The 144,179-nt window shown below is 37.8% G+C and overlaps 1 protein-coding gene across 1 annotated transcript; it reads left to right on the top strand.

The window, feature by feature from the left end:
* Positions 1-104,899: 104,899 nt before the first annotated feature.
* On the top strand, positions 104,900-106,626 carry LOC147619311 (fe(II)/2-oxoglutarate-dependent dioxygenase 4-like). The gene is made up of 4 exons (XM_086772962.1): positions 104,900-105,267; positions 105,353-105,585; positions 105,780-106,095; positions 106,212-106,626. Exons 1-4 carry the CDS (start codon positions 105,034-105,036, stop codon positions 106,470-106,472), a joined length of 1,044 nt encoding a protein of 347 aa, XP_086629088.1. The 5' UTR covers positions 104,900-105,033; the 3' UTR covers positions 106,473-106,626.
* The last annotated feature ends 37,553 nt before the right edge of the window (positions 106,627-144,179 follow it).

Raw genomic sequence — 144,179 nt, 5'->3', positions numbered from 1 at the left:
GCATAAAAGATGATTATTTTATTACAAAAGTGTTACTTTTAGCATAATTGAATTTCATGCATAGAGGTATGCATAAAAGATGATTATTTTATTATAAAAGTGTTACTTTTATTATATTTGGATTTCATGCATAGAGGTATGCATAAAAGTTGATTATTTTATTATAAAAGTGTTACTTTTATCATATTTCGATTTCATGCATAGAGGTATGCATAAAAGTTGATTATTTTATTATAAAAGTGTTACTTTTATCATATTTGGATTTCATGCATAGAGGTATGCATAAAAGTTGATTATTTTATTATAAAAGTGTTGCTTTTATCATATTTGGATTTCATGCAAAGAGGTAAGCATAAAAGTTGATTATTTTATTATAAAAGTGTTACTTTTATTATATTTGGATTTCATGCATAGAGGTATGCATAAAAGATATTCTTTTTATACTAAAAGTGTGATTTTCATCATAAATGGATTTTATGCATAACTTAGATGCATAAGAGAAATTTTTTTATTCTAAAAGTGTGATTCCTACCAAATTGAATTTATGCATAAGAAGATGCATAAAAGATTGATTTTTATTTCAAAAGTGTTAGTCTCCTTAAATGGAATTTATGTATAAATAAATGTGTAGAGAAATCTTATATCAAATATAAGAATTCTCTTAAAAAAGATATGAAATGTGATAAGAGGTGATAAGAGGTGTATGAGATGTGATAAGATTTGATAAGATGCGTATGGGAAGTGATAGGATGTGATAAAAGGTGTATGAGATGTGAAAAGATGTGTATGAGATGTGATAGAATGTGTTAAGATGAGTTAGGATGTGTTAAGATGTATATGGGATGTGTTAGGATGAGAATGGATGTAATATAGTTGTATGAATGTGATGTGGATGTATACATGTAGATGTATATGTACATGAATGTGAATGTGGATGTGGATGTGGATGTATGGATGTAGATACGGATGTGAAAGTATGTATGTGAATGTGGATGTATGAATGAGGATGTGAAAATGGATGTATGCATGTGAATGTGGATGTATGAATATGAATGTGGATGTGTGGATGTGGAAATGGAGGTATGGATGTATGAATGTGGATGTGGATGTATGCATGTAGATGCGTATGTATGAATGTGAAATTGGATGTATGATGTGGACGTACGAACATGGATATGTATGTAGAATAATGAATAAGAAGGTGTATGTGAGATAATGTGTAGTCTATATGAGTGAATGGATGAGAACGAGTACACATTGAATGGAATGTGGAATAAGTAATGTGGTCCGAGAGTGGATAATATGGAAATACAAGAGTTCGTTATAGAAACTGTATTTTGTGACTGTTTGTAAATGACTGTTTTATGTCAAGAATGCTGGAGAAGCATTTTGACCGTCTTGAGGATTAAGGTCATGAAGACTGAACTGATAAAGTTGCAACTGCTAACGGAGAGTCAATGGAGGACGTCTCGCGTAGCAAGGTCGATCGAGGTCTTGACCAGCCTCGGTTCGATTTAAATGGTGAGCTTCCGGTACGGTGGATGAGGGACCAAGGAAGCGGCCTATGAGTGAAGCGCTAGGTCACCTGCGAAGGATCCTAGAGGGTGCTGACCATACGGTGCTCGTCAGAAATATAAAAGACTTGTTTCTAATTGTTTTAACTTAGAGAGAGAAAATATTCTAGAGAGAGAATATTCAGATTTTTAATATTTTTGGATAGAAAATTATCTCATCTTATTAAAATAAGTTCCCCTGAAACAGAAATTCAAAGAGAACTTTCCAATGTACAATTGGAATTAATTGGAAATGGGTATAAAGGACCTTAGCCTAAGGGTCTAGATTTTCAGAAATTTTTGGATTATGGTCCAATTAAGGTTCCTATGAGCCAATAGCATCAATCCATGTGTAGGGAGGAGATAAATCCAATTTGTAAAAGAAGATACCCAAAAATGAGTAAATGCTCACATAAGATGAAGAGTTGAAAATGTACAAGGCTTATTAGTAAAAAACTATGAGCAATATTAAAAATATGAGATATTTTGGGTATCCAAAAATGAGTAAATGCTCACATAAGATGAAGAGTCGAAAATGTACAAGGTTTATTAGTAAAAAACTATGAGCAATATTAAAAATATGAGATATTTTGGGTATCCAAAAATGAGTAAATGCTCACATAAGATGAAGAGTTGAAAATGTGCAAGGTTTATTAGTAAAAAACTATAAGCAATATTAAAAATATGAGATATTTTGGGTATAATGATTCCATTCTGACACATATGTAAGGAAGGGGAGTTTTTTAAAGGAGGTGCATATTTCACATAAGATGAAGAGTTGAAAATGTACAAGGTTTATTAGTAAAAAACTATGAGCAATATTAAAAATATGAGATATTCTGGGTATAATGAATCCATTTTGACACATATGTAAGGAAGGGGAGCTCTATAAAGGAGGTGCATATTTCACATGCTTGAATGAGTTTTAAACTCATAAAAATTAAGATATTTCATCTCTCCTCTCTCCTCATTCAAGTCTAGTTCCAAAAAGTTAGCTTCACTGACCTCCTAAAAATGGTCAAATATTGACCAAACTGATTTAGAAAATTCTAGAATCAGTTTGTTTGGTTAGGAGCTCAATTTTTCCTATAAAAAGAAGCCTGCCCCTTGTTGAAAAATATATAGTGTTTATGCATCGTTACTCTACTCCACCTAAGCCAAGAACTAAATAATTCACTAGTTTTTGGAGCTTCCCTCCTTCTTCAATCCCCATTGGTGGCTCCATCAACATACTTAACCAATTGATTGGTTGGGGGCCTCTACCGCCGTGAACAAAGAATCAAGCAATTTGTAAGGTAAATAGTGAATATTGATCTTTTCTATAATTTCACAATGTTTCTCTCTTCTAAACCCTCTCAAGCTTTAGAAGCTTAATTGGTATGGTTTTTAAATGCTATTGAAGTTAATTGAGGAATAGTAGTGAAGAGTTACATAATTTGATGAATGCTATTGAAGTTAATTGATTAATGATAGTAAAGAATTACATAAATTTCCATTTATGTTTAAATTCTAATGGTTTTTATGTAATTTCTCTCTCTCACTCAAGAAATGGTCATACTCATGACCCATTCTCAATCCAAATGAAGCTTTTCATAAAGCTTTTCCTTAATCCAAGATTAATCTATGCTTGAGACCAAATTAATGGTTTTTTTTCTATGCTTTTAGTTTATGTATTTCATGAATATTAATGATTCAATCCATTATGGAATATTGATCCAATTAGGGATCATTCTAATTATTTCTTAATGTTAAGCTTTATCCCTTAGAAAAATTGAGATTTATCAGTCATAGCAGCGGAACTATGGCAAAATTTTTATAAAAATTACGCATAAAGTAATTTCATTCAAAGCATGAAAAGAGGACTTCCTACCATATTCTAGGAATTATCATCCTAGATTAATTGAAGATATTCATTGTAATCATAGAGAAATTGATTTTTATATTATACATAATTGATTTTCATGCATAGAGGTATGCATAAAAGATTATTATTTTAACATAAAAGTGTTACTTTTATCATAATTAGATTTCATGCATAGAGGTATGCATAAAAGATTATTATTTTAATGTAAAAGTGTTACTTTTATCATATTTGAATTTCATGTATAGAGGTATGCATAAAAGATGATTATTTTATTATAAAAGTGTTACTTTTAGCATAATTGAATTTCATGCATAGAGGTATGCACAAAAGATGATTATTGTATTACAAAAGTGTTACTTCTAGCATAATTGAATTTCACGCATAGAGGTATGCATAAAGGATGATTATTTTATTACAAAAGTGTTACTTTTAGCATAATTGAATTTCATGCATAGATATATGCATAAAAGATGATTATTTTATTATAAAAGTGTTACTTTTATCATATTTGGATTTCATGCATAGAGGTAAGCATAAAAGTTAATTATTTTATTATAAAAAAGTTACTTTTATCATATTTAGATTTCATGCATAGAGGTATGCATAGAAGATTATTATTTTACTATAAAAGTGTTACTTTTAGCATAATTGAATTTCATGCATAGAGGTATGCATAAAAGATGATTATTTTATTACAAAAGTGTTACTTTTAGCATAATTGAATTTCATGCATAGAGGTATGCATAAAAGATGATTATTTTATTACAAAAGTGTTACTTTTAGCATAATTGAATTTCATGCATAGATGTATGCATAAAAGATGATTATTTTATTATAAAAGTGTTACTTTTATCATATTTGGATTTCATGCATAGAGGTATGCATAAAAGTTGATTATTTTATTATAAAAGTGAAGCGGTAGGTCACCTGCGCGAAGGATCCTAGAGGGTGCTGAAGCTCGGGCTCTGGGTCGCCGAAGATACCCACACGTGCGTCGTGGAAGATATTGGAACAAGGAGTAAGAGTTGTTTTCTAAAACCGGGCATGGATCTGGTTGATTGACCTTGCTGGTCCTCAAACGGATGAGTCCATGGCTCTTTTATATGGATCTGTGGGTTGATCTTGCTGATCTTCCACGGAGATTCCATTCTATTATATGAATATATTACCGGTTACTATGAGCTAGGAACTATGGAAAAGGCCCCTGAGAGAACAGGTGGTGAGCGTTCTGGTTGCCAATGATGCCATAAGTACACCGATGAAAGAATGACTGGAAATAAGGATTCAACCAGAGACTTTGAGGATTGTCATCAGTGACATAATGGTTTTATTAAAGGATTGTTTTAAAGCTAGTTGATGCTAAGAATAAGGCAATTTCATATTTGGGTGTGTAAGTGGTGTGACTAGTTTTATGTTTACATGAACTTCCGGCTAGGGGGCCTTGGAACTCTTTTCCTTGGTACCCGAGACAAAACCTAACCAAATTCTTAATTGGATCCCATCACTACAGTGGTTGGGCGGTTGGCTAACCCATGGGACTGGATGGGGTTAGGCTGGACTGATGGACCCGTAAATCGAGATTTAATTTCTATTATTACGATAGATGAAGTAAATCCCGGATAGAAATTGTTCTATGGATAGGAATCAACGGCTGTGCCTCTTGATGGGGAAAAAAGCGTTGATCCCAATGATCCAAGTGCAAGTTTCTTCCTTGATTTGACCAAGTACCGTTAAAGGTGCAGTGAGATCAGTTTGATCAGTAATGATCTTGACTACGTTAGAGTAAGAAGTTATCCTGGTGGAATCGCCCGTGCTTTCTGGGTATAGGAAGTTTTTTCGATTTCGATCTTGGACAAACCGACGGATTAGTCTCTTGTCCGGATATCCGTGGGCGAGGCCCCGAGTGTGACACCCCTACCCGCGCACGATGTGCTACTTCCGCTGCTAGTACCCCGAATCCGTTGTGCGGTGGAGACCGAGACTTATAATTATTCCCTCTCTAAAATAAAAGAAAGATTCTGTTTAAAAAGGGAAGACACTCTCCCCAGAATACCTTCTCAGGAGCCCACCTGTTTTAAGGATTCAGAACGATGAGTTCAGAAGTGAGAACCGATGTTTTGGATACCAAGGTTTTGGTCATCAGTTAAAAAGACTGCCCGACTCCTACCATGGAAAGGGCACAGGGAAGTCTAGAACCCAAATTCAGAGACCAATTCCTTCATACCAATCTAATCAGGGTCCGTCTCGGACAAGATTGCTTAACTCCATTAACTAGGTCCGACCCATTGATTAGGGTCGAGATGACCAGTCAAATGCTTGGCGACTTAGAGCAACAGATGTAGGCAATTCATAAAGATATAAACGCTGCCCAGGATTGACAAAGACAATATACGGATAAGAAGAGGACAGTCAGAGAAATCAAAGAAGCAGTTATAGTCTTCAATTGAATACGGACCAAAAGAATTTCTTTATCTCTAGGGGAGTATAAGTAGTTATCCCCCAGATATTGTGGACCAAAGGAAGTAAGTGACTTAACCTACGAACTTCTTTTATCTCCTCATCTCAAAGTTCTTAACGCCTTCTATAGAAATATGTGCCAAACCCAAATCATGGAAAGACGGTAAAACTTCAGTGGCAAGATACCGTTGGCTTCTAGGTTACGCTAACTCCTTCCTTTACATAAGTCGTAACTTTTACTTATCGCTCACAGTAATCTTACTTCCATCGATCTCCTTCTTCTTAATCTCCTTCATGGCTTGGCAACAAGAATTAGTTTTATCCATGATGATTTCTCACCTTCAAGACACGCAAGTGAGTCTACGAAGAAGGATTTTATAGAACTGTATGAGCGCTCACTTTTTCCTCACCTAGGAACTTCTATAGCTCAAACCGAATGGTGGACCTATCAAGACATAACTAGGGTAACACCGTGGGGTCAACAGCACTTTCGTAACAATGTCCGCTTGGCCATGGTTATTGAAGCTTTGGGTTTGGGTCCCCGATTCTACTGCGTCATGAGATCAAGACATCTTGGGTTTTCTAAGCGGGTCTTCTTACTGGCGTGTTTTCTTCCTCATCAGAAGATATGCCTTTACCCCGTTTTTGGCTTGCCTCTCACAGGTCCTTTTGTTAGATCACCTCATACCACTGAGATAGGTGCGGAAATAACCAATAGAATCATTCCCATAGATGAGTTACCTTACACGTGCGCAGCTTGTGAGTGCTGCTTTTGTGATCATATGATGGACGGGCTTATCGAAGTGTAAAGAGTTCTTCTGTCTTTACTGTATATGTTCCAAGAATGAATAAAGTTTAAATCTTGTTCTTGTCTTGACCCTTACTCTCTTTGAGACTTTTTTAATTGGTGATTATTCTTAATTAAAAATTCTCTCTCAGTCTCATACTTGTGCATCTTGCGAAATTATCCCCAGTTTGCGAGATAAGGGCATCTCGCGTTTTTCAAGTGGGAGAGAATGTAAGATTCCTCCCCAGCCTCTCAAAATGTAAGATTCCTCCCTAGCCTCTCAAAATGTCCAGCATCTTCCCCTGTAATCAATCCCTCTTCAGAAATATAAAAGACTTGTTTCTAACTGTTTTAACCTAGAGAGAGAAAATATTCTAGAGAGAGAATATTCAGATTTTAATATTTTTGGATAGAAAATTATCTCATCTTATTAAAATAAGTTTTCCTGAAACATAAATTCAAAAAGAACTTTCCAATGTACAATTGGAATTAATTGGAAATGGGTATAAAGGACCTTAGCCTAAGGGTCTAGATTTTCAGAAATTTTTGGATTATGGTCCAATTAAGGTTCCTATGGGCCAATAGCATCAATCCATGTGTAGGGAGGAGATAAATCCAATTTGTAAAAGAAGATACCCAAAAATGAGTAAATGCTCACATAAGATGAAGAGTTGAAAATGTACAAGGCCTCATAGTAAAAAACTATGAGCAATATTAAAAATATGAGATATTTTGGGTATCCAAAAATGAGTAAATGCTCACATAAGATAAAGAGTTGAAAATGTACAAGGTTTATTAGTAAAAAACTATGAGCAATATTAAAAATATGAGATATTTTGGGTATCCAAAAATGAGTAAATGCTCACATAAGATGAAGAGTTGAAAATGTGCAAGGTTTATTAGTAAAAAACTATGAGCAATATTAAAAATATGAGATATTTTGGGTATAATGATTCCATTTTAACACATATGTATGGAAGGGGAGTTTTTTAAAGGAGGTGCATATTTCACAAAAAGGTGAAGAGTTGAAAATGTACAAGGTTTATTAGTAAAAAACTATGAGCAATATTAAAAATATGAGATATTTTGGGTATAATAAATCCATTTTGACACATATGTAAGGAAGGGGAGTTCTTTAAAGGAGGTGCATATTTCACATGCTTGAATGAGTTTTAAACTCATAAAAATTGAGATATTTCATCTCTCCTATCTCCTCATTCAAGTCTAGTTCCAAAAAGTTAGCTTAACTGACCTAAAAATGGTCAAATATTGACCAAACTGATTTAGAAAATTCTAAAATCAGTTTGTTTGGTTAGGAGCTCAATTTTTCCTATAAATAGAAGCCTCCCTCTTGTTGAAAAATATATAGTGTTTATGCATCGTTACTCTACTCCACCTAAGCCAAGAACTATGAATTCATTAATAATTCACTAGTTTTTGGAGCTTCCCTCCTTCTTCAATCCCCATTGGTGGCTCCATCAACATACTTAACCAATTGATTGGTTGGGGGCCTCTACCGCCGTGAACAAAGAATCAAGCCATTTGTAAGGTAAATAGTGAATATTGATCTTTTCTATAATTTCACAATGTTTCTCTCTTCTCAACCCCTCTCAAGCTTGAGAAGCTTAATTGGTATGGTTTTTAAATGCTATTGAAGTTAATTGAGGAATAGTAGTGAAGAGTTACATAATTTGATGAATGCTATTGAAGTTAATTGATTAATGATAGTAAAGAATTACATAAATTTCTATTTATGTTTAAATTCTAAAGGTTTTTATGTAATTTCTCTCTCTCACTCAAAAAATGGTCATACTCATGACCCATTCTCAATGCAAATAAAGCTTTTCCTTAATCCAAGATTAATCTATGCTTGAGACCAAATTAATGGTTTTTTTTCTCTGCTTTTAGTTTATGTATTTCATGAATATTGATGATTCAATCCATTATGGAATATTGATCCAATTAGGGATCATTCTAATTATTTCTTAATGTTAAGCTTTATCCCTTAGAAAAATTGAGATTTATCAGTCACTCATAGCAGCGGAGCTATGGCAAAATTTTTATAAAAATCACGCATAAAGTAATTTCACTCAAAGCATGAAAAGAGGACTTCCTACCATATTCTAGGAATTATCATCCTAGATTAATTGAAGATATTCATTGTAATCATAGAGAAATTGATTCTTATATTATGCATAATTGATTTTCATGCATAGAGGTATGCATAAAAGATTATTATTTTAACATAAAAGTGTTACTTTTATCATAATTAGATTTCATGCATAGAGGTATGCATAAAAGATTATTATTTTAATGTAAAAGTGTTACTTTTATCATATTTGAATTTCATGTATAGAGGTATGCATAAAAGATGATTATTTTATTATAAAAGTGTTACTTTTAGCATAATTGAATTTCATGCATAGAGGTATGCATAAAAGATGATTATTTTATTACAAAAGTGTTACTTTTAGCATAATTGAATTTCATGCATAGAGGTATGCATAAAAGATGATTATTTTATTACAAAAGTGTTACTTTTAGCATAATTGAATTTCATGCATAGATGTATGCATTAAAGATGATTATTTTATTATAAAAGTGTTACTTTTATCATATTTGGATTTCATGCATAGAGGTATGCATAAAACATGATTATTTTATTATAAAAGTGTTACTTTTATCATATTTGGATTTCATGCATAGAGGTATGCATAAAAGTTGATTATTTTATTATAAAAGTGTTATTTTTATCATATTTGGATTTCATGCATAGAGGTATGCATAAAAGATGATTATTTTATTATAAAAGTGTTACTTTTAGCATAATTGAATTTCATGCATAGAGGTATGCATAAAAGATGATTATTTTATTACAAAAGTGTTACTTTTAGCATAATTGAATTTCATGCATAGAGGTATGCATAAAAGATGATTATTTTATTACAAAAGTGTTACTTTTAGCATAATTGAATTTCATGCATAGAGGTATGCATAAAAGTTGATTATTTTATTATAAAAGTGTTACTTTTATCATATTTCGATTTCATGCATAGAGGTATGCATAAAAGTTGATTATTTTATTATAAAAGTGTTACTTTTATCATATTTGGATTTCATGCATAGAGGTATGCATAAAAGTTGATTATTTTATTATAAAAGTGTTGCTTTTATCATATTTGGATTTCATGCAAAGAGGTAAGCATAAAAGTTGATTATTTTATTATAAAAGTGTTACTTTTATTATATTTGGATTTCATGCATAGAGGTATGCATAAAAGATATTCTTTTTATACTAAAAGTGTGATTTTCATCATAAATGGATTTTATGCATAACTTAGATGCATAAGAGAAATTTTTTTATTCTAAAAGTGTGATTCCTACCAAATTGAATTTATGCATAAGAAGATGCATAAAAGATTGATTTTTATTTCAAAAGTGTTAGTCTCCTTAAATGGAATTTATGTATAAATAAATGTGTAGAGAAATCTTATATCAAATATAAGAATTCTCTTAAAAAAGATATGAAATGTGATAAGAGGTGATAAGAGGTGTATGAGATGTGATAAGATTTGATAAGATGCGTATGGGAAGTGATAGGATGTGATAAAAGGTGTATGAGATGTGAAAAGATGTGTATGAGATGTGATAGAATGTGTTAAGATGAGTTAGGATGTGTTAAGATGTATATGGGATGTGTTAGGATGAGAATGGATGTAATATAGTTGTATGAATGTGATGTGGATGTATACATGTAGATGTATATGTACATGAATGTGAATGTGGATGTGGATGTGGATGTATGGATGTAGATACGGATGTGAAAGTATGTATGTGAATGTGGATGTATGAATGAGGATGTGAAAATGGATGTATGCATGTGAATGTGGATGTATGAATATGAATGTGGATGTGTGGATGTGGAAATGGAGGTATGGATGTATGAATGTGGATGTGGATGTATGCATGTAGATGCGTATGTATGAATGTGAAATTGGATGTATGATGTGGACGTACGAACATGGATATGTATGTAGAATAATGAATATGAAGGTGTATGTGAGATAATGTGTAGTCTATATGAGTGAATGGATGAGAACGAGTACACATTGAATGGAATGTGGAATGAGTAATGTGGTCCGAGAGTGGATAATATGGAAATACAAGAGTTCGTTATAGAAACTGTATTTTGTGACTGTTTGTAAATGACTGTTTTATGTCAAGAATGCTGGAGAAGCATTTTGACCGTCTTGAGGATTAAGGTCATGAAGACCGAACTGATAAAGTTGCAACTGCTAACGGAGAGTCAATGGAGGACGTCTCGCGTAGCAAGGTCGATCGAGGTCTTGACCAGCCTCGGTTCGATTTAAATGGTGAGCTTCCGGTACGGTGGATGAGGGACCAAGGAAGCGGCCTATGAGTGAAGCGCTAGGTCACCTGCGAAGGATCCTAGAGGGTGCTGACCATACGGTGCTCGTCAGAAATATAAAAGACTTGTTTCTAATTGTTTTAACCTAGAGAGAGAAAATATTCTAGAGAGAGAATATTCAGATTTTTAATATTTTTGGATAGAAAATTATCTCATCTTATTAAAATAAGTTCCCCTGAAACAGAAATTCAAAGAGAACTTTCCAATGTACAATTGGAATTAATTGGAAATGGGTATAAAGGACCTTAGCCTAAGGGTCTAGATTTTCAGAAATTTTTGGATTATGGTCCAATTAAGGTTCCTATGAGCCAATAGCATCAATCCATGTGTAGGGAGGAGATAAATCCAATTTGTAAAAGAAGATACCCAAAAATGAGTAAATGCTCACATAAGATGAAGAGTTGAAAATGTACAAGGCTTATTAGTAAAAAACTATGAGCAATATTAAAAATATGAGATATTTTGGGTATCCAAAAATGAGTAAATGCTCACATAAGATGAAGAGTCGAAAATGTACAAGGTTTATTAGTAAAAAACTATGAGCAATATTAAAAATATGAGATATTTTGGGTATCCAAAAATGAGTAAATGCTCACATAAGATGAAGAGTTGAAAATGTGCAAGGTTTATTAGTAAAAAACTATGAGCAATATTAAAAATATGAGATATTTTGGGTATAATGATTCCATTTTGACACATATGTAAGGAAGGGGAGTTTTTTAAAGGAGGTGCATATTTCACATAAGATGAAGAGTTGAAAATGTACAAGGTTTATTAGTAAAAAACTATGAGCAATATTAAAAATATGAGATATTTTGGGTATAATGAATCCATTTTGACACATATGTAAGGAAGGGGAGTTCTTTAAAGGAGGTGCATATTTCACATGCTTGAATGAGTTTTAAACTCATAAAAATTGAGATATTTCATCTCTCCTCTCTCCTCATTCAAGTCTAGTTCCAAAAAGTTAGCTTAACTGACCTAAAAATGGTCAAATATTGACCAAACTGATTTAGGAAATTCTAGAATCAGTTTGTTTGGTTAGGAGCTCAATTTTTCCTATAAATAGAAGCCTCCCCCTTGTTGAAAAATATATAGTGTTTATGCATCGTTACTCTACTCCACCTAAGCCAAGAACTATGAATTCATTAATAATTCACTAGTTTTTGGAGCTTCCCTCCTTCTTCAATCCCCATTGGTGGCTCCATCAACATACTTAACCAATTGATTGGTTGGGGGCCTCTACCGCCGTGAACAAAGAATCAAGCAATTTGTAAGGTAAATAGTGAATATTGATCTTTTCTATAATTTCACAATGTTTCTCTCTTCTCAACCCCTCTCAAGCTTGAGAAGCTTAATTGGTATGGTTTTTAAATGCTATTGAAGTTAATTGAGGAATAGTAGTGAAGAGTTACATAATTTGATGAATGCTATTGAAGTTAATTGATTAATGATAGTAAAGAATTACATAAATTTCCATTTATGTTTAAATTCTAATGGTTTTGATGTAATTTCTCTCTCTCACTCAAGAAATGGTCATACTCATGACCAGGGATTTCATTTTCACGTGATCACAGCCTTTTTTCTTGTGATCACAGCTATTGTTCACAAATCTCAATGTTCACAAAATTCACAGTTCTCAAATCCTAGAGGGTGGGATGACCTGGTAACCCACAATTGGCCCGCCGGGCTACAAGTCTGGACCGCCGGGCCCGCCGGGCGCGCAGAAGCCCGCCGGGCCCGCCTCCCGGCCCGGCGGGCTATATTGTAGTATAAAAGGGTGGTCCAGGGGGTCACTGTTCACAGAATCTTCCTTGTACTTGGTGTCAGTGGTGCTAGTGTGATCAATTTGAGGTAATTTTTAAGTTGAAAGTGTTGGTGTCATTTAATTTTTTGCATACGCTTAAGTTTAACGTTGTTTGTGATGCATGTGCATGTGTCGTTAAATGTTAAGAGGCCCGCTGCAGATGGCCGAGCGATTGGCTAGGTCTGCTGATGTGCACTCTTAATATTTAACTTATGTAGAAGTTTTCGTTGTGGCACAGTATCTGCAAATGGTCGGTTTACTGACTAGGTTTGCAGTTACCAAGTTACAATGCGGCTTTGTTTTTGTTAAATGCTTTGAGAGCCCGCTGCAGATGGCCGGTTTACTGGCTAGGTCTGCTGATGTGCGCTCGTAGCATTTGACATGTGTGATGCTTTGCTACTTAGTACGGTATCTGCAGATGGTCGGTTTACTGACTAGGTCTGCTGACACCAAGCTATGTGGTGAAGTTTGTTTTTGTTATTTGGTTTGATAGTCATCTGCAGATGGTCGGTATACTGACTAGGTCTGCTGACGATGTGTCAAAGCATTTAACTTGTGCCATAGTTTTCATCTTAATGCGATATCTGCAGATGGTCGGTATACTGACTAGGTCTGCTGACGTCAAGTTAAGTCGTAAACTTGTGTTTTGTGTTTGTTTTTGACGATGAATGTGATTATTTAGTTTGCATGACATGAGTCATAAGTGTGTTGGATGTAGAAATCTCTTAGTTAGCTTACAAATAGCATTTTTTGTGGTTATAAATGTTGCAACTATTTGTCAATTATATTGTGCAGATTGATGGCGACGCTTGCACTTACTCCTGAAATCAAGAAATCAATTCGTATCAAACTCGTTACCCTCATTAGTTGCTTGTCACCTAATCACATCGAGGGTATTGTGTCTGATAGGAATCGATTTGAGCAAATATTAGGTGAGGTTGTCCGCGCAGTGAAAAATATCCATGTGGGTGCTGATGGAGCAGCCATCAAGCATTTTGTTACTAGCATTGTGGGCAACATGCCTAGATGCGCTGTTGACCTAGGTGACGACAGACCAGCGGAAACAAATGAATCCAAGCTGGAGCACTTCCACACAAAATGGAAGGTAGAGAAAGAGAGGTCCAAGCGTGCAAAGGCCATAGACACCCAAGCTATCCTGAGCAAGAGAGCTCGCAAAGAGCTGGACCGGCCTGCTGATGAACAAGAAGATTTATCATCTGGTGCACGTGAGGTCTCTAAAGGCACCCACTTGTAGCGCACAAAGCATAATACTAACTGCAGCATGACAATTGGGTTGCCTGCAGAGGCCATCATCACAGAAAAGAAGATGGGCTCTGGATCGTACGACGTTGTACATAAATGCCATATTCAAGGTGTCTCCTGGTTTCCAGAAGGCATTTCTTATTGTGCAAAGCAATTCCTTGGTAGCCGAAGGGCTCAATTGAAGTCTTTTGCTCAGGAGGCTTCAATCGACCTAACCCACAGGGGCATAGTGCGCACCATTGGGCACACAAGGAAGGAGCCATGGATACTGCTCTTCCCCCTCTTTAATGGGGGAAGTCTTGGAGATATAATGGAGTGTGTTCCGCCTCCTAAGGGGACCCTCAGTTCCATGCTTGCTGCAGGCAAAGGCAACAGATACAAGAAAAAACAAGTGGCTCCTCATGAAATGGAGCGATACAAGTCTTTGATTTTTCATGCTCTCGAGCTTATCTGTGCCCTTGTGAATACCATGGCCTTTGCACATGCTGAAGGGATCATCCACAATGATTGCCACCCCTGGAATATAATGATAGATTTCACCAAAGAAGGGGTGCCACGGGTAGGCATCATTGATTGGGGTCTTGCATTGAGGGATGGGATTGAGTTCAAACCCACAAATATCGCCAACAAAGCAGAGCACGATCAACGCCCCTGGAGAGCCCCTGAGCTCGCAGATGTAAGGTCCCCTTGTCCATGGAGCAATGCATCAGCAGATGTCTTCTGCTTGGCTTGGGTGATTGAAAAGTTTACATTATTTTGTGCTGAGTTTGCAGAAATGACCAAAGTGCCATGGGTGGGTAAAACTGCCATCCACACAAATTTGATTAAGGAATGGACGGCTAGCCGCCTATATGACGCCATCAAAGGAAGATAGGAAGACCATGGCAGATTTTGAGGAGCAATTGAAGAATTTGGAAGTGTCACCTGCTGCATGCTTACGTCAACTATCTGAGATGACACCACACTTATTATAAAGCCTCTTGTAAATGATATGTTTTGGTTGGCTATCTATTCCATGACCTGCCTTTAATCGACTGACACTATTTTGGTCCCAATTGTTAAATATTATTTTGATCCCAATTCTCTCTCTCTCTCTCTCTCTCTCTCTCTCTGAGTATTTGAAAATAACAAGTTTGCAGTAAATAAACATTGATTTTATAAACTTATACCTAACATCTGAAAATAACTTTAAAGCTATTCCTAAATTAACATTGATTCTATAAACTTAAAGTGTATACATACTTTTTCTCAGATGGCTGATAATAATGAAGCCGCAAAGAAGGCATTTGAACGCTTAAAGCAAATCGGGCACTGGCACTGTGAATGATGCGGCACGTATTGCCGGACGCACCTCCAAATGGGCACCGGCCCATGGATTACAGTATGCCCAAGTAAATAAGAATGTGTCCAAAGAGATGGTCAAGAGCATCTGGCCTGACGTCTCCAATGATGCCATAAAAAAAGGGCGCTTGAAGCTAACACAATGTAGTGTTCCTTTAATTATCGAGCATGCGGAGCGCATTTTTGTGGATGTCATGGCCCAACCCATGCATCACGGTGACTGTCCCCTCTGGTTTGCTAAAATGCTATATGCACAATTTGTGCAGAATTCAGTTGTAGACTTTAGCTCTCGACCTCCTCATCTACATGTGGAAGACATTCGGAGTGAGTCAATCACTATGCCTCGAGATGAGTTGCAACTGGCCATTCTTGGAGCCTCAATGGAAGTCGGTTGATGAGCTTCAAACTCAAATCAACCAAATTAGAGGCACCCAAGGCCCTCAACAGACGGAAGCAGCACCAGAGCGCGGGCAAGCACCTGAAAGTTCAAGCGCTAGAGATATACTAAGAGAGAACAAGCTCTTGAAGAGACGCATAACGCAAATGGAGGAGCAAGGCCATGCAAACTCTCCTATGACGGCATTTGAACACCCGAATAGTTTGGAGCAACCACGTCTACATGGGCACGAAAGTGGCGGACCATGCCCTATTTGTTATAGTTTCTTTCACTCATGGTCTGGCCACTACACTGTCCCATGTGGGCACATGTACCACTTGACCTGTCTTTTGCAACACATGGTCAACAGTACTACGTGTGCTTTGTGCGGCAAAGAATTTCACAAAAATTTGTATATATGTTTTAAATTGGGTGCCGACTATGATCGGTTGACCAATGCACGACACATGGACGAGTTAGAGCCGCATTTAAACTTATCTCTCTCTTAAATGCAACCCTGGAATTTAACAAGATTCGGCAACTTTGTTCAAAAGATTTCCAATGCTCTCTCTCTATCTCTCTCTCTCTCTCTCTCTCTCGCACACACACAAACACATGCACACACACAATGAGACGATATAATGTCATTTTTCTTTTGCAGATGGAAAATTGTCAATCTAAAGAGGAAGTGGTATTGCAAGTGGTAATAAACCATTTGCGTGGGACAAGATGGCAAATAAAAGTGGCTACAATAAAGAAAGTTGGTGACACCCTCTTTGTCCCAGAGGAAAATAGGCATGCCAACAATATATGGTTGACCAAACAGTCTATGACGCGTGTGACTGTTTGGGGACACCGTCAATTCTTAAATAATATCAAACTGGCAATGATTAAGGAAGGGTTGGGAATGGGTCCAAAATATTATTGTATTGTTCGCTCAGAAGTTGAAAACTTTGCCAGTAAAATTCTGTTGTTAACTAGATATTTACCTCATGAGAAAATGTGTATATACCCTATTACTCTCACTCCTTTGCAAAGTCCATTTCTTAGAGCTCGCTGGCAAGAAATAGGCAAGGGTATAGCATCTCGGAGTCCCTCTATGGGAACCCCTCCTCCTTTTTGTGATCGGTGCTATACTTGGTGGTGTTCTTGCAAATCTGGCATTACATTAGTACCTCAAGAAAATGTTTAGGAGTACAAAATTCACACCGGCTTGAATTCTTGTAACCGTCTGAAATTCTTGTGGGTTAAACTAACTTGATTCGGCATTTATGGATATGGCAAAATCCAAACGTTTCTCTCTCTGCCTCTCTCTCTCTCTCTCTAATATGTTTGATGTCCAGTTGTTGTAAGACATAATGCATTGGAGTGTGGGCAAAACTAACATGGTTTTGTAGGAAGACACTTATATATGTAACTTTGCCTAGCTCTTACTGAGCTCTTTTGAAAGTCTCTTACTAGTTTAACATGACATCTCTAAAACCATTTTCTCTCGAGTCTCCATGACATGACTAAAAATCATTCTCTCTAAGTTGACACTAAAATGTTTGATATTCCTTCGGATAGCAAGATGTAATACATTGGAGTGTGGGCATGAATAAAATGATTACACATTGAATTTAAAGTCTTATCTGCTAAGTTTAACGACATGACTAAAAACCATTCTCTATAAATTGACACTAACATTTTGTGGATGTCGAATTGTTGCAAGATGGAATACTTTGGAGTATGAGTAAAATTAACGTGATTTAAAAGTCTCCATGACATGACTAAAAACCATACTCTCTAAATTGACACTAACATGTTTGATATCCAGTTGTTGCAAGACAGATTACTTTGGAGTGTGTCAAAACTAACATGATTTCGTATTCTAAGTTTAACATGACATGACTAAAAACCATACTCTCTAAATTGACACTAACATGTTTGATATCCAGTTGTTGCAAGACGGATTACTTTGGAGTGTCTCAAAACTAACATGATTTCGTATTCTAAGTTTAACATGACATGACTAAAAACCATACTCTCTAAATTGATCACCAACATGTTTGATATCCAGTTGTTGCAAGACGGATTACATTGGAGTGTGTCATAACTAACATGATTTCGTATTCTAAGTTTAACATGACATGACTAAAAACCATTCTCTCTAAATTTATCACCAACATGTTTGATATCCAGTTGTTGCAAGACGGATTACATTGGAGTGTGTCAAAACTAACATGATTTCGTATTCTAAGTTTAACATGACATGACTAAAAACCATTCTCTCTAAAATGTTCACCAACATGTTTGATATCCAGTTGTTGCAAGACGGATTACATTGGAGTGTGTCAAAACTAACATGATTACATCAAACGTGAGGAGCGTCTGCGGTGGGTGGCTTTACTAACACCAAAATCGGGTTGCAAGTTTTCTTCTATCTCTTCAATAAAGCACAAGTTATCGCTCGTATGTGGGACATTAGGCTCTACATCTCCATTCTCTTCTGCATCATACTCATCCTGAGTAATGTCATATGTCCACTTAGGCATCTCTTCGTTGTAATCATCTGACTCAATTGACTTCACCAATTTATCATTACAATACATATACACCAACTTCTCAGCTCTATCACTCAATAAACGATTTCTGCTAATAGAATGCACATACTTGTAACTGCTCCAATTACGTTCAGAACTAGAATTTGAAGTACATTGCGCAAGCACTCTCACAGCTAAGCGTCGCAAAGTTGGAACACTTCCCCCATTCAACATCCACCATTTCCAAGCAGGCTGTTCCTTAGCAAGCTTTTGCACAAACTCCAAGGCAAATCTACCTTCTTTCAATTTATACTTGGTTAGCTCAATTACCGCTGTTGCTTGCTCATCTGGATCTTCATAAAATCGCTCCACAGAAATCATCAATTACCTCCTCATCTAGGGCATTCACGTCCATATGCCAGTATTCTGGGTCAAGACAATATGCAACACTATGCAATGGACTATGTGCTCCTACCCACCGAGCGCTTACATACTTGGCCAAGATATTTCTCCTTGCTCTGGTGAATGGAGGACTCCAATGCTTGACAATAGTTTTAGTGGGCTCCTCTGGGTTTGCGAGGCTTTCTTGAATGGACCACCATGCCATCCAAACCTTCCCGATATTTGGCAATCTAGAATCCAACTGGTGCAAAGCAAGCATAACTGGCATCATAACATGATAACAATCTGCTGCTTCCTCCCATAAACTACGATCCGATATCAAAGATCGCATGTACCTCACCTTTTCTTTAACCTTTTCGGACTGGTCAGCCTCCCACTCAGAGAAGCCAGCACACACAAAGGTTTCCATGACTGCATTCCTATTTCTTAGGAGAGATTGAAGCATATAAAAATTAGTGCAAAATCTGGTTTCACAAGGCAACTTTAGCATAGTTTCCATGCGTTGACGATACATATCTAAAACACGTTGCCGTTTGAGCACAAATTTGACAATCTTACTTGCACTATCGATAATCTCCTTGAACCACTCTGTATCAGCATTTTTGTACCAATCTTGTAACACCAAGTTAAGGCTATGAGTGTTACAACCAAATGTATAGATATTGGAAAATCGAGATTCCAACATACGACCTGCTGCTCGACAATTAGCTGCATTATCCATAATCACTTGAAGCACATTTTCAGACCCAACTTGGTCGATAGCATCACCAATGATATCGGCGATAAATTGACCATATTTAATTTCCCCGGAGCTATCAACAGCTTTGATAAAGCATTCCCCACGAGGACATACCAACATTACATTTATCAATGGACGTCTTTGGACATTCGACCAACCATCACTGACAATTGTGCATCCAGACTGATTTGTGGTGTCAATTATGAGTCTTTGAACGCTTTCCCATGTGTTGTCATAGCACTTGTCAAGTAATTGATTTCGCATGTGGTGATAAGTTGGTGGACAAAACCCAAGTCCATATTCTCCAATCTTCTTCCAAGCCATCTTCCATGAATCTTTCGTGACCATAGACAATGAAGAACCAGTAAAGAAGATCGCTTTCGCTAAAGCAAGTTGAGCATCCTCTAAAGCAGTGGCACGAAAGCTGTCAACTAGATTAGTTTGTCTGGTACGAGACATACCCACCTGAAACTCAGGAGATGCATCCATCGGTATTGAGACATCTGGACCTTGGGTGTCATTTTGGCAAGTAGTATGTGTTGGAGTCACTCCTTGGTTGGAGATCCCTCCACTTGATGCTGCCAAATTCGGCGATTGGTGATTTCTTGCACAGAGATTGGGCCTCTTGTTTTGTGATGCTTGTTTACTTATCAAAGCTCTAAGGCGCTTTGCAGCATCATCAGCTCCTGCACCCTTGCATTTACCTCCAGGATTTTTTGTGCTAGTGCCAAGCAAATGCTCCCTTATTCTGGGAGCACCCCCAGATTTTACCAAGCCACAAAAATTACACTTCCATTCGACAAATCTAGAAAGATTGGAAGCAAATTGCCATTCAGGTCCCGGTGATTTTCCTCCGCTCCTCCTCTTGCCACTTTGAGACGCAACATTCAAAGTTTGTGCTGTCATATCTCGTTGCAAGGAAACTCCACTAGTTTCTAATGGTCTGTTGCTTCGTTGGGTTGATGTGCCGCAATTAGAAGCAACCATTGTAACACCTAAACAACAATCATGCAAGATTTGAGATCCAAAACAGCTTGAGTAAAACTAAAATATGCAATTATAAAGTCTAAAACCCACTTCTTGCCAATGCAACCGAACGTTTGGTGAGATGCATTTGAGGCAATCCATCCCTAAATAGAGATGATGTCCCGAACATCTCACTACCTATATCCTCCTCTAGAGAAGCTCCTACCGAGACCAAATGGCACTCGAGTAGACCACCCAAGAGGAGGTATTGCTAGTCGACCTAAAGAAACCAAACGTTTGGTGAGATGCATTTGAGACAATCCATCCCTAAATAGAGATGATGTCCCGAACATCTCACCACCTATATCCTCCTCTAGAGAAGCTTCTACCCAGACCAAATGGCACTCGAGTAGACCACCCAAGAGGAGGTATTGCTAGTCGACCTAAAGAAACCAAACGTTTGGTGAGATGCATTTAAGGCAATCCATCCCTAGATAGAGATGATGTCCCAAACATCTCACCACCTATACCCTCCTCTAGAGAAGCTCCTACCCAGACCAAATGGCACTCGAGTAGACCACCCAAGAGGAGGTATTGCTAGTCGACCTAAAAAACCAAACATTTGGTGAGATGCATTTGAGGCAATCCATCCCTAGATAGAGATGATGTCCCGAACATCTCACCACCTATACCCTCCTCTAGGGAAGCTCCTACCCAGACCAATTGGCACTCGAGTAGACCACCCAAGAGGAGACATTGCTAGTCCACGTAACAAATACGATAAACCATTTACAATCAAAATCTTATAAAATACAAAATATTATTAACAAGCTTCAAACAAAAATCCAGAATATTTATACTCACCTCTTGTGTCTTTTAGCCTGAGGTGAGCCACCCAAGTGCTTTGGTAAAGCACATTTGGAAGTGAGGGGAAACCCTTTATATAGGTCCCTCCAAAACAGCCAAGTTTTTGGCGCAAAAAAAAAGGCCCGGGGGCCCGCCGGGCTAGATAAGTAGCCCGCCGGGCTAAACAGTGGCCCGTCGGGCCAAGCTAGTAGCCCGCCGGGAAAACCGGGATAGCAAGTTTCTCCCGGTTGTGTGAATATCTATGATATTAACAAGTGTGTGAGAGTGTTATTAACTAGTGTTATTACCACTTCGCGGTTAACGTGATCACGTGAATGAAATCCCTGCTCATGACCCATTCTCAATCCAAATGAAGCTTTTCATAAGGCTTTTCCTTAATCCAAGATTAATCTATGCTTGAGACCAAATTAATGGTTTTTTTTTCTATGCTTTTAGTTTATGTATTTCATGAATATTGATGATTCAATCCATTATGGAATATTGATCCAATTAGGGATCATTCTAATTATTTCTTAATGTTAAGCTTTATCCCTTAGAAAAATTGAGATTTATCAGTCATAGCAGCGGAGCTATGGCAAAATTTTTATAAAAATTACGCATAAAGTAATTTCATTCAAAGCATGAAAAGAGGACTTCCTACCATATTCTAGGAATTATCATCCTAGATTAATTGAAGATATTCATTGTAATCATAGAGAAATTGATTTTTATATTATGCATAATTGATTTTCATGCATAGAGGTATGCATAAAAGATTATTATTTTAACATAAAAGTGTTACTTTTATCATAATTAGATTTCATGCATAGAGGTATGCATAAAAGATTATTATTTTAATGTAAAAGTGTTACTTTTATCATATTTGAATTTCATGTATAGAGGTATGCGTAAAAGATGATTATTTTATTATTACAAAAGTGTTACTTTTAGCATAATTGAATTTCATGCATAGAGGTATGCATAAAAGATGAATATTTTATTACAAAAGTGTTACTTTTAGCATAATTGAATTTCATGGATAGAGGTATGCATAAAAGATGATTATTTTATTATAAAAGTGTTACTTTTAGCATAGTTGAATTTCATGCATAGATGTATGCATAAAAGATGATTATTTTCTTATAAAAGTGTTACTTTTATCATATTTGGATTTCATGCATAGAGGTATGCATAAAAGTTGATTATTTTATTATAAAAGTGTTACTTTTATCATATTTGGATTTCATGCATAGAGGTATGCATAAAAGATGATTATTTTATTATAAAAGTGTTACTTTTATATATTTGGATTTCAGGCATAGAGGTATGCATAAAAGATGATTATTTTATTACAAAAGTGTTACTTTTAGCATAATTGAATTTCATGCATAGAGGTATGCATAAAAGATAATTATTTTATTACAAAAGTGTTACTTTTAGCATAATATGAATTTCATGCATAGATGTATGCATAAAAGATGATTATTTTATTATAAAAGTATTACTTTTATCATATTTGGATTTCATGCATAGAGGTATGCATGAAAGTTGATTATTTTATTATAAAAGTGTTACTTTTATCATATTTGGATTTCATGCATAGAGGTATGCATAAAAGTTGATTATTTTATTATAAAAGTGTTACTTTTATCATATTTGGATTTCATACATAGAGGTATGCATAAAAGTTGATTATTTTATTATAAAAGTGTTACTTTTATCATATTTGGATTTCATGCATAGAGGTATGCATAAAAGTTGATTATTTTATTATAAAAGTGTTAATTTTATCATATTTGGATTTCATGCATATAGGTATGCATAAAAGATATTCTTTTTATACTAAAAGTGTGATTTTCATCGTAAATGGATTTTATGCATAACTTAGATGCATAAGAGAAATTCTTTTATTCTAAAAGTGTAATTCCTACCAAATTGAATTTATGCATAAGAAGATGCATAAAAGATTGATTTTTATTTCGAAAGTGTTAGTCTCCTTAAATGGAATTTATGCATAAATAAATGTGTAGAGAAATCTTATATCAAATATAAGAATTCTCTTAAAAAGGATATGAAATGTGATAAGATGTGATAAGAGGTGTATGAGATGTGATAAGATTTGATAAGATGCGTATGGGAAGTGATAGGATGTGATAAGAGGTGTATGAGATGTGAAAAGATGTGATAAGATGTGTATGAGATGTGATAGAATGTGTTAAGATGAGTTAGGATGTGTTAAGATGTATATGGGATGTGTTAGGACGAGAATGGATGTAATATAGTTGTATGAATGTGATGTGGATGTATACATGTAGATGTATATGTATGAATGTGAATGTGGATGTTGATGTGGATGTATAGATGTAGATATGGATGTGGAAGTATGTATGTGAATGTGGATGTATGCATGTGAATGTGGATGTATGAATATGAATGTGGATGTGTGTGGATGTGGAAATGGAGGTACGGATGTATGAATGTGGATGCGGATGTATGCATGTAGATGCGTATGTATGAATGTGAAATTGGATGTATGATGTGGACGTATGAACATGGATATGTATGTAGAATAATGAATATGAAGGTGTATGTGAGATAATGTGTAGTCTATATGAGTGAATGGATGAGAACGAGTACACATTGAATGGAATGTGGAATAAGTAATGTGGTCCGAGAGTGGATAATATGGAAAGACAAGAGTTCGTTATAGAAACTATATTTCGTGACTGTTTGTAAATGACTGTTTTATGTCAAGAATGTTGGAGAAGCATTTTGACCGTCTTGAGGATTAAGGTCATGAAGACTGAACTGATAAAGTTGCAACTGCTGACGGAGAGTCAATGGAGGACGTCTCGCGTAGCAAGGTCGATTGAGGTCTTGACCAGCCTCGGTTTGATTTAAATGGTGAGCTTCCGGTACGGTGGATGAGGGACCAAGGAAGCGGCCTATGAGTGAAGCGCTAGGTCACCTGCGAAGGATCCTAGAGGGTAATGACCATACGGTGCTCGGGCTCTGGGTCGTCGAAGATACCCACACGTGCGTCGTGGAAGATATTGGAACAAGGAGTAAGAGTTGTTTTCTGAAACCGGGCATGGATATGGTTGATTGACCTTGCTGGTCCTCAACGGATGAGTCCATGGCTCTTTTATATGGATCTGTGGGTTGATCTTGCTGATCTTCCACGGAGATTCCATTCTATTATATGAATATATTACCAGTTACTATGAGCTAGGAACTATGGAAAAGGCCCCTGAGAGAACAGGTGGTGAGACGGTTCTGGTTGCCAGTGATGCCATAATTACACCGATGAAAGAATGACCGGAAATAAGGATTCAACCAGAGACTTTGAGGATTGTCATCAGTGACATAATGGTTTTATTAAAGGATTGTTTTAATGCTAGTTGATGCTAAGAATAAGGCAATTTCATATTGGGTGTGTAAGTGGTGTGACTAGTTTTATGTTTGCATGAACTTCCGGCTAGGGGGCCTTGGAACTCCTTTCCTTGGTACCCGGGACAAAACCTAACCAAATTCTTAATTGGATCCCATCACTACAGTGGTTGGGCGGTTGGCTAACCCATGGGACTAGATGGGGTTAGGCTTGACTGATGGATCCGTAAATCGAGATTTAATTTCTCTTATTACGATAGATGAAGTAAATCTCGGATAGAAATTGTTCTATGGATAGGAATCAACGGCGGCTGTGCCTCTTGATGGGGAAAAAAGCGTTGATCCCAATGATCCAAGTGCAAGTTTCTTCCTTGATTTGACCAAGTACCGTTAAAGGTGCAGTCAGATCAGTTTAATCAATAATGATCTTGACTACGTTAGAGTAAAGAGTTATCCTGGTGGAATCGCCCGTGCTTTCTAGGTATAGGAAGTTTTTCCGATTTCGATTTTGGACAAACCGACGGATTAGTCTCTTGTCCGGATATCCGTGGGCGAGGCCCCGAGTGTGAGACCCCTACCTGCGCACGATGTGCTACTTTCGCTGCTAGTACCCCGAATCCGTTGCGCGGTGGAGACCGGGACTTATAATTATTCCCTCTCTAAAATAAAAGAAAGATTCTGTTTAAAAAGGGAAGACACTCTCCCCAGAATACCTTCTCAGGAGCCCACCTGTTTTAAGGATTCAGAACGATGAGTTCAGAAGTGAGAACCGATGTTTTGGATACCAAGGTTTTGGTCATCAGTTAAAAACCGACTCCTACCATGGAAAGGGCACAGGGAAGTCTAGAACCCAAATTCAGAGACCAATTCCTTCATACCAATCTAATCAGGGTCCGTCTCAAACAAGATTGCTTAACTCCATTAACTAGGTCCGACCCATTGATTAGGGTCGAGATGACCAGTCAAATGCTTGGCGACTTAGAGCAACAGATGCAGGCAATTCATAAAGATATAAACACTGCCCAGGATTGACAAAGACAATATACGGATAGAAGAGGACAGTCAGAGAAATCAAAGAAGCAGTTATAGTCTTCAATTGAATACGGACCAAAAGAATTTCTTTATCTCTAGGGGAGTATAAGTAGTTATCCCCCAGATATTGTGGACCAAAGGAAGTAAGTGACTTAACCTACGAACTTCTTTTATCTCCTCATCTCAAAGTCCTTAACGCCTTCTATAGAAATATGTGCCAAACCCAAATCATGGAAAGACGGTAAAACTTCAGTGGCAAGACACCGTTGGCTTCTAGGTTACGCTAACTCCTTCCTTTATATAAGTCGTAACTTTTACTTATCGCTCACAGTAATCTTACTTCCATCGATCTCCTTCTTCTTAATCTCCTTCATGGCTTGGCAACAGGAATTAGTTTTATCCATGATGATTTCTCACCTTCAAGACGCAAGTGAGTCTGTGAAGAAGGATTTTATAGAACTGTATTTGGCCATGGTTATTGAAGCTTTGGGTTTGGGTCCCCGATTCTACTACGTCATGAGATCAAGACATCTTGGGTTTTCTGAGCGGGTCTTCTTACTGGCGTGTTTTCTTCCTCATCTCAGAAGATATGCCTTTACCCCGTTTTTGGCTTGCCTCTCAGAGGTCCTTTTGTTAGATCACCTCATACCACTGAGATAGGTGCGGCAATAACCAACAGAATCATTCCCATAGATGAGTTACCTTACACGTGCGCAGCTTGTGAGTGTTGCTTTTGTGATCATATGATGGACGGGCTTATGGAAGTGTAAAGAGTTCTTCTATCTTTATTGTATATGTTCCAAGAATGAATAAAGTTTAAATCTTGTTCTTGTCTTGACCCTTACTCTCTTTGAGACTTTTTTAATTGGTGATTAATCTTAATTAAAAAATTTTCTCTCAGTCTCATGCTTGTGCATCTTGCGAAATTACCCCCAGTTTGCGAGATGAGGGCATCTCGCGTTTTTCAAGTGGGAGAGAATGTAAGATTCCTCCCCAGCCTCTCAAAATGTCCAGCATCTTCCCCTGTAATCAATCCCTCTTCAGAAATATAAAAGACTTGTTTCTAACTGTTTTAACCTAGAGAGAGAAAATATTCTAGAGAGAGAATATTCAGATTTTTAATATTTTTGGATAGAAAACTATCTCATCTTATTAAAATAAGTTCCCCTGAAACATAAATTCAAAAAGAAGTTTCCAATGTACAATTGGAATTAATTGGAAATGGGTATAAAGGACCTTAGCCTAAGGGTCTAGATTTTCAGAAATTTTTGGATTATGGTCCAATTAAGGTTCCTATGGGCCAATAGCATCAATCCATGTGTAGGGAGGAGATAAATCCAATTTGTAAAAGAAGATACCCAAAAATGAGTAAATGCTCACATAAGATGAAGAGTTGAAAATGTACAAGGCTTATTAGTAAAAAACTATGGGCAATATTAAGAATATGAGATATTTTAAGTATCCAAAAATGAGTAAATGCTCACATAATATGAAGAATTGAAAATGTACAAGGTTTATTAGTAAAGAACTATGAGCAATATTAAAAATATGAGATATTTTGGGTATCCAAAAATGAGTAAATGCTCACATAAGATGAAGAGTTGAAAATGTACAAGGTTTATTAGTAAAAAACTATGAGCAATATTAAAAATATGAGATATTTTGGGTATAATGATTCCATTTTGACACATATGTAAGGAAGGGGAGTTTTTTAAAGGAGGTGCATATTTCACATAAGATGAAGAGTTGAAAATGTACAAGGTTTATTAGTAAAAAACTATGAGCAATATTAAAAATATGAGATATTTTGGGTATAATGAATCCATTTTGACACATATGTAAGGAAGGGGAGTTATTTAAAGGAGGTGCATATTTCACATGCTTGAATGAGTTTTAAACTCATAAAAATTGAGATATTTCGTCTCTCCTCTCTCCTCATTCAAGTCTAGTTCCAAAAAGTTAGCTTAACTGACCTAAAAATGGTCAAATATTGACCAAACTGATTTAGAGAATTCTAGAATCAGTTTGTTTGGTTAGGAGCTCAATTTTTCCTATAAATAGAAGCCTCCCTCTTGTTGAAAAATATATAGTGTTTATGCATCGTTACTCTACTCCACCTAAGCCAAGAACTATGAATTCATTAATAATTCACTAGTTTTTGGAGCTTCCCTCCTTCTTCAATCCCCATTGGTGGCTCCATCAACATACTTAACCAATTGATTGGTTGGGGGCCTCTACCGCCGTGAACAAAGAATCAAGCAATTTGTAAGGTAAATAGTGAATATTGATCTTTTCTATAATTTCACAATGTTTCTCTCTTCTCAACCCCTCTCAAGCTTGAGAAGCTTAATTGGTATGGTTTTTAAATGCTATTGAAGTTAATTGAGGAATAGTAGTGAAGAGTTACATAATTTGATGAATGTTATTGAAGTTAATTGATTAATGATAGTAAAGAATTACATAAATTTCTATTTATGTTTAAATTCTAATGGTTTTTATGTAATTTCTCTCTCTCACTCAAGAAATGGTCATACTCATGACCCATTCTCAATCCAAATGAAGCTTTTCATAAAGCTTTTCCTTAATCCAAGATTAATCTATGCTTGAGACCAAATTAATGGTTTTTTTTCTATGCTTTTAGTTTATGTATTTCATGAATATTGATGATTCAATCCATTATGGAATATTGATCCAATTAGGGATCATTCTAATTATTTCTTAATGTTAAGCTTTATCCCTTAGAAAAATTAAGATTTATCAGTCATAGCAGCGGAGCTATGGCAAACTTTTTATAAAAATTACGCATAAAGTAATTTCATTCAAAGCATGAAAAGAGGACTTCCTACCATATTCTAGGAATTATCATCCTAGATTAGTTGAAGATATTCATTGTAATCATAGAGAAATTGATTTTTATATTATGCATAATTGATTTTCATGCATAGAGGTATGCATAAAAGATTATTATTTTAACATAAAAGTGTTACTTTTATCATAATTAGATTTCATGCGTAGAGGTATGCATAAAAGATTATTATTTTAATGTAAAAGTGTTACTTTTATCATATTTGATATTCATGTATAGAGGTATGCATAAAAGATGATTATTTTATTATTACAAAAGTGTTACTTTTAGCATAATTGAATTTCATGCATAGAGGTATGCATAAAAGATGAATATTTTATTACAAAAGTGTTACTTTTAGCATAATTGAATTTCATGCATAGAGGTATGCATAAAAGATGATTATTTTATTATAAAAGTGTTACTTTTAGCATAATTGAATTTCATGCATAGATGTATGCATAAAAGATGATTATTTTATTATAAAAGTGTTACTTTTATCATATTTGGATTTCATGCATAGAGGTATGCATAAAAGTTGATTATTTTATTATAAAAGTGTTACTTTTAACATATTTGGATTTCATGCATAGAGGTATGCATAAGAGATGATTATTTTATTATAAAAGTGTTACTTTTATCATATTTGGATTTCATGCATAGAGGTATGCATAAGAGATGATTATTTTATTACAAAAGTGTTACTTTTAGCATAATTGAATTTCATCCATAGAGGTATGCATAAAAGATGATTATTTTATTACAAAAGTGTTACTTTTAGCATAATATGAATTTCATGCATAGATGTATGCATAAAAGATGATTATTTTATTATGAAAGTGTTACTTTTATCATATTTGGATTTCATGCATAGAGGTATGCATAAAAGTTGATTATTTTATTATAAAAGTGTTACTTTTATCAAAGTTGATTATTTTATTATAAAAGTGTTACTTTTATCATATTTGGATTTCATGCAGAGAGGTAAGCATAAAAGTTGATTATTTTATTATAAAAGTGTTACTTTTATCATATTTAGATTTCATGCATAGAGGTATGCATAAAAGTTGATTATTTTATTATAAAAGTGTTACTTTTATTATATTTAGATTTCATGCATAGAGGTATGCATAAAAGATATTCTTTTTATACTAAAAGTGTGATTTTCAGCATAAATGGATTTTATGCATAACTTAGATGCATAAGAGAAATTCTTTTATTCTAAAAGTGTAATTCCTACCAAATTGAATTTATGCATAAGAAGATGCATAAAAGATTGATTTTTATTTCGAAAGTGTTAGTCTCCTTAAATGGAATTTATGCATAAATAAATGTGTAGAGAAATCTTATATCAAATATAAGAATTCTCTTAAAAAAGATATGAAATGTGAGAAGATGTGATAAGAGGTGTATGAGATGTGATAAGATTTGATAAGATGCGTATGGGAAGTGATAGGATGTGATAAGAGGTGTATGAGATGTGAAAAGATGTGTATGAGATGTGATAGAATGTGTTAAGATGAGTTAGGATTTGTTAAGATGTATATGGGATGTGTTAGGACGAGAATGGATGTAATATAGTTGTATGAATGTGATGTGGATGTATACATGTAGATGTATATGTATGAATGTGAATGTGGATGTTGATGTGGATGTATAGATGTAGATATGGATGTGGAAGTATGTATGTGAATGTGGATGTATGAATGAGGATGTGAAAATGGATGTATGCATGTGAATGTGGATGTATGAATATGAATGTGGATGTGGAAATGGAGGTATGGATGTATGAATGTGGATGCGGATGTATGCATGTAGATGCGTATGTATGAATGTGAAATTGGATGTATGATGTGGACGTATGAACATGGATATGTATGTAGAATAATGAATATGAAGGTGTATGTGAGATAATGTGTAGTCTATATGAGTGAATGGATGAGAACGAGTACACATTGAATGGAATGTGGAATAAGTAATGTGGTCCGAGAGTGGATAATATGGAAAGACAAGAGTTCGTTATAGAAACTGTATTTTGTGACTATTTGTAAATGACTGTTTTATGTCAAGAAGCATTTTGACCGTCTTGAGGATTAAGGTCATGAAGACCGAACTGATAAAGTTGCAACTGCTGACAGAGAGTCAATGGAGGATGTCTCGCGTAGCAAGGTCGATCGAGGTCTTGACTAGCCTCGATTTGATTTAAATGGTGAGCTTCCGGTACGGTGGATGAGGGACCAAGGAAGCGGCCTATGAGTGAAGCGCTAGGTCACCTGCGAAGGATCCTAGAGGGTGCTCGGGCTCTGGGTCGTCGAAGATACCCACACGTGCGTCGTGGAAGATATTGGAATAATGAGTAAGAGTTGTTTTCTGAAACCGGGCATGGATCTGGTTGATTGACCTTGCTGGTCCTCAACGAATGAGTCCATGGCTCTTTTATATGGATCTGTGGGTTGATCTTGCTGATCTTCCACAGAGATTCCATTCTATTATATGAATATATTACCAGTTACTATGAGCTAGGAACTATGGAAAAGGCCCCTGAGAGAACAGGTGGTGAGACGGTTCTGGTTGCCAGTGATGCCATAATTACACCGATGAAAGAATGACCGGAAATAAGGATTCAACCAGAGACTTTGAGGATTGTCATCAGTGACATAATGGTTTTATTAAAGGATTGTTTTAATGCTAGTTGATGCTAAGAATAAGGAAATTTCATATTGGGTGTGTAAGTGGTGTGACTAGTTTTATGTTTGCATGAACTTCCGGCTAGGGGGCCTTGGAACTCCTTTCCTTGGTACCCGGGACAAAACCTAACCAAATTCTTAATTGGATCCCATCACTACAGTGGTTGGGCGGTTGGCTAACTCATGGGACTGGATGGGGTTAGGCTGGACTGATGGATCCGTAAATCGAGATTTAATTTCTATTATTACGATAGATGAAGTAAATCCCGGATAGAAATTGTTCTATGGATAGGAATCAACGGCTGTGCCTCTTGATGGGGAAGAAAGCGTTGATCCCAATGATCCAAGTGCAAGTTTCTTCCTTGATTTGACCAAGTACCGTTAAAGGTGCAGTCAGATCAGTTTGATCAGTAATGATCTTGACTACGTTAGAGTAAAGAGTTATCCTGGTGGAATCGCCCGTGCTTTCTAGGTATGAAAGTTTTTCCGATTTCGATTTTGGACAAACCAACGGATTAGTCTCTTGTCCGGATATCCGTGGGGCGAGGCCCCGAGTGTGAGACCCCTACCCGCGCACGATGTGCTACTTCCGCTGCTAGTACCCCGAATCCGTTGCGCTGTGGAGATCGGGACTTATAATTATTCCCTCTCTAAAATAAAAGAAAGATTCTGTTTAAAAAGGGAAGACACTCTCCCCAGAATACCTTCTCAGGAGCCCACCTGTTTTAAGGATTCAGAACGATGAGTTCAGAACTGAGAACCGATTTTTTGGATACCAAGGTTTTGGTCATCATTTAAAAAGACTTCCCGACTTCTACCATGGAAAGGGCACAGGGAAGTCTAGAACCCAAATTCAGAGACCAATTCCTTCATACCAATCTAATCAGGGTCCGTCTCGGACAAGATTGCTTAACTCCATTAACTAGGTCCGACCCATTGATTAGGGTCGAGATGACCAGTCAAATGCTTGGCGACTTAGAGCAACAGATGTAGGCAATTCATAAAGATATAAACGCTGCCCAGGATTGACAAAGACAATATACGGATAAGAAGAGGACAGTCAGAGAAATAAAAGAAGCAGTTATAGTCTTCAATTGAATACGGGCCAAAAGAATTTCTTTATCTCTAGGGGAGTATAAGTAGTTATCCCCCAGATATTGTGGACCAAAGGAAGTAAGTGACTTAACCTACGAACTTCTTTTATCTCCTCATCTCAAAGTTCTTAACGCCTTCTATAGAAATATGTGCCAAACCCAAATCATGGAAAGACGGTAAAACGTCAGTGGTAAGATACCGTTGGCTTCTAGGTTACGTTAACTCCTTTCTTTATATAAGTCGTAACTTTTACTTATCGCTCACAGTAATCTTACTTCCATCGATCTCCTTCTTCTTAATCTCCTTCATGGCTTGGCAACAGGAATTAGTTTTATCCATGATGATTTCTCACCTTCAAGACGCAAGTGAGTCTGTGAAGAAGGATTTTATAGAACTGTATTTGGCCATGGTTATTGAAGCTTTGGGTTTGGGTCCCCGATTCTACTGCGTCATGAGATCAAGACATCTTGGGTTTTCTGAGCGGGTCTTCTTACTGGCGTGTTTTCTTCCTCATCAGAAGATATGCCTTTACTCCGTTTTTGGCTTGCCTCTCAGAGGTCCTTTTGTTAGATCACCTCATACCACTGAGATAGGTGCGGCAATAACCAACAGAATCATTCCCATAGATAAGTTACCTTACACGTGCGCAGCTTGTGAGTGCTACTTTTGTGATCATATGATGGACAGGCTTATGGAAGTGTAAAGAGTTCTTCTATCTTTACTGTATATGTTCCAAGAATGAATAAAGTTTAAATCTTGTTCTTGTCTTGACCCTTACTCTCTTTGAGACTTTTTTAATTGGTGATTAAGCTTAATTAAAAATTTTCTCTCAGTCTCATACTTGTGCATCTTGCGAAATTACCCCCAGTTTGCGAGATGAGGGCATCTCGCGTTTTTCAAGTGAGAGAGAATGTAAGATTCCTCCCCAGCCTCTCAAAATGTCCAGCATCTTCCCCTGTAATCAATTCCTCTTCAGAAATATAAAAGACTTGTTTCTAACTGTTTTAACCTAGAGAGAGAAAATATTCTAGAGAGAGAATATTCAGATTTTTAATATTTTTGGATAGAAAACTATCTCATCTTATTAAAATAAGTTCCCCTGAAATAGAAATTCAAAAAGAACTTTTCAATGTACAATTGGAATTAATTGGAAATGGGTATAAAGGACCTTAGCCTAAGGGTCTAGATTTTCAGAAATTTTTGGATTATGGTCCAATTAAGGTTCCTATGGGCCAATAGCATCAATCCATGTGTAGGGAGGAGATAAATCCAATTTGTAAAAGAAGATACCCAAAAATGAGTAAATGCTCACATAAGATGAAGAGTTGAAAATGTACAAGGCTTATTAGTAAAAAACTATGAGCAATATTAAAAATATGAGATATTTTGGGTATCCAAAAATGAGTAAATGCTCACATAAGATGAAGAGTTGAAAATATACAAGGTTTATTAGTAAAAAACTATGAGCAATATTAAAAATATGAGATATTTTGGGTATCCAAAAATGAGTAAATGCTCACATAAGATGAAGAGTTGAAAATGTACAAGGTTTATTAGTAAAAAACTATGAGCAATATTAAAAATATGAGATATTTTGGGTATAATGATTCCATTTTGACACATATGTAAGGAAGGGGAGTTTTTTAAAGGAGGTGCATATTTCACATAAGATGAAGAGTTGAAAATATACAAGGTTTATTAGTAAAAAACTATGAGCAATATTAAAAATATGAGATATTTTGGGTATAATGAATCCATTTTGACACATATGTAAGGAAGGGGAGTTATTTAAAGGAGGTGCATATTTCACATGCTTGAATGAGTTTTAAACTCATAAAAATTGAGATATTTCGTCTCTCCTCTCTCCTCATTCAAGTCTGGTTCCAAAAAGTTAGCTTAACTGACCTAAAAATGGTCAAATATTGACCAAACTGATTTAGAAAATTCTAGAATCAGTTTGTTTGGTTAGGAGCTCAATTTTTCCTATAAATAGAAGCCTCCCCCTTGTTGAAAAATATATAGTGTTTATGCATCGTTACTCTACTCCACCTAAGCCAAGAACTATGAATTCATTAATAATTCACTAGTTTTTGGAGCTTCCCTCCTTCTTCAATCCCCATTGGTGGCTCCATCAACATACTTAACCAATTGATTGGTTGGGGGCCTCTACCGCCGTGAATAAAGAATCAAGCAATTTGTAAGGTAAATCAGTGAATATTGATCTTTTCTATAATTTCACAATGTTTCTCTCTTCTCAACCCCTCTCAAGCTTGAGAAGCTTAATTGGTATGGTTTTTAAATGCTATTGAAGTTAATTGAGGAATAGTAGTGAAGAGTTACATAATTTGATGAATGTTATTGAAGTTAATTGATTAATGATAGTAAAGAATTACATAAATTTCCATTTATGTTTAAATTCTAATGGTTTTTATGTAATTTCTCTCTCTCACTCAAGAAATGGTCATACTCATGACCCATTCTCAATCCAAATGAACCTTTTCATAAAGCTTTTCCTTAATCCAAGATTAATCTATGCTTGAGACCAAATTAATGGTTTTTTTTCTATGCTTTTAGTTTATGTATTTCATGAATATTGATGATTCAATCCATTATGGAATATTGATCCAATTAGGGATCATTCTAATTATTTCTTAATGTTAAGCTTTATCCCTTAGAAAAATTGAGATTTATCAGTCATAGCAGCGGAGCTATGGCAAACTTTTTATAAAAATTACGCATAAAGTAATTTCATTCAAAGCATGAAAAGAGGACTTCCTACCATATTCTAGGAATTATCATCCTAGATTAATTGAAGATATTCATTGTAATCATAGAGAAATTGATTTTTATATTATGCATAATTGATTTTCATGCATAGAGGTATGCATAAAAGATTATTATTTTAACATAAAAGTGTTACTTTTATCATAATTAGATTTCATGCGTAGAGGTATGCATAAAAGATTATTATTTTAATGTAAAAGTGTTACTTTTATCATATTTGAATTTCATGTATAGAGGTATGCATAAAAGATGATTATTTTATTACAAAAGTGTTACTTTTAGCATAATTGAATTTCATGCATACAGGTATGCATAAAAGATGATTATTTTATTACAAAAGTGTTACTTTTAGCATAATTGAATTTCATGCATAGAGGTATGCATAAAAGATGATTATTTATTACAAAAGTGTTACTTTTAGCATAATTGAATTTCATGCATAGATGTATGCATAAAAGATGATTATTTTTTTATAAAAGTGTTACTATTATCATATTTGGATTTCATGCATAGAGGTATGCATAAAAGTTGATTATTTTATTATAAAAGTGTTACTTTTATCATATTTGGATTTCATGCATAGAGGTATGAATAAAAGATGATTATTTTATTATAAAAGTGTTACTTTTAGCATAATTGAATTTCATGCATAGAGGTATGCATAAAAGATGATTATTTTATTACAAGAGTGTTACTTTTAGCATAATTGAATTTCATGCATAGATGTATGCATAAAAGATGATTATTTTATTATAAAAGTGTTACTTTTATCATATTTCGATTTCATGCATAGAGGTATGCATAAAAGTTGATTATTTTATTATAAAAGTGTTACTTTTATCATATTTGGATTTCATGCATAGAGGTATGCATAAAAGTTGATTATTTTATTATAAAACTGTTACTTTTATCATATCTGGATTTCATGCATAGAGGTATGCATAAAAGTTGATTATTTTATTATAAAAGTGTTACTTTTATCATATTTGGATTTCATGCATAGAGGTATGCATAAAAGATATTCTTTTTATACTAAAAGTGTGATTTTCATCATAAATGGATTTTATGCATAACTTAGATGCATAAGAGAAATTCTTTTATTCTAAAAGTGTAATTCCTACCAAATTGAATTTATGCATAAGAAGATGCATAAAAGATTGATTTTTATTTCGAAAGTGTTAGTCTCCTTAAATGGAATTTATGCATAAATAAATGTGTAGAGAAATCTTATATCAAATATAAGAATTCTCTTAAAAAAGATTTGAAATGTGATAAGATGTGATAAGAGGTGTATGAGATGTGATAAGATTTGATAAGATACGTATGGGAAGTGATAGGATGTGATAAGAGGTGTATGAGATGTGAAAAGATGTGTATGAGATGTGAAAAGATGTGATAAGATGTGTATGAGATGTGATAGAATGTGTTAAGATGAGTTAGGATGTGTTAAGATGAGTTAGGATGTGTTAAGATATATATGGGATGTGTTAGGACGAGAATGGATGTAATATAGTTGTATGAATGTGATGTGGATGTATACATGTAGATGTATATGTATGAATGTGAATGTGGATGTGGATGTGGATGTATGGATGTAGATACGGATGTGGAAGTATGTATGTGAATGTGGATGTATGAATGAGAATGTGAAAATGGATGTATGCATGTGAATGTGGATGTATGAATATGAATGTGGATGTGTGGATGTGGAAATGGAGGTATGGATGTATGAATGTGGATGTGGATGTATGCATGTAGATGCATATGTATGAATGTGAAATTGGATGTATGATGTGGACGTACGAACATGGATATGTATGTAGAATAATGAATATGAAGGTGTATGTGAGATAATTAATGTGTACTCTATATGAGTGAATGGATGAGAACGAGTACACATTGAATGGAATGTGGAATAAGTAATGTGGTCCGAGAGTGGATAATATTGAAAGACAAGAGTTCGTTATAGAAACTGTATTTTGTGACTGTTTGTAAATGACTGTCTTATGTCAAGAATGCTGGAGAAGCATTTTGACCGTCTTGAGGATTAAGGTCATGAAGACCGACTGATAAAGTTGCAACTGCTGACGGAGAGTCAATGGAGGACGTCTCGCGTAGCAAGGTCGATCGAGGTCTTGACGAGCCTCTCGGTTCGATTTAAATGGTGAGCTTCCGGTACGGTGGATGAGGGACCAAGGAAGCGGCCTATGAGTGAAGCGCTAGGTCACCTGCGAAGGATCCTAGAGGGTGCTGACCATACGGTGCTCGGGCTCTGGGTCGCCGAAGATACCCACACGTGCGTCGTGGAAGATATTGGAACAAGGAGTAAGAGTTGTTTTCTAAAACCGGGCATGGATCTGGTTGATTGACCTTGCTGGTCCTCAACGGATGAGTCCATGGCTCTTTTATATGGATCTGTGGGTTGATCTTGCTGATCTTCCATGGAGATTCCATTCTATTATATGAATATATTACCGGTTACTATGAGCTAAGAACTATGGAAAAGGCCCCTGAGAGAACAGGTGGTGAGCGTTCTGGTTGCCAATGATGCCATAAGTACACCGATGAAACAATGACTGGAAATAAGGATTCAACCAGAGACTTTGAGGATTGTCATCAATTACATAATGGTTTTATTAAAGGATTGTTTTAAAGCTAGTTGATGCTAAGAATAAGGCAATTTCATATTGGGTGTGTAAGTGGCGTGACTAGTTTTATGTTTGCATGAACTTCCGGCTAGGGGGCCTTGGAACTCTTTTCCTTGGTACCCGGGACAAAACCTAACCAAATTCTTAATTGGATCCCATCACTACAGTGGTTGGGCAGTTGGCTAACCCATGGGACTGGATGGGGTAGGCTGGACTGATGGATCCGTAAATCGAGATTTAATTTCTATTATTACGATAGAGGAAGTAAATCCCGGATAGAAATTGTTCTATGGATAGGAATCAACGGCTGTGCCTCTTGATGGGGAAGAAAGCGTTGATCCCAATGATCCAAGTGCAAGCTTCTTCCTTGATTTGACCAAGTACCGTTAAAGGTGCAGTCAGATCAGTAATGATCTTGACTACGTTAGAGTAAAGAGTTATCTTGGTGGAATCGACCGTGCTTTCTGGGTATAGGAAGTTTTTTCGATTTTGGTTTTGGACAAACCGACGGATTAGTCTCTTGTTCGGATATCCTGGGCGAGGCCCCGAGTGTGAGACCCTGAGACCCCTACCCGCGCACGATGTGCTACTTCCGCTGCTAGTACCCCGAATCCGTTGCGCGGTGGAGATCGGGACTTATAATTATTCCCTCTCTAAAATAAAAGAAATATTCTGTTTAAAAAGGGAAGACACTCTCCCCAGAATACCTTCTCAGGAGCCCACCTGTTTTAAGGATTCAGAACGATGAGTTCAGAAGTGAGAACTGATGTTTTGGATACCAAGGTTTTGGTCATTAGTTAAAAAGACTGCTTGACTCCTACCATGGAAAGGGCACAGGGAAGTCTAGAACCCAAATTCAGAGACCAATTCCTTCATACCAATCTAATCAGGGTCCGTCTCTCGGACAAGATTGCTTAACTCCATTAACTAGGTCCGACCCATTGATTAGGGTCCAGATGACCAGTCAAATGCTTGGCGACTTAGAGCAACAGATGCAGGCAATTCATAAAGATATAAACACTGCCCAGGATTGACAAAGACAATATACGGATAAGAAGAGGACAATCAAAGAAATCAAAGAAGCAGTTATAGTCTTCAAATGAATACGGACCAAAAGAATTTCTTTATCTCTAGGGGAGTATAAGTAGTTATCCCCCAGATATTGTGGACCAAAGGAATTAAGTGACTTAACCTACGAACTTCTTTTATCTCTTCATCTCAAAGTTCTTAACGCCTTCTATAGAAATATGTGCCAAACCCAAATCATTGAAAGAAGGTAAAACTTCAGTGGCAAGATACCGTTGGCTTCTAGGTTACGCTAACTCCTTCCTTTATATAAGTCGTAACTTTTACTTATCGCTCACAGTAATCTTACTTCCATCGACGATCTCCTTCTTCTTAATCTCCTTCATGGCTTGGCAACAAGAATTAGTTTTATCCATGATGATTTCTCACCTTCAAGACGCAAGTGAGTCTGTGAAGAAGGATTTTATAGAACTGTATGAGCTCTCACTTTTTCCTCACCTAGGAACTTCTATAGCTCAAACCAAATGGCGGACCTATCAAGACATAACTAGGGTAACACCGTGGGGTCAGCAGCACTTTCGTAACAATGTTCGCTTGGCCATGGTTATTGAAGCTTTGGGTTTGGGTCCCCGATTCTACTGCGTCATGAGATCAAGACATCTTGGGTTTTCTGAGCGGGTCTTCTTACTGGCGTGTTTTCTTCCTCATCAGAAGATATGCCTTTACCCCATTTTTGGCTTTTCTCTCTCAGAGGTCCTTTTGTTAGATCACCTCATACCACTAAGATAGGTGCGGCAATAACCAACAGAATCATTCCCATAGATGAGTTACCTTACACGTGCGCAGCTTGTGAGTGCTGCTTTTGTGATCATATGATGGACGGGCTTATGGAAGTGTAAAGAGTTCTTCTATCTTTACTGTATATGTTCCAAGAATAAGTAAAGTTTAAATCTTGTTCTTGTCTTGACCCTTACTCTCTTTGAGACTTTTTTAATTGGTGATTAATCTTAATTAAAAATTTTCTCTCAGTCTCATACTTGTGCATCTTGCGAAATTACCCCCAGTTTGCGAGATGAGGGCATCTCGCGTTTTTCAAGTGGGAGAGAATGTAAGATTCCTCCCCAGCCTCTCAAAATGTCCAGCATCTTTCCTTGTAATCAATCCCTCTTCAGAAATATAAAAGACTTGTTTCTAACTGTTTTAACCTAGAGAGAGAAAATATTCTAGAGAGAGAATATTCAGATTTTTAATATTTTTGGATAGAAAATTATCTCATCTTATTAAAATAAGTTTCCCTGAAACAGAAATTCAAAAAGAACTTTTCAATGTACAATTGTTATTAATTGGAAATGGGTATAAAGGACCTTAGCCTAAGGGTCTAGATTTTCAGAAATTTTTGGATTATGGTCCAATTAAGGTTCCTATGGGCCAATAGCATCAATCCATGTGTAGGGAGGAGATAAATCCAATTTGTAAAAGAAGATACCCAAAAATGAGTAAATGCTCACATAAGATGAAGAGTTGAAAATGTACAAGGCTTATTAGTAAAAAACTGAGCAATATTAAAAATATGAGATATTTTGGGTATCCAAAAATGAGTAAATACTCACATAAGATGAAGAGTTGAAAATGTACAAGGTTTATTAGTAAAAAACTATGAGCAATATTAAAAATATGAGATATTTTGGGTATCCAAAAATGAGTAAATGCTCACATAAGATGAAGAGTTGAAAATGTACAGTACAAGGTTTATTAGTAAGAAACTATGAGCAATATTAAAAATATGAGATATTTTGGGTATAATGAATCCATTTTGACACATATGTAAGGAAGGGGATTTATTTAAAGGAGGTGCATATTTCACATGCTTGATTTGTAAAAGAAGATACCCAAAAATGAGTAAATGCTCACATAAGATAAAGAGTTGAAAATGTACAAGGCTTATTAGTAAAAAACTATGAGCAATATTAAAAATATGAGATATTTTGGGTATCCAAAAATGAGTAAATGCTCACCTAAGATGAAGAGTTGAAAATGTACAAGGTTTATTAGTAAAAAACTATGAGAAATATTAAAAATATGAGATATTTTGGGTATCCAAAAATGAGTAAATGCTCACATAAGATGAAGAGTTGAAAATGTACAAGGTTTATTAGTAAAAAACTATGAGCAATATTAAAAATATGAGATATTTTGGATATAATGATTCCATTTTGACACATATGTAAGGAAGGGGAGTTTTTTAAAGGAGGTGCATATTTCACATAAGACGAAGAGTTGAAAATGTACAAGGTTTATTAGTAAAAAACTATGAGTAATATTAAAAATATGAGATATTTTGGGTATAATGAATCCATTTTGACACATATGTAAGGAAGGGGAGTTCTTTAAAGGAGGTGCATATTTCACATGCTTGAATGAGTTTTAAACTCATAAGAATTGAGATATTTCATCTCTCCTCTCTCCTCATTCAAGTCTAGTTCTAAAAAGTTAGCTTAAAACTGACCCTAAAATGGTCAAATATTGACCAAACTGATTTAGAAAATTCTAGAATCAGTTTGTTTGGTTAGGAGCTCAATTTTTCCTATAAATAGAAGCCTCCCCCTTGTTGAGAAATATATAGTGTTTATGCATCGTTACTCTACTCCACCTAAGCCAAGAACTATGAATTCATTAATAATTCACTAGTTTTTGGAGCTTCCCTCCTTCTTCAATCCCCATTGGTGGCTCCATCAACATACTTAACCAATTGATTGGTTGGGGGCCTCTACCGCCGTGAACAAAGAATCAAGCAATTTGTAAGGTAAATAGTGAATATTGATCTTTTCTATAATTTCACAATGTTTCTCTCTTCTCAACCCCTCTCAAGCTTGAGAAGCTTAATTGGTATGGTTTTTAAATGCTATTGAAGTTAATTGAGGAATAGTAGTGAAGAGTTACATAATTTGATGAATGCTATTGAAATTAATTGATTAATGATAGTAAAGAATTACATAAATTTCTATTTATGTTTAAATTCTAATGGTTTTTATGTAATTTCTCTCTCTCACTCAAGAAATGGTCATACTCATGACCCATTCTCAATCCAAATGAAGCTTTTTATAAAGCTTTTCCTTAATCCAAGATTAATCTATGCTTGAGACCAAATTAATGGTTTTTTTTCTATGCTTTTAGTTTATGTATTTCATGAATATTGATGATTCAATCCATTATGAAATATTGATCCAATTAGGGATCATTCTAATTATTTCTTAATGTTAAGCTTTATCCCTTAGAAAAATTGAGATTTATCAGTCATAGCAGCGGAGCTATGGCAAAATTTTTATAAAAATTACGCATAAAGTAATTTCATTCAAAGCATGAAAAGAGGACTTCCTACCATATTCTAAGAAATATCATTCTAGATTAATTGAAGATATTCATTGTAATCATAGAGAAATTGATTTTTATAATATGCATAATTGATTTTCATGCATAGAGGTATGCATAAAAGATTATTATTTTAACATAAAAGTGTTACTTTTATCATAATTAGATTTTATGCGTAGAGGTATGCATAAAAGATTATTATTTTAATGTAAAAGTGTTACTTTTATCATATTTGAATTTCATGTATAGAGGTATGCATAAAAGATGATTATTTTATTACAAAAGTGTTACTTTTAGCATAATTGAATTTCATGCATAGAGGTATGCATAAAAGATAATTATTTTATTACAAAAGTGTTACTTTTAGCATAATTGAATTTCATGCATAGAGGTATGCATAAAAGATGATTATTTTATTACAAAAGTGTTACTTTTAGCATAATTCAATTTCATGCATAGATGTATGCATGAAAGATGATTATTTTATTATAAAAGTGTTACTTTTATCATATTTGGATTTCATACATAGAGGTATGCATAAAAGTTGATTATTTTATTATAAAAGTGTTACTTTTATCATATTTGGATTTCATGCATAGAGGTATGCATAAAAGATGATTATTTTATTATAAAAGTGTTACTTTTATCATATTTGGATTTCATGCATAGAGGTATGCATAAAAGTTGATTATTTTATTATAAAAGTGTTACTTTTATCATATTTGAATTTCATGCATAGAGGTATGCATAAAAGATATTCTTTTTATACTAAAAGTGTGATTTTCATCATAAATGGATTTTATGCATAACTTAGATGCATAAGAGAAATTCTTTTATTTTAAAAGTGTAGTTCCTACCAAATTGAATTTATGCATAAGAAGATGCATAAAAGATTGATTTTTATTTCGAAAGTGTTAGTCTCCTTAAATGGAATTTATGCATAAATAATGTGGAATAAGTAATGTGGTCCGAGAGTGGATAATATGGAAAGACAAGAGTTCGTTATAGAAACTGTATTTTGTGACTGTTTGTAAATGACTGTTTTATGTCAAGAATGCTGGAGAAGCATTTTGACCGTCTTGAGGATTAAGGTCATGAAGACCGACTGATAAAGTTGCAACTGCTGACGGATAGTCAATGGAGGACGTCTCGCGTAGCAAGGTCGATCGAGGTCTTGACGAGCCTCTCGGTTCGATTTAAATGGTGAGCTTCCGGTACGGTGGATGAGGGACCAAGGAAGCGGCCTATGAGTGAAGCGCTAGGTCACCTGCGAAGGATCCTAGAGGGTGCTGACCATACGGTGCTCGGGCTCTGGGTCACCGAAGATACCCACACGTGCATCGTGGAAGATATTGGAACAAGGAGTAAGAGTTGTTTTCTAAAACCGGGCATAGATCTGGTTGATTGACCTTGCTGGTCCTCAACGGATGAGTCCATGGCTCTTTTATATGGATCTGTGGGTTAATCTTGCTGATCTTCCACGGAGATTCCATTCTATTATATGAATATATTACCGGTTACTATGAGCTAGGAACTATGGAAAAGGCCCCTGAGAGAACAGGTGGTGAGCGTTCTGGTTGCCAATGATGCCATAAGTACACCGATGAAAGAATGACTGGAAATAAGGATTCAACCAGAGACTTTGAGGATTGTCATCAGTGACATAATGGTTTTATTAAAGGATTGTTTTAAAGCTAGTTGATGCTAAGAATAAGGCAATTTCATATTGGGTGTGTAAGTGGTGTGACTAGTTTTATGTTTGCATGAACTTCCGGCTAGGGGGCCTTGGAACTCTTTTCCTTGGTACTCGGGACAAAACCTAACCAAATTCTTAATTGGATCCCATCACTACAGTGGTTGGGCAGTTGGCTAACCCATGGGACTGGATGGGGTAGGCTGGACTGATGAATCCATAAATCGAGATTTAATTTCTATTATTACGATAGATGAAGTAAATCCCGGATAGAAATTGTTCTATGGATAGGAATCAACGGCTGTGTCTCTTGATGGAAAAAAAAGCGTTGATCCCAATGATCCAAGTGCAAGTTTCTTCCTTGATTTGACCAAGTACCGTTAAAGGTACAGTCAGATCAATTTGATCAGTAATGATCTTGACTACGTTAGAGTAAAGAGTTATCCTGGTGGAATCGCCCGTGCTTTCTGGGTATAGGAAGTTTTTCCGATTTCGGTTTTGGACAAACCGACGGATTAGTCTCTTGTTCGGATATCCGTGGGCGAGGCCCCGAGTGTGAGACCCCTACCCGCGCACGATGTGCTACTTCTGTTGCTAGTACCCCGACTCCGTTGCGCGGTGGTGGAGACCGGGACTTATAATTATTCCCTCTCTAAAGTAAAAGAAAGATTCTTTTTAAAAAGGAAAGACACTCTCCCCAGAATACCTTCTCAGGATCCCACCTGTTTTAAGGAGTCAGAACGATGAGTTCAGAAGTGAGAACCGATGTTTTGGATACCAAGGTTTTGGTCATCAATTAAAAAGACTGCCCGACTCTTACCATGGAAAGGGCACAGGAAAGTCCAGAACCCAAATTCAGAGACCAATTCCTTCATACCAATCTAATGAGGGTCCGTCTCCGGACAAGATTGCTTAACTCCATTAACTAGGTCGACCCATTGATTAGGGTCAAGATGACTATTCAAATGCTTGGCGACTTAGAGCAACAGATGCAGGCAATTCATAAAGATATAAACGCTGCCCAGGATTGACAAAGACAATATACGGATAAGAAGAGGACAATCAGAGAAATCAAAGAAGCAGTTATAGTCTTCAATTGAATACGGACCAAAAGAATTTCTTTATCTCTAGGGGAGTATAAGTAGTTATCCCCCAGATATTGTGGACCAAAGGAAGTAAGTGACTTAACCTACGAACTTCTTTTATCTCCTTATCTCAAATTTCTTAACGCCTTCTATAGAAATATGTGCCAAACCCAAATCATGGAAAGACGGTAAAACTTCAGTGGGCAAGATACCGTTGGCTTCTAGGTTACGCTAACTCCTTTCTTTATATAAGTCGTAACTTTTACTTATCGCTCATAGTAATCTTACTTCCATCGATCTCCTTCTTCTTAATCTCCTTCATGGCTTGGCAACAGGAATTAGTTTTATCCATGATGATTTCTCACCTTCAAGACGCAAGTGAGTCTGTGAAGAAGGATTTTATAGAACTGTATGAGCGCTCACTTTTTCCTCACCTAGGAACTTCTATAGCTCAAACCAAATGGCGGACCTATCAAGACATAACTAGGGTAACACCGTGGGGTCAGCAGCACTTTCGTAACAATGTCCGCTTGGCCATGGTTATTGAAGCTTTGGGTTTGGGTCCCCGATTCTACTGCGTCATGAGATCAAGACATCTTGGGTTTTCTGAGCGGGTCTTCTTACTGGCGTGTTTTCTTCCTCATCAGAAGATATGCCTTTACCCCGTTTTTGGCTTGCCTCTCACAGGTTCTTTTGTTGGATCACCTCATACCACTGAGATAGGTGCGGCAATAACCAACAGAATCATTCCCATAGATGAGTTACCTTACACGTGCGCAGCTTGTGAGTGCTGCTTTTGTGATCATATGATGGACGGGCTTATGGAAGTGTAAAGAGTTCTTCTATCTTTATTGTATATGTTCCAAGAATGAATAAAGTTTAAATCTTGTTCTTGTCTTGACCCTTACTCTCTTTGAGACTTTTTTAATTGGTGATTAATCTTAATTAAAAATTTTCTCTCAGTCTCATACTTGTGCATCTTGCGAAATTACCCCCAGTTTGCGAGATGAGGGCATCTCGCGTTTTTCAAGTGGGAGAGAATGTAAGATTCCTTCCCAGCCTCTCAAAATGTCCAGTATCTTTCCCTGTAATCAATCCCTCTTCAGAAATATAAAAGACTTGTTTCTAACTGTTTTAACCTAGAGAGAGAAAATATTCTAGAGAGAGAATATTCAGATTTTTAATATTTTTGGATAGAAAATTATCTCATCTTATTAAAATAAGTTCCCCTGAACTAGAAATTCAAAAAGAACTTTCCAATGTACAATTGGAATTAATTGAAAATGGGTATAAAGGACCTTAGCCTAAAGGTCTAGATTTTCAGAAATTTTTGGATTATGGTCCAATTAAGGTTCCTATGGGCCAATAGCATCAATCCATGTGTAGGGAGGAGATAAATCCAATTTGTAAAAGAAGATACCCAAAAATGAGTAAATGCTCACATAAGATAAAGAGTTGAAAATGTACAAGGCTTATTAGTAAAAAACTATGAGCAATATTAAAAATATGAGATATTTTGGGTATCCAAAAATGAGTAAATGCTCACCTAAGATGAAGAGTTGAAAATGTACAAGGTTTATTAGTAAAAAACTATGAGCAATATTAAAAATATGAGATATTTTGGGTATCCAAAAATGAGTAAATGCTCACATAAGATGAAGAGTTGAAAATGTACAAGGTTTATTAGTAAAAAACTATGAGCAATATTAAAAATATGAGATATTTTGGATATAATGATTCCATTTTGACACATATGTAAGGAAGGGGAGTTTTTTAAAGGAGGTGCATATTTCACATAAGACGAAGAGTTGAAAATGTACAAGGTTTATTAGTAAAAAACTATGAGTAATATTAAAAATATGAGATATTTTGGGTATAATGAATCCATTTTGACACATATGTAAGGAAGGGGAGTTCTTTAAAGGAGGTGCATATTTCACATGCTTGAATGAGTTTTAAACTCATAAGAATTGAGATATTTCATCTCTCCTCTCTCCTCATTCAAGTCTAGTTCTAAAAAGTTAGCTTAAAACTGACCCTAAAATGGTCAAATATTGACCAAACTGATTTAGAAAATTCTAGAATCAGTTTGTTTGGTTAGGAGCTCAATTTTTCCTATAAATAGAAGCCTCCCCCTTGTTGAGAAATATATAGTGTTTATGCATCGTTACTCTACTCCACCTAAGCCAAGAACTATGAATTCATTAATAATTCACTAGTTTTTGGAGCTTCCCTCCTTCTTCAATCCCCATTGGTGGCTCCATCAACATACTCCCGGATAGAAATTGTTCTATGGATAGGAATGAACGGCTGTGCCTCTTGATGGGGAAAAAAACGTTGATCCCAATGATCCAAGTGCAAGTTTCTTCCTTGATTTGACCAAGTACCGTTAAAGGTGCAGTCAGATCAGTTTGATCAGTAATGATCTTGACTACGTTAGAGTAAAGAGTTATCCTGGTGGAATCGCCCGTGCTTTCTGGGTATAGGAAGTTTTTCCGATTTCGGTTTTGGACAAACCGACGGATTAGTCTCTTGTTCGGATATCCGTGGGCGAGGCCCCGAGTGTGAGACCCCTACCCACGCACGATGTGCTACTTCCGCTGCTAGTACCCCGAATCCGTTGCGCGGTGGTGGAGACCGGGACTTATAATTATTCCCTCTCTAAAATAAAAGAAAGATTCTTTTTAAAAAGGAAAGACACTCTCCCCAGAATACCTTCTCAGGATCCCACCTGTTTTAAGGATTCAGAACGATGAGTTCAGAAGTGAGAACCGATGTTTTGGATACCAAGGTTTTGGTCATCAGTTAAAAAGACTGCCCGACTCCTACCATGGAAAGGGCACAGGGAAGTCTAGAACCCAAATTCAGAGACCAATTCCTTCATACCAATCTAATGAGGGTCCGTCTCCGGACAAGATTTCTTAACTCCATTAACTAGGTCGACCCATTGATTAGGGTCAAGATGACTATTCAAATGCTTGGCGACTTAGAGCAACAGATGCAGGCAATTCATAAAGATATAAACGCTGCCCAGGATTGACAAAGACAATATACGGATAAGAAGAGGACAATCAGAGAAATCAAAGAAGCAGTTATAGTCTTCAATTGAATACGGACCAAAAGAATTTCTTTATCTCTAGGGGAGTATAAGTAGTTATCCCCCAGATATTGTGGACCAAAGGAAGTAAGTGACTTAACCTACGAACTTCTTAGATTTTCAGAAGTTTTTGGATTATGGTCCAATTAAGGTTCCTATGGGCCAATAGCATCAATCCATGTGTAGGGAGGAGATAAATCCAATTTGTAAAAGAAGATACCCAAAAATGAGTAAATGCTCACATAAGATAAAGAGTTGAAAATGTACAAGGCTAATTAGTAAAAAACTATGAGAAATATTAAAAATATGAGATATTTTGGGTATCCAAAAATGAGTAAATGCTCACCTAAGATGAAGAGTTGAAAATGTACAAGGTTTATTAGTAAAAAACTATGAGCAATATTAAAAATATGAGATATTTTGGGTATCCAAAAATGAGTAAATGCTCACATAAGATGAAGAGTTGAAAATGTACAAGGTTTATTAGTAAAAAACTATGAGCAATATTAAAAATATAAGATATTTTGGGTATAATGAATCCATTTTGACACATATGTAAGGAAGGGGAGTTCTTTAAAGGAGGTGCATATTTCACATGCTTGAATGAGTTTTAAACTCATAAAAATTGAGATATTTCATCTCTCCTCTCTCCTCATTCAAGTCTAGTTCTAAAAAGTTAGCTTAACTGACCTAAAAATGGTCAAATATTGACCAAACTGATTTAGAAAATTCTAGAATCAGTTTGTTTGGTTAGGAGCTCAATTTTTCCTATAAATAGAAGCCTCCCCCTTGTTGAAAAATATATAGTGTTTATGCATCGTTACTCTACTCCACCTAAGCCAAGAACTATGAATTCATTAATAATTCACTAGTTTTTGGAGCTTCCCTCCTTCTTCAATCCCCATTGGTGGCTCCATCAACATACTTAACCAATTGATTGGTTGGGGGCCTCTACCGCCGTGAACAAAGAATCAAGCAATTTGTAAGGTAAATAGTGAATATTGATCTTTTCTATAATTTCACAATGTTTCTCTCTTCTCAACCCCTCTCAAGCTTGAGGAGCTTAATTGGTATGGTTTTTAAATGCTATTGAAGTTAATTGAGGAATAGTAGTGAAGAGTTACATAATTTGATGAATGCTATTGAAGTTAATTGATTAATGATAGTAAAGAATTACATAAATTTCCATTTATGTTTAAATTCTAATGATTTTTATGTAATTTCTCTCTCTCACTCAAGAAATGGTCATACTCATGACCCATTCTCAATCCAAATGAAGCTTTTTATAAAGCTTTTCCTTAATCCAAGATTAATCTATGCTTGAGACCAAATTAATGGTTTTTTTTCTATGCTTTTAGTTTATGTATTTCATGAATATTGATGATTCAATCCATTATGAAATATTGATCCAATTAGGGATCATTCTAATTATTTCTTAATGTTAAGCTTTATCCCTTAGAAAAATTGAGATTTATCAGTCACTCATAGCAGCGGAGCTATGGCAAAATTTTTATAAAAATCACGCATAAAGTAATTTCACTCAAAGCATGAAAAGAGGACTTCCTACCATATTCTAGGAAATATCATCCTAGATTAATTGAAGATATTCATTCTAATCATAGAGAAATTGATTTTTATATTATGCATAATTGATTTTCATGCATAGAGGTATGCATAAAAGATTATTATTTTAACATAAAAGTGTTACTTTTATCATAATTAGACTTCATGCGTAGAGGTATGCATAAAAGATTATTATTTTAATGTAAAAGTGTTACTTTTATCATATTTGAATTTCATGTACAGAGGTATGCATAAAAGATGATTATTTTATTACAAAAGTGTTACTTTTAGCATAATTGAATTTCATGCATAGAGGTATGCATAAAAGATAATTATTTTATTACAAAAGTGTTACTTTTGGCATAATTGAATTTCATGCATAGAGGTATGCATAAAAGATGATTATTTTATTACAAAAGTGTTACTATTAGCATAATTGAATTTCATGCATAGATGTATGCATAAAAGATGATTATTTTATTATAAAAGTGTTAATTTTATCATATTTGGATTTCATACATAGAGGTATGCATAAAAGTTTATTATTTTATTATAAAAGTGTTACTTTTATCATATTTGGATTTCATGCATAGAGGTATGCATAAAAGATGATTATTTTATTATAAAAGTGTTACTTTTATCATATTTGGATTTCATGCATAGAGGTATGCATAAAAGTTGATTATTTTATTATAAAAGTGTTACTTTTATCATATTTGGATTTCATGCATAGAGGTATGCATAAAAGTTGATTATTTTATTATAAAAGTGTTACTTTTATCATATTTGGATTTCATGCATAGAGGTATGCATAAAAGATATTCTTTTTATACTAAAAGTGTGATTTTCATCATAAATGGATTTTATGCATAACCTAGATGCATAAGAGAAATTCTTTTATTCTAAAAGTGTAATTCCTACCAAATTGAACTTATGCATAAGAAGATGCATAAAAGGTTGATTTTTATTTCGAAAGTGTTAGTCTCCTTAAATGGAATTTATGCATAAATAAATGTGTAGAGAAATCTTATATCAAATATAAGAATTCTCTTAAAAAAGATATGAAATGTGATAAGATGTGATAAGAGGTGTATGAGATGTAATAAGATTTGATAAGATGCATATGGGAAGTGATAGGATGTGATAAGAGGTGTATGAGATGTGAAAAGATGTGTATGAGATGTGATAGAATGTGTTAAGATGAGTTAGGATGTGTTAAGATGTATATGGGATGTGTTAGGACGAGAATGGATGTAATATAGTTGTATGAATGTGATGTGGATGTATACATGTAGATGTATATGTATGAATGTGAATGTGGATGTGGATGTGGATGTATGGATGTAGATACGGATGTGCAAGTATGTATGTGCATGTGGATGTATGAATGAGGATGTGAAAATGGATGTATGCATGTGAATGTGGATGTATGAATATGAATGTGGATGTGTGGATGTGAAAATGGAGGTATGGATGTATGAATGTGGATGTGGATGTATGCATGTAGATGAGTATGTATGAATGTGAAATTGGATGTATGATGTGGACGTACGAACATGGATATGTATGTAGAATAATGAATATGAAGGTGTATGTGAGATAATGTGTAGTCTATATGAGTGAATGGATGAGAATGACACATTGAATGGAATGTGGAATAAGTAATGTGGTCCGAGAGTGGATAATATGGAAAGACAAGAGTTCGTTATAGAAACTCTATTTTGTGACTGTTTGTAAATGACTGTTTTATGTCAAGAATGCTGGAGAAGCATTTTGACCGTCTTGAGGATTAAGGTCATGAAGACCGACGGATAAAGTTGCAATTGCTGAGACGGAGAGTCAATGGAGGACGTCTCGCGTAGCAAGGTCGATCGAGGTCTTGACGAGCCTCTCGGTTCGATTTAAATGGTGAGCTTCCGGTACGGTGGATGAGGGACCAAGGAAGCGGCCTATGAGTGAAGCGCTAGGTCACCTGCGAAGGATCCTAGAGAGTGCTGACCATACGGTGCTCGGGCTCTGGGTCGCCGAAGATACCCACACGTGCATCGTGGAAGATATTGGAACAAGGAGTAAGAGTTGTTTTCTAAAACCGGGCATGGATCTGGTTGATTGACCTTGCTGGTCCTCAACGGATGAGTCCATGGCTCTTTTATATGGATCTGTGGGTTGATCTTGCTGATCTTCCACGGAGATTCCATTCTATTATATGAATATATTACCGGTTACTATGAGCTAGGAACTATGGAAAAGGCCCCTGAGAGAACAGGTGGTGAGCGTTCTGGTTGCCAATGATGCCATAAGTACACCGATGAAAGAATGACTGGAAATAAGGATTCAACGAGAGACTTTGAGGATTGTCATCAGTGACATAATGGTTTTATTAAAGGATTGTTTTAAAGCTAGTTGATGCTAAGAATAAGGCAATTTCATATTGGGTATGTAAGTGGTGTGACTAGTTTTATGTTTGCATGAACTTCCGGCTAGGGGGCCTTGGAACTCTTTTCCTTGGTACCCGGGACAAAACCTAACCAAATTCTTAATTGGATCCCATCACTATAGTGGTTGGGCAGTTGGCTAACCCATGGGACTGGATGGGGTAGGCTGGACTGATGGATCCGTAAATCGAGATTTAATTTCTATTATTACGATAGAGGAAGTAAATCCCGGATAGAAATTGTTCTATGGATAGGAATCAACGGCTGTGCCTTGATGGGGAAGAATACGTTGATCCCAATGATCCAAGTGCAAGTTTCTTCCTTGATTTGACCAAGTACCGTTAAAGGTGTAGTCAGATCAGTTTGATCAGTAATGATCTTGACTACGTTAGAGTAAAGAGTTATCCTGGTGGAATCGCCCATGCTTTCTGGGTATAGGAAGTTTTTCCGATTTCGATTTTGGACAAACCGACGGATTAGTCTCTTGTTCGGATATCCGTGGGGGCGAGGCCCCGAGTGTGAGACCCCTACCCGCGCACGATGTGCTACTTCCGCTGCTAGTACCCCGAATCCGTTGCGCGGTGGTGGAGACCGGGACTTATAATTATTCCCTCTCTAAAATAAAAGAAAGATTCTTTTTAAAAAGGAAAGACACTCTCCCCAGAATACCTTCTCAGGAGCCCACCTGTTTTAAGGATTCAGAACGATGAGTTCAGACGTGAGAACCGATGTTTTGGATACCAAGGTTTTGGTCATCAGTTAAAAAGACTGCCCGACTCCTAAGATGACCAGTCAAATGCTTGGCGACTTAGAGCAACAGATGCAGGCAATTCATAAAGATATAAACGCTGCCCAGGATTGACAAAGATAATATACGGATAAGAAGAGGACAATCAGAGAAATCAAAGAAGCAGTTATAGTCTTCAATTGAATACGGACCAAAAGAATTTCTTTATCTCTAGGGGAGTATAAGTAGTGAGTCTGTGAAGAAGGATTTTATAGAACTGTATGAGCGCTCACTTTTTCCTCACCTAGGAACTTCTATAGCTCAAACCAAATGGCGGACCTATCAAGACATAACTAGGGTAACACCGTGGGGTCAGCAGCACTTTCGTAACAATGTGCGCTTGGCCATGGTTATTGAAGCTTTGGGTTTGGGTCCCCGATTCTACTACGTCATGAGATCAAGACATCTTGGGTTTTCTGAGCAGGACTTCTTACTGGCGTGTTTTCTTCCTCATCACAGAAGATATGCCTTTATCCCGTTTTTGGCTTGCCTCTCAGAGGTTCTTTTGTTGGATCACCTCATACCACTGAGATAGGTGCGGCAATAACCAACAGAATCATTCCCATAGATGAGTTACCTTACACGTGTGCAGCTTGTGAGTGCTGCTTTTGTGATCATATGATGGACGGGCTTATGGAAGTGTAAAGAGTTCTTCTATCTTTACTGTATATGTTCCAAGAATAAATAAAGTTTAAATCTTGTTCTTGTCTTGACCCTTACTCTCTTTGAGACTTTTTTAATTGGTGATTAATCTTAATTAAAAATTTTCTCTCAGTCTCATACTTGTGCATCTTGGGAAATTACCCCCAGTTTGCGAGATGAGGGCATCTCACGTTTTTCAAGTGGGAGAGAATGTCCAGTATCTTTCCCTGTAATCAATCCCTCTTCAGAAATATAAAAGACTTGTTTCTAACTGTTTTAACCTAGAGAGAGAAAATATTCTAGAGAGAGAATATTCAGATTTTTAATATTTTTGGATAGAAAATTATCTCATCTTATTAAAATAAGTTCCCCTGAAACAGAAATTCAAAAAGAACTTTCCAATGTACAATTGGAATTAATTGGAAATGGGTATAAAGGACCTTAGCCTAAGGGTCTAGATTTTCAGAAATTTTTGGATTATGGTCCAATTAAGGTTCCTATGGCCCAATAGCATCAATCCATGTGTAGGGAGGAGATAAATCCAATTTGTAAAAGAAGATACCCAAAAATGAGTAAATGCTCACATAAGATGAAGAGTTGGAAATGTACAAGGCTTATTAGTAAAAAACTATTTAGGATATCCAAAAATGAGTAAATGCTCACATAAAATGAAGAGTTGAAAATGTACAAGGTTTATTAGTAAAAAAACTATGAGCAATATTAAAAATATGAGATATTTTGGGTATCCAAAAATGAGTAAATGCTCACATAAGATGAAGAGTTGAAAATGTACAAGGTTTATTAGTAAAAAACTATGAGCAATATTAAAAATATGAGATATTTTGGGTATAATGAATCCATTTTGACACATATGTAAGGAAGGGGAGTTCTTTAAAGGAGGTGCATATTTCACATGCTTGAATGAGTTTTAAACTCATAAAAATTGAGATATTTCATCTCTCCTCTCTCCTCATTCAAGTCTAGTTCTAAAAAGTTAGCTTAACTGACCTAAAAATGGTCAAATATTGACCAAACTGATTTAGAAAATTCTAGAATCAGTTTGTTTGGTTAGGAGCTCAATTTTTCCTATAAATAGAAGCCTCCCCCTTGTTGAAAAATATATAGTGTTTATGCATCGTTACTCTACTCCACCTAAGCCAAGAACTATGAATTCATTAATAATTCACTAGTTTTTGGAGCTTCCCTCCTTCTTCAATCCCCATTGGTGGCTCCATCAACATACTTAACCAATTGATTGGTTGGGGGCCTCTACCGCCGTGAACAAAGAATCAAGCAATTTGTAAGGTAAATAGTGAATATTGATCTTTTCTATGATTTCACAATGTTTCTCTCTTCTCAACCCCTCTCAAGCTTGAGAAGCTTAATTGGTATGGTTTTTAAATGCTATTGAAGTTAATTGAGGAATAGTAGTAAAGAGTTACATAATTTGATGAATGCTATTGAAGTTAATTGATTAATGATAGTAAAGAATTACATAAATTTCCATTTATGTTTAAATTCTAATGGTTTTTATGTAATTTCTCTCTCTCACTCAAGAAATGGTCATACTCATGACCCATTCTCAATCCAAATGAAGCTTTTTATAAAGCTTTTCCTTAATCCAAGATTAATCTATGCTTGAGACCAAATTAATGGTTTCTTTTCTATGCTTTTAGTTTATGTATTTCATGAATATTGATGATTCAATCCATTATGAAATATTGATCCAATTAGGGATCATTCTAATTATTTCTTAATGTTAAGCTTTATCCCTTAGAAAAATTGAGATTTATCAGTCATAGCAGCGGAGCTATGGTAAAATTTTTATAAAAATTACGCATAAAGTAATTTCATTCAAAGCATGAAAAGAGGACTTCCTACCATATTCTAAGAAATATCGTTCTAGATTAATTGAAGATATTCATTGTAATCATAGAGAAATTGATTTTTATATTATGCATAATTGATTTTTATGCATAGAGTTATGCATAAAAGATTATTATTTTAACATAAAAGTGTTACTTTTATCATAATTAGATTTCATGCGTAGAGGTATGCATAAAAGATTATTATTTTAATGTAAAAGTGTTACTTTTATCATATTTGAATTTCACGTATAGAGGTATGCATAAGAGATGATTATTTTATTACAAAAGTGTTACTTTTAGCATAATTGAATTTCATGCATAGAGGTATGCATAAAAGATAATTATTTTATTACAAAAGTGTTACTTTTAGCATAATTGAATTTCATGCATAGATGTATGCATAAAAGATGATTATTTTATTGTAAAAGTGTTACTTTTAGCATAATTGAATTTCATGCATAGATGTATACATGAAAGATGTTTATTTTATTGTAAAAGTGTTACTTTTATCATATTTGGATTTCATGCATAGAGGTATGCATAAAAGTTGATTATTTTATTATAAAAGTGTTACTTTTATCATATTTGGATTTCATGCATAGAGGTATGCATAAAAGTTGATTATTTTATTATAAAAGTGTTACTTTTATCATATTTGGATTTCATGCATAGAGGTATGCATAAAAGATGATTATTTTATTATAAAAGTGTTACTTTTATCATATTTGGATTTCATGTATAGAGGTATGCATAAAAGATATTCTTTTTATACTAAAAGTGTGATTTTCATCATAAATGGATTTTATGCATAACTTAGATGCATAAGAGAAATTCTTTTATTCTAAAAGTGTAATTCCTACCAAATTGAATTTATGCATAAGAAGATGCATAAAAGATTGATTTTTATTTCGAAAGTGTTAGTCTTCTTAAATGGAATTTATGCATAAATAAATTTGTAGAGAAATCTTATATCAAATATAAGAATTCTCTTAAAAAAGATTTGAAATGTGATAAGATGTGATAAGAGGTGTATGAGATGTGATAAGATTTGATAAGATGCGTATGGGAAGTGATAGGATGTGATAAGAGGTGTATGAGATGTGAAAAGATGTGTATGAGATGTGAAAAGATGTGATAAGATGTGTATGAGATGTGATAGAATGTGTTAAGATGAGTTAGGATGTGTTAAGATATATATGGGATGTGTTAGGGGACGAGAATGGATGTAATATAGTTGTATGAATGTGATGTGGATGTATACATGTAGATGTATATGTATGAATGTGAATGTGGATGTGGATGTGGATGTATGGATGTAGATACGGATGTGGAAGTATGTATGTGAATGTGGATGTATGAATGAGAATGTGAAAATGGATGTATGCATGTGAATGTGGATGTATGAATATGAATGTGGATGTGTGGATGTGGAAATGGAGGTATGGATGTATGAATGTGGATGTGGATGTATGCATGTAGATGAGTATGTATGAATGTGAAATTGGATGTATGATGTGGACGTACGAACATGGATATGTATGTAGAATAATGAATATGAAGGTGTATGTGAGATAATTAATGTGTAGTCTATATGAGTGAATGGATGAGAACGAGTACACACTGAATGGAATGTGGAATAAGTAATGTGGTCCGAGAGTGGATAATATGGAAAGACAAGAGTTCGTTATAGAAATTGTATTTTGTGACTGTTTGTAAATGACTGTTTTATGTCAAGAATGCTGGAGAAGCATTTTGACCGTCTTGAGGATTAAGGTCATGAAGACCGACTGATAAAGTTGCAACTGCTGACGGAGAGTCAATGGAGGACGTCTCGCGTAGCAAGGTCGATCGAGGTCTTGACGAGCCTCTCGGTTCGATTTAAATGGTGAGCTTCCGGTACGGTGGATGAGGGACCAAGGAAGCGGCCTATGAGTGAAGCGCTAGGTCACCTGCGAAGGATCCTAGAGGGTGCTGACCATACGGTGCTCGGGCTCTGGGTCGCCGAAGATACCCACACGTGCGTCGTGGAAGATATTGGAACAAGGAGTAAGAGTTGTTTTCTAAAACCGGGCATGGATCTGGTTGATTGACCTTGCTGGTCCTCAACGGATGAGTCCATGGCTCTTTTATATGGATCTGTGGGTTGATCTTGCTGATCTTCCATGGAGATTCCATTCTATTATATGAATATATTACCGGTTACTATGAGCTAGGAACTATGGAAAAGGCCCCTGAGAGAACAGGTGGGAGCGTTCTGGTTGCCAATGATGCCATAAGTACACCGATGAAAGAATGACTGGAAATAAGGATTCAACCAGAGACTTTGAGGATTGTCATCAGTGACATAATGGTTTTATTAAACGATTGTTTTAAAGCTAGTTGATGCTAAGAATAAGGCAATTTCATATTGGGTGTTTAAGTGGTGTGACTAGTTTTATGTTTGCATGAACTTCCGGCTAGGGGGCCTTGGAACTCTTTTCCTTGATACCCGGGACAAAACCTAACCAAATTCTTAATTGGATCTGTAAGATTCCTCCCCCAACCCTTTTTGATGTCTAGTATATTCCCCTGTAATCAATTCCTTTTCTAAAATATAAGAGATCTTGTTTGTGGCTGTTTTAACCTAGAGAGAGAAAATATTCTAGAGAGAGAATATTCAGATTATGAATATTTTTGGATAGAAAAATAACTCATCTTATTAAAATAAGTTCCCCTGAAACAGAAATTTAAAAAGAATTTTCCAATGTGCAATTGGAGTTAATTGGAAATAGGTATAAAGAACCTTAGTCTAAAGGGTTTAGATTTTCAGAAATTTTTTGATTATGGTCCAATTAAGGTTCCTATGGGCCAATAGCATCAATCCATGTGTAGGGAGGAGATAAATCCAATTTGTAAAAGAAGATACCCAAAAATGAGTAAAAAAAACTATGAGCAATATTAAAAATATGAGATATTTTGGGTATCCAAAAATGAGTAAATGCTCACATAAGATGAAGAGTTGAAAATGTACAAGGTTTATTAGTAAATAAACACATATGTAAGGAAGGGGAGTTCTTTAAAGGAGGTGCATATTTCACATAAGATGAAGAGTTGAAAATGTACAAGGTTTATTAGTAAATAAACACATATGTAAGGAAGGGGAGTTCTTTAAAGGAGGTGCATATTTCACATAAGATGAAGAGTTGAAAATGTACAAGGTTTATTAGTAAAAAAACTATGACACATATGTAAGGAAGAGGAGTTCTTTAAAGGAGGTGCATATTTCACATAAGATGAAGAGTTGAAAATGTACAAGGTTTATTAGTAAAAAACTATGAGCAATAAAATTTTGACACATATGTAAGGAAGGGAAATTCTTTAAAGGAGGTGCATATTTCACATGCTTGAATGAGTTTTAAACTCAAAAATAATGTGATATTTTTATCTCTCATCTCTCTTGAACCAAACCAAATCAAAATGGAACCAAATCGAATCAAAAAGTAACCAAACTAGGTCCAAATCTAGTCCAAATTCAACCAAACTGACTTGGAAAATTCTAGAATCAGTTTGTTTGGTTAGAAGCTCAAATTTTCCTATAAATAGAAGCCTCCCCTTGTTGAAAAAAATATAGTGTCTTATGCTTTGTTACTCTACTCCACCTAAGCCAAATTAGATAGAGTCTTATGCTTTGTTACTCTACTCCACCTAAGCCAAATTAGATAGAGTCTTATGCCTTGTTACTCTACTCCACCTAAGCCAAATTAGATAGAGTCTTATGCTTGTTACTCTACTCCACCTAAGCCAAAATATAGAGTGTCTTATGCATTGTTACTCTACTCTACCTAAGCCAAGAGTTGTGAATTCTTTAATAATTCACTAGTTTTGATACTTCTCTCTTTCTTCAATCCCCATTGGTGGCTCCATCAACATACTAAACCAATTGATTGGTTGGGGGCCTCTACCGTGAATAAAGAATCAAGCAAATTATAAGGTAAGTATATTGAATTTTGATCTTTCTATAAATTCTCAATGATTCTCTCTTCTCAACCCCTCTCAAGCTTGAGAAGTTTAATTGGTATGGTTTTTTAAATGCTATTGAAGTTAATTGGTGAATAGTAGTGAAGAGTTACATAATTTAATAAATGCTATAGAAGTTAAATTCCATTTATGTTTAAATTCTAATGGTTTTTATGTAATTTCTCTCTCTCACTCAAGAAATGGTCATACTCATGAACCATTCTCAATCCAAATGGAACTTTTCATAAAGCCTTTCCTTAATCCAAGATTAAGCTATGCTTGAGGCCAAATTAATGGCTTTTTGCTATGCTTTTAGTTTATGCACATTGATGATTCAATCCATTATGGATTGATGACCCAATTAGAGACCATTCTAATTGTTTTCTTAATGATCCAATTAGAGACCATTATGGATTGATGATCCAATTAGAGACCATTATGGATTGATGATCCAATTAGAGACCATTCTAATTATTTCTTTAATAATGAGCTTTATCCCTTAGAAAAAAAAAATTGAGATTTATCAGTCATAGTAGCGGAGCTATGGCAAAATTTTTATAGAAATTACGCATAAAATAAATTCATTCAAAGTATAAAAAGAGAAATTCCTACCATATTCTAGGAACTATCATCCTAGATTAATTAAAAGAATTTTATTATGCATGGAGATGTGGATGTTGCATGTAGATGTAGATGTGGATGTGGATGGGGATGTATGCATGTAGATGTAGGTGTATAGACGTAGATATGGATGTAGAGGTGGATGTATGCATGTAGAAATAGATGTGTAGATGAGGATGTAAATGGAGATGTGGATAGATGCATGTAAATGTAGAGGTATAGATGTAGATGTGAATGGAGATGTGGATGTATACATGTAGATGTAGATGTATAGATGTAGATGTGGATGTGGAGGTGGATGGATGCATGTAGATGCAGATGTATAGATGTAGATGGGAATGGAGATATGGATGTATGCATGTAGATGTAGTTGTGAATGGAGATGTATATGTATACATGTAGATGTAGATGTATAGATGTAGATGTGGATGTGGATGGGGATGTATGCATGTAGATGTAGGTGTATAGACGTAGATATGGATGTAGAGGTGGATGTATGCATGTAGATGTAGATGTATAGAGGTGAATGTGAATGTGGATGTGGATGTATGCATAGGGATGTAGATGTATGCATGTAGATGTGAATGTACGCATATAGTTGTGGATGTATGGATGTGAATATACGATTGTGATGTGAGGGAATCTGAAGTGATGAGATGGAAATGATGTGATGGGATGAGTATACATATAAATGGAATATGGAATAAGTAATGTAGATTGAGGAGGGATAATGTGGAAAAATGAAAGTTAAAATAGAAATTGTATTGTAAACTGTTTGTAAATGCTGTCTGTAAATGATTGTTTTATGTCAAGAATGCTGGGGGGAGCATTTTGACCGTCTTGTGATTAAGGTCGTGATGAGAAAGTTGCAACTGCTGACGGGGAGTCAATGAAGGACGTCTCGCGTAGCAAGGTCGGCCGAGGTCTTGACCAGCCTCGGTGCGATTAAAATGGTGAGCTTCCGGTACGGTGGATGAGGGGCCAAGGAAGCGGCCTATGCGTGAAGCGCTAGGTTACCTGCGAAGGATCCTAGAGGGTGCTGACCATACGGTGCTCGGGCTCTGGGTCGCCTAGGATACCCACGCGTGCGTCGAGGAAGATATTGGAACAGAGTTGGAGTTGTTTTCTGAAATCGAGCATGGATCTGGTTGATTGACCTTGCTGGTCTTCAATGGATGAGTCCATGGCTCCTTATATGGATCTGTTGGTTGATCTTGCTGATCTTCAACGAGAGTCCATCATGTTAAGTGATTATATTGCCAAGTATTATGGGCTAGGAACTATCGAAACGGCTCCTGAGCGTTCTAGTTGCCAATGATGCTATAGATACTCTGATGAAGGAATGATGGGAAATTAAGAATCAATTGGATAAATTGGAAGATGGTGATCAATGATACTATGGTTTTATTAAAGGATTGTTTTAAACTGGTTGAATCTGGTTGAAAAAGGCAATTTCATATTGGGTGTGTGAGTGGTGTGACTAGTTTTATTTTGCATGAACATCCGGCTAGGGGGCCTTGGAACTCTTTTCCTTGGTACCCGGGACAAAACCTAACCAAATTTTTAATTGGATCCCATCACTACAGTGGTTGGGCGGTTGGCTAACCCATGGGATTGGATGGGGTTAGGCTGGACTGATGGATCCGTAAATCGAGACTCAAACTTTTGTTTTTACGATAGAAAAAAAAAAAATCCCGGACAGAAACTGTTCTATGGATAGGAATCAACGGCTGTGCCTCTTGAATGGGGAAAAAAGCGTTGATCCCAATGATCCAAGTGTAAGTTTCTTCCTTGAACTGATTAAGTATCTTATAGATGTAATCGGATCATCTCGATCAGAAATGATCCTGACTACGTTAGAGTAAAAAGTTATCCTGATGGAATCGTCCGTGCTTTCCGGTAGAGGAAGTTTTTCCGGGTTCGGTTTTGGAACAACCGACGGATTAGTCTCTTATCCGGATATCCGTGGGCGAGGCCCCGAGTGTGGGACCCCTGTCCCGCGCGAGAAGCGCTACTTCCACTGCCAGTACCCTGAATCCGTTGCTCGGTGGGAACAGGGATCTTACAGTTGGTATCAGAGCATTTGGTTAATAAAGATCAAGTGAGAAGACAAATATATCAAAAATTTATCAAGAAACACAAAAAGGTTATAATTGTGTGAGAGAATTCATACAATTTGATATTCAAACTGAAACTCGTATTTTGGTAATTGGGTCTTCAGATGGAAGTACCGCAATTATATAGAATCCCTGACTTGCTTGAGGCCTAGACATGATAGTATTTACCTTATAATTCCAAGGGCCGTGACTACCCGTATATACCGAGAGTATACTGCAGCTCTTTACTGACAGTATATACGAGTAAATCTAAGACTTGAAATTATAAGTGTTAATGCTATCTAGATGATGATTTCAAATGTGATTGATATGATTTTTAATTCTGTTTGAGAATTGATGAATTGATTTGGATTCTGATTGAAAATGCTGATTGAAAAATGTTGATTTTTTAAAAATTAGTTGAAATATAATGAAACCACAATGAGGGGGAATGGGACGAATCCCTGTGATGATATTCATAACTAGAATGATGATAATGAATTCAGCAAATCACTATGAGGTTAGTGGGTTGTGCTGTCAGATTGCTACTGTTAATACTTGACCGGTAGATCAAGTTAAGGGATGTCAAATTGAGAACTTGCTTGACTGAAATTCCCGTGGGAGGAATGTTCCGAAGGAAACTTTTCGGTGTAACGGACCATTATCATGTTAAAGATATGAATGATATGATCTGAATGAATTGTTATTTAATGATGAGTTCTATATAAGGGATATTTATCCCAGTGTTCTGTTGGGTTGACCAGAATATAAGCAACCCCAGAATAAAAATTGGATCTTAAGAAAAAGAGTTATCCTCTACCTTCGAGATGAGGACATCTCGCACTTTTTTAAGTGGGGTAGAATGTAAAATTTCTCCCCAGTTATTGAAGTATTCAAAAATAAGAATCTCCCTTCTGATCTTATAACTATTCTCTCTCTAATATATAAATTTTGACAGAATCATGAGACGAGGAAACCGTAGCCGTCAGCAGCACCCAGACCCTATCCTTGAAGATAACGAACTTGACCCTGATGTTCGCAAGGCTCTTCATAGGACTCAGCCAGGACCCTTCAAAGGAGAAGGGGAGAACCTGGGTGAGACTGTGGAGAAATGGGTGGAAGCCATGGAAGAGTATTTTGACGTCACAGGTTATAATGAGCTGAGCAAAATGGCTCTTGGCCGGTTGAAAATAGTGGAAACAGCCAGGGTAGCATGGAGGAACCACTGTGACACCAACCGTCTGAATAGAAATACTCAATCTTGGAATGACCTAAAAACCTATTTGAGAAAGAGATTTTGTCCCCCTGGATTTTTGGAAACCAAAATGAACGAATTTTTAGAACTAAAGCAGGAGAACAAAACCATTGAAGAATATCACCAGGCCTTTGCTCTTCTACTCAAATACTCACCACCTCTAGACGAAGAACAGCTCATGGCCAGGTTCATTCGGGGAATGAACGAACCCTTAGACACATTGGTCAAAAATGCCAAACCAGTGTCCATGGCTGAAGCAGTAAAAATGGCAAAGGATTTTGCCAAGGCCTTTGTAGTAAAGGTCCCGCCAAAGCATGCACCCTCTAACTTTAAAAGATTCCAAGCCCAGGAAGGTACTTCAAACTTTCCACCCCCAAAGAGGCAGCAAGGACCAATTCAGAATCAAGATGCAGGAAGATTCCAAAGTGAAGGAAGATCCTTCCCCCAGACTACTTTCTCAGGAGGACCATCTATTTTAAGGATGCAGAACAATGAGACCAGAAGTGAGAACCGGTGTTTTGGATGCCAAGGTTTTGGTCATCAGTTAAAAGACTGCCCAACTCCTGCCATGTCAAGGGGACAGGGAAGTCTAGGACCCCGAATTCAGAGACCAATTCCTTCATACCAGTCTAATCAGGGTCTGTCTCGCCCAAGCCAGGATAACCCCAGAAGAACTCCAAATCAACCATCTGGCTCTACCCAGAGTAACCTCAGAACTCCTTTCCAGAATAGGGGCAACCAAAGAGAAAGAATTCCACCTCAGACTGCAGCAGCCAGAGCAGTCACAATTGCAGAAGAAGTAGAAGAGGAAAGAAGGGCAGATCCTTACTGCAATTGAAAAAAAAAAAAAAACCAAGGGCTTAACCGACAATTCTCAAGTCATCCATAATCCAGCAGAATACCAGGGAAAAATCGACCGTCCACTTCCAAGGCGTAACGTTAAATGTGATTGAAGAAGAAAAAGATGATGAAAGAGAGCATACTCCACCTGCGAGATGAGGACATCTCGCGTTTTTTAAGTGGGGTAGAATGTAAGATTCCTCCCCCAACCCTTTTTGATGTCTAGTATATTCCCCTGTAATCAATTCCTTTTCTAAAATATAAGAGATCTTGTTTGTGGCTGTTTTAACCTAGAGAGAGAAAATATTCTAGAGAGAGAATATTCAGATTATGAATATTTTTGGATAGAAAAATAACTCATCTTATTAAAATAAGTTCCCCTGAAACAGAAATTTAAAAAGAATTTTCCAATGTGCAATTGGAGTTAATTGGAAATAGGTATAAAGAACCTTAGTCTAAAGGGTTTAGATTTTCAGAAATTTTTTGATTATGGTCCAATTAAGGTTCCTATGGGCCAATAGCATCAATCCATGTGTAGGGAGGAGATAAATCCAATTTGTAAAAGAAGATACCCAAAAATGAGTAAAAAAAACTATGAGCAATATTAAAAATATGAGATATTTTGGGTATCCAAAAATGAGTAAATGCTCACATAAGATGAAGAGTTGAAAATGTACAAGGTTTATTAGTAAATAAACACATATGTAAGGAAGGGGAGTTCTTTAAAGGAGGTGCATATTTCACATAAGATGAAGAGTTGAAAATGTACAAGGTTTATTAGTAAATAAACACATATGTAAGGAAGGGGAGTTCTTTAAAGGAGGTGCATATTTCACATAAGATGAAGAGTTGAAAATGTACAAGGTTTATTAGTAAAAAAACTATGACACATATGTAAGGAAGAGGAGTTCTTTAAAGGAGGTGCATATTTCACATAAGATGAAGAGTTGAAAATGTACAAGGTTTATTAGTAAAAAACTATGAGCAATAAAATTTTGACACATATGTAAGGAAGGGGAATTCTTTAAAGGAGGTGCATATTTCACATGCTTGAATGAGTTTTAAACTCAAAAATAATGTGATATTTTTATCTCTCATCTCTCTTGAACCAAACCAAATCAAAATGGAACCAAATCGAATCAAAAAGTAACCAAACTAGGTCCAAATCTAGTCCAAATTCAACCAAACTGACTTGGAAAATTCTAGAATCAGTTTGTTTGGTTAGAAGCTCAAATTTTCCTATAAATAGAAGCCTCCCCTTGTTGAAAAAAATATAGTGTCTTATGCTTTGTTACTCTACTCCACCTAAGCCAAAATATATAGTGTCTTATGCTTTGTTACTCTACTCCACCTAAGCCAAATTAGATAGAGTCTTATGCTTTGTTACTCTACTCCACCTGATCCTTATATCTAAATTCAATGAAAGTAGGTGACTTAGCCTACAAGCTTCTTTTATCTCCTCATCTCAAAATTCTTAATGCCTTCTATAGAAAAATGTGTCAAACTCAAATCATGGAAAGACGGTCAAACTTCAGTGGCAAGTTACCGTTGGCTTCTAGGTTACACTAGCTCCTTCCTTTATATAAGTCATAACTTTTACTTGTCGCTCACAGTAATCTTACTCCCATCAATCTCCTTTCTTTCTTGATCTCCTTCATGGCTTGGCAACAGGAATTAGTTTTTTCCCTGATGATTTCTCACCTTCAAGACGCAAGAGAGTCTGTGAAGAAAGACTTTATAGAACAGTATGAGCGTTCACTTTTTCCTCACCTAGGAACTTCTGTAGCTCAGACCAAATGGCGGACCTATCAAAACATAACTAGGGTAACACCCTGGGGTCAGCAGCACTTTCGTAACAATGTCCGCTTGGCCATGGTTATCGAAGCCTTGGGTTTGGGTCCCCGATACTACTGTGTCATGAGATCAAGGCATCTTGGGTTTTCTGAGCGGGTCTTCTTACTGGCGTGTTTTCTTCCTCATGAGAAGATATGCCTTTACCCCGTTTTTGGCTTGCCTCTCAGAGGTCCTTTTGTTGGATCACCTCATACCACTGAGATAGGTGCGGCAATAACCAGCAGAATCATTCCCATAGATGAGTTACCCTATACTTGTGCAGCTTGTGAGGACTGCTTTTGTGACCATATGATGGACGGGCTTATGGAAGTGTAAAGAGTTTCTCTATCTTTACTGTATAAATTCCAAGAATGAATAAAGTTTAAATCTTGTTCTTATTTTAAATCTTGCTCTCTTTAAGACTTTTCTTGGTGGTTAATCGTGATTAAAATTTTTTCTCTAAGTCTCATATTCGTGCATCTTGCGAAATTATTCCAAGTTGCGAGATGAGGACATCTCGCGTTTTTTAAGTGGGGTAGAATGTAAGATTCCTCTCCCAACCCCTTTTTGATGTCTAGTATCTTCCCCTGTAATCAATCCCTCTTCAGAAATATAAAGGCCTTATTCTAACAGTTTTAGCCTAGAGAGAGAAAAATATGCTAGAGAGAGAATATTCAGATTATGAATATTTTTGGATAGAAAATTAACTCATCTTATTAAAATAAGTTCCCCTGAAATAGAAATTCAAAAAGAATTTTCCAATGTGCAATTGGAATTAATTGGAAATAAGTATAAAGAACCTTAGTCTAAGGGTCTAGATTTTCAGAAATTTTTAGATTATGGTCCAATTAAGGTTCCTATGGGCCAATAGCATCAATCCATGTGTAGGGAGGAGATAAATCCAATTTGTAAAAGAAGATACCCAAAAATGAGTAAATGCTCACATAAGATGAAGAGTTGAAAATGTACAAGATTTATTAGTAAAAAAACTATGAGCAATATTAAAAATATGAGATATTTTGGGTATCCAAAAATGAGTAAATGCTCACATAAGATGAAGAGTTGAAAACGTACAAGGTTTATTAGTAAATAAACACATATGTAAGGAAGGGGAGTTCTTTAAAGGAGGTGCATATTTCACATAAGATGAAGAGTTGAAAATGTACAAGGTTTATTAGTAAATAAACACATATGTAAGGAAGGGGAGTTCTTTAAAGGAGGTGCATAATTCACATAAGATGAAGAGTTGAAAATGTACAAGGTTTATTAATAAAAAAACTATGACACATATGTAAGGAAGAGGAGTTCTTTAAAGGAGGTGCATATTTCACATAAGATGAAGAGTTGAAAATGTACAAGGTTTATTAGTAAAAAACTATGAGCAATAAAATTTTGACACATATGTAAGGAAGGGAAATTCTTTAAAGGAGGTGCATATTTCACATGCTTGAATGAGTTTTAAACTCAAAAATAATGTGATATTTTTATCTCTCATCTCTCTTGAACCAAACCAAATCAAAATGGAGCCAAACCGAATCAAAAAGTAACCAAACTAGGTCCAAATCTAGTCCAAATTCAACCAAACTGACTTGGAAAATTCTAGAATCAGTTTGTTTGGTTAGGAGCTCAAATTTTCCTATAAATAGAAGCCTTCCCTTGTTGAAAAATATATAGTGTCTTATGCTTTGTCACTCTACTCCACCTAAGCCAAAATATATAGTGTCTTATGCTTTGTCACTCTACTCCACCTAAGCCAAATTAGATAGAGTCTTATGCTTTGTTACTCTACTCCACCTAAGCCAAATTAGATAGAGTCTTATGCTTTGTTACTCTACTCCACCTAAGCCAAATTAGATAGAGTCTTATGCTTGTTACTCTACTCCACCTAAGCCAAAATATAGAGTGTCTTATGCATTGTTACTCTACTCTACCTAAGCCAAGAACTGTGAATTCTTTAATAATTCACTAGTTGTTGATACTTCTCTCTTTCTTCAATCACCATTGGTGGCTCCATCAACATACTAAACCAATTGATTGGTTGGGGGCCTCTACCGTGAATAAAGAATCAAGCAAATCATAAGGTAAGTATATTGAATTTTGATCTTTTCTATAATTTCTCAATGATTCTCTCTTCTCAACCCCTCTCAAGCTTGAGAAGTTTAATTGGTATGGTTTTTTAAATGCTATTGAAGTTAATTGGTGAATAGTAGTGAAGAGTTACATAATTTAATAAATGCTATAGAAGTTAATTTTCATTTATATTTAAATTCTAATGGTTTTTATGTAATTTCTCTCTCTCACTCAAGAAATGGTCATACTCATGACCCATTCTCAATCCAAATGAAGCTTTTCATAAAGCTTTTCTTTAATCCAAGATTAAGCTATGCTTGAGGCCAAATTAATGGCTTTTTGCTATGCTTTTAGTTTATGCACATTGATGATTCAATCCATTATGGATTGATGACCCAATTAGAGACCATTCTAATTGTTTTCTTAATGATCCAATTAGAGACCATTATGGATTGATGATCCAATTAGAGACCATTATGGATTGATGATCCAATTAGAGACCATTCTAATTATTTCTTTAATAATGAGCTTTATCCCTTAGAAAAAAATTGAGATTTATCAGTCATAGTAGCGGAGCTATGGCAAAATTTTTATAGAAATTACGCATAAAATAAATTCATTCAAAGTATAAAAAGAGGAATTCCTACCATATTCTAGGAACTATCATCCTAGATTAATTAAAAGAATTTTATTATGCATGGAGATGTAGATGTTGCATGTAGATGTAGATGTATGGATGTGAGTGTGAATGTGGAGGTGGATGTATGCATGGGACGTGGATGTATGCATGTAGAAATAGATGTGTAGATGAGGATGTAAATGGAGATGTGGATGTAGATGGAGATGTGGATGGATGCATGTAGATGTAGAGGTATAGATGTAGATGTGAATGGAGATGTGGATGTATACATGTAGATGTAGATGTATAGATGTAGATGTGGATGTGGAGGTGGATGGATGCATGTAGATGTAGATGTATAGATGTAGATGGGAATGGAGATATGGATGTATGCATGTAGATGTAGTTGTGAATGGAGATGTATATGTATACATGTAGATGTAGATGTATAGATGTAGATGTGAATAGAGATGTGGATAAATAGATGTAGATGGGAATGGAGATGTGGATGTATACATGTAGATGTAGATGTATAGATGTAGATGTGAATGGAGATGTGGATGTATGCATGTAGATGTAGGTGTATAGACGTAGATGTGGATGTAGAGGTGGATGTATGCATATAGATGTAGATGTATAGATGTGGATGTGAATGTGGAGTGGATGTATGCATGTAGATGTAGATGTATGGAGGTGAATGTGAATGTGGATGTGGATGCATGCATAGGGATGTAGATGTATGCATGTAGATGTGAATGTACGCATATAGTTGTGGATGTATGGATGTGAATATACGATTGTGAAGTGAGGGAATCTGAAGTGATGAGATGGAAATGATGTGATGGGATGAGTATACATATAAATGGAATATGGAATAAGTAATGTAGATTGAGGAGGGATAATGTGGAAAAATGAAAGTTAAAATAGAAATTGTATTGTAAACTGTTTGTAAATACTGTTTGTAAATGCTGTTTGTAAATGATTGTTTTATGTCAAGAATGCTGGGGGGAGCATTTTGACCGTCTTGTGATTAAAGTCGTGATGGTAAAGTTGCAACTGCTGACGGGGAGTCAATGAAGGACGTCTCGCGTAGCAAGGTCGGCCGAGGTCTTGACCAGCCTCGATGCGATTAAAATGGTGAGCTTCCGGTACGGTGGATGAGGGGCCAAGGAAGCGGCCTATGCGTGAAGCGCTAGGTTACCTGCGAAGGATCCTAGAGGGTGCTGACCATACGGTGCTCGGGCTCTGGGTTGCCTAGGATACCCACGCGTGCGTCGAGGAAGATATTGGAACAGAGTTGGAGTTGTTTTCTGAAATCGAGCATGGATCTGGTTGATTGACCTTGCTGGTCTTCAATGGATGAGTCCATGGCTCCTTATATGGATCTGTTGGTTGATCTTGCTGATCTTCAACGAGAGTCCATCTTGTTAAGTGATTATATTGCCAAGTATTATGGGCTAGGAACTATCGAAACGGCTCCTGAGCGTTCTAGTTGCCAATGATGCCATAGATACTCTGATGAAGGAATGATGGGAAATTAAGAATCAATTGGATAAATTGGAAGATGGTGATCAATGATACTATGGTTTTATTAAAGGATTGTTTTAAACTGGTTGAATCTGGTTGAAAAAGGCAATTTCATATTGGGTGTGTGAGTGGTGTGACTAGTTTTATTTTGCATGAACATCCGGCTAGGGGGCCTTGGAACTCTTTTCCTTGGTACCCGGGACAAAACCTAACCAAATTTTTAATTGGATCCCATCACTACAGTGGTTGGGCGGTTGGCTAACCCATGGGATTGGATGGGGTTAGGCTGGACTGATGGATCCGTAAATCGAGACTCAAACTCTTGTTTTTACGATAGAAAAAAAAAATCCCGGACAGTAACTGTTCTATGGATAGGAATCAACGGCTGTGCCTCTTGAATGGGGAAAAAAGCGTTGATCCCAATGATCCAAGTGCAAGTTTCTTCCTTGAACTGACTAAGTATCTTATAGATGTAATTGGATCATCTCGATCAGAAATGATCTTGACTACGTTAGAGTAAAAAGTTATCCTGGTGGAATCGCCCGTGCTTCCGGTTAAGAAAGTTTTTCCCGGGTTCGGTTTTGGAACAACCGACGGATTAGCAGTTATTGAAGTATTCAAAAATAAGAATCTCCCTTCTGATCTTATAACTATTCTCTCTCTAATATATAAATTTTGACAGAATCATGAGACGAGGAAACCGTAGCCGTCAGCAGCACCCAGACCCTATCCTTGAAGATAACGAACTTGACCCTGATGTTCGCAAGGCTCTTCATAGGACTCAGCCAGGACCCTTCAAAGGAGAAGGGGAGAACCTGGGTGAGACTGTGGAGAAATGGGTGGAAGCCATGGAAGAGTATTTTGACGTCACAGGTTATAATGAGCTGAGCAAAATGGCTCTTGGCTGGTTGAAAATAGTGGAAACAGCCAGGGTAGCATGGAGGAACCACTGTGACACCAACCGTCTGAATAGAAATACTCAATCTTGGAATGACCTAAAAACCTATTTGAGAAAGAGATTTTGTCCCCCTGGATTTTTGGAAACCAAAATGAACGAATTTTTAGAACTAAAGCAGGAGAACAAAACCATTGAAGAATATCACCAGGCCTTTGCTCTTCTACTCAAATACTCACCACCTCTAGACGAAGAACAGCTCATGGCCAGGTTCATTCGGGGAATGAACGAACCCTTAGACACATTGGTCAAAAATGCCAAACCAGTGTCCATGGCTGAAGCAGTAAAAATGGCAAAGGATTTTGCCAAGGCCTTTGTAGTAAAGGTCCCGCCAAAGCATGCACCCTCTAACTTTAAAAGATTCCAAGCCCAGGAAGGTACTTCAAACTTTCCACCCCCAAAGAGGCAGCAAGGACCAATTCAGAATCAAGATGCAGGAAGATTCCAAAGTGAAGGAAGATCCTTCCCCCAGACTACTTTCTCAGGAGGACCATCTATTTTAAGGATGCAGAACAATGAGACCAGAAGTGAGAACCGGTGTTTTGGATGCCAAGGTTTTGGTCATCAGTTAAAAGACTGCCCAACTCCTGCCATGTCAAGGGGACAGGGAAGTCTAGGACCCCGAATTCAGAGACCAATTCCTTCATACCAGTCTAATCAGGGTCTGTCTCGCCCAAGCCAGGATAACCCCAGAAGAACTCCAAATCAACCATCTGGCTCTACCCAGAGTAACCTCAGAACTCCTTTCCAGAATAGGGGCAACCAAAGAGAAAGAATTCCACCTCAGACTGCAGCAGCCAGAGCAGTCACAATTGCAGAAGAAGTAGAAGAGGAAAGAAGGGCAGATCCTTACTGCAATTGAAAAAAAAAAAAACCAAGGGCTTAACCGACAATTCTCAAGTCATCCATAATCCAGCAGAATACCAGGGAAAAATCGACCGTCCACTTCCAAGGCGTAACGTTAAATGTGATTGAAGAAGAAAAAGATGATGAAAGAGAGCATACTCCACCTGCGAGATGAGGACATCTCGCGTTTTTTAAGTGGGGTAGAATGTAAGATTCCTCCCCCAACCCTTTTTGATGTCTAGTATATTCCCCTGTAATCAATTCCTTTTCTAAAATATAAGAGATCTTGTTTGTGGCTGTTTTAACCTAGAGAGAGAAAATATTCTAGAGAGAGAATATTCAGATTATGAATATTTTTGGATAGAAAAATAACTCATCTTATTAAAATAAGTTCCCCTGAAACAGAAATTTAAAAAGAATTTTCCAATGTGCAATTGGAGTTAATTGGAAATAGGTATAAAGAACCTTAGTCTAAAGGGTTTAGATTTTCAGAAATTTTTTGATTATGGTCCAATTAAGGTTCCTATGGGCCAATAGCATCAATCCATGTGTAGGGAGGAGATAAATCCAATTTGTAAAAGAAGATACCCAAAAATGAGTAAAAAAAACTATGAGCAATATTAAAAATATGAGATATTTTGGGTATCCAAAAATGAGTAAATGCTCACATAAGATGAAGAGTTGAAAATGTACAAGGTTTATTAGTAAATAAACACATATGTAAGGAAGGGGAGTTCTTTAAAGGAGGTGCATATTTCACATAAGATGAAGAGTTGAAAATGTACAAGGTTTATTAGTAAATAAACACATATGTAAGGAAGGGGAGTTCTTTAAAGGAGGTGCATATTTCACATAAGATGAAGAGTTGAAAATGTACAAGGTTTATTAGTAAATAAACTATGACACATATGTAAGGAAGAGGAGTTCTTTAAAGGAGGTGCATATTTCACATAAGATGAAGAGTTGAAAATGTACAAGGTTTATTAGTAAAAAACTATGAGCAATAAAATTTTGACACATATGTAAGGAAGGGGAATTCTTTAAAGGAGGTGCATATTTCACATGCTTGAATGAGTTTTAAACTCAAAAATAATGTGATATTTTTATCTCTCATCTCTCTTGAACCAAACCAAATCAAAATGGAACCAAATCGAATCAAAAAGTAACCAAACTAGGTCCAAATCTAGTCCAAATTCAACCAAACTGACTTGGAAAATTCTAGAATCAGTTTGTTTGGTTAGAAGCTCAAATTTTCCTATAAATAGAAGCCTCCCCTTGTTGAAAAAAATATAGTGTCTTATGCTTTGTTACTCTACTCCACCTAAGCCAAATTAGATAGAGTCTTATGCTTTGTTACTCTACTCCACCTAAGCCAAATTAGATAGAGTCTTATGCCTTGTTACTCTACTCCACCTAAGCCAAATTAGATAGAGTCTTATGCTTGTTACTCTACTCCACCTAAGCCAAAATATAGAGTGTCTTATGCATTGTTACTCTACTCTACCTAAGCCAAGAGTTGTGAATTCTTTAATAATTCACTAGTTTTGATACTTCTCTCTTTCTTCAATCCCCATTGGTGGCTCCATCAACATACTAAACCAATTGATTGGTTGGGGGCCTCTACCGTGAATAAAGAATCAAGCAAATTATAAGGTAAGTATATTGAATTTTGATCTTTCTATAAATTCTCAATGATTCTCTCTTCTCAACCCCTCTCAAGCTTGAGAAGTTTAATTGGTATGGTTTTTTAAATGCTATTGAAGTTAATTGGTGAATAGTAGTGAAGAGTTTTATAATTTAATAAATGCTATAGAAGTTAAATTCCATTTATGTTTAAATTCTAATGGTTTTTATGTAATTTCTCTCTCTCACTCAAGAAATGGTCATACTCATGAACCATTCTCAATCCAAATGGAACTTTTCATAAAGCCTTTCCTTAATCCAAGATTAAGCTATGCTTGAGGCCAAATTAATGGCTTTTTGCTATGCTTTTAGTTTATGCACATTGATGATTCAATCCATTATGGATTGATGACCCAATTAGAGACCATTCTAATTGTTTTCTTAATGATCCAATTAGAGACCATTATGGATTGATGATCCAATTAGAGACCATTATGGATTGATGATCCAATTAGAGACCATTCTAATTATTTCTTTAATAATGAGCTTTATCCCTTAGAAAAAAAAATTGAGATTTATCAGTCATAGTAGCGGAGCTATGGCAAAATTTTTATAGAAATTACGCATAAAATAAATTCATTCAAAGTATAAAAAGAGGAATTCCTACCATATTCTAGGAACTATCATCCTAGATTAATTAAAAGAATTTTATTATGCATGGAGATGTGGATGTTGCATGTAGATGTAGATGTGGATGTGGATGGGGATGTATGCATGTAGATGTAGGTGTATAGACGTAGATATGGATGTAGAGGTGGATGTATGCATGTAGAAATAGATGTGTAGATGAGGATGTAAATGGAGATGTGGATAGATGCATGTAAATGTAGAGGTATAGATGTAGATGTGAATGGAGATGTGGATGTATACATGTAGATGTAGATGTATAGATGTAGATGTGGATGTGGAGGTGGATGGATGCATGTAGATGCAGATGTATAGATGTAGATGGGAATGGAGATATGGATGTATGCATGTAGATGTAGTTGTGAATGGAGATGTATATGTATACATGTAGATGTAGATGTATAGATGTAGATGTGGATGTGGATGGGGATGTATGCATGTAGATGTAGGTGTATAGACGTAGATATGGATGTAGAGGTGGATGTATGCATGTAGATGTAGATGTATAGAGGTGAATGTGAATGTGGATGTGGATGTATGCATAGGGATGTAGATGTATGCATGTAGATGTGAATGTACGCATATAGTTGTGGATGTATGGATGTGAATATACGATTGTGATGTGAGGGAATCTGAAGTGATGAGATGGAAATGATGTGATGGGATGAGTATACATATAAATGGAATATGGAATAAGTAATGTAGATTGAGGAGGGATAATGTGGAAAAATGAAAGTTAAAATAGAAATTGTATTGTAAACTGTTTGTAAATGCTGTCTGTAAATGATTATTTTATGTCAAGAATGCTGGGGGGAGCATTTTGACCGTCTTGTGATTAAGGTCGTGATGAGAAAGTTGCAACTGCTGACGGGGAGTCAATGAAGGACGTCTCGCGTAGCAAGGTCGGCCGAGGTCTTGACCAGCCTCGGTGCGATTAAAATGGTGAGCTTCCGGTACGGTGGATGAGGGGCCAAGGAAGCGGCCTATGCGTGAAGCGCTAGGTTACCTGCGAAGGATCCTAGAGGGTGCTGACCATATGGTGCTCGGGCTCTGGGTCGCCTAGGATACCCACGCGTGCGTCGAGGAAGATATTGGAACAGAGTTGGAGTTGTTTTCTGAAATCGAGCATGGATCTGGTTGATTGACCTTGCTGGTCTTCAATGGATGAGTCCATGGCTCCTTATATGGATCTGTTGGTTGATCTTGCTGATCTTCAACGAGAGTCCATCATGTTAAGTGATTATATTGCCAAGTATTATGGGCTAGGAACTATCGAAACGGCTCCTGAGCGTTCTAGTTGCCAATGATGCCATAGATACTCTGATGAAGGAATGATGGGAAATTAAAAATCAATTGGATAAATTGGAAGATGGTGATCAATGATACTATGGTTTTATTAAAGGATTGTTTTAAACTGGTTGAATCTGGTTGAAAAAGGCAATTTCATATTGGGTGTGTGAGTGGTGTGACTAGTTTTATTTTGCATGAACATCCGGCTAGGGGGCCTTGGAACTCTTTTCCTTGGTACCCGAGACAAAACCTAACCAAATTTTTAATTGGATCCCATCACTACAGTGGTTGGGCGGTTGGCTAACCCATGGGATTGGATGGGGTTAGGCTGGACTGATGGATCCGTAAATCGAGACTCAAACTTTTGTTTTTACGATAGAAAAAAAAAATCCCGGACAGAAACTGTTCTATGGATAGGAATCAACGGCTGTGCCTCTTGAATGGGGAAAAAAGCGTTGATCCCAATGATCCAAGTGTAAGTTTCTTCCTTGAACTGATTAAGTATCTTATAGATGTAATCGGATCATCTCGATCAGAAATGATCTTGACTACGTTAGAGTAAAAAGTTATCCTGATGGAATCGTCCGTGCTTTCCGGTAGAGGAAGTTTTTCCGGGTTCGGTTTTGGAACAACCGACGGATTAGTCTCTTATCCGAATATCCGTGGGCGAGGCCCCGAGTGTGGGACCCCTGTCCCGCGCGAGAAGCGCTACTTCCACTGCCAGTACCCTGAATCCGTTGCTCGGTGGGAACAGGGATCTTACAGGATCCCATCACTACAGTGGTTGGGCAGTTGGCTCATTAGGAACTCAATGGAGTCTTTTTGGGCCCTTTAATTTGCCATGAGGTTATGGAAACGTTTAACTTTTTGACAAATAGGAGCCCGCCATGTAAGCAAAAACCAATGGTTTGTAAGAGAGGTGTAAGAGTGGTCAAAGGGTGCACTTTTTCTCCAAGTGCAAGTTTCTTCCTTGATTTGACCAAGTACCGTTAAAGGTGCAGTCAGATCAGTTTGATCAGTAATGATCTTGACTACGTTAGAGTAAAGAGTTATCCTGGTGGAATCGCCCGTGCTTTCTGGGTATAGGAAGTTTTTCCGATTTCGGTTTTGGACAAACCGACGGATTAGTCTCTTGTTCGGATATCCGTGGGCGAGGCCCCGAGTGTGAGACCCCTACCCGCGCACGATGTGCTACTTCCGCTGCTAGTACCCCGAATCCGTTGCGCGGTGGTGGAGACCGGGACTTATAATTATTCCCTCTCTAAAATAAAAGAAAGATTCTTTTTAAAAAGGAAAGACACTCTCCCCAGAATACCTTCTCAGGAGCCCACCTGTTTTAAGGATTCAGAACGATGAGTTCAGAAGTGAGAACCGATGTTTTGGATACCAAGGTTTTGGTCATCAGTTAAAAAGACTGCCCGACTCCTACCATGGAAAGGGCACAGGGAAGTCTAGAACCCAAATTCAGAGACCAATTCCTTCATACCAATCTAATGAGAGTCCGTCTCCGGACAAGATTGCTTAACTCCATTAGCTAGGTCGACCCATTGATTAGGGTCAAGATGACTATTCAAATGCTTGGCGACTTAGAGCAACAGATGCAGGCAATTAATTAGACTTCATGCGTAGAGGTATGCATAAAAGATTATTATTTTAATGTAAAAGTGTTACTTTTATCATATTTGAATTTCATGTATAGAGGTATGCATAAAAGATGATTATTTTATTACAAAAGTGTTACTTTTAGCATAATTGAATTTCATGCATAGAGGTATGCATAAAAGATAATTATTTTATTACAAAAGTGTTACTTTTAGCATAATTGAATTTCATGCATAGAGGTATGCATAAAAGATGATTATTTTATTACAAAAGTGTTACTATTAGCATAATTGAATTTCATGCATAGATGTATGCATAAAAGATGATTATTTTATTATAAAAGTGTTAATTTTATCATATTTGGATTTCATACATAGAGGTATGCATAAAAGTTTATTATTTTATTATAAAAGTGTTACTTTTATCATATTTGGATTTCATGCATAGAGGTATGCATAAAAGATGATTATTTTATTATAAAAGTGTTACTTTTATCATATTTGGATTTCATGCATAGAGGTATGCATAAAAGTTGATTATTTTATTATAAAAGTGTTACTTTTATCATATTTGGATTTCATGCATAGAGATATGCATAAAAGTTGATTATTTTATTATAAAAGTGTTACTTTTATCATATTTGGATTTCATGCATAGAGGTATGCATAAAAGATATTCTTTTTATACTAAAAGTGTGATTTTCATCATAAATGGATTTTATGCATAACTTAGATGCATAAGAGAAATTCTTTTATTCTAAAAGTGTAATTCCTACCAAATTGAATTTATGCATAAGAAGATGCATAAAAGATTGATTTTTATTTCGAAAGTGTTAGTCTCCTTAAATGGAATTTATGCATAAATAAATGTGTAGAGAAATCTTATATCAAATATAAGAATTCTCTTAAAAAAGATATGAAATGTGATAAGATGTGATAAGAGGTGTATGAGATGTAATAAGATTTGATAAGATGCGTATGGGAAGTGATAGGATGTGATAAGAGGTGTATGAGATGTGAAAGATGTGTATGAGATGTGATAGAATGTGTTAAGATGAGTTAGGATGTGTTAAGATGTATATGGGATGTGTTAGGACGAGAATGGATGTAATATAGTTGTATGAATGTGATGTGGATGTATACATGTAGATGTATATGTATGAATGTGAATGTGGATGTAGATGTGGATGTATGGATGTAGATACGGATGTGCAAGTATGTATGTGAATGTGGATGTATGAATGAGGATGTGAAAATGGATGTATGCATGTGAATGTGGATGTATGAATATGAATGTGGATGTGTGGATGTGAAAATGGAGGTATGGATGTATGAATGTGGATGTGGATGTATGCATGTAGATGAGTATGTATGAATGTGAAATTGGATGTATGATGTGGACGTACGAACATGGATATGTATGTAGAATAATGAATATGAAGGTGTATGTGAGATAATGTGTAGTCTATATGAGTGAATGGATGAGAACGAGTACACATTGAATGGAATGTGGAATAAGTAATGTGGTCCGAGAGTGGATAATATGGAAAGACAAGAGTTCGTTATAGAAACTCTATTTTGTGACTGTTTGTAAATGACTGTTTTATGTCAAGAATGCTGGAGAAGCATTTTGACCGTCTTGAGGATTAAGGTCATGAAGACCGACGGATAAAGTTGCAACTACTGAGACGGAGAGTCAATGGAGGACGTCTCGCGTAGCAAGGTCGATCGAGGTCTTGACAAGCCTCTCGGTTCGATTTAAATGGTAAGCTTCCGGTACGGTGGATGAGGGACCAAGGAAGCGGCCTATGAGTGAAGCGCTAGGTCACCTGCGAAGGATCCTAGAGGGTGCTGACCATACGGTGCTCGGGCTCTGGGTCGCCGAAGATACCCACACGTGCATCGTGGAAGATATTGGAACAAGGAGTAAGAGTTGTTTTCTAAAACCGGGCATGGATCTGGTTGATTGACCTTGCTGGTCCTCAACGGATGAGTCCATGGCTCTTTTATATGGATCTGTGGGTTGATCTTGCTGATCTTCCACGGAGATTCCATTCTATTATATGAATATATTACCGGTTACTATGAGCTAGGAACTATGGAAAAGGCCCCTGAGAGAACTGGTGGTGAGCGTTCTGGTTGCCAATGATGCCATAAGTACACCGATGAAAGAATGACTGGAAATAAGGATTCAACAGAGACTTTGAGGATTGTCATCAGTGACATAATGGTTTTATTAAAGGATTGTTTTAAAGCTAGTTGATGCTAAGAATAAGGCAATTTTATATTGGGTATGTAAGTGGTGTGACTAGTTTTATGTTTGCATGAACTTCCGGCTAGGGGGCCTTGGAACTCTTTTCCTTGGTACCCGGGACAAAACCTAACCAAATTCTTAACTGGATCCCATCACTACAGTGGTTGGGCAGTTGGCTAACCCATGGGACTGGATGGGGTAGGCTGGACTGATGGATCCGTAAATCGAGATTTAATTTCTATTATGACGATAGATGAAGTAAGCCCCGGATAGAAATTGTTCTATGGATAGTAATCAACGGCTGTGCCTTGATGGGGAAAAAAACGTTGATCCCAATGATCCAAGTGCAAGTTTCTTCCTTGATTTGACCAAGTACCGTTAAAGGTGCAGTCAGATCAGTTTGATCAGTAATGATCTTGACTACGTTAGAGTAAAGAGTTATCCTGGTGGAATCGCCCATGCTTTCTGGGTATAGGAAGTTTTTCCGATTTCGGTTTTGGACAAACCGACGGATTAGTCTCTTGTTCGGATATCCGTGGGCAAGGCCCCAAGTGTGAGACCCCTACCCGCGCACGATGTGCTACTTCCGCTGCTAGTACCCCGAATCCGTTGCGCGGTGGTGGAGACCGGGACTTATAATTATTCCCTCTCTAAAATAAAAGAAAGATTCTTTTTAAAAAGGAAAGACACTCTCCCCAGAATACCTTCTCAGGAGCCCACCTGTTTTAAGGATTCATAACGATGAGTTCAGAAGTGAGAACCGATGTTTTGGATACCAAGGTTTTGGTCATCAGTTAAAAAGACTGCCCGACTCCTACCATGGAAAGGGCACAGGGAAGTCTAGAACCCAAATTCAGAGACCAATTCCTTCATGCCAATCTAATCAGGGTCCGTCTCCGGACAAGATTGCTTAACTCCATTAACTAGGTCTAACCCATTGATTAGGGTCAAGATGACCAGTCAAATGCTTGGCGACTTAGAGCAACAGATGCAGGCAATTCATAAAGATATAAACGCTGCCCAGGATTGACAAAGACAATATACGGATAAGAAGAGGACAATCAGAGAAATCAAAGAAGCAGTTATAGTCTTCAATTGAATACGGACCAAAAGAATTTCTTTATCTCTAGGGGAGTATAAGTAGTTATCCCCCAGATATTGTGGACCAAAGGAAGTAAGTGACTTAACCTACGAACTTCTTTTATCTCCTTATCTCAAATTTCTTAACACCTTCTACAGAAATATGTGCCAAACCCAAATCATGGAAAGACGGTAAAACTTCAGTGGCAAGATACCGTTGGCTTCTAGGTTACGCTAACTCCTTCCTTTATATAAGTCGTAACTTTTACTTATCGCTCACAGTAATCTTACTTCCATCGATCTCCTTCTTCTTAATCTCCTTCATGGCTTGGCAACAGGAATTAGTTTTATCCATGATGATTTCTCACCTTCAAGACGCAAGTGAGTCTGTGAAGAAGGATTTTATAGAACTGTATGAGCGCTCACTTTTTCCTCACCTAGGAACTTCTATAGCTCAAACCAAATGGCGGACCTATCAAGACATAACTAGGGTAACACCGTGGGGTCAGCAGCACTTTCGTAACAATGTCCGCTTGGCCATGGTTATTGAAGCTTTGGGTTTGGGTCCCCGATTCTACTGCGTCATGAGATCAAGACATCTTGGGTTTTCTGAGCAGGTCTTCTTACTGGCGTGTTTTCTTCCTCATCACAGAAGATATGCCTTTACCCCGTTTTTGGCTTGCCTCTCAGAGGTTCTTTTGTTGGATCACCTCATACCACTGAGATAGGTGCGGCAATAACCAACAGAATCATTCCCATAGATGAGTTACCTTACACGTGCGCAGCTTGTGAGTGCTGCTTTTGTGATCATATGATGGACGGGCTTATGGAAGTGTAAAGAGTTCTTCTATCTTTACTGTATATGTTCCAAGAATAAATAAAGTTTAAATCTTGTTCTTGTCTTGACCCTTACTCTCTTTGAGACTTTTTTAATTGGTGATTAATCTTAATTAAAAATTTTCTCTCAGTCTCATACTTGTGCATCTCGGGAAATTACCCCCAGTTTGCGAGATGAGGGCATCTCACGTTTTTCAAGTGGGAGAGAATGTAAGATTCCTCCCCAGCCTCTCAAAATGTCCAGTATCTTTCCCTGTAATCAATCCCTCTTCAGAAATATAAAAGACTTGTTTCTAACTGTTTTAACCTAGAGAGAGAAAATATTCTAGAGAGAGAATATTCAGATTTTTAATATTTTTGGATAGAAAATTATCTCATCTTATTAAAATAAGTTCCCCTGAAATAGAAATTCAAAAAGAACTTTCCAATGTACAATTGGAATTAATTGGAAATGGGTATAAAGGACCTTAGCCTAAGGGTCTAGATTTTCAGAAATTTTTGGATTATGGTCCAATTAAGGTTCCTATGGGCCAATAGCATCAATCCATGTGTAGGGAGGAGATAAATCCAATTTGTAAAAGAAGATACCCAAAAATGAGTAAATGCTCACATAAGATGAAGAGTTGGAAATGTACAAGGCTTATTAGTAAAAAAACTATGAGCAATATTAAAAATATGAGATATTTTGGGTATCCAAAAATGAGTAAATGCTCACCTAAGATGAAGAGTTGAAAATGTACAAGGTTTATTAGTAAAAAACTATGAGCAATATTAAAAATATGAGATATTTTGGGTATCCAAAAATGAGTAAATGCTCACATAAGGTGAAGAGTTGAAAATATACAAGGTTTATTAGTAAAAAAACTATGAGCAATATTAAAAATATGAGATATTTTGGGTATAATGATTCCATTTTGACACATATGTAAGGAAGGGGAGTTTTTTAAAGGAGGTGCATATTTCACATAAGATGAAGAGTTGAAAATGTACAAGGTTTATTAGTAAAAAACTATGAGCAATATTAAAAATATGAGATATTTTGGGTATAATGATTCCATTTTGACACATATGTAAGGAAGGGGAGTTCTTTAAAGGAGGTGCATATTTCACATGCTTGAATGAGTTTTAATCTCATAAAAATTGAGATATTTCATCTCTCCTCTCTCCTCATTCAAGTCTAGTTCTAAAAAGTTAGCTTAACTGACCTAAAAATGGTCAAATATTGACCAAACTGATTTAGAAAATTCTAGAATCAGTTTGTTTGGTTAGGAGCTCAATTTTTCCTATAAATAGAAGCCTCCCCCTTGTTGAAAAATATATAGTGTTTATGCATCGTTACTCTACTCCACCTAAGCCAAGAACTATGAATTCATTAATAATTCACTAGTTTTTGGAGCTTCCCTCCTTCTTCAATCCCCATTGGTGGCTCCATCAACATGCTTAACCAATTGATTGGTTGGGGGCCTCTACCGCCGTGAACAAAGAATCAAGCAATTTGTAAGGTAAATAGTGAATATTGATCTTTTCTATAATTTCACAATGTTTCTCTCTTCTCAACCCCTCTCAAGCTTGAGAAGCTTAATTGGTATGGTTTTTAAATGCTATTGAAGTTAATTGAGGAATAGTAGTGAAGAGTTACATAATTTGATGAATGCTATTGAAGTTAATTGATTAATGATAGTAAATAATTACATAAATTTCCATTTATGTTTAAATTCTAATGGTTTTTATGTAATTTCTCTCTCTCCCTCAAGAAATGGTCATACTCATGACCCATTCTCAATCCAAATGAAGCTTTTTATAAAGCTTTTTCTTAATCCAAGATTAATCTATGCTTGAGACCAAATTAATGGTTTTTTTTCTATGCTTTTAGTTTATGTATTTCATGAATATTGATGATTCAATCCATTATGAAATATTGATCCAATTAGGGATCATTCTAATTATTTCTTAATGTTAAGCTTTATCCCTTAGAAAAATTGAGATTTATCAGTCATAGCAGCGGAGCTATGGCAAAATTTTTATAAAAATTACGCATAAAGTAATTTCATTCAAAGCATGAAAAGAGGACTTCCTACCATATTCTAGGAATTATCATCCTAGATTAATTGAAGATATTCATTGTAATCATAGAGAAATTGATTTTTATATTATGCATAATTGATTTTCATGCATAGAGGTATGCATAAAAGATTATTATTTTAACATAAAAGTGTTACTTTTATCATAATTAGATTTCATGCGTAGAGGTATGCATAAAAGATTATTATTTTAATGTAAAAGTGTTACTTTTATCATATTTGAATCTCATATATAGAGGTATGCATAAAAGATGATTATTTTATTACAAAAGTGTTACTTTTAGCATAATTGAATTTCATGCATAGAGGTATGCATAAAAGATGATTATTTTATTACAAAAGTGTTACTTTTAGCATAATTGAATTTCATGCATAGAGGTATGCATGAAAGATGATTATTTTATTACAAAAGTGTTACTTTTATCATATTTGGATTTCATGCATAGATGTATGCATGAAAGTTGATTATTTTATTATAAAAGTGTTACTTTTATCATATTTGGATTTCATGCATAGAGGTATGCATAAAGATGATTATTTTATTATAAAAGTGTTACTTTTATTATATTTAGATTTCATGCATAGAGGTATGCATAAAAGATGATTATTTTATTACAAAAGTGTTACTTTTAGCATAATTGAATTTCATGCATAGAGGTATGCATAAAAGATGATTATTTTATAACAAAAGTGTTACTTTTAGCATAATTGAATTTCATGCATAGATGTATGCATAAAAGATGATTATTTTATTTTAAAAGTGTTACTTTTATCATATTTGGATTTCATGCATAGAGGTATACATAAAAGTTAATTATTTTATTATAAAAGTGTTACTTTTATCATATTTGGATTTCATGCATAGAGGTATGCATAAAAGTTGATTATTTTAATATAAAAGTGTTACTTTTATCATATTTGGATTTCATGCATAGAGGTATGCATAAAAGTTGATTATTTTATTATAAAAGTGTTACTTTTATTATATTTGGATTTCATGCATAGAGGTATGCATAAAAGATATTCTTTTTATACTAAAAGTGTGATTTTTATCATAAATGGATTTTATGCATAACTTAGATGCATAAGAGAAATTCTTTTATTCTAAAAGTGTAATTCCTACCAAATTGAATTTATGCATAAAAAGATGCATAAAAGATTGATTTTTATTTCGAAAGTGTTAGTCTCCTTAAATGGAATTTATGCATAAATAAATGTGTAGAGAAATCTTATATCAAATATAAGAATTCTCTTAAAAAAGATATGAAATGTGAGAAGATGTGATAAGAGGTGTATGAGATGTGATAAGATTTGATAAGATGCGTATGGGAAGTGATAGGATGTGATAAGAGGTGTATGAGATGTGAAAAGATGTGTATGAGATGTGATAGGAGGTGTATGAGATGTGATAGGAGGTGTATGAGATGTGAAAAGATGTGTATGAGATGTGATAGAATGTGTTAAGATGAGTTAGGATGTATTAAGATGTATATGGTATGTGTTAGGATGAGAATGGATGTAATATAGTTGTATGAATGTGATGTGGATGTATACATGTAGATGTATATGTATGAATGTGAATGTGGATGTGGATGTGGATGTATGGATGTAGATACGGATGTGGAAGTATGTATGTGAATGTGGATGTATGAATGAGGATATGAAAATGGATGTATGCATGTGAATGTGGATGTATGAATATGAATGTGGATGTGTGGATGTGGAGATGGAGGTATGGATGTATGAATGTGGATGTCGATGTATGCATGTAGATGCGTATGTATGAATGTGAAATTGGATGTATGATGTGGACATACGAACATGGATATGTATGTAGAATAATGAATATGAAGGTGTATGTGAGATAATGTGTAGTCTATATGAGTGAATGGATGAGAACGAGTACACATTGAATGGAATGTGGAATAAGTAATGTGGTCCGAGAGTGGATAATATGGAAAGACAAGAGTTCGTTATAGAAACTGTATTTTGTGACTGTTTGTAAATGACTGTTTTATGTCAAGAATGCTAGAGAAGCATTTTGACCGTCTTGAGGATTAAGGTCATGAAGACCGAACCGATAAAGTTGCAACTGCTGATGGAGAGTCAATGGAGGACGTCTCGCGTAGCAAGGTCGATCGAGGTCTTGACCAGCCTCGGTTCGATTTAAATGGTGAGCTTCCGGTACGGTGGATGAGGGACCAAGGAAGCGGCCTATGAGTGAAGCGCGAAGGATCCTAGAGGGTGCTGACCATACGGTGCTCGGGCTCTGGGTCGCCGAAGATACCCACACGTGCGTCGTGGAAGATATTGGAGCAAGGAGTAAGAGTTGTTTTCTGAAACCGGGCATGGATCTGGTTGATTGACCTTGCTGGTCCTCAACGGATGAGTCCATGGCTCTTTTATATGGATCTGTGGGTTGATCTTGCTGATCTTCCACGGAGATTCCATTCTATTATATGAATATATTACCGGTTACTATGAGCTAGGAACTATGGAAAAGGCCCCTGTGAGAGAACAGGTGGTGAGCGTTCTGGTTGCCACTGATGCCATAAGTACACCGATGAAAGAATGACTGGAAATAAGGATTCAACCAGAGACTTTGAGGATTGTTTTAAAGTTAGTTGATGCCAATGATGCCATAAGTACACCGATGAAAGAATGACTGGAAATAAGGATTCAACCAGAGACTTTAAGGATTCGACCAGAGACTTTGAGGATTGTCATCGGTGACATAATGGTTTTATTAAAGGATTGTTTTAAAGCTAGTTGATGCTAAGAATAAGGCAATTTCATATTGGGTGTGTAAGTGGTGTGACTAGTTTTATGTTTGCATGAACTTCCGGCTAGGGGGCCTTGGAACTCTTTTCCTTGGTACCCGAGACAAAACCTAACCAAATTTTTAATTGGATCCCATCACTACAGTGGTTGGGCGGTTCGCTAACCCATGGGACTGGATGGGGTTAGGCTGGACTGATGGATCCGTAAATCGAGATTTAATTTCTATTATTACGATAGATGAAGTAAATCTCGGATAGAAATTGTTCTATGGATAGGAATCAACAGCTGTGCCTCTTGATGGGGAAAAAAGCGTTGATCCCAATGATCCAAGTGCAAGTTTCTTCCTTGATTTGACCAAGTACCGTTAAAGGTGCAGTCAGATCAGTTTGATCAGTAATGATCTTGACTACGTTAGAGTAAAGAGTTATCCTGGTGGAATCGCCCGTGCTTTCTGGGTATAGGAAGTTTTTCCGATTTCGGTTTTGGACAAACCGACGGATTAGTCTCTTGTTCGGATATCCGTGGTGGGCGAGGCCCCGAGTGTGAGACCCCTACCCGCGCACGATGTGCTACTTCCGCAACTAGTACCCCGAATCCGTTGCGGTGGTGGAGACCGGGACTTATAATTATTCCCTCTCTAAAATAAAAGAAAGATTCTGTTTAAAAAGGGAAGACACTCTCCCCAGAATACCTTCTCAGGAGCCCACCTGTTTTAAGGATTCAGAACGATGAGTTCAGAAGTGAGAACCGATGTTTTGGATACCAACTTTACTGTATATGTTCCAAGAATGAATAAAGTTTAAATCTTGTTCTTGTCTTGACCCTTACTCTCTTTGAGACTTTTTTAATTGGTGATTAATCTTAATTAAAAATTTTCTCTCAGTCTCATACTTGTGCATCTTGCGAAATTACCCCCAGTTTGCAAGATGAGGGCATCTCGCGTTTTTCAAGTGGGAGAGAATGTAAGATTCCTCCCCAGCCTCTCAAAATGTCTAGCATCTTCCCTTGTAATCAATCCCTCTTCAGAAATATAAAAGACTTGTTTCTAACTGTTTTAACCTAGAGAGAGAAAATATTCTAGAGAGAGAATATTTAGATTTTTAATATTTTTGGATAGAAAATTATCTCATCTTATTAAAATAAGTTTCCTGAAATAAAAATTCAAAAAGAACTTTCAACACCATATTAGTGAATTTGGGAATTTTCCAATTCCCATTTTTGAATACTTAAAAAAGGGGACATGGATAACATGTTTGTAAGTTTCTCAAAACCCTATCATATGACCTATCATTGGAAAGCGCTTGAAAAATGAAATCTAAAGAGCTATAAAGCGCTCATTTTGGATTAGTGGTGTTCAAGTTATGGTTAATCCAAACTTTTGACCACGTGTCCCAAACTTGTGGGAAATTCCCATATTCCCCAATATGGTGTTTTTCCAATGTACAATTGGAACTAATTGGAAATGGGTATAAAGGACATGAGCCTAAGGGTCTAGATTTTTAGAAATTTTTGGATTATGGTCCAATTAAGGTTCCTGTGGGCCAATAGCATCAATCCATGTGTAGGGAGGAGATAAATCCAATTTGTAAAAGAAGATACCCAAAAATGAGTAAATGCTCACATAAGATGAAGAGTTGAAAATGTACAAGGCTTATTAGTAAAAAACTATGAGCAATATTAAAAATATGAGATATTTTGGGTATCCAAAAATGAGTAAATGCTCACATAAGATGAAGAGTTGAAAATGTACAAGGTTTATTAGTAAAAAACTATGAGCAATATTAAAAATATAAGATATTTTGGGTATCCAAAAATGAGTAAATGCTCACATAAGATGAAGAGTTGAAAATGTACAAGGTTTATTAGTAAAAAACTATGAGCAATATTAAAAATATGAGATATTTTGGGTATAATGATTCCATTTTGACACATATGTAAGGAAGGGGAGTTTTTTAAAGGAGGTGCATATTTCACATAAAATGAAGAGTTGAAAATGTATTAGTAAAAAACTATGAGCAATCTTAAAAATATGAGATATTTTGGGTATAATAATTCCAATTTGACACATATGTAAGGAAGGGGAGTTCTTTAAAGGAGGTGCATATTTCACATGCTTGAATGAGTTTTAAACTCATAAAAATTGAGATATTTCATCTCTCCTCTCTCCTCATTCAAGTCTAGTTCTAAAAAGTTAGCTTAACTGACCTAAAAATGGTCAAATATTGACCAAACTGATGAATCAGTTTGTTTGGTTATGAGCTCAATTTTTCCTCTAAATAGAAGCCTCCCCCTTGTTGAAAAATATATAGTGTTTATGCATCGTTACTCTACTCCACCTAAGCCAAGAACTATGAATTCATTAATAATTCACTAGTTTTTGGAGCTTCCCTCCTTCAATCCCCATTGGTGGCTCCATCAACATACTTAACCAATTGATTGGTTGGGGACCTCTACCGTGAACAAAGAATCAAGCAATTTGTAAGGTAAATAGTGAATATTGATCTTTTCTATAATTTCACAATGTTTCTCTCTTCTCAACCCCTCTAAAGCTTGAGAAGCTTAATTGGTATGGTTTTTAAATGCTATTGAAGTTAATTGAGGAATAGTAGTGAAGAGTTACATAATTTGATGAATGCTATTGAAGTTAATTGATTAATGATAGTAAAGAATTACATAAATTTTCATTTATGTTTAAATTCTAATGGTTTTTATGTAATCTCTTTCTCTCACTCAAGAAATGGTCATACTCATGACCCATTCTCAATCCAAATGAAGCTTTTCATAAAGCTTTTCCTTAATCCAAGATTAATCTATGCTTGAGACCAAATTAATGGTTTTTTTCTATGCTTTTAGTTTATGTATTTCATGAATATTGATGATTCAATCCATTATGGAATATTGATCCAATTAGGGATCATTCTAATTATTTCTTAATGTTAAGCTTTATCCCTTAGAAAAATTGAGATTTATCAGTCATAGCAGCGGTGCTATGGTAAAATTTTTATAAAAATTACGCATAAAGTAATTTCATTCAAAGCATGAAAAGAGGACTTCCTACCATATTCTAGGAATTATCATCCTAGATTAATTGAAGATAGTCATTGTAATCATAGAGAAATTGATTTTCATGCATAGAGGTATGCATAAAAGATTATTTTTTTAACATAAAAGTGTTACTTTTATCATAATTAGATTTCATGCATAGAGGTATGCATAAAAGATTATTATTTTAATGTAAAAGTGTTACTTTTATCATATTTGAATTTCATGTATAGAGGTATGCATAAAAGATTATTTTATTATAAAAATGTTACTTTTAGCATAATTGAATTTCATGCATAGAGGTATGCATAAAAGATGATTATTTTATTACAAAAGTGTTACTTTTAGCATAATTGAATTTCATGCATAGAGGTATGCATAAAAGATGATTATTTTATTACAAAAGTGTTACTTTTAGTATAATTGAATTTCATGCATAGATGTATGCATAAAAGATGATTATTCTATTATAAAAGTGTAACTACTTTTATCATATTTGGATTTCATGCATAGAGGTATGCATAAAAGTTGATTATTTTATTATAAAAGTGTTACTTTTATCATATTTGGATTTCATGCATAGAGGTATGCATAAAAGATGATTATTTTATTACAAAAGTGTTACTTTTAGCATAATTGAATTTCATGCATAGAGGTATGCATAAAAGATGATTATTTTATTATAAAAGTATTACTTTTATCATATTTGGATTTCATGCATAGAGGTATGCATAAAAGTTGATTATTTTATTATAAAAGTGTTACTTTTATCATATTTGGATTTCATGCATAGAGGTATGCATAAAAGTTGATTATTTTATTATAAAAGTGTTACTTTTATCATGTTTGGATTTCGTGCATAGAGGTATGCATAAAAGTTGATTATTTTATTATAAAAGTGTTACTTTTATCATATTTGGATTTCATGCATAGAGGTATGCATAAAAGATATTCTTTTTATACTAAAAGTGTGATTTTCATCATAAATGGATTTTATGCATAACTTAGATGCATAAGAGAAATTCTTTTATTCTAAAAGTGTAATTTCTACCAAATTGAATTTATGCATAAGAAGATGCATAAAAGATTGATTTTTATTTCGAAAGTGTTAGTCTCCTTAAATGGAATTTATGCATAAATAAATGTGTAGAGAAATCTTATATCAAATATAAGAATTCTCTTAAAAAAGATATGAAATGTGATAAGATGTGATAAGAGGTGTATGAGATGTGATAAGATTTGATAAGATGCATATGGGAAGTGATAGGATGTGATAAGAGGTGTATGAGATGTGAAAAGATGTGATAAGATGTGTATGAGATGTGATAGAATGTGTTAAGATGAGTTAGGATGTGTTAAGATCTATTCTCATTCTCTTTTTAATAGGAAACTAGCTCCTATGACTAAACACCACCCCTCTTCACACAAAGACCAAGATTAGTTTTATAGAATAAATTGGGTGCCAATGTATGACAATGTTCCATGTGGCATACAAGTCCTTCCATGTGGCATACCCCTATGCACTAGTCATTAGGCAAAATTTGGACTCAAAAAGGGGCCCTCCAAGAATTGCCATGTCAACTTTTTCTTAAAAAATGGGTTGATGGTTAATTTTTTGCAAATCAAACCAAAATTTGTTGGAGATTGTAGATTGAGAATCTACTCTTGGAGATCTTTCCAATGATATATAACATGATGGAAAATTTTGCATAGGAGATTGTAGATTGAGAATCTACTCTTTGAGATCTTTCCAATAATATATAGCAGATGGGAAATTTTGCATATTCAAGAAGTTCCCAAATTGGTGATGTGGCAGGTTATGGGAACTTCTTGAATATGCAAAATTGTCCAGCATGCTATATATCATTGGAAAGATCTCGAAGAGTAGATTCTCAATTTACAATCTCCGACAAATTTTGGTTTGATTTGTAAAAAATTAACCATCATCCCATTCTTAAAGAAAAAGCTGACATGGCAGTTCTTAGAGGGCTCCTTTTTTAGTCCAAATTTTGTCTAATGTCTCATTCTTTTTTTAATGAGCACTTAGATCATATGACTATGACTAAACACCACCCCTCTTCACACAAACACCAAAACCAGTTTTATAGAATAAACCAAGTGCCAATGAGGGAGGTAAGGGGGATAGAAACATTCACATCACTTGCACAAAGAGAGGGGTTCGCATGAGAGAAGAGACACATGAAGACATGGACACATAGCACACACACCAAGCTGGTCACATTCATAATACCAAGAGCCATGTTTCCAACATTATCAAGAAACACACGCACACATGCTCAATTCAACACATATAGACATGAAAACACACATACACACACGCACAATTCAACACATATATAAGAACATTTCAGCACACTAAGGAGACGCACTAAGGAGACGTGCTCATATACACCATAGCAATAAGAGAGAGAGAGAGAGAGAGAGAGAGAGAGAGAGAGAGAGAGAGAGAGAGATGCACACTCATTATCAAGAGAGGAAGAGATGGTCATGATGCACACTCATTTTTTAGAGAGGAAGATATGTTCATCATAGTAATAAGAGAGGAAGAGAGAGATCAAATGCAATGAAGGGATCTTACGATAGAGTAGAACTCAATGGTTGGAGTACTCATAACTAGACTCAATGGCTGGACTCCACATAGGTTGTTCCTCAATGCCTAGAGTAGCCATAGGTTCATGAAGAAAGCCATGAAATCTTGTACAAGAAGCTAATAGCTCTAAGAAAGGTCAAGTGTATAATATGTTAGAAAGGTATCAAAGCGTGCCTACTAGGTGACTTATAGAGCCACTACTATTGAGCTCTCTAATTGCTTAACTGAATATAGTGGTCCAAAGCTTCCTCTCTAGCTAACTACAACTCCTAGAGATTGAGCAACCTCTCTGTATATTCATCTAAACCCATTTCTTGATGCTTCAGAAGAAACTGTAAACTAGGAATCTCAACTTCAATGGGCAACATAGCCTCCTTTCCAAAAACAAGATGGTAAGGTGAAAATTCATTAGCTGATTTGATAGCTGTCTTGTAAGCCCATGGTGTTGAGGAAACATGCATATCCCACTGCTTGGGATGCTCTTCCAAAAACTTTGTCAACATTGTGCACAACTCTCCAGTGAATCTCTCTACTAGCCCATTACATTGCGGATAATAAGGAGTAGAATACCTATGTGGGATATGTAGCTTCTACATGAGCTCATGTACAATCTGTCCCCTAAGTCTAGGCCCCTATATGTCAACAGCTCCAATGGCATACCAAATCTAGCACATATATCTTCAAAAAAAAAATTGGCAACCTCTTTAGCAATTATTTGTTTCACACATCTAGCTTCAGCACATCTCATTAGATAGTCCACTCTAGTCAAAATATAGGTCTTGCCCCTAACAGTAGTGGGCAGAGAATCAATTGCATCCAATCCCCACTTTTCAAAGCCCCATATGATACAATAGTATTTCTCAACTCATAATGCAACACCTTTCTTCCTTGTTTCTGACAGGGCTCACAGCTCTTGCACTAGTGATAAACATCTCTTCTCAAGCTGGGCCAAACATATCCAGCAGTCAAAATCTTCCTTAATGTCAGCTTCAAGGCAAAATGCCCTCCACACACCCCTTCATGGCAGGAGGCCATAATAGCAAAGATCTCTTCCCTATTTGGCACTCTCCTCAAAATTAGGTCCTTGCCTTTCATATACAACTGATCATTTAGAATAATGTACTATAAAGCCTTTCTTATAAAACCATATTTGTGTCTTTTAGAAAATTTTGTAGGTACAAGACCTATGTGCAAGAAATCTTCAATGTCCTATAAATTCTCTCTTCCAATATATATGGGATGGGCTACAGTGATGGCATGCACTTCCATATCCTTGCCCAACCCCTCCTTTGCTAATGCATCTGTAGCTTGATTGAACTCTCTCTTCACATGTTGAATCTGGACTTCCTGGAATCTATGTAGCATCCTCTTAATTTGAAAATTCCATTCTTTCAATATGGGGTTCTTGGCTTTCCTAATAGCCTGAAGAAGATGTTTAATGACCAACAAGCTATCTCCTTTAATGATAAGTCTTAAGATTCCTTTCTTGATACATTGTTGAAGACCATACTCCAAAGTGGCATATTCATCTTCATTACTGGTCTGTACTTGCAGTTTAATTCCTTCTTAAAATACTTCACATGTTGAATCTGGACTTCCTGGAATCTATGTAGCATCCTCTTAATCTGAAAATTCCATTCTTTCAATCTGGGGTTCTTGGCTTTCCAAATAGCCTGAAGATGTTTAATGACCAACAAGCTATCTCCTTTAATGATAAGTCTTCATATTCCTTTCTTGATACATTGTTGAAGACCATACTCCAAAGTGGCATATTCATCTTCATTTACTGGTCTGTACTTGCAGTTTAATTCCTTCTTAAAATATTTCCTTACCCTCTGGATCCAATAAAACTATTTCTCCACCACTCTTGAAAGCCCCATCAAAAACAGGGTGAAAGCACATGACCACCCTATTTTAGGGTCTTTCCATTTGGGAACCTTCTTCTTTTCCACTGTTTCCTCCTTCAGCACCACTGGATTCTGCCTATATGCAGCCCTTGTGCTATCCTCCACCATACATGTAAATTGAAACTCTTGCAGCTCAATCAACCACTTAGACAATCTTTTAGAAGAAATGTCACACTGAATCAAATGAGGCAGCAAAGAAAAATGGGTAAGAATTGTAAAAGGCTTTGGGAGTAAGTAGGATCTAAATTTCCTTAGAGTAAATACCATAGCCACAATCACCTATTCTGCTTTAGAATAAGTCATCTCCCCTTATGTCTTTGTCCTGCTAACAAAATATACAAGCCTCATAGAGGAGTGTTCCTTCCCTTGTTGCAATAGTACTGCTCCTACGGCATCCTCACCCACACTAGGGTTCACAAAAAATTCTTTGCTCCAATCAAGAGGCATGACTATTGGCAAAGTACTCAAGATGTCCTTCACCTGCATAAAAGCCTCTTCCTTCTTGTCTTGCAAAATAAAGGTATCCCTTTGGGATGCGTGATGTAATGGAAATAAATCCTGAGACAAAAGAAAGGTAAACCTCGCAAGATATCTTACCTTGTGGGTAAAAGTTACCAATTGCTTCACATTAGGAGCTTCCAAAATAAGAGCAAAGCCTTCAGCTTTTCAGGATCAGCTTCAATTCCATTCTCGGAAACCACATGACCAAGTAGCGTTACTTTGGCCTGAGCCAAATGACATTTGTTAGGGTTTAGCTGACCACCCAGATCATCCAGTCTCTTCAGAGCCAACCTCAGCTTCTCACAATGAGTCCATCTGCCATTGTATATACAAAAATCATCAGTAAACACTCTGATGAAGGACCTTAGATAGGGCTCAAATACAAAATTCATAAGGTTGCAGGGGCATTTGTTAGCCCAAAGGGCATAACCTTGTAAGCACAATACCCCTAGGGGGTAATAAAGGTGGTCTTCCTCTAATCCTCTAGAGAAATTGAGAGCTGAAAGTAACTTGAATATCCATCACATACACTATATCTTTCATGCCCCAGCCACACTATCCAAAATCTCATCTTGTGGAAAGGCAGTGGGTAATGATCTATTTTGGTTATTGCATTAAAAGGTTTAAAATCAACACAAACTCTTCATTTACCATTCTTCTTTGGGGTAATCACTACTGGAGAAGCCCATTCTAAATTCTCAACTGGGTATATAAATCATGTCTTTAATAGTTTATCCACTTCCTCTCTCAACACCTACTGTTGTACAACTCCCAATCTTCTCAACCTCTATACAACTGGCTTAGCCTTTGGCTTCAGCTAGGTAGATCTCATGCTGTCACTCCCTTGGCTTGTGTATAAGAAGAAATGAACAGGTCTGGAAATTGTTACAATATTCTTATATACTCCTTGCTCTTCTCAGCCTCAAGTAGATCCTTAGCCATCATCTGTTGTAACACTCCTTCTCCACTTGGTTGTACATAAACTTCAGATTTCATCTCTTTGCCTCCCTCAGTACATAGTTGTATAGACATACACATAAGGTCAGAATCGGGCTCCATCAACTGAACCTCTTCCCCATCATCATATGAACTAACCTCCTATGTTTCTGAATCCTCAGTAGAGTTGGTTTCCTCCTCTTCTTCTTCAGATGTACTACTTTCTGGAATCAATTCCCTTCCTTTATCCATGTCATATCTGACTTGTCTTCTCATAGGCTGGTCCAGTCCCAAGATTAGATGTCCTCTCTCCACACCAGTTCTACCCTGCTCTCATGGCAATCAGCCATGGCCTCCCAAGAATCAATGGATATTCTTCATACCTTCTAGGAATTACATGCACATCTAATTCTTCTTCTAATCCCAAAACATTTACTTGCAGCTTCTTTACAATTCCCAAACATCTAACTTTAGCACTGTTTGCCATTCTGACTTTTAACTCAGATGGGGCTCCAACCTTCGGATGTAAAGCCTCCATTACCTGCTAGGTCATTACACAGACTTGGGCACCACCATCAATATAGACTTTGGGAACTCTGTGCTTGTTTACCCAAGCATCCATAACTGGTAAGTAATCTTTGTCTCCCTTCACCTACACTGTTAATATGTCCACTCTTCTTCTCTTTCTTAGGGTGTCTTGTGCTGACCCATTTACTCCATGTCCTGAGTTTGGGGCACAATTGCAAGAGCTAGGGCCATTTCAGACTATGACCCTTCTATTGAAGGTCTCTCATCAAATCATACTCTTCCTCATGGACACCCAATGGAAAATTATGCATGCCTATGTGTCTCCTGAGCCTGGTTGTCTTCTTATTTTATTTGGGCTAATCCTCCACTTGCTTTCCTTTTTTCTTCTTGAAAATCCCTGGATCCTCTACTTCTGCCCCTCTAGCCCTTTTTATTGGCCAAATTTTCTACTTCTTCATCCAATCCAATCAAATCAAAGTAACTTCCCCTTATCTTGGTCCATTTATTGGCCAAATTTTCTACTTCTTCATCCAATCCAATCAAAGTAACTTCCCCTTATCTTGGTCCATTTATTGGCTGCACAACTTGTGGCACTGGCTGATTTTAGGAATCTCCTCTGCTCTCCTGACATCTTGTCTTTTGTCCCTCCTAGGTGCCAATGGATAAACATCCCCTCCCATCCTCCTGGGATAAAGGGCACTTATGAGATATATGCCCCCTTTCCATACAGTTGAAGCATTGAATATTCATGTTTGGGCCTCCTCTTCCCTTGCCTATCATACCATCTCTATCTCCTACCCTAGGGGCATTTTTTCCTCCCTACAACAAATTCAGATTCAAATTTTCCATTTACTAAGTCAGATGATTAATACCTTGCATCAATTGATATGTAGCCACCAGAGCTATTGGAGCAACAACTTCTGCTCTCCTTTCCCTAGGCACAACTAGTCTTCCTTCAGTCTAACCTTCCCTTTACTTTAGAGCTAACCTCTGTACCTTCTCTCTGGCTATTCTCAAGGCCTCTTCAAAGGTTTCGGGTCTCTTCAATTCCACTTTCGGGTCTCTTCAATTCCACTTTCTCCTTCAATTCTACATGAAGGTACTCGATAAACATATCTTTCTTCAGTAAAATAGGGGGAACACTCTGTTCCCAAGGAAGTGTCCCATCTTCCCTAGAGGCCAAAGTGGTCCACAAATCTATCAAATACATCAGACAGGTTATGCTTCAACTTCTGAATTTCTTGCCAAAGAGCATTAGGGGATTCTCCCTACTTATAATGCTGAATCAAAGCCATTTTAATGTCTTCATATGTCTGATCTTGATTCTATTGAGCTCTCCATGTCTACAGCCACCTTTGGCATCTCCCTTAAATAACATGGATAGCAATGTTAGCTTATCCTCATCTATATCCTTCCCAAAGGTGAATTTTGCCAGGTCCATCCCTACCAAAAACTTCTTTGGATCCACTCCAACATGTCCATGGAACATTGGGTATGTCAACATGGCTGCCATCTGCTCTCCAAAAAACTGTCAGACCTGCAAACTGACTGAAGGATACTTCAAAGCCCTCCTTTGGTCAGTTTGCAGGTCCATCCCTACCAAAAACTTCTTTGGATCCACTCCAACATGTCCATGGAACATTGGGTATGTCAACATGGCTGCCATCTGCTCTCCAGAAAACTGTCAGACCTGCAAACTGACCGAAGGATACTTCAAAGCCCTCCTTAGTATGGGGGCACCAAAACAATGATGTACCCGAGAGACCTGCCTCTATAGCCCGTCCAAAACACACCGCTGTGAGGAGGGGATAACCACCAAGCACCATAGCCCAGCACAAACACTAACAGAAGGTACCAGTCTACTCAACTAATGTCCCTTGATCCACAACTGACACAAATGGGCACTTGAACACACTCCAAACCCTTTCAAACAGCATACCTGATTACTCCAAACATCCTCCCAAGTCATCTCTGACCTTCCAGAACTTTGATCTACACTCCCAAGTCTTCGGCTGACTTCGACCCTGACTTCGGCCCCCGACCACCAGCAGCAGCTGACCAAATACACCCTTAGCTGACACAAATCAATCACATTCTAACTATTCACCTACTTCTAAATGCTGATGCATACTTCCTTCCAAAAAAAGTATCATCCAAGATCCTCTACTATCCTCCAGCACTAGCTACACTCAAATCCACAATCCTAGAACCTTTCTAGTCCCTTTACTTACCTTTAGCCGACCTCCTGCTAACACTTGTCTGACTATTCTAGCTAGACCAGCCCGACTAGACAGAATAGGACTAAACTGACTCAAAAATCCTCCACAGTCAAATAAAAGCCCTTTAGCATCCGCTGACACCTCTTAGCCCTCAAACACTCCAAGTCTCTTCAAGATTCAACTCCTTATAGTCCACTGACAGTCCTCTCACTCTAGAACACCACTCCTCTCAACCCTGCCTGATTGCTTACCGCTGACGGAGTCAGACCTAAACCCAAAAGTTTCCCCTTTGACCAAGATACTAACACCACTCTTGAACACCCAACTAACTCCTTTTGGGCCTCAGTTGACCCACCTTCTGACACCTGACACAATCCTTATCTGACACTTAGGCCACTAATAGTACCCAACCTATCATACTAACTTTTGACTAGCTCCCAATTGTCAAACTTGGCTTCAAAAGTGTTTAATAAACAAATAGCTATATCCCATCAATGTCAATTGACCTGTCTTGACTTCTGACTAGCTCCCAATTGTCAAACTTGGCTTCAAAAGTGTTTAATAAACAAATAGCTATATCCCATCAATGTCAATTGACCTGTCCTGACTCACAGCTGTCCAAGATACCCCTATAAGAACCTGCCGACTCTTAAACAAAGGCTGAGTGACACAACTCGGATTCAATCAAAGTCTGCTCTTCACTTACAATTGTTTTCCCTCAACAAAAAACTCTATCCAAACAATATTGATAGAACCAAAACAAAAGAACTCATCAATCCCACACAATCAAGCCCTCTGTGCATAAACAAATTGAGCCAAACTCAATACCCCTGAGATTTGGGGATTGAACAAACAAAACAGAACACTATAAAACCAAAGGATTTCCACACAATCATTCCTAACAAGAATCCTGTAATCTCAACTTCACAAAGATCAACAGCAACAACAACAAAAAATTGTAGCTATACACTGCAGACTACCACCAATAGATATTACAAAGGATTGTTAAGAAAAGCTTGAGCCGGGGTCCAAGTTCCAACAGTGTTGCTATTTAGAGGTCCTAGGGATATTCACATCCTATAAGACCCTCTATCAACAATGCAACCCCTGCTGTGGGCAAACCTAATCTCCTCAAAAAACAAAACCTGTGTCAACTCCTTCTCTCACAAGCAAAATAGATTCCAAAATAGCAAGCTATCTCTAAAGCTGCTTCACCACACAAGCATCTTCACTCTCCACGATTCTCTCTCACAACTCTCTCCTCTCTTGCCATTCACACAAAAACCCAGTTATCTCAACCATGCAAAATTTCAACTCTCTTCATAGTAGCTTCCCGCCACCATACGTTTTTCTCCTACCTCCTTCTGTACATGCAATTACCCTCCCTTCAGTTCACTGCAGTCACAAACGGTTAGTTTTCATTTTTTAGAAAATGGCCACACAGTAGTCTCTAGTTTCTAAGGTTTCCAACCATATTCCATACTTTGTCTTATTCCTCGGCTCTTGGGTGGGCATCTTCTTTGGGCATATTTCTTGAGCACAAAAAATCCTATAAACGTGTGAAGAATGGAGAATCAACATCGACTTCTCCTTACTACATCAAAAGGGCACACTGCTTCAAGGTGTCCACAACATGCCTGTGAGATGCCTCTAAACAAGAGGCGGGGAATTTTGTATCCAATACCTCTACTCCTAATAAGGGAATCCTTGCGAGATCAGCCCATGAGACCTCCATGAAAACTGCTAGAAGAGAATAGGGCAACTGTTGCCGGATATAGGAACCCTAGCTGGCTAAAATAGCCCTACCCGTCCACATATGTCCGAACTCCCAACTGCCCGACTTCTGCCTAGTCCTATCCGTGTCCTGACACTACTCCCCCCTTTTGGAAGAGTTTTCATCCTTGAAAACAAAGGTAGGATATCAGGTCTTGAGAATACTAACGTCCTCCCAAGTTGAACCTTCTTCCGGTCTATCCTTCCACTTAACTAAACACTTGTGTCTAATTCTCTGATGAGTTCTCTTCTCTTAAAAATCCAAGATGCACTCTGGCTTATGTGGTAACACGAGGGGCTCAATTAAATGTCTTGTGAACCCATTTGGTGTTTTTATATCATATTATACATTGGGATATTGTTTAATTATCAAGAGGCTCTATGTTAGACTTTCATAAACAAGTGGTACATCCTACGTGCAACACTTTTTGCAAGTCTGGTACTGGAGGCCAAGGCCTTTAATTATAGGTGAGCTATAACAACGAAAGAGAGAAACACTAATCTCACCTGAGAAAGTCTGGTTGGTCGGGTGGCTGGAATCCTATGGTGTCCTTCCACTCTCGAATCCTTCCATGGGTAACAAAGCCGGTGAAGAAGAAGTGCCAACCACACTCCAAAGCTGGCTTTGTTGATTAATTACCTTATAACAAGGTCACTAGAATTTAAATCAAAATCATAATTTGCTCTTAATCTATGCAAATTATGGGCGACGGCGGTATTTCGATGCAGGTGAGCCCAATTTCTTTGATAATTTGGGCTCCGCCTGGTCCCGAGAGAGAGAGAAAGAGAGATGGCTTTGTAAGGTGGGCTCTTTGATAATGAGAGAGATATGGTTTTGTAAGGTTGGGCCCTTTGATACAATAATGCGAGCAATTAGGGCTTACTTTTATTACATAAAGGTCTTTTACTTTGGAGGAGACTATCCCAAGAAGGTGTTTTACTTTTACTACATAAAGGTCTTTTACTTTGGAGGAGACTATCCCCAGAAGGTGTTTTACTTTTGGAGGAGACTATCCCAAGAACCCTTCAAAGGATCCATGCCTCTCTAAGGGCTCTTCCACAAACCACTTTTGTTATTACATAAAGGTGTTTTACTTTGGAGGAGACTATCCCAAGAACCCTTAAAAGGTGTTTTACTGTCATAAAGGTGTTTTACTTTGGAGAAGACTATCCCAAGAACCCTTGAAAGGATCCATGCCTCTATAAGGGCTCTTGCACAAACCACTTTTTCTCCCGGAGAGTCCTTTTTTATTACACACAAACGTCCCCACAACACAAGGGTCATGAGAGAGCGTTTTTTTATTAACAAACCCCCCCTAAGAGGAGTTGTTTTTATGTCGTAGGAGAATATCTCAAGAGTTATCCAACCAAAGTTATCCCAAGAACCCTTGAAGAGAAGAGTTATTTTTACGTCATTAGAAGAATATATCAAGAACCCTTCAAGAGTTATCTAACCAAAAATAACCCTTGAAGGGTTATCCGACCAAAGCTGTCCTAAGAACCTTGAGAGAGAGAGAGAGAGAGAGAGAGAGAGAGAGAGGCCCTTCATGGCTTCAATTTACAATAATGGATACCTACCACATGACGACAAGCTCACAAACATTGAATATTCCCCATGCGATGGGATGAAATGAGGTAGTTACATGCACAAAAATCCATTTCAAGCCTTTTCATGACATATGAACATGAAAATCCTTTTCAAGCTTTTTCATGCCATGGAAAATCAAACCTAATCATGCATAGAATCAAACATAAAAAGATAGGATATAATTGGATACAATCATTCTTCCGTGCGCAAGGTCACCTCCTACGTGGAAGGATATAATTAGATACAAAAATTCTTCCACATAGAGTCTCACTCTCATACATCCATATTATGTGAGAACCAATCATAGCTAGAATGAAAAGGCTAAAATACTCCATCTTTTATATTTGTCACCAAAGAAACTTGGCCAACAAAATGTGATATCATTTGAATCCTAATATATTTGATTTACACAATGGGAGGAAAAACTACTATTTATTTGAAGATTTTGTATAACAAGAAAACATAAAATTTGATGCTTTTTTTATTATGACATTTAAGTAAGAGATATTTTCTATGGATGCTCTCTCTCTCTCTCTCTCTCTCTCTCTCTCTCTCTCTCTCTCTCTCTCTCTCTCTCTCTCTCTCTCCATTTTTGTGTATGTGTGTGTGTGTGTGGGTGCTTGGATGCATATGCATGTGTGCATATTTCACTATGCCTATGGCATGTGCCTACTGAGGTGGAAGGAAGCTGGTTAGAGAGGGATATGGAGAGATGGCAAATAGAACAAATATGTGGGTGATTTTGGAGGAAAGAAAACAAGGTTTCCATGTAAACGGGTGCTTTTGGTGGGGGTTTGGTGGTCTCTTCCTTTAGACATGCACAAGGACTTGAAAGTTTTGAGTATGCACCCATAAATGTAGATAGAAATTAATCTATAGTTAGTAATAACATATATTGCTTAGATTTTGCTAAGGTTATGTTTATAAGGCCCCCTCTACCACATGCATCTGCATGAATGGTGAATGCCTTTGAGAAATCTAAGCACACCAAGATAGGAGCAAAAGTGAGTAATCTTTTCATCTCTTTAAAGCTTTTGTTGATAATGGCATCCCAAAAAAAGGATTCTCTCTTTAGCTTATCAGTGTGAGTGGCATTGCCATTTGAGCATACTTCTCAACAAACCTCCTACAAAAAGAGGATAAACCCAAAAACCTCTAAGTGGAGTGGTATTTTCATGCTTGGGCCACTTTTTCACATAATACTCCACCTTCTTTGGATCAACCCTTATACCATACTTACTCATAATATGACCAAGATACTCAACTTTACTTGCGGCCATGAATGTGCATTTTTTTCTTAAAAAACCTCCTATAGAAATAGGATAAACCCAAAAACCCTCTAAGTGGACTGGTATTTGCATGTTTGGGCCACTTCTTCACATGCTCCATCTTCTTTGAATCAACCCTTATACCATCCTTACTCATAATATGACCAAGATACTCAACCTCACCATGAATGTGCATTTTCTTTCCTTTGTATATAATTGATTGCTCATCAACACCATAAGTACCTTTCCCACATGCGTGGGATGCTCATCCTCCATCTTTCTATAGATGAGAATATCATCAAAGATTACCAACACAAACTTGAAGAGGAAGGGCTGAAACACCTTGTTCATTAGGGTTCGAAAAGTAGAGAGTGCATTAATTGCAAAGTCCAAACGGCATAACCATGAATTGAAACAACCCTCTTTTCATCCTAAAAGCTATTTTGAATTCAACCCCTTGTCTCATCCTTATTTGATAACAAAAAAACTAGAATTTTCCAATGGGGGGGGCACTCAAGTGTACTAGAATTTTCCAAATTATGGAGTAATATGTCATTATTTGTGGATATCCTATAGTGGATGATCCAACCATTACGAATGAGCATTTCCCAGGAAAGGTTAGAGTACCTCAAATCCTGACTTTCTCCCGAGAAAAGATTGTTCTCCCTTGTCATGTCCATGTTCCTAGAATTCTCTAAAACTAGCTTATAATACATATATATAGAAATATCATTATAAATTTTGTATAACCGTTGTAGTTTTGCCTTGTTAAAAGACTTCCTACTCTAGAAAAATCCTATTCCAATCGGCTACCACCTGAGCTAAATACCAAAATTTTCCATCAAACCTTTTCATGAAAATTTTAATTCAAAATTGTAAACTATTTTTGACGTTTATTTAACCCAACCAACTAATAGTTCATATCCTTGTTATAACTTTCTCATGATATTAATATTTGCAAGGTATTCTTGGTGAAGTATAAAGGCCATCCCATAGAATAGGCTCAATGGCTACCTAACCATGCCCTTGTTGCCTATCCATCCTGATAACATCTTACAAAAGCATGCTATTTTTCTGTATTGAGAGCTATTTTGAGTCCCAAAAGCTATTTTTGAGAATAATCGATTAACATATACCATGAGGAAGCATGGGCTCACTTAGGTGAGGGGTCAAATTGAACCCAATCTTGCTATTATCTATGCTTTGTGCAATTTGATTTTATTAGTACTGTGTAATTTAATATGCTTAGGCCTTTGTCTCCCAGCATATCTAGAGAAGCAAGAATTAGCAATACCATTACAATTTTTTCTCTTAAATTATTTGCTTTATAAATTACTTCATTTTATACATGTTGTATCCCATAAAGTAGCATAGAGTAAAATTGAAACAAAGGTCACATGCTTATATAAGAGCTACATATTTCGTGTTTCAAAGGTTAGCATATGCATGTTTCAACATGTCTGACAATAGTGTAATCACCCATGTTGAAAGCCAGTATAATGCACAAAAGGAAAGACACAATTGAGCTAGCACATGGCACATGGCATGGGACCCAATCTCAAACTTTTTAGATTTTTGGATAGGAAGTGTAATGACTCTCACCAACTATTTGTGGTGATTTGAGTTTTCTTTTGCAACATGATTGGAATAGTGTGTGAAGGACATTGTTGCGAGGAGCCATGCCCATTGTCTTTGTGTATTGCTCCACTTTTATGGGTATTTCTATGTTAAGTTATCATGATAGTCCCAAAGGGATGGTTGGTAGATTGTAGAAAATATACTTTAAGCTCGTTGTCTAACTATTGCTCCTTCCACCAAAAATAGAAGATGGTGTGTACATAATTGGATTTTTTCCATCCTAAATGTAATTCAAATATATTGGACTAATGATAATATATATGTGGTAGATTTTAAAGAGACCTAAAAGATAATATATGTATGGTAGATTTTAAAGATACGAGGTAAAGACCATCTTGCTTGTACTCAAGTGATATCATATTTTGTTGCCAATGATATCATGCAAATGTCTTTGAGGTTTCTTTTCTGAAGAATATCAAACGAAAATTTTCAAAAAAATCTTTATTAATAATTTCTCAGATTTGTAGGTGAAGGTTTTGCAAGTTTTGGGAAAATAGTTTTCTTTTTTTTGAGAAGTGATTGGTGGGGGTGGGGATGGGGCTTCGTGTGGTGAGCATTCACTGTAAATTGAAGTCCCAGACAGGCTCCTCTCTCTCACACACAGTCTCAATACACACTCTCTCTCTCTCTCTCTCTCTCTCTCTCACACACACACACACACACACACTCTCTCTCTCTCACTCACTCACTCACATACACACTCTCTCTCTCTCTCACGCACGCGCGCGCACCATGATTGACATAGAGCAACCTCAGATTCGAAGCATCAAGGAGCTTGTAGATTCGGGACTTCGGCACGTGCCTGCCCAGTATATACGCCCTCCCGAGGAGAGACCTTGCCTCTCCCACACTTCTACCTGCACCCTTCAAGTGCCAATCATCAACCTTGCAAACTTCCATGGACAAGGCAGAGCCCAAATCATCAAAGAAATCGGGCTCGCCTGTGCCGACTGGGGCATCTTTCAGGTACTTAAACACACCCATCAAAGCCCAAATTACCATATGAACAGAAATCAGGTTTTGATTTGAAATTTCGATGTGATTATGTAAGGTGATTAATCATGGTGTCTCGCCGGCCTTACAAAGCCAACTTTGGGGTGCTGTTTCCGACTTCTTTGCATTGCCAACCGAGGACAAATTGCGATTAATCTCGGAAGACCCATCTTGTCCATTGAGCTTCGTCACCGGCTTTGTTACCAACGAAAGGGTTCGCGAGTGGAAGGATGCCTTAGGATTCAAACCTTCCCCTACCATGGATGTCAAGCTTCTACCACAATTTCTAAGGTAAGCTTCAACCATGCAAAATGCTTAATTTCCTAAGGTTAATTGTAATACAAGAGAATCAAGAATATTTAACCGCTTAATCTCCTAAGGTTGATTGTAATACAAGAGAAACAAGAATATATTTGATCGCTTACTTGGTGCATGTCCATTATGAACATTGGGGTTGTTGAACCATCATTTTTTCACAATAACAGAGGCCCCATGTTTGACTTTCATAAACAAGTGAAGTCCCTTCAACACGTCCTATGTGAAGCAATTTTTACAAGTTTGGCATTGGAGGCTAAGGACTTTAGCAATCATTTTTCTCGAGAAACCATGGCATGCAACTATTACCCTGCTTGTCCTCAGCCAGATCTTACGTTCGGGTTGAGTTCCCATTCAGATTTTGGGTCACTCACAATCTTAATGCAAGATGAAGTGGGAGGACTACAAGCTAGAAAAGGAGATGAATGGGTCAACGTGAGACCTGTATCAAATTCATTTGTTGTCATCTTGGGAGACCAAATTGAGGTGAGTACCTGACATACATCATGCATGAAGCATTAGGGGCAATCACAACATTTATGACACATTAGGACATCTATAATATCATTTAATGATTTCTCTTGTACATTTCTTTTTCACAGATACTAACAAATGGAGTCTATAAGAGTGTGGAACACCGAGTAGTGACAAACATGAAGAAGCCAAGAATGTCCATTTCTTGTTTCTACATTCCAAATGACCATGAAAAGGTTGGACCTATAGACAAGTTTATGAGTGATGAAAGTCCAGCTATGTATAAAGAAACTATTTTTATTGAATATGTTAAGAATGTATTCAGTAAAGGACTAAACGGCAAGTCCAATCTTGAATTCAGTAGACATTTATCAATTGCCTCCAAGTAAGCAAGTCCATTGTCTTACAAATGTACACATTATAGCAGTTTATGGTCAAACTCAATTGACCTCACTCTATGTAATAGATGAAGAAAATGAACACATTGAGGCTTATGTTAGGTGTGTGCTTTATCCTTTGAAGTAATGTGAAAACCTTTTTCCCCTTAAAGTTGAGTTTTTTTGAGTTTTGAACTAGGCTTGTGTGTGTGTGTGTGTGTGTGTGCGCGCGCGCGCACATGCGCATACAAGTGGTTGTGTGTATGTGTGTGTGTGTAAAGAGTCCTTTTCTTATGAATAAAACTAACAAAGTATAATAAGTTCAATGGCCTAGAGTAGAAATATTTCAAGTTTTTTCTAAAACCAATGTACTACATGAGCACATTTACAAATAATAACTTTCGAAGCAATTATAATAGTTTGGGAATCACATAATTGAGTAAATCATAACCACATTTGTAAACATTACCTTTTCATGGGCATGTGTACACTTTGACCCGCTATAATGTGTGATGTGAGGAACCAAAGATAAGTTCTTTAGTTGTTGGGTTTCATGGACATTCCATGGGCAATGAACCATTATACATATGCGGGTTTACATATAAGAGATTTTGAGTAATAAGAAAAGGGGCCAAATTAGCCTTCTTGTAATCTTGTGTTGGTATCTTGGTATGCTCATATGAGTGGATTGTTGCTTGCTTCTTATAAGTGTTTACTTGCATACTTTCTCCTTCTCTCACTCTCTATCTAGCTTTCTCCCTTGCTCAATTTAGTGAAGCATCATCGCAAGGTATTTAGGTTGATATTGACCTCTTCCATATGTAGCAAAAAAAAAAAAGTTCAATCAAATTTGTGAGGATTTTATATATGTAGAAGACTATGTAAATGTATATATTGTAATAATTATGGGATTAGCCAAGCTTACAAAATATAGCTAGTCATAGATAATCTCTTAGCTTTTGGTGGGTTTCACTGATATTCCATGGGTGGGAATTTGGCCCCATTATGCATATGAGGCTCTGTATACAAGACATTTTAAGTAATGAGAAAAGGAGCAATCCTAGTATCACTATCAAGTTATCACACTTATGCTCTTGTGTAGTGTCTTGCATGCTTTCCTTCTCTCTATATGTGCAAATGAGTGGATTGTTTCTTACTTCTTGTGCGTGTTTGCTTCTATCACTCAACTATAGTTGCCGATTAAAGAAGCTACAAGATTGGAAAATCATAGCGATTGGAGAAGCTGATGATTGGTGAGCCAGTGCAATTATTCCAACGATTGGAAAAATCTGACAATTTAAAAAACCTACTCGAAAAAACCCACATATGATTAGAAAAACCTGTAACGATTTAAAAATAAAACGATTACACTGTCGAGCGATTAGAGAGCCAGATGATTGGATAATGTGCATTTGCGGATTGAAAACTGCACACGATTGAAGAATTTGATGATTGCATAGAGTGACGATTACAATGTGTGTTGGGTTATCTGCCACCATGCGGCGTTAGAAGCTGAAGTGGTGGTTTTTTGGTGAAGCAAGTTTGATAGATCTCGTTGCCAATGGAAATTGTCAACTGCAATAATTAATTGACGAAAGTTTGGATGTTACAATGGACAAAAATGCAGCTACCTTCACTGGGCAGTTACATTGTATCTCAAGACTGAACGATTGATGTAGTGAAATCGTCTCAGAGACTGGAGATGACGAAGCTAATGACAAAAGTGTTTCTTTGTTCGAGTCTCAGAATGAGCTTGCTCGCTTCTGACCTTGGCTTGAAAAACAAAAAAGAAAACCGATTATTGTGTAGCTACCAAGGATTATAGAGTGTGTTACGTGATTGTATGCTATAGTCTACACTCAAATAGAAAACACCAAAGAAGCTAATGTAGCTGACTGTGTGAGCTATTTTCACACACAGGTGTGAAAATTGCACAAAGTAGAGAATTGTTTATAGGCAAGGAAACCACCTGAGCTCCACACTACAGAAAATAAAAAATTTGCACACACTAGGTGTGAAAACTCCACAAAGTAGAGAATTGATATAGGTAAGGAAACCACATGAGCTCCACACTACAGAGAACTGTAAATTTGTATGAGAGCAACAAGCTATGGAAAGCTTGTAAAGTTGTGAAACTTGAAGGCCAAAAAAATAAGAAATGGAGAGCTTGGACACAGTGTAGTGAAAATCACCAGAAAGCAAGGTATGGAAAAGCCTTGCTCTGATACCACTGTTAGCTTTTGAATGGAAGAAAAGCTATAAATAGTCACTCACTCAATGTTCACACTACAGAGATCAAAGAGAACACAAGGGAGACAGAGAGTGTAGAAGCCTAGTTCACTAAGAGCAAGAGCTTAAGGTATAATGAAGTACAAAATGAACATAAACCGTAAACTAAGGATGAGGTTACTTATACACTAGCTAACGGTAAGTCGCCCATTCACACTTGGATAGCCATGGGGGAAAATCTAATGGGACAAAAGCTCCCATGTCATAAGTGCATGACCTTACAGTGTAGTACTACTATATATCTAACAAATGGAACTTTGTAAGTGTGTGGAGAGTGGTACTACCCCACACACACTTATAAAATTACAGTCACCATTGGACATCATTTGGGAATGATGGGATCGAGAAAACCCACATTTTCTATGTTTGGTCCCTCTTGGAGAAACTTGCATAGAAAATGTGAGATGGAGCATTATATTGAGATTAGATCTCCTCAATATCTTTGATGGTGATAAAAGTTTGCAAGTGGGATATCCTACACATACCAAGTGTGTCGAGACAAGGATACCCCACACACGCTTGCAAAGTTTGGTCAACCATCCAATGTTGTTCAGGTATGAAGAGATCGAGAAAACCTATATTTTCTACATTTGGGTCCTCTTGGAGAAATCCACATAGAAAACCTGATATGGAGCCCTATATCTCAGTTCAATGATGTCCGATGGTGAGAAAACTTTGTAAGTGTGTGAAGACGTGTACCCCACATACACTTACAAATTTCGATCTACCATTAGACATCTTTTGGGCATGACATGATTGAGAAAACTCATATTTTCTACGTTTGGGTCCTATTGGAGAAACCTTCATAGAAAACATGAAATGGAGCACCATACCTTGGCTGAATAATGTCAAAATTAATGTTCGATGGTAATTGAACTTTGCAAGTGTGTGGAGAGGGGTACACCAAGCACACTTGCAAATTTTGGTCACCATCAAACGTTGTTTGGGCATTGACAAGATCAACACAAACCTTATATTTTTTGCATTTGGGTTCTCCAAAAGAAACTCCCACGGAGAAAACGTGCCATGGAGGACCATATCTTGACTGAATGATATCCTATACTGATGAAACTTTGCAAATATGTGTGGAGAGGGGTATCCCACACACACTTGTAAAGTTGGTTCCACCACCATGGAACGTCGCTTGAGCATGAGAGATTGAGAAAAATCATATTTTCTACGTTTGGGACCTCTTGGAGAAACCAACATAAAAAATGCAAGATGAAGCACTATATCCTGAACAAATCTATGATGGTGAGATCAAACTTTGCAAATGTGTGGAGAGGGGTACCTCATACACACTTGCAAAGTGTGCTCACTATCGGACATCGTTCGAGCATGATGAGACTGAGAAAAACCATATTTTTTGCATTTAGGTCCTCACATGGAGAATCCCACATAGAAAACTTGAAATGGAGCACCATATCTCACCCGAAGAATGTCCAATGGTGATTGGACTTTGCAAGTGTCTAGAGAGGAGTACCCCACATATACTTGTAAAGTTAAGTCACCATTGGATGTCGTTCAAGCATGACAAGATTGGGAAAACCCATATTTTTATGTGTTTAAGTCTTGGGGGGTATACTTTTAGGAAGACCTACATACAACGTGCCTTCAAAGGATATTAAAAAATACCTTTTTCTTTACAAACTTATGGGTTTTTTTTCGTATTAAAACCCCCTTATGTAAGTAGATTTTTGTAAATATTTCTCAAAATCTTGGTTTAAAAAATCCCTCCTAATGATCGCACGTAGTAGACTTACATATTTTTAAGTGAACCCCCCAAGGTTTGGGTCCCTCCTCTTGGAGAAATCCACATAAAAAACTAAGATGGAGCATCATATCTCACCTGAAGGACGTTCGATGGTGACATAACTTTACAGGTACATGAAGAGGAGTACGCCACACATACTTGCAAAGCTTGATCAACACTAGACATTGTTCAGGCATGACAAGATAGAGAAAACCCATATTTTCTACGTTTGGGTCCTCTTAGAGAAATTTTCATAGAGAGTAATCGTGAGATGGAGTACCATATCTAGTCCAAACATCATCGAATGGTGACCAAACTTTGCAAGTGTGTGGAGAGGGGTACCTCCCATTCACTTACAAAGTTTTATCACCATTGGATGTCATTTGGACATGATAAGATTTAGATTTTTTTTTTGGTGCATTTAAGCCTTCTTAGAGAAACCCATGTAGAAAACATGAGATGGAGCACTATATCTTGCTCAAATGATGTTTGATGGTGGCAGTGGAACTTTGCAAGTGTGTGGAGAGGGATATCCCACAAGCAATCGAACATCGTTCGAGCATGAGATCATCAAGAAAATCCATATTTTCAGTAGTTGGGATGGTCCTTACACCTGTGAATAAAAAGAATGGCCCTAGAGAGATTCTTGGATGCCCAATGGCCATCCCAAAAATGACCTTGAGGCCTTGGGGTCATGCAAGAATGTACCAAGGCCATTCTTTCTCATGTTGTGCTTGGAACAGAATTGCCCTAGGACCATTCTTGGATCCACCCATGGCTCCTTGGGGTCATGCGAGAATGGCCCTTGGGACATTCTTGGATGCCCCCGTGGCTACTATTTCATGCACTGTGATGCATTTTGAAGTAAAATCTCAAATGACCTTGAGGCCTTTGGGTCATGCAAGAATGGTCCTAGGGCCATTCTTCCACCTGTTGGCGCATGAAATTAATTACCATTTGGCCACTCTTGGATATCCCCATGGCCACTATTTCATTCTCTTTGATGCATTTCAGAGTAAAACAGTGGATATTTGAGGCCTTGGGGTCATGCAAGAATGGCCCTTACACTTGTTGTGCATGAAAAGAATGGCCCTTGGGCCATTCTTGGATACCCCAATGGCCATTCCAAAATGACCTTAAGGCCTTGGGGTCATGCAAGAATGGCCTTAGGGCCATTCTTCCACCTGTTCTGGATGAAAAGAATGGCCCTATGACCATTCTTGGATGCCACCATGGCCATCCCAAAATGACCTTGAGGCCTTGGGGTCATGCAAGAATAGCCCTAGCGCCCTTATTCCACATGTTGTGCATGAAAAAAATGGCTCTATGGCCATTCTTAGATACCCCATATCCATCCCAAAACAACCTTGAGGACTTGGGTTCATGCAAGAATGGCCCTATGGCCATTCTTCCACCTACTGTGCATGAAAAGAGGCCATCCTTGCATGAAAAGAGGCCATCCTTGGATGCCCCATGGCCATTCCAAAATGACCTTGACGCCTTGGGGTCATGCAAGAATGGCCTTTGGGGTCATTCTTCCAAAATGACCTTGATGCCTTGGGGTCATGTAAGAATAGACCTTACACCTGTTGTGCATAAAACTAATGGCCCTAGGGCCATTCTTGGATGCCCTATGCCCATCCCAAAAATGACCTTGAGGCCTTCGGGTTCATGCACGAATGGTCCTAGGGCCATTCTTCCTCATAGTGTGCATGAAAAAGAATGGCCCTAGGTCCATTCTTGCAAGAATGGTACTAGGGCCATTCTTGCAAGAATGGTCCTAGGGCCATTCTTGGATGCCCCCATGGCCACTATTTCATGCACTGTGATGCATTTTCAAGTAAAACGGTGGATATTTTAGGCCTTGGGGTCATGTAAGAATGGTACTGACACCTTTTGTGCATGAAAAGAATGGCCCTAGGGGCATTCTTGGATGCCTCATGGCAATTCCAAAAATAACCTTAAGGCCTTGGGGTCATGCACGAATGGCCCCAAGGCCATTCTTTCTCATGTTGTGCATGAAAAAGAATGGCTCTAGGGCCATTCTTGGATGCCCCCCATGGCCATCCCAAAATGACCTTGAGGGCTTGTTGGGGTCATGCAAGAATGGCCCTAGGGCCATTCTTCCATCTGTTGAGCATGAAAATAATGGCGATTTGCCCATTGTTGGATCTCTCCAAGAGCACTATTTCATGCTTGGGATGCATTTCAGAGTAAAACAGTGGATATTTGAGTCCTTGGGGTCACACAAGAATGGCCCTTACAACTGTTGTGTGCATGAAAATAATAGCCCTTGGGCCATTCTTGGATGCTGCAATGGCCATTTCAAAATGACCTTGACACTTTTTGGTCATGAAAGCATGGCCCTAGGGCCATTCTTCTGCATGTTGTGGCTGAAAACAATGGCCCAATGGCCATTCTTGGATGCCCCCATGGCCATCCCAAAATGACTTTGAGGCCTTGGGGTTATGCAAGAATGGCCCTAGGGCCATTCTTCCACATGGTGTGCATGAAACGAATGGGCCTTAGGCCATTCTTGGATGCCCCGATATCCATCCCAAAATGACCTTGAGGCCTTGGGGTCATGCAAGAATGGCCCTAGGACCATTCTTCCACCTATTGCACATGTAAAGAGGCCAATCCAAAACGATCTTGAGGCCTTGGAGTCATGCAAGAATGGCCTTTGGGGTCATTCTTTCAACTATTTTGCATGAAAGGAATGGACCTAGGGTCATTCTTGGATGCCCCATGGTCATCCCAAAAATGACCTTGAGGCCTTGGGGTAATCCAAGAATGGCACTAGGGCCATTCTTCCATCTGTTGTGCATGAAAATAATGGCCATTTGGCCATTCCTAGATGTCCCCATGGCCACTATTTCTCTCTCTTGGATCATTTCCAAGTAAAACAGTGGATATTTGAGGACTTGGGGTCATACAAGAATGTCCCTTACACCTCTTGTGCGTGAAAAGAAAGGCCCTTGGGCCATTCTTGGATGCACCAATGGCCATTCCAAAATGGCCTTGAGGGCTTGGGGTCATGCAAGAATGGCCTTAGGGCCATTCTTCCACCTGTATGGATGAAAGGGATGGCCATAGGGCCATTCTTCAATGCGCCCATGGCCATCCCAAAATGACTTTGAGGCCTTGGGGGTATTGCAAGAATGGCCCTAGGACCATTCTTCCACATGGCGTGTATGAAACGAATGGCCCTATGGGTATTCTTGGATGCACCCATATCCATCCCAAAATGACCTTCAGGCCTTGGGGTCATGCAAGCATTGCCCTAGGGACATTCTTCCACATGTTGTTAATGAAAAGAGGCCATCCTTGGATACTCCATGGACATTCCAAAATGACCTTAAGGCTTTGGAGGCATGCAAGAATGGCCTTTGGGGTCATCCTGCCACCTATTTTGCACAAAAACAATGTCCTTGGGGCCATTCTTGGATGCCCCAAGGCCATCCCAAAAATGACCTTGAGGCCTTGGGGTCATGCAAGAATGGCCCTAGGGTCATTCTTCCTCATGTTGTGTATGAAAAAGAATGGCCCTAGGACCATTCTTGGATGCACCCGGGGTCATGCAAGTATGGCCCTTGGGCCACGCTTGGATGCCCCCATGGCCACTATTTCATGCACTGTGATGTATTTTAAAGTGAAACGGTGGATATATGAGGCCTTGGGATAATGTAGGAATGGTCCTTACACCTCTCGTGCATGAAACTAATGGCCCTAGGGCCATTCTTGGATGCCCCACGACCATCCGAAAAATGACCTTGAGGCCTTTGGGTCATGCAAGAATGGCCCCAGGGCCATTATTCCTCATGTTGTGCATGGAAAAGAATGGCCATAGGGCCATTCTTGGATGCACCCATGCTTGGCCCCTTGGGGATCATGCTAGAATAGCCCTTGGTCCACTCTTGGATGCCCCCATGTCCACTATTTCATACACTCTAATGCATTTTAAAGTAAAACACTGGATATTTGAGGCCTTGGGGTTATGTAGGAATGTTCCTTACATTTATTGTGCATGAAAAAAATGGCCCTACCGCCATTCCTGAATGACCCATGGCCATCCCAAAATGACCTTGAGGCCCTGGGGTCATGTAAGAATGGCCCTTAGACCATTCTTCCAACTATTGTGCATGACACGAATATGGCCATTCTTGGATGCCTCCATATCTGTCCCAAAATGACCTTGAGGCCTTGGGGTCATGCAAGAATGGCCCTAGGGCCATTCTTCCACTTATTGTACATGAAATGAGGCCATCTTTGGTGGATGCTCTATGGCCATTCCAAAATGACCTTGAGGCCTTGGGGTCATGCAAAAATGGCCTTTGGGGTCATTCTTTCACTTATTGTGTATGAAAAGAATGGCCCTAGGGCCATTCTTGGATGCCCCATCCCAAAAATGACCTTGAGGCCTTGGGGTCATGCAAGAATGGTCCTAGGCCATTCTTCCTCATGTTGTGCATGAAAAATATTGGCCCTAGGACCATTATTGGATGCACCCATGGTCCCTTGGGGTCATTCAAGAATGTCTCTTAGTCCATTCTTGGATGCCCCCATGGCAACTATTGTATACACTGTGATGCATTTAAAAGTAAAATGGTGGATATATAAGGCCTTGCGGTGATGTAGGAATGGTCCTTAAACCTCTTGTGCATGAAAAGAATGGAACTAGGGCCATTCTTGGATACCCCATGGCCATCCCAAAAATGTCCTTGAGGCCTTGGGGTCATGCAAGAATGGCCCCATGGCCATTTTTCCTCATGTTGTGAATGGAAAAGAATCACCCTAGGACCATTCTTGGATGCACCCATGGCCCCTTGGGGTCATGCAAGAATGGCCCTTGGGTCATTCTTGGATGGCTCCATGGCCACTATTTCAAGCACTTTGATGCATTTTAAAGTAAAACGGTGGATATATGAGGCCTTGGGGTCATGTAGGAATGGTCCTTACACCTGTTGTGCATGAAAAGAATGGCCCTAGGGCCAGTCCCATGGCCATCTCAAAAATGACCTTGAGGCCTTGGGGTCATGGAAGAATGGCCCTAGGGTAACTCTTCCTTATGTTTTGCATAGAAAATAATGGCCCTAGGATCATTCTTAGATGCACTCATGGCACCTTGGGGTCATGCAAGAATGGCCCTTCTTGGATGTCCCATGGCCACTATTCCATGCATTGTGATGCATTTTAAAGTAAAACGGTGGATATTTGAGGCCGTGGGGTCATGTAGGAATGGTCCTTACACCTGTTGTACATGAAAAGAATGGCCCTAGGGCCATTCTTGGATGCCCCATGGCCATCTCAAAATGACCTTGAGGCCTTGGGGTGATGTAAGAGTGGCCCTTAGGCCATTCTTCCACCTGTTGTTGTGCATGAGACAAATGGCCCTACCGCTATTCTTGGATACACCATGGCCATTCCAAAATGACCTTGAGGCATTTGGGTCATAGAATAATGGGTTTGCATGAAAAAAATGACCCTATGGCCATTCTTGGATGCCCCCATATCCATCCCAAAATGACCTTGAGGCCTTGGGGTCATGCAAGCATAGCCCTAGGGCCATTCTTCCACCTATTGTGCATAAGAAAAAGACACCCTTGGATGCTTCATGGCCATTCCAAAATGACCTTAAGGCCTTGGGGTCATGCAAGAATGGCCTTTAGGGTCATTCTTTCACCTATTGTACATGAAAAGAATGCCCTAGGGCCATTCTTGGATGCCCCATGGCCATCCCAAAAATGACCTTGAGGCCTTGGGGTCATGCAAGAATGGCCCTAGGGCCATTCTTCCTCATGTTGTGCATGAAAAAGAATGGTCCTAGGACCATTCTTGGATGCACCCATGGTCGCTTGGGGTCACGCAAGAAGGGCTCTTGGGCCATTCTTGGATGCGTCCATGGTAACTTTTTCATGCACTGTGATGCATTTCAAATTAAAATGGTGGATATATAAGGCCTTGGGGTCATGTAGGAATGTCCTTAAACTATTATTCATGAAAAGAATGGCCCTAGGGCCATTTTTGGATGCCCCAAGGCCATCCCAAAAATGACCTTGAGGCCTTGGGGTCATCCAAGAATGCACCCAGGGCCATTCTTCCTCATGTTGTGCATAGAAAAGAATGGCCCTAGGACCATTATCGAAAGCACCCATGAACCCTTGGGGTCATGCAAGAATGGCCCAAGTTGGATACCCCCATGGCCACTATTTCATGCACTGTGATGCATTTTAAAGTAAAACAGTGGATATATTAGGCCTTGGAGTCATGTAGGAATGGTCCTTACACCTGTTGTGCATACCTGTTGTGCATGAAAAGAACGGTCTTAGGGCCATTCTTCGATGCCCCATGGCTATCCCAAAAATGACCTTGAGGACTTGGGGTCATGCAAGAATGGCCCTAGGGCCATTCTTCCTCATCTTGTGCGTGAAAAAGAATGGCCCTAGGACCATTCTTGGATGCACCCATGGCAGCTTGGGGTCATGCAAGAATGGCCCTTGGATGCCTTATGGCCACTAATCCATGCACTATGATGCATTTTAAAGTAAAACGATGGATATTTGAGGACTTGGGGTCATGGATGAATGGTACTTACACCTGTTGTGCATGAAAAGAATGGCCCTATGGCCATTCTTGGATGCCCTAAGGCCATTCCAAAATGACCTTTAGGACTTGGGGTCATGCAAGAGTGGCCTTTGGGTCATGCGATAATGGTCCTTACACATGTGCATGGCAAGATGTGCATGGCAAGAAAGGTCTTAGGGCTATTCTTGGATGCCCCATGGGCATTTGAAAATGACCTTGGACCTTGGGGTTTAGGCATGAATGGTCCTTACACCTCCTGTTGTGCATGAAATGAATGGCCCTAGGGCCATTCTTGGATGCCTTGTGGTCATCCTAAAATGACCTTGAGGCCTTGGGGTCATGCAAGAATGGCCCTTGGGCCATATTTCCACCTGTTGTGCATGAAAAGAATGGCCCTAGGGACATTTTGAGATGCCCAATATCCATCCCAAAATGACCTTGAGGCCTTGGGGTCATGCAAGAATGGCCCTTGGGTCATTCTACCACCTGTTGCATATGAAATGAATGGCCCAAAGGCCATTCTTGGAAGCCCCAATGCCATCCCAAAATGACCTTGAGGCCTAAGGGACATACAAGAATGGTCTTTACACATGTTGTGCAAGGCAAGAATGGTTCTACGGCCATTCTTGAATGCCCCATGGTGGCCATTCATCATTGAGGCCTTGGGGTCATTCAAGAATGGTACTTACACCTGTTGTGCATGAAAAGAATGGCCCTAGGGAAATTATTGGATACCCCATGACCATCCCAAAATGAACTCGAGGCCTTGGAGTCATGCAAGAATGCCCCTTGCCTGTTGTGCATAAAATGGTGGATATCTGGGGGTCATGTGTCGGAATGGTCCTTACACGAGTTACGCATGAAAAGAATGTCCCTAGGGCCATTCTTGGATTCCCCATGGTCATCTCAAAAATGACCTTGAGGCCTTGGGGTCATGCAAGAATGACCTTGATGTTGAAATATACAAATGAATAGGGTGTGTGCGGGAACAAGCCCTTGGCAAGAGGCTATAAAAGAGAATCTATAAATGTGAGAGAACCTGTGAAAAGGTGAGAAGTATCTACTGGGAGAGAATAAAGGGTAGCATGAGAAGATTTAGGAGGTGTGGAGATATTCTGGGAAGAGGTGGAGAGAATCAAGCAAAAGAGGTGGAGTGAATCAAAGAGAAATCAGTGGGATTGGATGCTTGGATGTAAACTCTATAAATTGAGGCATTGGCCTAATGAGAATTTGCTGGTTTTTTATTATTCATGCCTACATTAAGCTATCAGTTAATTGCTCACTAATCATATGTTAATTATCATCTAATCTCTTTGTTAATGACGTTGATTCTAGCATTTGATCCACCATAGCTCTTCACATTGCTATAATTTTAACATGGTATCAGAGCCTAGCCTAGAATCCATCAAATTTATGAGCCCATTATCTAACTAATTAGGATTAATAGATGATTAAGAAATAATCACTTTTTTAGTTATTTTCAAGTAGCCCACTGCACCCCCAGCCAGTGGAGGGGCTTGATCTCCCTCCACGAGCAACATTAGGGCAAGCCCTTCTAGGCATGCATAGCCAGCCTCCCCATAGTAGCCAGCCAAGCAAATTGGTGCTGCAAACCACCCTCTAGAGCTCAGGAAGATCGCGATTCTACAGGCGCATTATTTTTGAAGAAAATTTGATATTTCTGCTGCTCCAGATCAAATTTCTCTAATTCCTCTTGGCCCTAGGGGTTTTCAAGGGTGCTCTACAAGCTGGTGAAGGCAGAATTTGATTTGATCAAGTCTACAGTGAGATCCAAGCTCTTCATCAAAGCTGCAGGTGACTTTGGTAAAACAGAGATTAAGCATTCAATGTTTTGTCAAATCTTGTGTTTCTTGGCTTAATCCTCCACTAGACTAACTGCTATTGATGGCCTTAAAAGGATTTGAGCTCATTTGAGTTGTAAGGCCTCAGATCTGGACTCCCCGCTACTCTATTTTTTGCACACAAAATAGAGGATTAATTTGCTAATCAATGATTAATCAGTACTAATCACTATTTTTTGGTGCAATTGAGGGTTCAAATTAACCATTAGGTATCTGATACAAATTCCTATAACTTCAGATTGCAATTCGGAGATGGTTTGATACTCCAACCATTCCGTACAAATTGGTTACCCTTGATTTAATGTAATTTTTGGTAAAATTATGCTAATAAATTTGTAGTAATCATCATTTTATCTACTGGGAGAGAATAAAGGGTAGCATGAGAAGATTTAAGAGGTGTGGAGATATTCTGGGAAGAGGTGGAGAGAATCAAGCAAAAGAGGTGGAGTGAATCAAAGAGAAATCAGTGGGATTGGATGCTTGGATGTAAACTCTATAAATTGAGGCATTGGCCTAATGAGAATTTGCTGGTTTTTGATTATCCATGCCTACATTAAGCTATCAGTTAATTGCTCACTAATCACGTGTTAATTATCTTCTAATCTCTTTGTTAAAATGATGTTGATTCTAGCATTTGATCCACCATAGCTCTTCACATTGATGTAATTTTAATTGCTCACTAATCACGTGTTAATTATCTTCTAATCTCTTTGTTAATGATGTTGATTCTAGCATTTGATCCACCATAGCTCTTCACATTGATGTAATTTTAACACTTGAGGCCTTGGGGTCATGAAAGAATGGCCTTTGGGGTCATTCTTCCACTTATTCTGCATGCAAACAATGGCCCTAGGGCCATTCTTGGATGCCCCATGGCCATCCAAAAAATGACCTTGAGGGCTTGGGGTCATGCAAGAATGGTCCTAGGGCCATTCTTCCACCTGTTGGACATGAAAATAATGGCCATTTGGCCATTCTTGGATGTCTCCATGGCCACACTTTCATTCCCTGCTGTGATGCATTTCAAAGTAAAGTAGTGGATATTTGAGGCCTTGGGGACATGCAAGAATGTCCCTTACACCTGTTGTTGTGCATGAAACGAATGGCCTTGACCATTCTTGGATACCCCAATGGCCATTCCAAAATGACCTTAAGGCCTTGGGGTCATGCAAGAATGGCCCTAGGGCCATTCTTCCACTTGTTCTAGATGAAAAGAATGGCCCTATGGCCATTCTTGGATGCCACCATGGCCTTCCCAAAATGACCTTTAGGCCTTGGGGTCATGCAAGAATAGCCCTAGGGCCATTCTTCCCCACATGTTGTGCATGAAAAGAATGGCCCTATGGCCATTCTTGGATGCCCCATATTCATCCCAAAATAACCTTGAGTCTTAGGTTCATGCAAGAATGGCCCTAGGGCCAGTCTTCCACCTATTGTGCATGAAAAGAGGCCATCCTTGGATGCCCCATGGCCATTACAAAACGACCTTGAGACCTTGGGGTCATGCAAGAATGGCATTTGGGGTCATTCTTCCAAAATGACCTTGGACGCCTTGGGGTCATGTAAGAATGGACCTTACACCTATTGTGCAAAGAATGGCCCTAGGGCCATTCTTGGATGCCCCATGGCCATCCCAAAAATGACCTTGAGGCCTTTAGGTCATGCACGAATGGTCCTAGGGCCATTCTTCCTCTCATAGTGTGCATGAAAAAGAATGGCCCTAGGTCCATTCTTCCAAGAATGGTCCTAGGGCCATTCTTGGATGCCCCCATGGACACTATTTCATGCACTGCGATGCATTTTAAAGTAGTGGATATTTGAGTCCTTGGGGTTATGTAAGAATGGTACTTACACGTGTTGTGCATGAAAAAAATGGCCCTAGCGGCATTCTTGGATGCCTCATGGCCGTTCAAAATTCCCCATGGCAATCCCAAAAATACCCTTGAGACCTTGGGGTCGTGCACGAATGGCCCCACGGCCATTCTTTCTCATGTTGTGCATGAAAAAGAATGGCCCTTGGATGCCCCCCATGGCCATCCCAAAATGACCTTGAGGCCTTGGGGTCATGCAAAAATGGCCCTAGGGCCATTCTTCTACTTGTTGAGCATGAAAATAATGGCGATTTGGCCATTGTTGGATGACTCCAAGAGCACTGTTTCATGCTTGGGATGCATTTCAAAGTAAAATAGTGGATATTGGAGTCCTTGGGGTCATGCAAGAATGGCCCTTATAATAACTATTGTGCATGAAAATAATAGCCCTTGGGCCATTCTTGGATGCCGCAATGGCCATTTTGGAATAAAAACCTTTTGAAAGGTGATGGTGCTGGCTTTGGCGGGACTTTGACATCAAAGGCCTTGGCAAAATCCTTCGCCATCCGAATTGCTTCGGCCATGGAAACTAGCTTAGCATTCTTCACCAGGATATTCAAAGGTTCGTTCAGTCCCCGAATGAACCTGGCCACATCAGCTATTCTTCATCCAGCGGATGCGAGTATTTGAGGAGGAGGGCGAATGCTTGGTGATATGCTTCAATAGTTCTACTCCCCTGGGTTAACTCTAAGAATTCATTCATCTTTGTTTCTAAAAAGCCGGGAGGACAAAACCTCGTCCTTAGGTAAATTTTGAGATCAGTCCAGGTTTGGGTATTTCGATCGAGAGACGGTTTGTCTCGTAGTGGTTTCTCCATGCCACTCTAGCTGACTCCACTATCTTTAGCCTTGCAAGAGCCATTTTGCTCTTCTCATTGTACCCGATGACATCGAAGTATTCTTCCATTGATTCGATCCACTTCTCCACAGCCTCACCCAAGTTTTTCCCTTCTCCCTTGAAAGGTCTAGGCTGCGAACTATGAAGAGTTTTACGAACATCCAGGTCGAGCTCTTCTTCATCGAGTTGGGGGTCAACATTTCTACTGCGGCGACCTCGATCCATGTTCCTATCAATACGAAAATTCTTGTTAAGTCTCTTTATTTATGATTCAATCCGATTTTTGATTAAACTGATTCTGGGGTTCTCTAAATAGGTCGGCTCCCCACAGAATCAAGGGATAAAGATACTCATATAGAATGCATTATCAGTTAACAATTCATTCAGAATATCTCATTCATAGCTTTAACACAATAATGGTCCATCAGACTAATTTTTTCCATCTGAATAGTCCTCCATGGGAATTTCAATTTTTCAAATTTTTAATTTATCATCCCTTAACTTGATCCACTGGACAAACGTTAACAGTAGCAATCTGCCAGTACAATCCACTAATCTCATAGTGATTGGCTGAAGTCATTAACGTCATTCCAGTTATGAACATAATCACAGGGACTCGTCCCATTTATCCTCATTGTGGTTTTGCTCAGTTTATTACATTTCAACTAAATTTCAGGAATCATCATTTTTTAATCAGAATCCAAATCAACTCATCAGTTCACAACCAGAATTTAAAAATCATATCATTCGAATTCATCATCTGGATAGCATTAATGCTTATAATTTCAAGTCTTAGATTTACTCGTATATACTGCCAGTAAATAAAGAGCTGCAGTTATATCCTCGGTATATACGAGTAGTCATGGTTCTTAGAACTATAAGGTAAATACCATCATGTTTAGGCCTCAAGCAGTCAGGGATTCCATACAATTGCGGTACTTCCATCTGAAGACCCAATTACCAATTTACAAATTTCAGTTTGAATATCAAATTGTATGAATTTTTTTCACACAATTACAACCTTTTAGTGCTTCTTGATAAATTTTTGACATATTTGGCTTCTCGGTTGATCCTCATTAGCCAAATAGCTCTGATACCAACTGTGAGATATGGCCATTTTTTTCATGCACAACAAGTGTGGAAGAATGCCCCTAGGGCCGTTCTCGCATGACCCCAAGGCCTTAAGGTTAGGGTTGGCCATGGGGGCATCCAAGAATGGCCCTAGGGCCATTCTTTTTCATTTCGTGTATGACCCCAAGGCCTCAAGGTCATTTTTGTGATGGCCATGGGGCCTCCAAGGATGGCCCGAGGGCCATTCTTTTCATGTACGAAAGGTGTAAGGACCATTCCTACATGACCCCAAGGTGTAAGGACCATTCCTACATGACCCCAAGGCCTAAAACATCCACCGTTATACTTTAAAATGCATCACAATGCATGAAATAGTGGCCATGGGGGCATCCAAGAATGGTCCTAGGGCCATTCTGTTCATGCACAACATGAGGAAGAATGGCCCTAGGGCCATTCTTGGATGACCCCAAGGCCTCAAGGTCATTTTTGGGATGGCCATGGGGCATCCAAGAATGGCCCTGGGACCATTCCTTTCAAGCAAAATAGTCAAGAGAATGACCCCAAATGCCATTCTTGCATGATCCCAAGGCCTCAAGATCATTTTGGATTGGCCTCTTTACATGTGCAACAGGTGGAGGAATGGTCCTAGGGCCATTCTTGGATGACCCCAAGGCCTTAAGGTCATTTTGGGATGGATATGGGGGCATCCAAGAATGGCCCAAGGGCCATTCTTTTCATGCACACCATGTGGAAGAATGGCCCTAGGGCCGTTCTTGCATAACCCCATGGCCTCGAAATCATTTTGAGATAGCCATGGGGGCATCCAAGAATGGCCGTCGGGCCATTCTTTTCATCTACAACAGGCGGAAGAATGGCCCTAGGGCCATGCTTGGTCAAACCCAAGATATGGGAAGTTCCAGGATGGAAGAAATGTCCTTTTCTCGAAACTCAATCCCCTGAATTTCAGCTTTAGAAGTTCCACCCTTGAACAAGAGACTGAAATACTATAACTGTCAAGGGCTTGGACATCGCAGCATGGATTGCCCAACTCCTTTTGGATCAAGGTTTTCAGGGCAGAAAAATCAGGGATCAAGATTCCAGACTCCAGCCCCTTCCATCCAGAGTAATCAGGGTTCTATCCGCCAAAATCAGGGAAATCCCAGAGGTAGACCCTCTATCCAACCCGCAGTTTCAATCCAAGGTAATGCAAGACCTCCACCTCAGAATAGAGGAAGTCAAAGAGAGTTGTTCCCAAATCGGCCGTCCACTTCCAAGGCAGTAATGCTGGAAGTGATTGAAGAAGAAGAAGAAGATAAAAGAGATCATACTCCACCTGCGAGATGAGGACATCTCGCGTTTTTTAAGTGGGGTAGAATGTAAGATTCCTCCCCAGCCTCTCAGGATGTCCAATATCTTCCCCTGTAGTCAAATCCCTCTTCAGAAATATAAAAGATCTTGTTTCTACCAGTTTTGGCCTAGAGAGAGAAAATCTTCTAGAGAGTGGTAATTCAATTTTTAAATATTTTTGGATGGAAAAATATCTCTACTTATTAAAATAAGTTCCCTCGAAACAGAAGTTCAAAAAGATTTTCAGAATGTGCATTAGAAATCAAGTATAATCTGTTCAAGAGGCCTTATCCTGAGGGTCAAGATTTTTTTGAAATTTTAAATTAAGGTTCCTATGGGCCAATAAGATTCATCCAAATGTGTGGAGGAGAAAAATGGAAGAAATAAAGAAAATCCCCCCCAAAAATGAGTAAATGCTAACATAAGATGAAGAGTTGACTATGTACAAGGTTTATTAGTAAAAAACTATGAGTATTACTAAAAAAATTGAGATATTTTGGGTATAATGATTCCATTTTGACACATGTGTAAGGAAGGGGAGTCCCTTCAAGGAGGCGCCTACTTCACATGCTTGAATGAGTTTTAAACTAAAAAATAATGTGATATTTTTATCTCTCCTCTCTCTTGGATCAAACCGAATAAAAAACGAACCAAACTGAATAAAAAAGGAACCAAACTAGATCCAAATCTGGTCCAAATTCAACCAAATTGAATTTGGAAAATTCTAGAAATCAGTTGGTCTTGGTTAGAGCCTCCCTCTCCTATAAATAGAACTTGAGACCTTTGTAAAAAAAATAGGAGAATTATACTGAAATAATGATAATTTTTACTATTCTCTAAAATTCTCTCCAAATTGAAGAAATTAGAGCTTCCCTCCTTCTTCAATCTCCATTGGTGGCTCCATCAGCATACCAAACCAATTGATTGGTTGGGGGCCTCTATCGTGATCAAAGAATCAAGCAATTTGTAAGGTAAAGTGTGAATTTTGATCTTTTTTCATAATTTCTCAATGCTCTCTTCTCAACCCCTCTCAAGCTTGAGAAGCTTAATTGGAATGGCTTTTTAATGCTATTGAAGCTAATTGATGAATGGAAGTAAGGAAATACATAAATTTTCATGTATGCTTAATTTTTATGATTTTTGTCTTCTCTAAATTGAATATGATGTTATGCCTCATTGAAAAAAGGCATTCCCCTCTCTTCTTTAGTAAATCCAACCATTCTTTATCCTAGATGAATGATTAATGGATAAAATCAAGTTTTTCATAATATTTCGCTTTGATAAGTAGAAAATGTTTACATTAGAATGATTTAAATACTCTTGGTGAACTTTTAATTAATTTTAGAGAATTAAAAATTAAAAAATGGTCAGCCATACAAAGGAGGTTATGGCAAAATTTTCTAAAATTATGAAAAATAAGTTTTAATTTTTTAATTCAAAAAGAGTAATTCCCATCGTATATGTATTCTTAAAGTGTTAATTTTCATCCTAGGTATAAGAAAATGTATACTAAAAATATTTTATTAAAAAAGTGTTACTTTCTTTAGAATTAAATTCCATGCATAGAAGGAAGTGTATTGAAATTTTTATTTTGATTATAAAAGAGTGATTTTTATCATAAATATTTTTTATGCATAAATAGATGCATAAAAGAAATTCTTTTATATTAAAAGAGTGATTTTCATCATAAATGAGTTGTATGCATAAAAGATATTTTTTTATATTAAAAGTGTGATTTTCATCATAAATGGATTTTATGCATAAATTAGATGCATAAGAGAAATTCTTTTATTCTAAAAGTGTAATTCCTACTAAATTGGATTTATGCATGGAAAGATGCATAAAGAATTTATTTTAATCCAAAAGTGTTATTCTCATCAATTTTGATTTTATGCATAAATATATGCATAAAGAATTTTATTTTTAATTCAAAAGAGTTATTTTCATCAATTTTGATTTTATGCATAAATAGATGCATAAAGAATTTTATTTTTATTTTAAAAGAGTTATTTTCATCAATTTTGATTTTATGCATAAATAGATGCATAAATAATTTTATTTTTATTTCAAAAGAGTTATTCTTATCAATTTTGATTTTATGCATAGAAAGATGCATAAAGAATTTTATTTTTAATTTAAAAGAGTTATTTTCATCAATTTTGATTTTATGCATAGAAAGATGCATAAAGAATTTTATTTTTAATTCAAAAGAGTTATTCTTATCAATATTGATTTTATGCATAGAAAAATGCATAAAAGATTTATTTTTATTTCGAAAGTATTATTTTCTCATTGAAATTAAATTTATGAATAGTTAGATGCATAAAAGATTTATTTTTATTTTGAAAGTGTTATTCTCGTAAAAATAAAATTTATGCATAGTAAAATGCATAAAAGAGTTATTTTTATTTTGAAAGTGTTATTCTCATTAAAATGGAATTTATGCATGGTAAAATGCATAAAAGGTTTATTTTTAATTCGAAAGTGTTATTTTCCTTAAAATTGAACTTATGTCTAAATAGATGCATAAAAGGATTTTTATAAAAGTGTTATTCCTACTAAAGTTGTCTTTATGCTGCCTAATTAGATGCGTAAAGAATCTGTATATAAAAAAAAAATAGAATTCTCTTACATTCAATAAATAGATGTGATGAGATGTGATAGGAATCAGATAGATGTAAATGGATGGATGGAAGTGATATGAATATCAGATAAATATAAATGGATGAATGGATGAGGATATTTGTGAATGTGAATGTGAATGTAAATGTGGAATGTGGATATGGATGTATGAATGAGGATGTGGATGTGGATGTATGAATGTGGAAGTGGAAGTGGAAATGGATGTGTGGATGTATGAATGTGGTTGTGGATGTGGATGTATGAATGTGGAATGTGGATATGGATGTATGAATGTGGAATGTGGATATGGATGTATGGATATGGATGTGGATGTGTACCAATGTGGATATGGATGTGGATATGGATGTTTATGTATGAATGTGGAATGTGGATATGGATGTATGGATGTGGATATGGATGTATGGATGTGAATGTGGATGTGGATATGGATGTATGGATGTGAATGTGGATGTGGATGTATGAATGTGGAAGGTGGATATGGATGTATGAATGTGGAATGTGGATATGGATGTATGAATGTGAAAGGTGGATATGGATGTATGGATGTGAATGTATGAATGTGGATGTATGGATGTAAATATGAAATTTGGATGTGGATGTGGATATGGATGTATGAATGTGGATGTGGATATGGATGTATGGATATGGATGTAGATGTGGAAATGAATGTATGGATGTGGATGTGGATATGGATATATGAATGTGGATGTGGATGTATGGATGTGGATATGGATGTATATGTATGAATGCGGATGTGGAATTGGATGTATGGATTTGGATGTACGAATGTGGATGTGTATGTGGAATAATGAATGCGAATGTGTATGTGAAATGATGAGATGTCGATATGAGTGAATGGATGAGATGTGATGACATGTGAATTGGGATGTGAATAAATGATATGTGATGTGCATGAATCTGATGTGATGAGGTGGAAAATGATGTGATTGGATGAGAATAAATGATATGTGATGTGCATGAATCTGATGTTATGAGGTGAAAAAAGATGTGATTGAATGAGAATGAGTACACATATGAATGGAATGTGGAATAAGTAATGTGGACTGATGAGGGATAATGTGGAAAGACGAGAGTTTATTATAGAAACTGTATTTGTGACCTGTTGTAAATGACTGTTTTATGTTAAGAATGCTGGGGAAGCATTTTGACCATCTTGTGATTAAGGTCGATCTAACTGATAAAGTTGCAACAGCTGATGGAGAGTCAACGGAGGACGTCTCGTGTCGCATGGTCGGCCGAGGTCTTGACCAGCCTCGGTTCGATTTAAATGGCGAGCTTCCAGTACGGTGGATGAGGGACCAAGGAAGCGGCCTATGAGTTGTTGAGATATCGAGCTTGTCTAGTGAGGCGGTGGACACTGATGACCCGCCTGGGGGATAGGCCCCACACTTACACCACTGGCATGGTTGGTGAGATCGTGGGTGATATGCGGCCAGTGGGATGACAGGCTGTGTGACAGCCATTCTAGAGACTGGCATAGTTATAGCGCCAGCTCATTTAGTCGGGTTCACACTATAGAGAACCCGTGTATGTATTTGGTTGAGTACCTTTCATATTATGTGTACTCTTATCTTGTATATGGTGTGTTGAGTGTTGAGTAGAGAAGAAGTAGATTTCAGCCTCTCACCTTGTGTGTTCTCTATTAGGGTTTTGTGAGTGTGTGTGTGTGCTTGCAAGAGCTCAAGCTCTCTTCCCCCCTGCATCTTTTCATGGTATCAGAGCCTGGTTCGTGCTAAGTGCTGAGCTGCAAGCAAGAGAATCACAGGAAGCGGTACGAGGGTAAGAGCTTCAACTACTCTTCCCTATTGTGTTGGTGACTACACCCTTGTCGGGAGCTCTACGGGAGGCACCGGCAAACGGTCTCTGATTGAGGAGCTTTCTTCGTGGGAGTAAAGCTATAGGGCAACTATATAGTCCTATCGGACTGAGTTTTTTGGGCCGAAAACGCGTTTCGGGCGCGTCTAGACCTCCGTTTTTTAGAAAGCAGGCGATTTCGAGCACTGCGGGTAAGTCATCGATTCTCTGCAGAACTCTGTTTTAAGAACTGCAGGAAGACAGATTGACTGTGCAGACACTGTGGGTGCTGCAAAGAGGTCTACAGTTGCCATTGGGTGTATGTATGCACATTGAAGTCACTGGTTGTGACATTTGAGAGTACTACAGTACCGCTGTGGAGAAAATACAGCAGTTTGTGCAGAAAATACAGCAGTTTGTGCAGAAAAACCAGAGTGCAGTTTCTGGTAAAATTGTGTATTTGGCAAGATGTCTAATGATGGCATAACACAAATTGTGGCTGAGAAGCTGGATAAGAATAACTTCTATGCTTGGAGGTTCAGGTTGACGAATTTCCTGATGGGAAAAGGCTATTGGGACTACATAGAAGGTGAGCATGAAGAGGCACCGGAGATACCGGCCGACTGCTGCAGATGTGAAAGAGTTTAAAGACTAGAACCAAGGAGCCAGGAAAGTTATGTATTGGCTTTCCATTAGTATACAGGACACCATGATTGGGCACATTCAGGATGCCAAGTCCCCCAAGGAGGCGTGGGACACCTTGGTAAAGCTTTATGAAACAAATACCAAGGCACGCAAGATATTGTTGAAGAATGAGCTTCATACTGTGGAGAAAAAGAGCATGTCTGTGAATGACTATGCGTTGAAGTTAAAGGGTATTGTGGAATCCCTTGCATCTATTGGTGTGTCAGTAGATGATGATAACAAGGTGGAAGTCTGTCTACGTGGTCTCGGGCCACAATACAAGGCATTCAAGACGTCCATTCAGACTCGGGAAGACATTCCCAACTTTACAGATTTGGTGTCTATGCTGATTATCGAAGAGAAGAGCTTGGGTGAAGACCAACAGTCTTCACAAAGCAAAAACAGTTCAGAGCAACAGGCCTTCTACACGAGTTCAGGAAGAGGACGAGGTAGAGGAGGCCGTGGACGCGGTCAAGGAGGTGGCCGAACAAGTAATCAGAATTATGGCCAGCAGCAGCAGCAGCAACAACAACAGTCCCAGAATCAACAACAACAACAACACGCAGGTGAAAGAGGCAAATTCAGAGGCAGGGGGAGTCAAACAGGCCGTGGAAATTGGCAAAGGCAATATAATGATGCACGTGAATGCTATTATTGTGGTAAGCCTGGACATGTGTAGTCAGAATGTTATAAGAAGCAGGCTGACATGCAAAATGGGAAAGTGCAGCAAAACAACTATGCATCCTCAAGCAGAAATAATGAGGATAATGAAAGGCTGTTTGTTATGCAGCATGTCGTGAATGCCATGTCTGAAAATGTTGATGCAGCACAAAAAGATAATGTATGGTATATGGATTCAGGTGCTTCGAACCACATGACAAGTCATGGGGAGTGGTTCAAGGAGATGAAAAACCCGGAAAGACCAGGTTTTGTGGAAACAGGGGATGACACTGCTCATCCAATTGCCCATGTTGGAGATGTGCCATTGTCTATGCAGGATGGCAAAGTGAAGTACCTTGCAGATGTACTTCATGTACCGAACATAACAAAGAATCTGGTTTCAGTTGGCCAGATGATTGAGCAGGGTTTGCAGGTTCGGTTTAACCTTGATGGTTGTTATGTTGAAGACTTTAAAGACAAGTGCAGGTTGGTTGCAAAAGGCAACAGAGTGGGCAGAATGTTTACATTGAATGTAGACATGCCTGAAATGAGTGTTGCGATGTTTGCAAATGGTTCAAGAATTGTTGCAGACACAGACATTTGGCATAAAAGGATTGGACATGTAAATGTGCAGAGACTGAAGTCTATGCAGACAAAAGGAATTGTGACAGGGCTGCCAAAATTTAAAGTGGAACGTATGCAGAAAATATGTGAAGCATGTGTTTCCACGTAACAGATATGTGAAGCATGCCAATTTGGGAAGCAAACAAAGCATGTGTTTCCACGTAACAGATATGTGAGCAGAAATGCACTAGATGTTGTGCATTCAGATGTATGGGGTCCTACGAAGACCATATCTATGGAAGGCTGCAGGTATTATGTGACTTTCATTGATGACCACACAAGGAAAGTGTGGGTATATTTCATGAAAGAGAAGAGTGAGGTGTTCACTCACTTTCAGAATTTCAGAGTTTTGGTTGAAAAGCAAACAGGGAAATATGTCAAGTGCCTAAGGTCAGATGGAGGGGGAGAATACTTCTCCAATGAGTTCTCTGAATTTTTGAAGAAGAATGGTATTCGGAGACAGTTTACATGCAGATATACTCCGCAGCAAAATGGTGTTGCTGAGCAGAAAAACAGGCACATTGCTAAGATTGCGCGAGCATTGATGGAAGAGAAGAATATGCCGCATTGCTATTGGGCTGAGGCTGTTTCTACAGCAGTATACATCATGAACAGGACTCCAACTGCAGCCATACATGATGTAGCAATTTTCATGAAAGAGAAGAGTGAGGTGTTCACTCACTTTCAGAATTTCAGAGTTTTGGTTGAAAAGAAGGTGGAGTGGTATTTTCATGCTTGGGCCACTTTTTCACATAATAGTCCACCTTCTTTGGATCAACCCTTATACCATACTTACTCATAATATGACCAAGATACTCAACTTCACTTGCGGCCATGAATGTGCATTTTTTTCTTAAAAAACCTCCTATAGAAATAGGATAAACCCAAAAACCCTCTAAGTGGACTGGTATTTGCATGTTTGGGCCACTTCTTCACATGCTCCACCTTCTCTGAATCAACCCTTATACCGTCCTTACTCATAATATGACCAAGATACTCAACTTCACCATGAATGTGCATTTTCTTTCCTTTGTATATAATTGATTGCTCATCAACACCATAAGTACCTTTCCCACATGCGTGGGATGCTCATCCTCCATCTTTCTATAGATGAGAATATCATCAAAGATTACCAACACAAACTTGAAGAGGAAGGGCTGAAACACCTTGTTCATTAGGGTTCGAAAAGTAGAGAGTGCATTAATTGCAAAGTCCAAACGGCATAACCATGAATTGAAACAACCCTCTTTTCATCCTAAAAGCTATTTTGAATTCAACCCCTTCTCTCATCCTTATTTGATAACAAAAAAACTAGAATTTTCCAATGGGGGGGCACTCAAGTGTACTAGAATTTTCCAAATTATGGAGTAATATGTCATTATTTGTGGATATCCTATAGTGGATGATCCAACCATTATGAATGAGCAGTTCCCAGGAAAGGTTAGAGTACCTCAAATCCTGACTTTCTCCCGAGAAAAGATTGTTCTCCCTTGTCATGTCCATGTTCCTAGAATTCTCTAAAACTAGCTTATAATACATATATATAGAAATATCATTATAAATTTTGTATAACCATTGTAGTTTTGCCTAGTTAAAAGACTTCCTACTCTAGTAAAATCCTATTCCAATCGGCTACCACCTGAGCTAAATACCAAAATTTTCCATCAAACCTTTTCATGAAAATTTTAATTCAAAATTGTAAACTATTTTTGACGTTTATTTAACCCAACCAACTAATAGTTCATATCCTTGTTATGACTTTCTCATGATATTAATATTTGCAAGGTATTCTTGGTGAAGTATAAAGGCCATCCCATAGAATAGGCTCAATGGCTACCTAACCATGCCCTTGTTGCCTATCCATCCTGATAACATCTTACAAGGATGCTCGCCCATGATTGGTTATTCTTTTGAGATAATTGAGGGCAATTTCCTCTCAACTCGGAGGCATGTTATGAAGGGTAATTCATGGAATTTAATTCCCACATTTTCTATTATTTATGGATTCTCCTAAATAGGCTTAGATCGAGATGCCAGGTAGCTGTAGCCAATCTTGATCACACGCAAGTGACTTTGTATATGTGTGGAGTATTAGTAGTTACGTCGTCTCAATTATATTTGGACTTTGGACGGTTGTAGTAGTCGGCCTTGATCACACACAAGTGATTCCATATATGCGTGCGGTATTTGGTTGCCTCATCTTGATTATATTTAGAATTTATATATTAGTTTTAATCAATTAATTTTTTAATATTTTGGTGTAGTTAACGTAAGTGCAACTCCTTCGGACAATTAATTTATTAATTTTTTGGTATAGTTAATGTAAGTGCAACTCCTTGGGTTGGATAATGAAAGAAAGCCGGTAGTAGATTTTGAGACGCTTGACTTGGAGCATCGAGATAGATAACTATTTCATTCTATTGAAGCGACCATCATTTACTGTATTTTAGGTAACGTCCATAGTAATTATTAGCATCAAATAATTATTTTCAAAGAGCATGTGAAAGCTCTCTTATATACATTTAAATTTGATACAAAGGTTGTAAATATTATTGGGTCAAAGCCTAATCTTGATACAAAGACTTGCACATGAAGAAAAGCATGCTATTTTTCTGTATTGAGAGCTATTTTGAGTCCCAAAAGCTATTTTTGAGAATAATCGATTAACATATACCATGAGGAAGCATGGGCTCACTTAGGTGAGGGGTCAAATTGAACCCAATCTTGCTATTATCTATGCTTTGTGCAATTTGATTTTATTAGTACTGTGTAATTTAATATGCTTAGGTCTTTGTCTCCCAGCATATCTAGAGAAGCAAGAATTAGCAATACCATTACAATTTTTTCTCTTAAATTATTTGCTTTATAAATTACTTCATTTTATACATGTTGTATCCCATAAAGTAGCATAGAGTAAAATTGAAACAAAGGTCACATGCTTATATAAGAGCTACATATTTCGTGTTTCAAAGGTTAGCATATGCATGTTTCAACATGTCTGACAATAGTGTAATCACCCATGTTGAAAGCCAGTATAATGCATATAACTTTCGAAGCAATTATAATAGTTTGGGAATCACATAATTGAGTAAATCCTAACCACATTTGTAAACATTACCTTTTCATGGGCATGTGTACACTTTGACCCGCTATAATGTGTGATGTGAGAAACCAAAGATAAGTTCTTTAGTTGTTGGGTTTCATGGACATTCCATGGGCAATGAACCATTATACATATGCGGGTTTATATATAAGACATTTTGAGTAATAAGAAAAGGGGCCAAATTAGCCTTCTGGTAATCTTGTGTTGGTATCTTAGTATGCTCATATGAGTGGATTGTTGCTTGCTTCTTATAAGTGTTTACTTGCATACTTTCTCCTTCTCTCACTCTCTATCTAGCTTTCTCCCTTGCTCAATTTATTGAAGCATCATCGCAAGGTATTTAGGTTGATATTGACCTCTTCCATATGAAGCAAAAAAAAAAAAAGTTCAATCAAATTTGTGAGGATTTTATATATGTAGAAGACTATGTAAATGTATATATTGTAATAATTATGGGATTAGCCAAGCTTACAAAATATAGCTAGTCATAGATAATCTCTTAGCTTTTGGTGGGTTTCACTGATATTCCATGGGTGGGAATTTGGCCCCATTATGCATATGAGGCTCTGTATACAAGACATTTTAAGTAATGAGAAAAGGAGCAATCCTAGTATCACTATCAAGTTATCACACTTATGCTCTTGTGTAGTGTCTTGCATGCTTTCCTTCTCTCTATATGTGCATATGAGTGGATTGTTTCTTACTTCTTGTGCGTGTTTGCTTCTATCACTCAACTATAGTTGCCGATTAAAGAAGCTACAAGATTGGAAAATCATAGCGATTGGAGAAGCTGATGATTGGTGAGCCAGTGCAATTATTCCAACGATTGGAAAAATCTGACAATTGAAAAAACCTACTCGAAAAAACCCACATATGATTAGAAAAACCTGTAACGATTTAAAAATAAAACGATTACACTGTCGAGCGATTAGAGAGCCAGATGATTGGATAATGTGCATTTGCGGATTGAAAACTGCACACGATTGAAGAATTTGATGATTGCATAGAGTGACGATTACAATGTGTGTTGGGTTATCTGCCATGCGGCGTTAGAAGCTGAAGTGGTGGTTTTTTGGTGAAGCAAGTTTGATAGATCTCGTTGCCAATGGAAATTGTCAACTGCAATAATTAATTGACGAAAGTTTGGATGTTACAATGGACAAAAATGCAGCTACCTTCACTGGGGGCAGTTACATTGTATCTCAAGACTGAACGATTGATGTAGCGAAATCGTCTCAGAGACTGGAGACGACGAAGCTAATGACAAAAGTGTTTCTTTGTTCGAGTCTCAGAATGAGCTTGCTCGCTTCTGACCTTGGCTTGAAAAACAAAAAAGAAAACTGATTATTGTGTAGCTACCAAGGATTATAGAGTGTGTGATTGTATGCTATAGTCTACACTCAAATAGAAAACAACAAAGAAGCTAATGTAGCTGACTGTGTGAGCTATTTTCACACACAGATGTGAAAATTGCACAAAGTAGAGAATTGTTTATAGGCAAGGAAACCACCTGAGCTCCACACTACAGAAAATAAAAAATTTGCACACACTAGGTGTGAAAACTCCACAAAGTAGAGAATTGATATAGGTAAGGAAACCACATGAGCTCCACACTACAGAGAACTGTAAATTTGTATGAGAGCAACAAGCTATGGAAAGCTTGTAAAGTTGTGAAACTTGAAGGCCAAAAAAATAAGAAATGGAGAGCTTGGACACAGTGTAGTGAAAATCACCAGAAAGCAAGGTATGGAAAAGCCTTGCTCTGATACCACTGTTAGCTTTTGAATGGAAGAAAAGCTATAAATAGTCACTCACTCAATGTTCACACTACACAGATCAAAGAGAACACAAGGGAGACAGAGAGTGTAGAAGCCTAATTCACTAAGAGCAAGAGCTTAAGGTATAATGAAGTACAAAATGAACATAAACCGTAAACTAACGATGAGGTTACTTATACACTAGCTAACGGTAAGTCGCCCATTCACACTTGGATAGCCATGGGGGAAAATCTAATGGGACAAAAGCTCCCATGTCATAAGTGCATGACCTTACAGTGTAGTACTACTATATATCTAACAAATGGAACTTTGTAAGTGTGTGGAGAGTGGTACTACCCCACACACACTTATAAAATTACAGTCACCATTGGACATCATTTGGGAATGATGGGATCGAGAAAACCCACATTTTCTACGTTTGGTCCCTCTTGGAGAAACTTGCATAGAAAATGTGAGATGGAGCATTATATTGAGATTAGATCTCCTCAATATCTTTGATGGTGATAAAAGTTTGCAAGTGGGATATCCTACACATACCAAGTGTGTCGAGACAAGGATACCCCACACACGCTTGCAAAGTTTGGTCAACCATCCAATGTTGTTCAGGTATGAAGAGATCGAGAAAACCTATATTTTCTACATTTGGGTCCTCTTGGAGAAATCCACATAGAAAACCTGATATGGAGCCCTATATCTCAGTTCAATGATGTCCGATGGTGAGAAAACTTTGTAAGTGTGTGAAGACGTGTACCCCACATACACTTACAAATTTCGATCTACCATTAGACATCTTTTGGGCATGACATGATTGAGAAAACTCATATTTTCTACGTTTGGGTCCTATTGGAGAAACCTTCATAGAAAACATGAAATGGAGCACCATACCTTGGCTGAATAATGTCAAAATTAATGTTCGATGGTAATTGAACTTTGCAAGTGTGTGGAGAGGGGTACACCAAGCACACTTGCAAATTTTGGTCACCATCAAACGTTGTTTGGGCATTGACAAGATCAACACAAACCTTATATTTTTTGCATTTGGGTTCTCCAAAAGAAACTCCCACGGAGAAAACGTGCCATGGAGGACCATATCTTGACTGAATGATATCCTATACTGATGAAACTTTGCAAATATGTGTGGAGAGGGGTATCCCACACACACTTGTAAAGTTGGTTCCACCACCATGGAACGTCGCTTGAGCATGAGAGATTGAGAAAAATCATATTTTCTACGTTTGGGACCTCTTGGAGAAACCAACATAAAAAATGCAAGATGAAGCACTATATCCTGAACAAATCTATGATGGTGAGATCAAACTTTGCAAATGTGTGGAGAGGGGTACCTCATACACACTTGCAAAGTGTGCTCACTATCGGACATCGTTCGAGCATGATGAGACTGAGAAAAACCATATTTTTTGCATTTAGGTCCTCACATGGAGAATCCCACATAGAAAACTTGAAATGGAGCACCATATCTCACCCGAAGAATGTCCAATGGTGATTGGACTTTGCAAGTGTCTAGAGAGGAGTACCCCACATATACTTGTAAAGTTAAGTCACCATTGGATGTCGTTCAAGCATGACAAGATTGGGAAAACCCATATTTTTATGTGTTTAAGTCTTGGGGGGTATACTTTTAGGAAGACCTACATACAACGTGCCTTCAAAGGATATTAAAAAATACCTTTTTCTTTACAAACTTATGGGTTTTTTTTTCGTATTAAAACCCCCTTATGTAAGTAGATTTTTGTAAATATTTCTCAAAATCTTGGTTTAAAAAATCCCTCCTAATGATCGCACGTAGTAGACTTACATATTTTTAAGTGAACCCCCCAAGGTTTGGGTCCCTCCTCTTGGAGAAATCCACATAAAAAACTAAGATGGAGCATCATATCTCACCTGAAGGACGTTCGATGGTGACATAACTTTACAGGTACATGAAGAGGAGTACGCCACACATACTTGCAAAGCTTGATCAACACTAGACATTGTTCAGGCATGACAAGATAGAGAAAACCCATATTTTCTACGTTTGGGTCCTCTTAGAGAAATTTTCATAGAGAGTAATCGTGAGATGGAGTACCATATCTAGTCCAAACATCATCGAATGGTGACCAAACTTTGCAAGTGTGTGGAGAGGGGTACCTCCCATTCACTTACAAAGTTTTATCACCATTGGATGTCATTTGGACATGATAAGATTTAGATTTTTTTTTTGGTGCATTTAAGCCTTCTTAGAGAAACCCATGTAGAAAACATGAGATGGAGCACTATATCTTGCTCAAATGATGTTTGATGGTGGCAGTGGAACTTTGCAAGTGTGTGGAGAGGGATATCCCACAAGCAATCGAACATCGTTCGAGCATGAGATCATCAAGAAAATCCATATTTTCAGTAGTTGGGATGGTCCTTACACCTGTGAATAAAAAGAATGGCCCTAGAGAGATTCTTGGATGCCCAATGGCCATCCCAAAAATGACCTTGAGGCCTTGGGGTCATGCAAGAATGTACCAAGGCCATTCTTTCTCGTGTTGTGCTTGGAACAGAATTGCCCTAGGACCATTCTTGGATCCACCCATGGCTCCTTGGGGTCATGCGAGAATGGCCCTTGGGACATTCTTGGATGCCCCCGTGGCTACTATTTCATGCACTGTGATGCATTTTGAAGTAAAATCTCAAATGACCTTGAGGCCTTTGGGTCATGCAAGAATGGTCCTAGGGCCATTCTTCCACCTGTTGTTGGCGCATGAAATTAATTACCATTTGGCCACTCTTGGATATCCCCATGGCCACTATTTCATTCTCTTTGATGCATTTCAGAGTAAAACAGTGGATATTTGAGGCCTTGGGGTCATGCAAGAATGGCCCTTACACTTGTTGTGCATGAAAAGAATGGCCCTTGGGCCATTCTTGGATACCCCAATGGCCATTCCAAAATGACCTTAAGGCCTTGGGGTCATGCAAGAATGGCCTTAGGGCCATTCTTCCACCTGTTCTGGATGAAAAGAATGGCCCTATGACCATTCTTGGATGCCACCATGGCCATCCCAAAATGACCTTGAGGCCTTGGGGTCATGCAAGAATAGCCCTAGCGCCCTTATTCCACATGTTGTGCATGAAAAAAATGGCCCTATGGCCATTCTTAGATACCCCATATCTATCCCAAAACAACCTTGAGGACTTGGGTTCATGCAAGAATGGCCCTATGGCCATTCTTCCACCTACTGTGCATGAAAAGAGGCCATCCTTGGATGCCCCATGGCCATTCCAAAATGACCTTGACGCCTTGGGGTCATGCAAGAATGGCCTTTGGGGTCATTCTTCCAAAATGACCTTGATGCCTTGGGGTCATGTAAGAATAGACCTTACACCTGTTGTGCATAAAACTAATGGCCCTAGGGCCATTCTTGGATGCCCTATGCCCATCCCAAAAATGACCTTGAGGCCTTCGGGTTCATGCACGAATGGTCCTAGGGCCATTCTTCCTCATAGTGTGCATGAAAAAGAATGGCCCTAGGTCCATTCTTGCAAGAATGGTACTAGGGCCATTCTTGCAAGAATGGTCCTAGGGCCATTCTTGGATGCCCCCATGGCCACTATTTCATGCATTGTGATGCATTTTCAAGTAAAACGGTGGATATTTTAGGCCTTGGGGTCATGTAAGAATGGTACTGACACCTTTTGTGCATGAAAAGAATGGCCCTAGGGGCATTCTTGGATGCCTCATGGCAATTCCAAAAATAACCTTAAGGCCTTGGGGTCATGCACGAATGGCCCCAAGGCCATTCTTTCTCATGTTGTGCATGAAAAAGAATGGCTCTAGGGCCATTCTTGGATGCCCCCCATGGCCATCCCAAAATGACCTTGAGGGCTTGTTGGGGTCATGCAAGAATGGCCCTAGGGCCATTCTTCCATCTGTTGAGCATGAAAATAATGGCGATTTGCCCATTGTTGGATCTCTCCAAGAGCACTATTTCATGCTTGGGATGCATTTCAGAGTAAAACAGTGGATATTTGAGTCCTTGGGGTCACACAAGAATGGCCCTTACAACTGTTGTGTGCATGAAAATAATAGCCCTTGGGCCATTCTTGGATGCTGCAATGGCCATTTCAAAATGACCTTGACACTTTTTGGTCATGAAAGCATGGCCCTAGGGCCATTCTTCTGCATGTTGTGGCTGAAAACAATGGCCCAATGGCCATTCTTGGATGCCCCCATGGCCATCCCAAAATGACTTTGAGGCCTTGGGGTTATGCAAGAATGGCCCTAGGGCCATTCTTCCACATGGTGTGCATGAAACGAATGGGCCTTAGGCCATTCTTGGATGCCCCGATATCCATCCCAAAATGACCTTGAGGCCTTGGGGTCATGCAAGAATGGCCCTAGGACCATTCTTCCACCTATTGCACATGTAAAGAGGCCAATCCAAAACGATCTTGAGGCCTTGGAGTCATGCAAGAATGGCCTTTGGGGTCATTCTTTCAACTATTTTGCATGAAAGGAATGGACCTAGGGTCATTCTTGGATGCCCCATGGTCATCCCAAAAATGACCTTGAGGCCTTGGGGTAATCCAAGAATGGCACTAGGGCCATTCTTCCATCTGTTGTGCATGAAAATAATGGCCATTTGGCCATTCCTAGATGTCCCCATGGCCACTATTTCTCTCTCTTGGATCATTTCCAAGTAAAACAGTGGATATTTGAGGACTTGGGGTCATACAAGAATGTCCCTTACACCTCTTGTGCGTGAAAAGAAAGGCCCTTGGGCCATTCTTGGATGCACCAATGGCCATTCCAAAATGGCCTTGAGGGCTTGGGGTCATGCAAGAATGGCCTTAGGGCCATTCTTCCACCTGTATGGATGAAAGGGATGGCCATAGGGCCATTCTTCAATGCGCCCATGGCCATCCCAAAATGACTTTGAGGCCTTGGGGGTATTGCAAGAATGGCCCTAGGACCATTCTTCCACATGGCGTGTATGAAACGAATGGCCCTATGGGTATTCTTGGATGCACCCATATCCATCCCAAAATGACCTTCAGGCCTTGGGGTCATGCAAGCATTGCCCTAGGGACATTCTTCCACATGTTGTTAATGAAAAGAGGCCATCCTTGGATACTCCATGGACATTCCAAAATGACCTTAAGGCTTTGGAGGCATGCAAGAATGGCCTTTGGGGTCATCCTGCCACCTATTTTGCACAAAAACAATGTCCTTGGGGCCATTCTTGGATGCCCCAAGGCCATCCCAAAAATGACCTTGAGGCCTTGGGGTCATGCAAGAATGGCCCTAGGGTCATTCTTCCTCATGTTGTGTATGAAAAAGAATGGCCCTAGGACCATTCTTGGATGCACCCGGGGTCATGCAAGTATGGCCCTTGGGCCACGCTTGGATGCCCCCATGGCCACTATTTCATGCACTGTGATGTATTTTAAAGTGAAACGGTGGATATATGAGGCCTTGGGATAATGTAGGAATGGTCCTTACACCTCTCGTGCATGAAACTAATGGCCCTAGGGCCATTCTTGGATGCCCCACGACCATCCGAAAAATGACCTTGAGGCCTTTGGGTCATGCAAGAATGGCCCCAGGGCCATTATTCCTCATGTTGTGCATGGAAAAGAATGGCCATAGGGCCATTCTTGGATGCACCCATGCTTGGCCCCTTGGGGATCATGCTAGAATAGCCCTTGGTCCACTCTTGGATGCCCCCATGTCCACTATTTCATACACTCTAATGCATTTTAAAGTAAAACACTGGATATTTGAGGCCTTGGGGTTATGTAGGAATGTTCCTTACATTTATTGTGCATGAAAAAAATGGCCCTACCGCCATTCCTGAATGACCCATGGCCATCCCAAAATGACCTTGAGGCCCTGGGGTCATGTAAGAATGGCCCTTAGACCATTCTTCCAACTATTGTGCATGACACGAATATGGCCATTCTTGGATGCCTCCATATCTGTCCCAACATGACCTTGAGGCCTTGGGGTCATGCAAGAATGGCCCTAGGGCCATTCTTCCACTTATTGTACATGAAATGAGGCCATCTTTGGTGGATGCTCTATGGCCATTCCAAAATGACCTTGAGGTCTTGGGGTCATGCAAAAATGGCCTTTGGGGTCATTCTTTCACTTATTGTGTATGAAAAGAATGGCCCTAGGGCCATTCTTGGATGCCCCATCCCAAAAATGACCTTGAGGCCTTGGGGTCATGCAAGAATGGTCCTAGGCCATTCTTCCTCATGTTGTGCATGAAAAATATTGGCCCTAGGACCATTATTGGGGATGCACCCATGGTCCCTTGGGGTCATTCAAGAATGTCTCTTAGTCCATTCTTGGATGCCCCCATGGCAACTATTGTATACACTGTGATGCATTTAAAAGTAAAATGGTGGATATATAAGGCCTTGCGATGATGTAGGAATGGTCCTTAAACCTCTTGTGCATGAAAAGAATGGAACTAGGGCCATTCTTGGATACCCCATGGCCATCCCAAAAATGTCCTTGAGGCCTTGGGGTCATGCAAGAATGGCCCCATGGCCATTTTTCCTCATGTTGTGAATGGAAAAGAATCACCCTAGGACCATTCTTAGATGCACCCATGGCCCCTTGGGGTCATGCCAGAATGGCCCTTGGGTCATTCTTGGATGGCTCCATGGCCACTATTTCAAGCACTTTGATGCATTTTAAAGTAAAACGGTGGATATATGAGGCCTTGGGGTCATGTAGGAATGGTCCTTACACCCGTTGTGCATGAAAAGAATGGCCCTAGGGCCAGTCCCATGGCCATCTCAAAAATGACCTTGAGGCCTTGGGGTCATGGAAGAATGGCCCTAGGGTAACTCTTCCTTATGTTTTGCATAGAAAATAATGGCCCTAGGATCATTCTTAGATGCACTCATGGCACCTTGGGGTCATGCAAGAATGGCCCTTCTTGGATGTCCCATGGCCACTATTCCATGCATTGTGATGCATTTTAAAGTAAAACGGTGGATATTTGAGGCCGTGGGGTCATGTAGGAATGGTCCTTACACCTGTTGTACATGAAAAGAATGGCCCTAGGGCCATTCTTGGATGCCCCATGGCCATCTCAAAATGACCTTGAGGCCTTGGGTTGATGTAAGAGTGGCCCTTAGGCCATTCTTCCACCTGTTGTTGTGCATGAGACAAATGGCCCTACCGCTATTCTTGGATACACCATGGCCATTCCAAAATGACCTTGAGGCATTTGGGTCATAGAATAATGGGTTTGCATGAAAAAAATGACCCTATGGCCATTCTTGGATGCCCCCATATCCATCCCAAAATGACCTTGAGGCCTTGGGGTCATGCAAGCATAGCCCTAGGGCCATTCTTCCACCTATTGTGCATAAGAAAAAGACACCCTTGGATGCTCCATGGCCATTCCAAAATGACCTTAAGGCCTTGGGGTCATGCAAGAATGGCCTTTAGGGTCATTCTTCCACCTATTGTACATGAAAAGAATGCCCTAGGGCCATTCTTGGATGCCCCATGGCCATCCCAAAAATGACCTTGAGGCCTTGGGGTCATGCAAGAATGGCCCTAGGGCCATTCTTTCTCATGTTGTGCATGAAAAAGAATGGTCCTAGGACCATTCTTGGATGCACCCATGGTCGCTTGGGGTCACGCAAGAAGGGCTCTTGGGCCATTCTTGGATGCGTCCATGGTAACTTTTTCATGCACTGTGATGCATTTCAAATTAAAATGGTGGATATATAAGGCCTTGGGGTCATGTAGGAATGTCCTTAAACTATTATTCATGAAAAGAATGGCCCTAGGGCCATTTTTGGATGCCCCAAGGCCATCCCAAAAATGACCTTGAGGCCTTGGGGTCATCCAAGAATGCACCCAGGGCCATTCTTCCTCATGTTGTGCATAGAAAAGAATGGCCCTAGGACCATTATCGAAAGCACCCATGAACCCTTGGGGTCATGCAAGAATGGCCCAAGTTGGATACCCCCATGGCCACTATTTCATGCACTGTGATGCATTTTAAAGTAAAACGGTGGATATATTAGGCCTTGGAGTCATGTAGGAATGGTCCTTACACCTGTTGTGCATACCTGTTGTGCATGAAAAGAATGGTCTTAGGGCCATTCTTCGATGCCCCATGGCTATCCCAAAAATGACCTTGAGGACTTGGGGTCATGCAAGAATGGCCCTAGGGCCATTCTTCCTCATCTTGTGCGTGAAAAAGAATGGCCCTAGGACCATTCTTGGATGCACCCATGGCAGCTTGGGGTCATGCAAGAATGGCCCTTGGATGCCTTATGGCCACTAATCCATGCACTATGATGCGTTTTAAAGTAAAACGATGGATATTTGAGGACTTGGGGTCATGGATGAATGGTACTTACACCTGTTGTGCATGAAAAGAATGGCCCTATGGCCATTCTTGGATGCCCTAAGGCCATTCCAAAATGACCTTTAGGACTTGGGGTCATGCAAGAGTGGCCTTTGGGTCATGCGATAATGGTCCTTACACATGTGCATGGCAAGATGTGCATGGCAAGAAAGGTCTTAGGGCTATTCTTGGATGCCCCATGGGCATTTGAAAATGACCTTGGACCTTGGGGTTTAGGCATGAATGGTCCTTACACCTCCTGTTGTGCATGAAATGAATGGCCCTAGGGCCATTCTTGGATGCCTTGTGGTCATCCTAAAATGACCTTGAGGCCTTGGGGTCATGCAAGAATGGCCCTTGGGCCATATTTCCACCTGTTGTGCATGAAAAGAATGGCCCTAGGGACATTTTGAGATGCCCAATAT

This window comes from Cibotium barometz, chromosome 33 (genome assembly GCF_041138505.1).
Source record: "Cibotium barometz isolate CiBa-2024 chromosome 33, ASM4113850v1, whole genome shotgun sequence".
Classification (NCBI taxonomy): Eukaryota; Viridiplantae; Streptophyta; class Polypodiopsida; order Cyatheales; family Cibotiaceae; genus Cibotium; species Cibotium barometz.
Note: the sequence above shows the minus strand (reverse complement) of the source record. Positions and strands in the feature narration are given on the sequence as shown.

Excerpts from the sequence above, each read along its gene's own strand:
- LOC147619311 (XM_086772962.1), top strand. The coding sequence starts at position 105,034 with ATGATTGACATAGAGCAACCTCAGATTCGAAGCATCAAGGAGCTTGTA. Across the intron at positions 105,268-105,352 it reads CCGACTGGGGCATCTTTCAG|GTGATTAATCATGGTGTCTC; the intron begins GTACTTAAACAC and ends TGATTATGTAAG. Across the intron at positions 105,586-105,779 it reads CTTCTACCACAATTTCTAAG|AGGCCCCATGTTTGACTTTC; the intron begins GTAAGCTTCAAC and ends TCACAATAACAG.